The sequence below is a fragment of the Hippopotamus amphibius genome, chromosome 16 (genome assembly GCF_030028045.1).
Source record: "Hippopotamus amphibius kiboko isolate mHipAmp2 chromosome 16, mHipAmp2.hap2, whole genome shotgun sequence".
Lineage (NCBI taxonomy): Eukaryota > Metazoa > Chordata > Mammalia > Artiodactyla > Hippopotamidae > Hippopotamus > Hippopotamus amphibius.
This window is the reverse complement of record NC_080201.1, coordinates 54,349,443-54,484,970: the sequence shown is the minus strand read 5'-3', so window position 1 is coordinate 54,484,970 and position 135,528 is coordinate 54,349,443. Positions and strand designations below refer to the sequence as shown.

At 39.3% G+C, this 135,528-nt stretch overlaps 5 protein-coding genes across 24 annotated transcripts; 1 reads left to right on the top strand and 4 right to left on the bottom strand.

The window, feature by feature from the left end:
* Positions 1 to 2,469: 2,469 nt before the first annotated feature.
* Positions 2,470 to 16,108, bottom strand: ZNF226 (zinc finger protein 226). Of its 5 annotated transcripts, none has more exons than XM_057712014.1 (6): positions 14,936 to 16,108; positions 14,476 to 14,526; positions 10,527 to 10,640; positions 10,079 to 10,124; positions 7,992 to 8,118; positions 2,470 to 4,943 (listed from the first exon to the last, which is right to left on the bottom strand). In XM_057712014.1, exons 3-6 carry the CDS (start codon positions 10,538 to 10,540, stop codon positions 2,755 to 2,757), a joined length of 2,376 nt encoding a protein of 791 aa, XP_057567997.1. In that variant the 5' UTR covers positions 10,541 to 10,640; positions 14,476 to 14,526; positions 14,936 to 16,108; the 3' UTR covers positions 2,470 to 2,754. The 5 variants fall into 5 exon arrangements, with proteins under 5 accessions (XP_057567997.1, XP_057567998.1, XP_057568000.1 ...); XM_057712015.1 differs by having other exon boundaries at positions 15,041 to 16,108; XM_057712017.1 differs by lacking the exon at positions 10,527 to 10,640 and having other exon boundaries at positions 15,041 to 16,108.
* A 4,684-nt stretch (positions 16,109 to 20,792) lies between these two features.
* LOC130838631 (zinc finger protein 234-like) lies at positions 20,793 to 38,474 on the bottom strand. 5 transcript variants are annotated; one of them, XM_057712027.1, is made up of 8 exons: positions 38,335 to 38,474; positions 37,709 to 37,779; positions 34,208 to 34,302; positions 33,015 to 33,301; positions 30,855 to 30,981; positions 30,301 to 30,357; positions 24,246 to 26,011; positions 20,793 to 21,289 (listed from the first exon to the last, which is right to left on the bottom strand). In XM_057712027.1, the coding sequence occupies exons 4-8, from the start codon at positions 33,204 to 33,206 to the stop codon at positions 21,263 to 21,265; spliced, it is 2,169 nt and encodes a 722-aa protein (XP_057568010.1). In that variant the 5' UTR covers positions 33,207 to 33,301; positions 34,208 to 34,302; positions 37,709 to 37,779; positions 38,335 to 38,474; the 3' UTR covers positions 20,793 to 21,262. The 5 variants fall into 5 exon arrangements, with proteins under 5 accessions (XP_057568010.1, XP_057568007.1, XP_057568008.1 ...); XM_057712024.1 differs by lacking the exon at positions 20,793 to 21,289 and adding an exon at positions 21,439 to 21,917; XM_057712025.1 differs by lacking the exons at positions 20,793 to 21,289; positions 30,301 to 30,357 and adding an exon at positions 21,439 to 21,917.
* An 8,852-nt stretch (positions 38,475 to 47,326) lies between these two features.
* Positions 47,327 to 69,197, bottom strand: ZNF45 (zinc finger protein 45). 4 transcript variants are annotated; one of them, XM_057712039.1, is made up of 9 exons: positions 68,984 to 69,016; positions 66,297 to 66,378; positions 58,507 to 58,767; positions 58,349 to 58,421; positions 57,084 to 57,130; positions 55,134 to 55,347; positions 54,355 to 54,481; positions 53,137 to 53,232; positions 47,327 to 51,273 (listed from the first exon to the last, which is right to left on the bottom strand). In XM_057712039.1, the coding sequence occupies exons 6-9, from the start codon at positions 55,179 to 55,181 to the stop codon at positions 49,448 to 49,450; spliced, it is 2,097 nt and encodes a 698-aa protein (XP_057568022.1). In that variant the 5' UTR covers positions 55,182 to 55,347; positions 57,084 to 57,130; positions 58,349 to 58,421; positions 58,507 to 58,767; positions 66,297 to 66,378; positions 68,984 to 69,016; the 3' UTR covers positions 47,327 to 49,447. The 4 variants fall into 4 exon arrangements, with proteins under 4 accessions (XP_057568022.1, XP_057568021.1, XP_057568023.1 ...); XM_057712038.1 differs by lacking the exon at positions 66,297 to 66,378 and having other exon boundaries at positions 68,984 to 69,196; XM_057712040.1 differs by lacking the exons at positions 55,134 to 55,347; positions 66,297 to 66,378 and having other exon boundaries at positions 68,984 to 69,197.
* Positions 69,198 to 81,642: 12,445 nt separating this feature from the next.
* Positions 81,643 to 103,191, top strand: ZNF404 (zinc finger protein 404). Its single transcript, XM_057712052.1, has 5 exons — positions 81,643 to 81,672; positions 82,524 to 82,594; positions 94,918 to 94,977; positions 95,911 to 96,037; positions 99,348 to 103,191. The coding sequence occupies exons 3-5, from the start codon at positions 94,948 to 94,950 to the stop codon at positions 100,865 to 100,867; spliced, it is 1,677 nt and encodes a 558-aa protein (XP_057568035.1). The 5' UTR covers positions 81,643 to 81,672; positions 82,524 to 82,594; positions 94,918 to 94,947; the 3' UTR covers positions 100,868 to 103,191.
* Positions 103,192 to 109,697: 6,506 nt separating this feature from the next.
* ZNF283 (zinc finger protein 283) lies at positions 109,698 to 130,122 on the bottom strand. 9 transcript variants are annotated; one of them, XM_057712047.1, is made up of 5 exons: positions 130,002 to 130,122; positions 125,811 to 125,898; positions 125,267 to 125,722; positions 123,848 to 123,974; positions 109,698 to 115,584 (listed from the first exon to the last, which is right to left on the bottom strand). In XM_057712047.1, exons 4-5 carry the CDS (start codon positions 123,879 to 123,881, stop codon positions 113,870 to 113,872), a joined length of 1,749 nt encoding a protein of 582 aa, XP_057568030.1. In that variant the 5' UTR covers positions 123,882 to 123,974; positions 125,267 to 125,722; positions 125,811 to 125,898; positions 130,002 to 130,122; the 3' UTR covers positions 109,698 to 113,869. The 9 variants fall into 9 exon arrangements, with proteins under 9 accessions (XP_057568030.1, XP_057568032.1, XP_057568027.1 ...); XM_057712049.1 differs by having other exon boundaries at positions 125,267 to 125,626; XM_057712044.1 differs by lacking the exon at positions 125,267 to 125,722 and adding an exon at positions 126,582 to 126,652 and having other exon boundaries at positions 130,002 to 130,070.
* Positions 130,123 to 135,528: the final 5,406 nt, after the last annotated feature.

The window sequence follows — 135,528 nt, the reverse complement described above, 5'->3', positions numbered from 1 at the left end:
TAAGTAGATGGGCCACTAAAAAAAGCTTCTATGTTCCAATAAAGCTTTAAAGGCGGTGGGCCAGATTTGGCCCTCAGGAGGTAGTTTTCCAGCCCTTGACTTAACTCACTAAACTACAAATTACCTTGAGGATTGGTGGGCTATCCTGATATCTACAAAACAAAACAAAACACATGAAAGGCCTAGGATTTCTGACGTCTAATGCAATTTGAGGTAACATGGACTTTACATACACACGTGGAAGGCATGGTCTAGGAAATCAATCTTGGAAACCTGCCTCTCACATTATACACATCTTTGGCTGAGTAAAGCCCTTTAACCAAACAAGTGAAATGAACTAAGAAGTAGGAGATGGTATTCAAACCTCCTCCATAACAACTTGTTCCCATCATACTAGGTTCCTTCCCTATACATCTTTTCCTTAGGGAATCTTTGATAAATTTTACCTGCAAACCTTACATATTTCGACTCTCTATCCTCAGGATTTGCCCAATCATTGTTACTTTGTAAACAATTAAAAAAATTTTTTTTTTGGTAAATTCTTTTTTCCCCACAGCTGAAGGTTCTCTGTGACATAGTGTCTGGAATGACCCAGCTACTTCCCCAATCAAACCAAGCACTTGAAAGAACAAACCTGTACCCTCAGGCTATCCATCCGTTCACCCAGTAAGGAAGTCTCACAAGGAAAACTAGGATGTATAAATTTCTACTGTTGGAATTAAAATAGAATCTTCTGGGCTGCATGGATTTATGCCTAAACTTCGAATGCATTAATTACAAATATATAGCTACCCTCATCGATATTCTGTATCTTTGAATGACTATATAAATGTTTTCTTTTTATAACTGATTTCCAGAGTTCTATTCCTTAATTTTGGCTATGTACACATGATGATAGGATTTCTTACTGTGAGAGATTAATAGGTTCTTCGTAATTTTCCATATTTTACATAGTTTTACTACCTGTTACTATAAAAGTCACAATATTTTACTATAAAATTGACGCTCAATGAAAATTTTAAAATATGGAAGTAAAATGTGGAAAAATTCCTAAAAATATTCCTTGCCACTGTTTACATAAAGGTGAATATTCCTTTACAGATGACAGGATGCATTAATACACACACACATTTGATTAAGGTGTATGATGTCCCTAAAACTGTATCAAACTATTATATGCTTCTGTCACAAGTCTTGGCCATCATTTTACTGGATCTGTTGTTGCACAAGTATATCAAAATATATTTAAATAAATTGCTACTGAATACCAGGAATTTGTAAAAGTATTTTACTTTTACAAAATTTAGTAACATCACTGATGTGCTACTCACCTTTTCTATTTTAATCTCCTAATCATAAATTCCTAATCTACAATTTCTGTATCAAAGGGACTCACGTTCTATATTTTGATATATACTCACCAACTTCTCTTCAAAAAGCAATTTTTCAACCCACTGCTAGGAAAAAGTGTGCAAGTCAGTCACTGAATCGATGTGCTTGATGAAATTACCAAATCCCAACAAATTATTCTTTTCCTTTTATCTCAGGACAAGGGAGGAGGAGTAATGGGGTAGAGAACTTGACAAAAGTAATCTACTTCAAACAGCCTCTCCACTTAAGAAATGTTGAGGAGAGTAATGCTAAAACCCTTGGAAGACAATCACATCAAAGCCTAGACGGAAGAGTGGAGAATAAGAAACCAACGATCACTTCATTTACTAAAAAACATTTGTTCTTTGTCACTGTCATTAGTAACTCTTTTCTGACACTTAAACCTCTGCCTTAACATTCTTGAAAAAAAAGGGTCAATAGTATAATGTCTTCTACATTGCAAGACTAACAATCCATTTTTCAGTAAGTCTATACTGTCACAAAAAATAGCTGAATTTATACTGTATAAAATCGACAGAATACCAGACAAAGTCCAAGAGGATAAGATCCAACTTGAAGTGAGGCTGGGGGGAAAACAGGAGCTAATCACAAGGGGATGATGCCACATTAATATTATGGATTGCAGTAAGGAGTGGTTTTCCTACACTTTAACTCTTTGTCTCCCTGAATTACTTTTAAGGCCACATTTAGGTTTACCTGTTCTGAACACAAACTTTTTTTAAAATATTTATTTATTTGGCTGTGCCAGGTCTTAGTTGCAGGACACAGGATCTTTTAGTTACGGCATGTGGGATCTTTAGTTGCAGCATGCAAACTCTTAGTTGTGGCACGTGGGATCCAGCTCCCCAATCAGGGATCAAACCCTGGCCCCCTGCATTGGGAGCATGGAGTCCCAGCCACTAGACCACCAGAGAAGTTCTCTGAATACAAATTTTTATGAAATTCTGGAGGTGACCACAACAGAATTTTCAAAAAGCTTTTCCTCATTTATTAATTTAACAAATATCTAGCACCTACGAAGAAGCTTGCAATGTTCAGACTATGTAGATTCAGAATAAACGTCTCTGTATTTGTGGAACTTACTTTCTAAAGGGCATTAACTTTGGCATGTCCATCATACTTTTGTACAAGGCCTAATAAAACTTATACTAAGGCTTCTCCCCTGAGTAATATTTAATAAAGGTCAAAGTTCAAACTGAAGCCCTTACTGTACCATTTATAAGGGTTCTCTGCTGTGTGACCTCCTGACTACTGGGACACGTTGGGCTAATGCTAAAACACTGACTTTAATGAAACAAATGATTTTTTTTTTCTTTTGAACTTGATGATTGGAAGAATTCACATGACACTTTTTTTTTTAAATCATTTTATAGAACTTTTTTCCTGTGTGGACTCTCTGATGGTCTTACCACCCCTATCACTTCTATAGGATTTGTCAGCAGTGTGCATTCTGTGATGAATTGTTAGATTGGAGCGCCAACTGAAGCTCTTACCACACGTCTCACACTTGTAAGGTTTCTCCCCTGTGTGAACCCTCTGATGAGACTGTAGCTGTGAAGACCGACTGAAGACTTTACCACACATGTCACATCTGTACGGCTTCTCTCCAGTGTGGACGCTCTGATGAAGCTGAAGACTTGAAGCCTGACTGAAGTGCTTCCCACACTCCCCACACTTATACGGTTTCTCTCCTGTGTGGACCCTCTGATGCATGTCAAGGTTCAAGCTCCACTTGAAGCCCTTCCCACACTCCTCACATCTGTAAGGCTTTTCTCCAGTGTGCACCTTCTGATGGGCTTGAAGGTGTGAACTCCGACCAAAGCTCTTCCCACACTCTTCACATCTGAATGGCTTTTCTCCACTGTGGACTCTCTGATGGGCCAGAAGATTTGAGGCCTGCCTGAAGACTTTCCCACACTCTTCACAACTATACGGTTTCTCTCCGGTGTGGATTCTGCAGTGAATTTTAAGATCTGCTCTACGACTGAAGCCCTTCCCACACTCTTCACATTTGTGTGGTTTCTCACCAGTATGAATCAGCTGGTGGATCTGGAGTCGTGAACTCTGATTGAAGCCCTGCCCACACTCCCCACACTTGTAAGGTTTCTCTACACTATGGGCCTTCTGATGGATTTGAAGATATGAACTCTGACTGAAGCCCTTCCCGCATACTTCACATTTATAGGGTTTCTCCCCAGTGTGGACGACCAGGTGAACTTGATAATGGGAGTTCCTCCTGAAGCTCTTCCCACACTCCTCACATTTGTATGGTTTCTCTCCTGTGTGGACTCTTTGATGTGCTTGAAGGTTTGAACTCAGAGTAAAGCCTTTACCACACATATTACATATGTATGATTTCTCTCCAGTGTGGACTCCCTGGTGGGCCTGAAGACTTGAAGGCCGACTGAAGCCTTTTCCACATTCCTCACATTTGTAGGGTTTTTCTCCTGTGTGGACCCTCTGATGAATGTACAGATTTGAGCTACAAATGAAGCCCTTTCCACACTCCTCACATTTGTATGGTTTCTCTCCCGTATGGACTCTCTGATGGGACTGAAGGTGTGAATTCCGACTGAAGCTCTTCCCACATGCATCACATTTGAATGGTTTCTCCCCAGTGTGGACTCTCTGATGGTCCTGAAGGTGAGAGGCCTGACTGAAGGCCCTCCCACACTCCTCACAATTATAAGGTTTCTCTCCTGTGTGGACTTTACAATGAACAGTAAGTGCTGATCTACGACTGAAGCCTTTCCCACATTCCTCACATTCAAATGGTTTCTTCATGGTGTGGACTTTCTGATGAGTTTGCAGCTGTGAGCTCTGACTGAATGCCTTGCCACACTCATCACATTTACTGCGTTTCCCTCCCATGTGAACTCTCTGATAAACATGAAGAACTGAGCTATAATGGAAGCCTTTTCCACACTCACTGCACATATGAGACTTCTCCTTTGAGTGTAATTGCTGGTGAAGATCAAAGGGGGCAAGATCCGTGAAGGTTTTTTTACATGCATTACACTGGTAAGGTTTTTGTCCTGTGTGAATTATACTATTCTGACCCAGTGTTGAAACCCTTGTGCTGTCTTTTCTACCATCATTGTGGCTATAAGATTTTTCACCCTTGTGTACTCCATGAGCATCAAGGTGATGTGAAATCCAACTGATGGTGTCAACATCCTCTTTACACCAACACATTTTATTTTTCAGGGAAATTTGCTGGTGTCTACTCTGATAATTCTGTGACTCAGTCCAGGAAGCTGTCCTCCAAGAATCCTGGGCTCCCCAAGTTGCAAATCTTGGATTTCCAGTACCACTGGGATCACCCACTTTATCATTTAATATACAGTTCTCATCTTTGGAAATCTGAATAGAGAGTCCTGCCCCAACCTGGTAAGGGGAATCACCTTGTTTGTGGAACTGACAACTATTTATCATGGAGTCTTGACATCTGGTTAAGTCCTTTGCAATTTGTTGCCAAATCTGCCAGCAGGAAAGCTCTTCATGTGATCCTCTGTCTTGAACGGCCCTCAACTCACTTTGATTGTTTTCTTCTATAAGGACAGAGAATTCAGAGATGTGGACATGTGAAAGCTTTGTTCAAAGATTCAAGATTTCACACTTAAGATACAGTATGAGATTTGAATGAACCTCAGGATGGTTTGGCTTATCTTTCTCACCACAAATGAAGTTCTCAGGTTTATATACTCACAGAAACCAAGAGATGGTCCATTAAACTGCCAACTACTTAGCATTAATGAAACCCATTTAAAACAAAACTACTGACATCTGACATGCTATTTAAATCATTTTTCAAAAATTACATGACATTCCTACCACAATATGGTATCAATAAAGACAAGCATTTTGCTGTGTTCACAGCTTTAACAGGGCCTGGCAGTTAGGGCTCAAGAAATGTATGCATAGGTGAACCCCAGTTTAATTTCCGGGATTCTCTTCAATTCTGAATCCCAGTTTAAGTTTAACCAAGTTGGAGAGGCAGAAGAGCTTTTACAAGTCAGGTATCTGAAACAGGAAAATGATTGGAAGGCACAGTTTGTTGTAAAGTTTAAAGGCTGCACCAGAGAAAGAGGTGCACCAAGTTAATGCTGAGGCGAAAATCAAAGGTGCTAAGAATCAGTGAGGGTGAAAGAAATGCATGAAGACCTATGCACTGGTTCCTTCTGAGGCATCTGTACTGCCTAATACATCCCCCCGCCAAGCAGGAGTCAAAATTTAGAGGCTAGGGAAGAATGCTGTCTTTTAAAAACAGCATGGAAAACTTTTGGACACAGGTACATCGGCCTTTAACAAAAATGAGTTCCAAAGGGAAGAATGGGGTTTATGAGTGAGCTGGGAATAAATTCCATAGCTTGTGATAAGTATTTAGAAGAAACAGACTAGAAACTATCAAAGAGTCATCAAAGCACTCAAGGTGACATTATCTGAAATGTCTTCTAAAGGACACATACAAATCCCCACACAAACAAAATGTTTGTAGAGGTAACAATGTAAGATCTATTTCTTATTATTGAGGTTGGCTTTGGAGGAAGCAAATGGGATGCAGTGGGGCAAACCTTGTAAGGGAAAGGCTAACTCACTAGCTGGCTATTTTCTGAGACCTGTTCTCCCCTGATATAGGGGATAAGGAAATAAGAGTTTTTTTTCCTCCTATGGGAGAGCTACCTAAGAAGCAGACATAAGAATCCTCATTTAAAAAAATATCTCCTCCCCAAATGAATATGCTCTGCTACTAAGAGCTCAAGGGAAGACACAGGGAAAACATCTTACTCAGTTTGCTATATTTACAGGTTGTATACATGTTTCTGTACAAGTTGATGAGGGCCAACTTGCAAAGAAAGGCAAACACACACATACACACACCATGGGCACCTGAGAAGTTAAAATTAGGCTAGAAATTCATTTGAAGACAAAAAAACATTTTCCAACATCCCTTATGTGCTCAGATTTGTGCACCACCTACTAGCTATTTCCATGGAAGGCTAATCTCTCTATCCATTAACTCATTCGCTTATTCAAGAAATTATTTAGAGTCCCTGTCACGTACCAAGACTATTCTAAGCACTGAGGCTAGTGAGCAATAAACATAACAGACCAAATTCCTCCACTCCTGGATTCCCTCCAGCGGAAGAGAGAGAGGTGAGAAAAAGTGAACATGAGGGGATGGATAAATTGGGAGATTGGGATTGACAAAAACACACTATTATTTACAAAAAAGATAACTAATAAGGAGTTATTGTATGGCACATGGAACTCTATTCAACACTCTTTAATGACCTATATGGGAAAAGAATCTTAAAAAAAAGTGGATATATGTATAACTGATTCACTCTGCTGCACACCTGAAATTAACACATTATAAATCAACTATATTCCAATTACTTACGTGTGTGTGTATATATATATAAAAAATCTCATGTATCAATGCTTAGATACAAAACAAGGCAGGGCAGAGAGAGTAAGAAAGAGAGAAGTGTATTATCCATAAGAGGTCCATATATTACAGAGAGGTTAGAGGACAGCCCTCTTATCATCTTAAAGGTGAGTGACCTGAAAGAAGTAAAGAGGCCTGAAGGATTAGAGGTGAAAGAGTATTCCAGGCAGAGAGAAGGAAAAGGAAAGGACTCTGTGGCAGAAGCATCCTTTGCAGGTCTGAGAAGCAGCAGGGAGGACAATGTAGATGGAAAAGATAAAGAGGGAGGAGAGGAGATGTATTCAGGGAGGTGGGGGATGAACAGCAGCCCACAGAAGACTCTAGAAGCCACTTTAAGTGGTTTTTATTCTAAGAAGTCACAAAAGAATTTTGAAGCAAAAACTAACATAACCTAACTTAAAGTTACAAAAGATCACTTTGCCACTTAAAGAACAAACTGTGGGAGAAGGGTGGGAACAGGCAAGACTGTGCAATAATTTGGGAAAGAGACTTCCAACTGGGACCAGGTTTGAAGAATGAGAACATGCAAAATCACAAGTTAAAATGAACAGGGTAGAGCTAACATTTACTAGAAATTTGAGTTCCAACTGCATATTCAAGATATTGAAAGCCATGTTTTTCAAACTTTGTATCATGACCCATTGAAGAAATAGCATTTATTTCACGACCCTGATACATTTGCAGAAGTATGCATTACTTAAATGAAGGTTGAATGACCTATTTCTAACCAATGTCTACTTTCGTGAAATCTGTTGCCACTGGCTCTCACACCACTCATGCAACTGGCCAGTCTTTGCTGCAATGTGTTCTACTCTTCCTAAGAAGCTTTGAAATTTTCTATACTATTTTATTTCATTAAAAATCCCACATAGGGCTCAATAAATTGGCTTTATAACCCACTAATGGGAGGGAGTGAAATCTGAAAAAGAACAGACAAGGTACAGCAGGACACTGTTGATTTACAATTCTTTTATGAAATAAATGAAAAAGGCCTGAAACACACTGTTTAGAAAGACCAGAGACATACTCTCGTGTCCCACAGGAACTGGAAAAGTCTGGTCCCCAAACTCAGGGAGCCATTTCAAGAGCCCCAAAGCCTTGAAACGCCAAGGTCACACAGACACTCACAGAGAGAGGCTGTCCTCACCTACTGAGACCAGGTTCCGGAAGTTTTCTACCATCACATCCTGGTACAGCTTCCTCTGGGCCGAGTCCAACAGCCCCAGCTCCTCCTCTGTGAAGGCCACAGCCACGTCCTTAAAGGTCACTGCCTCCTACAACAGACAATACCACCTCAATCTTATACCCAATGATCAGTGGAAGAGGGGCAGCCCCGAGTAGGCTAGGAGGATGATGGGAAGTTGCTCCAGCTCCTGGATGGTATGTAGGTTTCCCAGCCCCTGCTCCTTCCATCCTGCCAATGCCACACACTGACTTTCCTCAGCCTCACCAGAAGTGCGGCTACGAAAGAGAAAGCTTTGTGTATTTACCTAGTGCTCTCAGTCAACTCATAAGTAAACTCCCTAGAATTCTAACTGCTGGATCCTGAACTAAAAAGGCTGCACTTTTTAGTTATTACTGCCAAGCACCCCAGAAACATTTACCAGTTTAGTCCCGGCAGTATATGATGGCAGCTGCCTTCTCATTAAGGTGGGAACCAGGTGAGGAGGAGTGTTACATGTGGGAATTAACCAAAAGGCTATGTCAGGTCTCTGTATGAAAATTTTCTCTCTTTCCCCCATTTCTGTCTTTCACTCAAATGCAATACTCTGACTCCAAACCCTTGGTTTTCTGGGTGCGTTTGAGCTGGTTCCTCCTTTTTTCACAACTCCTATTCTTCATATTTAAAACAAAGATGAAACCAACCTCTTTATACAATTGTTCTGAGGTGTCAATGCAGTGACAAGTGCTTTAAGTACCACTGGACTTTTTAAACTAAGGTCCTGTATTGCTTTGATTAAAAAAAATACGCGATGGAAAAACAAACAAACCAGTAAATAAAGTACACACAGGGTCTGACTCAAGCATAGGGAAGACAAAACCTAACTCTGGTCATGAGAAAACTTCTAACATTACATATTTTTTCTGTGTGAAGCAGCTTTTTGGTCCCACTGTGCTGTGCCATGTTTGGATATTCTACCAAAAACATCCGAGGCACCACATATAAAACATACCTCTTCAATTCTGAACACCTAAACCTAGTACGTTAAGGGCAAAAAGGGGCAATAGTTTGCAGAATGGGTTTTTTGAGAAAAAGGTTAAATCAGGAACACTGTCACTGTAGTGTTCCTAAAACAGTAAAATTCTTAAACTAAATGTCTATGAATAAAGAATAGTTTAAAAAATAGATGCATAGGTACTTCCCTGGTGGCACAGTGGTTAAGAATCTGCCTGCCAATTGCAGGGGACACAGGTTCGAGCCCTGCTCCTGGAAGATCCCACATGCCCCAGAGCAACTAAGCCTGTGCACAACAACTACTGAGCCCACATGCCACAACTGCTGAAGCCCGGGGGCCTAGAGCCCACGCTCTGCAACAAGAGAAGCCACCACACTGAGAAGCCATGCACTGCAACAAAGAGTAGCCCCTGCTCACTGCAACTAGAGCAAACCAAAAATGAATACATAAATAAAATTTTTAAAAATAGCTGCATAAGCTTGGGGGAACATAATAAAGCAATTAACAGTGAATGTTAGGTAATGTTCAATGAAAAAAATTTTACATTGTATCTATGTTATAAATACAAACACACAGTTATGAATACGCACGATGAAGAGATTACAGAAATATAAAAGCAGCCAATTTGTAAGCAGGGAAGCAGTAAAGTGGAAGATATTCTTCATTTCCCATTTCTTCTTTTACTTGTGAAGAAAAAAAAAGATGAAATAAAACAAAAACTAAAACCAAAACCAATTAAATGCAACAGAAATTTTTTAAAAAAGCACACAAGGCACAGTCAGGTCCTCATATGTTCAGACTCTCCTTGAAAGACAAAAGCCCATAGGGAACTATGCTCAATATTCTGTAATAACCTATAGGGAAAAGAATGTGAAAAAAATATATACATATATGTATAACTGAATCACTTTGCTGAACACCTGAAACTAACACAACACTGGAAATCAACTATACTTCAATTTAAAAAAAAAAAAAAGAAAAAAAAGAGGAAAACCTATGCCTAATCTCTGAGTGTGAAATGGCATTTTTAACAGCAAGAAAGGCAACCTCTACTCACCTTGAACATGCTCATTTTCTCTCTCCTTCTGGGGAAGTGCAGAGTCCTAGGAAGACAGACCGGGAAAGGAGAAAGAAGTCAACGGAAACTGGTTAAAAAAAAAAAAAAGCCACTAACCCAAATGGTGCTCACTGTGAGTTAGCAAGGCACACAGTCCTCAGGGTTGCTACAGCTGAGCGAGCTTGATTAGCAGAGCCCTGCACGGACCAGATGCCCCCTGACCCCTCTCACTAGCTATATGAGGAGCGACCTTCCCATGCACACACAAGGGCCCCATCACAGGGTGCCTGCAGCTTCCACAGTGGAAGCTTATTCTTATTCTGGGTATGATGTAAGCAGAGACCATGTAAGTAAGAGTAGGCTCTGGAGTCAATACGCATGGGCCGTAATCTGGGCTACACCATTCACAAGCAGTGTCATTTTGGGCAAATTATTAACATCTCTTCACCTCAATTCTGTCATCTAGCAAGTGGGGGAGAACAATGGTATCCACCTCATGAGATTGTTGTAAGGTAGAAAGCTCTGAGAACACCACCGTCAGGGTTTCTTAATTTCTTAGCAACTGCAGTAAAGCAGACGATATTTTACAGTTAGAAATTATCCTTATAGATGTGTTTTCTACCATCAGAACACTGTCAGATACGTGGAGGTCACAGGCTGTTGCCCTGTTATGTGAGTCTCTAGACTTCTGAAAATCTCTGCTTGTCTTCCTAATAATTTTGTTACCTCAACAATAATAAATTGACACAGATGACTTTTTACAAAAGGTATAAAAATATGTTAAGTTTCTTTTTAAGCATAATGTACTGTTTTGACAATTATGAACAGAGGTGAAGAGAACTAATAAAAGCCAGGATTCTGCAACAACAATAAAAAAATAGTTTGACAGTCCATACCTAATTTAAATTTAAAAAGACAGGAATCTGAATTATAAATATATTGTTATAAACAAAGGAATGTTTAAGAAACTAATGGATGAAAAGACAGAGCTCCCCGCCATGGCAGAATGCAAACTAATAATTTAGAATGAAAGTTAGTTAGAAAATAATAGATGTTAAAAACCGGTGCAAGTTTGAGACAGTCTCAAAATACTAATTGCAAAAGGAAAAACAGTAACCTGGCAGACACCTTAACCAAGAAAACAAAGTTGAAGTCACCAATTGGGACAAACTTACAAACTGACATTTGCTTGGTATGATGCCCTGAGAAGGCTGCCTCACCACTTCTACAGCATCCCTGCTAATAACATACAACCTGAATCTAATTATAAACAAATATCAGATAAACCAAAGAAGAGGGACTTTCCACAACATAATCTGCCAATACTCTTCAAAAATATCAAGAGCCAAAAAGAAAAAAAAGCCTGAGGAAATTTTCTAGATTATAGGAGACTAATGAAACAAAAATTAAATGCAATGCATATAACTGGACTAACCCCTGAGCTAGGAAAGAAAACGGGCTCTCAAAGTCTTTATTAAAACCAACAAGGACCTACTGCATAGCACAGCAAACTACATTCAATATTTTGTAATAACCCATAGGGAAAAAAACCTGAAAAATAAGTGAATCACTATGCTGTACACTTGAAAGTAACATGATATTGAAAATCAACTATACTTCAATTTTAAAAAATCTTAAAAAAAACACTTCATTAGGAAAACTGAAAAAATATATATATGGACTGTGAATTAGATAACAATGTAATTAATCTCCTTTTGATCAATCTCTAGCTTGCTCTCAACTCTCAACTGGCTCCGCAAACAAAACAATATATAAGCATAAAACTGTGAAAGAGAAAAACTACACAGCACTGACACCTAATAGCGGCAATAACTAGAACCCAGTGTTTTCAACTGATCAACAAGAATTGTAGGTCTTCCCTGGTGGCGCAGTGGTTAAGAATCTGCCTGCCAATGCAGGGGACATGGGTTCGATCCCTGGGCTGGGAAGATCCCACATGCTGCAGAGCAACTAAGCCTGCCCGCCACAACTACTGAGCCTGTGCTCTAGAGCCTGAGGGCCACAAATATTGAGACTTTGTGCCACAACTACTGAAGGCTGTGCACCTAGAGCCCGTGCTCTGCAGCAAAAGAAGCCACCGCAATAAGCCTGGCACACCACAATGAAGAGTAGCCCCCGCTCACTGCAAGAGAAAGCCTGTGCGCAGCAACGAAGACTCAATGCAGCCAATATGTAAATAAATAAATTTATCTAAAAAAAAAAAGGAATTGTGTTGAAAGAGAAAGACAAGCCACTCCATAACACAGAGACAGACTTCCTATGGTGACAGAAATCACCAAAGAACTGCCTCTCCCAGCTAACATGAGTGACTGACTACTCCATTAATAGTGACAACTCCAGCCCCACTGTTTTTTTTTTTTGCTTTTAAACTTATTTATTTATTTTATTTTTTATTTATTGGCTGCACTGGGTCTTCGTTGCTGCGCACGGGCTCTCTATAGTTGCAGAGAATGGGGTCTGCTCTTCACTGCAGTGCGCCGGCTTCTTACTGTGGTGGCTTCTCTTCTTGTAGAGCACAGGCTTTAGGTGCACAGGCTTCAGTAGTTGCAGCACATGGGCTCAACAGTTGTGGTTCGCAGGCACTAGAGTGCAGGCTCAGTAGTTGTGGCGCATGGGCTTAGTTGCTCCTAGGCAGGTGGGATCTTCACAGACCAGGGCTCGAACCCGTGTCCCCTGCATTGGCAGGCAGATTCTCAAACACTGCGCCACCAAGGAAGCCTCCAGTTCCATTTTGTTTCTCCCATCTACTAGATACACATCATTACAATATTCAGCCATCAAACTGTGACTGCTTCTTGACAGCATCCAATCCAGAATAAAACCTCACTGCCTAAAACTCTCCCCAGCTCAGCTAACATGACCAGAAACCCTAGGAGCAGCCCTACCTACCTGCCTCTTACCAGGACACCCTGTGGTGTGGGGGCTTCCTTGCTGCAGTAAGCTAAAACAAACTTAGCTCTTTGATTACAGGTATCTTCCTACTGGTTTCTGGCTGCTGGTCACAAATGAGCAAGTGCGCAAAACATAAAGAACTGATGACTCCAGGTCAAGAATGTACGAGAATTCTTTATACTATTTTTTGCAACTTTTCTATAAGTTTGAAATTATTTTCTGTTATTTTTATGAAAATAAAAAGTTAAAGCACTTAGGAAATAGTCATAGTAATAACAGGAATAATGGTAGTAGCTCTGATTGTGATGACTGCAGCAAAAATATCCAGTATTAACTAAAAGTAACTACCAATGGATCTTCCCACTTCAGGCACAAGCCCTCTAGTACAAAAGATGGCAATGATTCCACTTCCCAAAGCCTAGGAGAGATATATCTTCATAACTTCTAACGCCCTCCATTTTGACTCTACACTTGCTAACTGCCTTCTGCACAAGTCCGGATTTTGCAAGGAGCCCTGACAGCAGACAATAATTAGTGGGGGGAATAAAATCATTGGGTTGAGTAGGGCTCCAGTGTATCCAGCTCAGTTTTATCTGTGACATTCAGCAGGGTCAATTTCCTAGGCCTCAGTTTCCAGACAAGATCCTTTCCTGAGCTTCTCAAATATTCATGTGCCCGGGAATTACTAAAGGATCTTGCTGTAATGCAGACACCTGGGCCCGCTGTGCAGAAATTATAAATCAGAAGGTCTTGAATGGGGCTCAAGGCTGGGCATTTCTACTCAAGTGATGCCAAGGCCACTGGTTTGTGGACCACAATTTGAGGAGTACTGCAGTTTACACCGGTCCCAAAGAAAACTGCCTCCACTAACAGAAACATGCACAAAAAATAACCAGACAAGAAGGCACTAAAACATTAACAACTATTATCTTTACAACCTAAAAATATGGGTAATTAAAATTTTTCTTCATATATATATATATCTGCATTTTCCATAGTGATTATGCTACTTCTATAATATAAATATTATTTGAAATAAATGACCCAGTTGAGAAAACTATCTTAAAAACTCATAGAAAAGCCTAAACCTTGTTCTCAAGATCCTCACAATTAAGGCCCAACCTACTTTCATCACATGATTCTAGCCAGTACCCTATGCTCAAAGAGACTATATCACAGGGATTAGCAAACTCAGGTGCTGGACTCACACTGCCTGGGTTCCAATCACAGCCCCACCTCCTACTATCTGGGTGAGGATGGGCCAACAGGGTTGTATTCTCTGCCTCCATCTCCTCATCTTCAAAGCAGACAAAATAGCAGCATCAATTCACAGAGCCACTGTGTGATGGAAATGTGTTCATTCCTACAAAACTTTTAGAGTGGAAATTAAGTGACCAAGGCTCAGTTATAATCACTACCTATGTCCCATACGTTCTACAATTTATATGAATATCTTAAGTAGAAGAATGCCAAGTCCTACTCACCTGGGGCTCTGTTGCCTCTTCCTCCGTACAGTGCTTTTTGAGAAGTCACGGCTGGGGAAGGAAAGGAGGCTGTGAAATATCAGGGCTATGTTTCCACCTCCAATAATTCATTACCCCCTCCTCCCCACCAGCTAGAACAAGTCCTCTCCTTCCAAAACAGGTCAGGAGTCCAGGACAATTCAGCTTCCTGGGCTCAAAGAATTTCGCTAGGAAATGGATGTAGTCCTCATTTTGCCCCAAATAAAACTTACAACTTTCACGCTGTGCACCTTTTTTTTTAAGTCAACAGTATGAAGTGGTAGGGCTACCTCATGGGTGAGTGGGTCATGTTAGGGGTGCTGAAAGCCGGGGAGACCCTCAAACCCCAAAAAGCACAACCTGAGCCCGCCCGATCCAAGGTTACCAAATGCAAAAAAGCTCCGCCCAGGGAGACGCACGTCACCACCCTCGGCCCTCAAACCTCCGCTTTTAGCCTCTTCTCCTCCTTCCCCCCCAAATGAAAAGTAGGCAAACGTTGGCACCAGGCGCATTTCGGGGATGTTTGAATGCGACGTGAAGAGCGGACCTGAAACACCACGCTCAAGCAAAAGATGGCTGCTACGCTGTCGTCCTGCGGCGGAAGTGCCTGCGACTACCTGGAGGGCCTGGACTACATTTCCCAGGATCCCGCGGGGAAACGTTTACAACGCGGCATCAGTGTAGCAGTATATGGGACTACACGGAGTATTGGACTACATGTCCCAGAATGCAAGGGGAGTGTTGGTGCCCTGCTACAGTACCACCCTCCTGGACTACATTTCCCCCCAAAGTCCCAGCGGAAAACGGACAAAGCCTCGCCCCCTGATGGGGAGGTGCCCAATGCCCCTGGTTTTTCACTTCCCAGAATCTCTGAGGAGGTCTCCGGCAAATGTCTTGCTATTCTTCTGAGTCGACCTTAGAAGGGTGTAGATTCCGTTCATTGAAAGGCTTACAAGCTCAGCAGCAATTTGGATGTGTTCAAGGGGCTAAAGCGACATAAATGCATTATCAGCCACAGAGGCTTCCTGGTAAACCCTAAAGAGTTTCACCATTGGAATGAGAGAAGGAAAATGGGCTTTCTTTGGCAGAGACTGAAGTCAAACATCAAAACACCTCAATTCCTGAAATTGTGTAAAGCTGAACCTGTTTTGTTAGTATCTTCCAACCCCTGCAGAAGCAAGTGAAAATCCTTTCTAGAGACAGATATCAACATCATAGGTCTCAAGTTATTTCTGTAATTATAAAATTTGTAATATTGATATTGGACCAAGTGAACTTTGAGGGGGAAAAAGCATTACTTGACATAGGGAAGGACACTTCATAGTGATAAAGTTTCAAATTACCAGAAACTAATAATCAGCTCATACTTTATAAAGTGAAAACTGACATAACCATGAAGAGAAAGATCCAAACTCATAATTGGATCTGGAGATTTTAACACATATATAGAGGGAAGTTGTAGCGCCTTAAACGCATATATTAAAATAGAAAGGAAGTTGAAAATTGATTTGGAAAACATCCATCTCAGGAAGTTAAAAAATGAATAATAAAACCAAAAAAGGCAGATGGAACAAAATAAGAGCAGATTAATGAAATACAAAACAAAATAAAGTAGATCTGCCGTACACCACAACAACAACAACAACAAAAAAACCCCAAACAAAAACCAACCAAAAAAAAAAACAACAAAAAACCCATGATACCAAGCAGGGGCCCTGTGGGGCTCCTGGGCACAAAGCCTTTGTGTGTCCCCTATGTCTTTGATTATAGGAAAACAGCCTTCATTCAGCCTCCACAACCTTCCCTGAGTTCCAGTGGGCAGATTCAAGCAGTTGTTAATTAATGAAGGCAGGGGATGCACGAGACCTGGGAGAAACAGGCAAGAGCAGCCTTGGGACAAGGTCCTGTTTCCCCAGCAACAATACACACAATATTTTTGAGCTATTTTGCAGAAGCTGAAACCCCCTCCAGGTGTGAGACGTTAATGATTAAGGATGGTATGCAGCCCACAAGCATGTAGACCCCAGACCAGCTAGACCTGAAGGTTGATGATGCTCACCCCTACTTACCTCACCACCGACCCATCAGAAGAATGCAAGACTGTTATTGCCTTGATCCTTATCACCTACCCCTGACCAGGAGCCCCAACTATAAGACCTCTCCCTATTCCCCAGAGAGGAGGGCACAGTTCTTGAGGCGCTAGCCATTGTGTTCCCCCTTTGCCAGGCAAAGTGATAAAGCTATTCTTTTCTACTCCACCAAAGCTCTGTCTCCGTATTTCTATTCAGCATTGGTGAACGGAGGCCGGGTTTTTCCTGGCAACACCCACACGCACACACAAACCAAAAAGATCATCCATTGTATAAACAATAAAGATTATTCCAAAAATTTGTTCCAAATTCTTTCAGGAAAACATCCTCCAAGAACTATTCCTGACTTAAGGCAACATGGCACACAAGACTTCTTTCCACTACAAGTAAACTGAAATCTTGGACATGGTATGATAAAATATGATACACAATTAAAATTTTTCTTCATTTATTCACCTCTTTTTCCCCATGGCACCCTCCACTCCCTTCTCTACCCTGTAAGCAACCATTCTAATTTGTTTGATATGTTTTCTTTTGGGTGTGTTCTTGTGCAAAATGTGTGCACTTGTGTACATGTATTTTTAATTTACGTAAGTAATATTGTGTCATAAGACTTATTCTGGTGTTTATTTTCTTCATTCAGGGGTATATTTTTAAGATTCACCCATCCATCTAATTTGTTTCATAGAATTCCATTTTCTGCACCCACATTTTACCTATATTCTTCCCATTGCCATGCCAATAACAACGCAGTAAACATCTTCTTACATTTCTGCTTATAGATGTATGTGAGAATTTCTTTGGAATACATACCCAAAAGCGAAATTATTTCACAGCAAATGTGTATACTTAAATTTAATGATATAGCCAGATTGACCTCCCAAATGGCTACAACAGTCCAGATTACCAAGAGTTGTATGTAAGGTTTTTGTGCACCTTCTTCCTCACCTTCATTTGGACAACTCATCACCCTAAGTTTTGCTAGTGTACTAAATGTACTAAATTAAATATAGCATCTTGTTTTACTTGAATTTCTCTGATTTCTAATAAGTTTGATCATTTTTTCAAATGCTTGGTAGCCTCATCTATAAATGTCTACTTACACCTTTTGCCCCATTTTCTAATGTGGACACTATCTTTTTCGTCCTCATTTCCATTAAATATTCTGATTATTATTAATACCTTTTTGGGCTTCCTAGGTGGCACAGTGGTTAAGAATCCGCCTGCCAATGCAGGGGATGCAGGTTCGATCCCTGCTCCAGGAAGATCCTACATGCCGCAGAGCAACTAAGCCCATGCAGCACAACTATTGAGCCTGTGCTTTACAGCCCGTGAGCCACAACTATTGAGCCCATGTGCTGCAACTACTGAAGCCCATGCGCCTAGAGCCCGTGCTCCACAATAAGAGAGGCCACTGCAATGAGGAGCCCAAGCACCACAACAAAGAGTAGCCCCCACTCACTGCAACTAGAGAAAGCCCAAGCACAGCAAAAAAAATAAAAAAAAGACCCAACATGGCCAATAAAATAATTAATTAATTAAAAAAAATACCTTTTCAGTTTTACAAATGACAAATATCCTTTCCTAATTGGGCATGTGTTTCTAAAATTTTTCTACTGTGTTCCTCATGGAATAGAAATCTTTAATTATAAGATATGATAAAACAATAATTTCTTAATATCTGTGCTTCTGAAACCCCTAAGGCCAAAAAATATATTTCTACCTTTTAAAAATTAACTTTCTATACTTATCTTTCACATGTAGGTCCTTTAAATATTTTGGAGTCTATTTATGTACACTTTATTACATGGGGATCCACTTTTATTTTTCTCCAAGAGAAATTCTTAAAAATAAATAGTGATATTCGTGGCTTGAAGAGTCAATATTATAAAGATATCAATAATCCCCAAAATGATCTACAGTATCAAATAAATCCCAATAAAAATATCAGCATTTTCCCCTTGGAAATTGATGAGACATTTATAAATATTATATGGAAAAGCAAAGAGCTAAGAAGAGTTGTGACAATCTGAAAGAAAAATGGGAAGAAAGACATTAGTCACATTAAATCTTATAAATCTACAATATAAGATAGTCTAGTGTCTGCTCAAGGATAGACAAATACAATAACAGATATCAAAATCCATATTGAAACAGACGTTATAACAACGTGTAAAAAGAAAACACTGCAGAGAGTTCCCTGGTGGTCTAGTGGTTAGGATTCAGCGCTTTCACCGCAGTGGCCCTGGTTCAATCCCTGGTCGAGGAACTGAGATCCTGCAAGCCCCACAGCACGGCCAAAAGAAAAAAGAAGTCTCATTAATACAGTTGATCCTTGAACTGAGATTCAAGTGGGTGAGAGGTGCCAACCCTCTGCTAAGCTGAAAATCCGATTATAACTTATAGTCAGTCCTCTGTATATACATGGTTCCTCCACAATCAGTGATTCTGCATCTGAGGATTCAACCAATCTTGGATGGTGTAGTAGTGTAGTATTTACAAAATCCTCGTTTAAGTGGACTTGTGTAGTTCAAACCCATGTTGTTCAAGGGTCAACTATGTATGGTTCTCAGTCAGTTGGATATCCATATGGGAAAAATATCGATCATTATTGCATAGGATACAAAAATATACATCCCAGAAGCTCTGCAGACTTAAATTTGAAAAGTAAACAATGATGCTTTAGGAACAGAACTTAAAAGAACAGCCTTTTTACCTTGGAGTAGGAACAATTTCTTAAATAAGACCAAAAAATCACAAACTGTGAAAGAAAAAAATTGAAAAATTGGGCTACTTTAAAGTTAAGAAACAGTGTTAATCAAAAGACACCACTAGGGACTTCCCTGGTGGCACAGAGGTTAAGAATCCGCCTGCCAATGCAGGGGACATGGGTTCGATCCCTGCCCCAAGAAGATACCACATGCCGCAGAGCAACTAAGCCTGTGTGCCACAACTACTGAGCCTGCGCTCTAGAGCCTGTGAGCCACAACTATTGAGCCTGTGTGCTGCAACTACTGAAGCCCATGCGCCTAGAGCCTGTGCTCTGCAACAAGAGAAGCCACCACAATGAGAAGCTCGTGCACTGCAACGAAGAGTAGCCCCCACTCTCCGCAACTAGAGAAAGCCTGCACACTGCAATGAAGACCCAACACAGCCAAAAAGACAAAATTTCTTTAAAAGTTGGTTTTTTCTTTTTTTCCCAAAAGTCACCACTAATGGGCCAAAAGTGAGAGAGAGTTTAAAAAATATCTATGGAATAAAAGACTCAGATGCATCCCTAATGCCCATGCATTCTTCAAGGGTTAACTGTATCTACTAAAGTTGAACATATACCCTATAGATTTTTGGTTCCACTCATATAAATATTCCTCAAACAAGTGCACAAGACACATTCTAGGTTGCTCCCATCACCATTAACTGTGATAGCCAAGAATGGGAAATGATCCAATACCCACCAATAATGGCATTAATCAACAGATTTTGGTATGTTTACACACTGCAATACCTACCCATGAAAATGAGTCAAAGTTATCCACTCCCAACAATATGGATAAATAGCATGGATATAATGTTGAGTAAATGAAGCCAACACAAAATAGTACTGACTGTATGACTCCATTATATAAAGTACAAAATAGGCTAAATGAATGTACACCATTACAAATGAGTGGCTACCATATGGAAAGGAAGGTTACTAGAAAGAGACAAAAAGGGATGTTTCTAGGGTTTGGGGTTTGTCCTGGTCCTCCAAGAACTAGATGGCAAGACGCTGAAAAGGACTTTAACGAAAAAATATTTTATTAGGGGAAACATCTGAGAGAAAATGGCAGGGAGCTCTGCAAGGGGGGCAGAACCATCAGCTCGTCGTGCAAGTCTGACCCTGAGTGAAGGAGATTTGGAAGAAAGACTTGGTAAATCACACTAGACTGCCTTGTAATCTAAGCAAATCCCTTCAACACTGTCAGGGAGTCCTTGGGAAAAAGTCATTGGACTGAGGAATCTGTCTCCAAGAATTCGCCTGTCTTAGGATCCCTCTTGTGTTGACTAGGAGTAATCGGTGGAGAGACTGTCCTCCGTGCAAATGTGGTGATTGGTTTGAGAGCAGCAGCCGGGACCTTTGGTCAATTATGCTCCCTTCATAATTGTGAAGTAAGAGACTGTCTCTCAATTTGGGTGTCTCCTTGTGATTAGATTTGGTTGTGTATTTTGGGCAGTAATAATACCGCAGCAACATTGTGTCCTTCTCAGTACATCATATCAGGAGGTCGAAAATGTTGGTTTTGGACATATGGTGAAGCATGTGGGATCTTAGTTCCACAACCAGAGTGCAAACTCGTGGCCCCTGCATTGGGAGCATGAAGTCTTAACCACTAGACCACTAGCGAAGTCCCTAAACCAGTATTTCTATAATCCATTGATTATTCTTGCCAGAATCTATTATTACTATAATGGTTGTAAACAATGATTTTTACATTACATCATTCTTTCTATATACTTATGGCTTGGCATTCTATATGAAAGGCCTTCCTTCCTCCCCTCCCTTCCTCTTTTTTTTATTCATAGTTACAATAATTATTTATTTTTATGGTCAAATTGCTCAGATTACCCAGTGTGAGTCTCTTCTTTTTACATGTCCCACCGCTCTTTCCTACTTTCTGGCGCAGCAAATTTTTGTGGGATCATTTTGTACTTTCCTTGCTCCAGCCCTGAAAGAGAAACGCGGATATACATGCTGATATACCACGTGTGTGTGTGTGTGTGTGTGTGTGTGTGTGTGTGTGTGTGTGTGTGTGTGTGTGTGTTTCTATATCCACACACTTCCATATCTACTTCTGGCAACACCTAGCATGTGCACTCACTCCCTCTCTATAGATAGATGGATGGATGGACGGATAAACAGATTTCTATAAATAACTTATGGTCAGACTTCCACAACCATGATTCCTCTGTGTCTGCAGTTCTGTAACCATGGGTTCAAGCAACCACAGATCGTGTAATACTGTAATATTTACTATTAAAAAAAAAAAAAACAGCATATAAGCAGACCTGCCCAGTTGAAACCCATATTGTTCAAGCATCAACTGTAACTTGCTAATTAAATAAAGTCCTTTAACCAACTATACTAAAAATATCACCACTGGTCTGAGTATGGAATGGCATCCAAACCTGCCTTGTCCTTACTGGTTCCACATCCAGAGGGTCCTTTGCTATTATATTAAGTTCTCTCCTCGTGTGCATCTTTTCAACAGAGAATCTTTTTTTTTTAACCTCCACAATGTATATATATTCACTTTTGTTTCTAGCTCCAGGCTCTGCGCTCTCCCCGTTATGGATCTGTAGTTAAAGCACAGCATAAATGATAAAGCTTCAGTTGTTGAAACATCAATTTATCTGTGTATGCAAAGTAATCTGAGAATTTTTTTGTTTTTGAAATTGGCTTCCAGAGTCCATACTGTAATTTTGATCTTATAGGCCTTATGACAACATAGAACAATCGTATTATGAGGTCTTAACTGCAAGGAATAATTATTTAGTACTTTTTCAAATTCTATTGTAATAACTTCCTGCTTTGGCAATATTCACTGTTCAATGAAAAAAACATAACATGAAGTTATAAAGTGGAAAAATACCACAAAATGCTCCTTGCTGAGGAAAAGCACTCTGGAAGAGTATCCCTTTGCATACGATCTTATGCATGTAGTACACATAGACGTGTGCACACGTGCACACACACACACACACACACTCACAAAGATTTACGGGTGATTATGACTATGAAGGCTACAATCTGTGATCTCTCAAAGCCCATATTGTGTATCTCCTGCCATTATGCTATCTGCCATAATTTTAATGGCTTCAGATTAATATGAGAATATATCAAAACTCAAATTCCTACAGCTATACACTTATTGCCATTAAAAAAATTCAGTGACATCATTGACGTGGTGCTCATCTTTTTGGTATTTTAATCTCATAATCAATAACATCCAATTATATGATTTCCAGATCAATGAGATGTACCACCTATATTCTGATATGTACTCCTTTCCCAAAACCACGTTGTACTGCTACCAATAGGGAAAAGTACCTGAATGTCAATGTTGTCTCAATAATACATTTGATAATTTTATCAAATTCCTACAAGTTTTCTGCGTATTTGCCTCATGGATGTGGGGGAAGAATATGGCATAGCCCCTACCTGAGAAGTTTTGATGGAAGAAATGCTACAGTAATGTAGAGAACCACAGAGGACACAAAGGACACTGACTTGGAGTAACAATCCTGAGAGCACAAGACCGGCTACATGGCTGTAGGCAGTTCTGAAAGCAGAACTAGTCTCAAGGAAAACCATTGAGATAAAGCAGTCATATAGCCCATGGCTCCAGGCTCCAGCCCCAAGTTAAAGATAAACTCTCTCTCCTAGTAATCATAAAAAACAAGGTGTTTTGCCTTTTTTCTCTAACTGAAGCATATACCTCGTGATGTCCATTATCGTGATTTATAATCTAGAATGCTAGAATGCTTTTTCTCAATAAATACGCTATGGGAATCAGAGCTCGGGACTCTTCACTGGCTTGGTCTTGAGTCCCCTGACCCCATGCTTTCCTATACTCTTGCGTGAATTTTCTTAATTCCACCATGCCACTCACATTCAGGTTCGTTCGTGTGGATGAGATCTCCACACAGTAATGAGAAGGCAAACATTTCAAAGTCTGGATGAAAACGCAAAGAATTAGAAATCAAAAATAAGTTCAAGATTGACTAAGAAAATTTTTTCTAGTGACAATTTTTGTGACACTTTGAAAGTGTTACAGTAAACCCTGCCTTCACATTAATAGACAGAAAAATCAACTGTATAATATGCAGTTACCTGTTGCTGCAAAGTTAATAATGTTTTTTAGTCTATACTGTCAGAAAAAACATCACAAGATAGTTCAATTTATACTGGACACAATCCTTAGAAGGCTAGACAGGGCCTCAAATAATAACCCAACTTGAGAACAGAGGCTGCGGCAGGCAGGGAGCCAATTGCAATAGGCTAATACCATATTAATATTGTAGACTGTAATATCAAGTGGTTTTCTGCATTTCAACAAATGTTCACTTCCTGAATTAATTTTAGGTTGCAGGTTTCCCCAACTGGATACAATTTTCACATACTGTACATTTCCCCCTTTTGGTTTAACATACAAGTGCTGAGCACATCTATAAGTGCTAGTCAATGTTAAGGTTGTGTAGATTTAGCAGCAAAGTCCCTGCCCTCATGGAGCTCACATTCTCGTGGACATCAATTTTGACAAGCCCACCCTTACACTTTCATTAAATGCCAGACCAAACTCTTTTCCTTTCTAAGTGCTATATGCCAAGTGACATCTGATAAATGTCAAAGTTCTGGATGCAGCCCTTACTGCACCACTCAGAAGGCGTCTCTGCTCTATGGTCTGTTGAACACTGGGATCTGTCCAGCTACTGCTTCAATACCAACTAACCTAATATACTTTTTCTCCTGAGACTTGACGATTTCAAGAATTCAGGCTGCACATGAGTTTTCTGAAAACATCATTTTGTAGGATGTCTTTCCTTTGACAGTTCCTTGATGTTCTGACCACTCTCAACACTTTCATAAAATGTGTCCCCAGTATGAATTTTGTGATGACTTACAAGATTGGAGCGCCAACTGAAGCTCTTACCACACGTCTCACACTTGTAAGGTTTCTCCCCTGTGTGAACTCGCTTGTGATACTGAAGCTGTGAAGACCGACTGAAGACTTTACCACACATGTCACATCTGTACGGCTTCTCTCCAGTGTGGACGCTCTGATGAAGCTGAAGACTTGAAGCCTGACTGAAATGCTTCCCACACTCCCCACATTTATACGGTTTCTCTCCTGTGTGGACCCTCTGATGCATGTCAAGGTTCAAGCTCCACTTGAAGCCCTTCCCACACTCCTCACATCTGTAAGGCTTTTCTCCAGTGTGCACCTTCTGATGGGCTTGAAGGTGTGAACTCCGACTGAAGCTCTTCCCACACTCTTCACATCTGAATGGTTTTTCTCCACTGTGGACTCTCTGATGGGTCAGAAGATGAGACGCTTGACTAAAGACCTTCCCACACTCCTCACAATTATACGGTTTCTCTCCGGTGTGGATTCTGCAGTGAATTTTAAGATCTGCTCTACGACTGAAGCCCTTCCCACACTCTTCACATTTGTGTGGTTTCTCACCAGTATGAATCAGCTGGTGGATCTGGAGTCGTGAACTCTGATTGAAGCCCTGCCCGCACTCCCCACACTTGTAAGGTTTCTCTATGCTGTGGGCCTTCTGATGGATTTTAAGATATGAACTCTGGCGGAAGCCCTTCCCGCATACGTCACATTTATAGGGTTTTTCCCCAGTGTGGACAACCAGGTGAACTTGATAATGGATTTTCATCCTGAAGTTCTTCCCACATTCACCACATCTGTATGGTTTTTCTCCTGTGTGGACTCCCTGATGGGCTTGAAAACTTGAACTGTAAATGAAGCCCTTACCACACACTTTACATACGTATGGTTTCTCTCCCGTGTGGATTCTCCGATGGGCCTGAAATTGTGAAGGCTGAATGAAGCACTTACCGCACTCCTCACATTTATAAGGTTTCTCTCCTGTGTGAACCCTCTGATGGATATGAAGATTTGAGCTACAAGTGAAACACTTCCCACACTCCTCACATTTGTATGGTTTCTCTCCGGTGTGGATCATACAATGACTGTTAAGCGCTGATCTACGGCGGAAAGTCTTACTGCATATATCACATTTGAACGGTTTCTCCCCAGTGTGGATTCTCTGATGTTCTTGAAGATGTGAAGCATGAATGAAGGCCCTTCCACATTCATCACAATTATAAGGTTTCTCTCCCGTGTGTAATTTGCAATGAACAGTAAGTGTTGATCTACGACTGAAGCCTTTCCCACAATGCTCACATTTGAATGGCTTCTCTACGGTGTGGACTTTCTGATGAGTTTGCAGCTGTGAGCTCTGACTGAATTCCTTGCCACACTCATCACACTTATAGCGTTTCTCTCCTGAGTGAACTCTCTGATGAATGCGAAGTGCTGAGCTGTAACAGAAGCTTTTTCCACACTCACTGCATGTATGAGACTTCTCTCCTGAGTGTATTTGTTGATGAAGATCAGAACTGGAGACATCACTGAAAGATACTGTACATTCATTGCACGGATAAGGTTTCTGACCTGTGCGAGTTATAGAGAATCCTGCCCCAACCTGGCTGGGTGAGTCACCTTGTTGGTGGAACTCAGAACTTTTTATCATGGAGGCTTGACACCTGGTTAAGTCTCCTGCAATGTGTTGCCAGGTCTGCCAGCAGGAAAGCTCTTCATGTGGTCCTGCTTCAGAAACAGTCTCCATCTCACTTAGGATTTTTCCTTCTGCAAAGACATAAAATTCAGAGATGTGGACAACTGAAGGCTCTGCTCAGTGTTGTCAAGATTTCACATTTAGGAGAGAGTATGGGACTTGAATGATCCAGAGACTGTTCAGTTTGTCTCTTCCATTGTGTGTGCTCTGGTCTGTGTGCCAACAGAAACCAAGAGGTGGTCCAGTGGGCTCCTATGCACTATGCATAACAAAACCCATTGGTGCAAGTTTCCTATGTGAGGAGCAAGTTAGACATCAATAACTTAACTTAAAAAGTTGATAATTAGATTCAAATTGTTCACCTGTGGCCATTTCTATTGAATTTCAAAGGCAGTGTAGAATCTCAGATAGTTAATCATATAGATAATAAATGAAGTAGACAAAAAAGTTATATAGATAATAAAATATGAATCAACTAGAACTTTAAGGAAAAGCAATACTTTTTCTGTAAACAAAACTTGGAAGCAACCATGATGTCCTGGTTGAATGGATAGGTGAATGGAGAAATAAATTGTGGTACCTCCACACAGTGGAATATTATTCGGTGCTAAAAAGAAATGCACTACCAAGCCAGGAAAAGATATGGGGGAAATGTAAGTGCATATTACTAAGTGAAAGAAGCCAATCTGAAAAGCCTACATACTGTATGATTCCAAATATATGATGCTCTGGAAAAGGCAAAAGTATGCAGAGAGTAAAACGGCCAGTGGTTGCCAAGGGTTGGGGGAGGGAGGGATGAATAAGCAAAGCACAGAGGATTTTTAGGGCAGTGGAAATAATCTGTATGATACTATAATGGTGGGTACATGGTGTTATACACTTGTCCAAATCCACAAAATGTACAACACCAAGAATGAACTCTAATGGAAAGTATAGACTCTGGATGATAACGAGGTGTCAATGTAGGCTCATCAGTTGTATCTGGTGGGGCATGTCAATAATGTAAGAGGGGACTTCCCTGGTGGTCCAGTGGGTAAGGCTTCATGGTCCCAGTGCAAGGGGCCTGGGTTCGATCCGTGATTGGGGAACTAGATCCCACATGCTGCAACTAAGACCTGGTTAGCAGCCAAAATAAATAAAATAAAATACATATTTTTTAAAAATTTAAATGATGTAAGAGGCTGTGGGTGTGGGGAGGGCAGGGATATAAGTATTTAAAGAAACAGGCTTTTTTTTTTTTTTAAGTACTTGTGAAGAAATTTTTACAAAGGAGAAATGCACTCCCTTCCCTTTAAGTTGCCTCCTCTTTTGATCCATAGACATAAACAGCCTCTCTATAACTCTGTCTGGGGTCATTTTACTGGAAAGTTACTTCCACGTTGAGATAACTGGAACGGCTAGAATGACTTGCAGGTTTGGGAGCAAATATCTAATCACACACTGACTAAAACACAGTGAAAGCAGGGGATGGAACTGTAGCTCCTACTGGCAGGTACAGATAACACACACTATCCTAAAACCTGATAGTAACTCAGACCTCTAAGGAAAAAAGTAGAAAAGTGGAAGGTAATTTTTTACTCAGAGACTGAGAAAAGGAAAAGATGAGGTCACGTTATAAACTGTGAAAGCCAATCATAAAACAGGAGTTAGATTCTGCCAGGAAGTCTTCCCAGACAGACACATGGGTGACTCCTCATGTCTTTTAGGCCTCTGCTCAATGTCAATCCACTAACAAGGCCCTTTCACCACCCAGTGTAAAATAACCATTCCTGTCCTCACTCAATCTACCTCTGGCAACTTCCAACCTCCTTGAATCTGTTTATGTTCTGCACAGCACTTTCCCCACGTGACTCACTAAATCATTTGTTGTTTAATGTGTCTCTTTCCCACGGTAATGTAGCATCTAAGTGAGAAGCACTTCACCCTTTGTACAGGGAAGACATTTTTACACTTTCCTACTTTATAATCACTGTCCAAAATCATGCCTGGAGTACAGTGAGAACTCTACAACAGGGGTCCCCAACCCCCGATCCGCCGCCTGTTAGGAGCTGGGCCACATAGCAGGAGGTGGGCAGCACGCAGCCAGCGAAGGCCTTTCTTGTGACGTTGGAACTGAGCAGAGACCTGATGGCAGGTAAGGGAGGGAGCAGAATGATATGAGGTGAAAGACTAGGTGCGGCAGAGAGTTAAGGGCTCATAGGCGGAAGTATCTGCAGTGGGCAGAGTAACTGTCCCCCAAGGAACTCACGTCCTGACTTTTGGAGCCTAAATATGTCAAGTGAACACACACAAACACACATTCACTCCAAGGGCACCCGAGAAAGTAACTGAATGCACCCCTATGTTCACAGCAGCAATATTCACAATAGCCAAGACACGTAAACAACCTAAATGTCCACTGACAGATGAATGGGTAAAGAAGAGGTGGTACCTATATACAATGGAGTACTACTCAGCCATAAAACAGAATGAAATAATGCCATTTGCAGCAACATGGATGCAACTAGAGATTATCACACTAAGTGATGTAAGTTAGAAAGAGAAAGACAAATACTATATGATATCACTTATATATGGAATCTAAAATATGGCACAAATGAACCTATCAGAAACAGAAACAGGCTCACAGACATAGAGATCAGACTTGTGGTTGCCAAGGGGGAGAGGGGAGGGGAAGTGATGGACTAGGAGTTTGGGGTTAGTAGATGCAAACTATTACATTTAGAATGGATAAACAACAAGGTCCTACTCTATAGCGCAGGGAACTATATCCAATCTCCTGGGATAAACCAAATGGAAAAGAATATAGAAAAAGAATGCATATACATGTATAATGGAGTCATTTTGCTGTACAGCAGAAATCAGCACAGCATTGAAAATCAACTATATTTCAAGAAAAAAAGAAAAGTAAGTGAAATAGAAAGTAATTAGAAAGTTAAATACATAAATAAAATTAAAAGTAAAATTAAAAATGAATAAGAAAAAAAAAAGAAAGTAATCAGATAGATATTCATCAAAAGACAAAAATGCTCTGTAGCCTCCTTCCTTCACTCTGGTTTGCACGTGACCTACAGTCATCTCTGCGACCCTCGGAGACAGGGAGGTCTCCCATCCCATCTATCAACATGCTCACTAAGCCAACAAATATTTACAGATGCCTGCCACATACCAGGCTGCTCTGAGCACTGAGGACAGAGCACTAAACCGGACAGACAAAACTCCTCACTCCTGGGGATTACACTCCAGTGTGGAGAGAGAGGTCATAAACAAACAAACCAAAGTCTGTGAGACCCAATCAAAGGCAGGACGAAGAGGGTAAAGGGAGGATGGGATTTTACACAGGGTGGTCAGAGAAGGCCTTTCTCGTGATGTTGGAACTAAGCAGAGACCTGAAGGCAGTTAAGGGAGGGAGCAGAAGGATTTGAGGCGAAAGAGTAGGTCTGGCGGAGAGTTAAGGGCTCATAGGCGGATGTATCTGCAGTGGGCAGAGTAACTGTCCCCCAAGGAACTCACGTCCTGACTTTTGGAGCCTAGAATATGTCAGGTTTTGTGGCAAAGGGGAATTAAGGTTGCATATGGGGATTGAGGCTGCTGATCAGCTGACCTTAAAATGGAAGACAATCTTCTACTATGGGGTGGGGATGGGGGGCTCAATGCAATGCAAAGGGTCCTTCAAAGTGGAAGCGGGTGCAGAAGAAGAGCAGAAGACGGACATGTGAATACAGAGCAACGGGAGGAGGGAAGCAATGCCGCTGGCTGTGAAGATGAAGGAAGGTAGCCACAGGCTAAGAGATTTGGGTGACCTCTAGCAGGTGGAAAGACAAAGACACAGATTCTCCCCTAGAGCCCCCAAGGAGAAATGCGATGGTGCCGACACCTTGATTCCAGCCCGGTGAGAACCACATCACAGCTCTGACCTCTGGAAGTCAGTGGATGCTGTGTTAAGGCATGAAGTTTGTGGTGATTTGTTAGAGTGGCCATGGGTGATACAGCATCCCTGGCAGGTCTGAGAGTGGTGGGGAGGCCAGCATGGGTGGAAGAGATGGAGTGAGAGAGAAGAGGAGTCAGATAGGCAGTGGGGGACCAGGAGCAGACCCTGGAGGATTCCAGAAGCCACTTTAAGAAGTTTCAACTTTAAGATAAATAATAAGCCGTAAAGGGTTTGGAACAGAGAAATGGCAATCTTTCCTAAGCATCACTTTGGCTGCTATGTGGAGAACAGACTATAGGAGGGGAAGGGTGAGAGCAGGGCAACCAGTACAAAGGTGTGTGAAAGAATTCAGGGAAGAGGTCTGGCAGTTTGCACCAGATGACAGCATAGAAGAGCATCTCCAAGGACTCTTATCTGCCTGGTTCTTACCTGACTTCCCTTCTCTTTGGGTTGCTGTCTTCACCACCAAAAGCCTTTTTTCCTTTTCTAAGTGGAATATATCATGTTAGAAGGGGTGACACCCTGTGAACATGCAGAGTCACATACTTGAAAGGAACACACTAAAGGTATAACTTACTGGAAACTTAGATTCCTGAATTAAATGTTGATCAATGAATCAAATCCAATGTATTTTTTAAAAAACTGACCTATTTGAATTATTGAAATACCAATATTTCAAGACCCAGACACATATGCATGAAAAGTATAGAAACCGATTTCTCACCCATGTCTATTTCCATTTAATCTCCTCCCATTGGTTCTTACATCACTTACGCAATTGGCCAGAGTTTTTGCTGCAATGTATTCCATTCTTCCTGACAGATCCTGATATTTTTCTACCTTATTTCATTAAAAAACTTGGTACAAAAGTCAAGTCCCCAAATGCAGGTGACCATTTTAAGACCCTCAAAACCTTCAACACCTGAAGACACAAAGCCAAACCAGGGAGCTGACATTAGGTTAGAGAGGGCACCCGTCCTCACCCACTGAGACCAGGTTCCGGAAGTTCTCCAGCATCACTTCCTGGTACAGCTTCCTTTGGGCGGAGTCCAGCAGCCCCAGCTCCTCCTCTGTGAAGGTCACGGCCACATCCTTGAAGGTCACTGCCTCCTACAACACCAAGCACACGTAGCCTCAATCTTACAGTCAATGGCCACTTGAAAAGGGGCAGCATCGAGAAGGTGGAGAGGATGGGTGGGAAGTGAGTCCAAATTCTGAGGGCCTTCGATCAATCTGTAGACTTCCCAGCCCTTCTCCTTCTATCCTGCCAAAGCCACACACTGACTTTGCTCAGCCTTGCCGGAAGTGTGGCAGTGACAGCCATCCTTGTATTTATTTTGCGCCCTCATTGGGTCTACTTACAAGTAGGCCCCCCAAAATCCTAAATATATATCATAGACGACATGCATTTTACTTTTGGGGTGAATACTGTCAATTGCCCCTAGATGTATTTTGCAATTTAGTCCAAACATATTTGATAGCACTGGCCTTCCTCCTCTCACACACACAAACCCTGTTGTGTTAGCAAAGCTACCACTTTTCTTTAACATCTGTCAAGCAAATAAGCTTTTAGTAACCTGTGCAGGAGAGCAATGTAATTTATCCTATGTAACCTCAAGGCACATACCAGATCCTTTATTATCTTTTTTTAAGAAAAAGCTTTACTGTGAGGTCAACCGACAAGGAGACAGGAGGCAAGGCTCTTGAGTCTGTCTCCTCCATCCAGGGTCCAGGGCAAAATGTAAGGGGTTAGGGGAACTTCAAACTTGGAAGCTGACTGGCTAGTCTTGAATTAGTCCATATAAGCTACTCATGCTGCTGGAAGCCAGATTTTCCTTATTGAAGGGCTTCTTGCTAGGTGAAAGGCTATGGTGGCAACATTTCTATTCTCTGAGTTCCACAGACTGAAGACTCTTGGTTCTGGGGTCTTCCTGGAGACATGGGGTCCCGTCTTGCACACACTACGTCTCTTAATTGCAGCATTCGGTGTCACACTCTGGAGTCAGCAGGCCTTGGCGTGATTCCCAAAGGCCTGCGTGGCCCTTACCCTTACTAGCTGCATGACCTTGGACAAACTTGCCTGTGTGCCTGAGTTTCCTTTCTGTATAATGGTCCTTAGATGACAGAGTTCTTTCAAGGATTAACAAGGGAATATCTATGGTATTTGGAAGAGTATGTGGCACAGAGTAACTGCCTGATACACATTTGCCGTTCATCTTATTATTTCTGCATATTATCATTATCAACATCTATTTCATCCCATTTCATGTAGCTGCATATTAATCCAGGGAACTGATGATCTAACCTAAATAAAGCATAGGGACTTCCCCAGCAGTCCAGTGGTTAAGATTCTGTGCTTCCAATGCAGGGATGCAGGGGGTGTGGGTTCGATCCCTGGTCAGTGAACTAAGATCCCACGTGCCACACAGTACAGCCAAAAAATTAAAAAATAATAAATAAAGCATATTTAATTTTACATATTTTTCTCATTATAACCTATTTGGCAAAGAACATCATTTTTGTAGATCTTATTTCCCTGATTATTTAAAAATATAACCGCAAATGACTGCAAATGAAAATTAAAATGCCAAAAATTGGCATATTTAAAATTATGTACTTATTATACATTTAAATTATTTATGCAAATATAAATTATAAAATTATATAATGGCAGATTTTCTTCCCAATTTTTTTTACTACTTCCCTAATCTTTCAAGAGAACACAAGTGCCCTGATTTCTCCATATGATGGCCAAGAGCAGGTTCTAAATTTTCCCATGGTTTTTGTAATCTGATTTGGGAGAACAATTAATTTCAGTATTTCCACTTATTTGATTATAAATTAACACTAACACCTTTCCAGATGTTTGTTAACCATTTATATCTCTCCTCTTTAACATGCCTGTTCTTGTCCTCATTCATATTCTGTTGGATTTTTTTCCTTTCTCCTATATATAAGATTTTTTATTCTGGATTTTGTCTTTTTTTGGCATCCATATGGTAAACACTTTTGCCCCAGGATGCTGTTTTTTCTGGTAATGCCATGTGAAGTATATTTTGCCACAGGGGAATTTAAAGATTTTATACAACAACTGTGCTAACTGCTGTCTTTGTGTGCCTGGAGCACTGAGCATCTCAGAGTACCTCGAGTAGATGAGAGATGCAGGAAGAGAAGAGATGCAACCCAAGAAAGCGGTTGAGGAGGAGTAGCGCCACCTGTTGGCTGTGGAAAACATCACTCAAAAGGGCTCTCCCCAATACTCCAAGGATGCAGGTCCCCAGATGAACTCTTTCTTTTTTCTTGTTTATCTTGCACTTAAGCACATTGTTTACCATTCCCAACCCTTGGTTTCCTATGTCAGCTTGAGCAGGTGTCTTATATTTCAAGTGTTTAAGAAGAAAATGAGACAAAATCTCCCCATGCGGCTGCTCTAAAGAGTAAATGCAGAAACAGAATGCAAGTTACTGGTAAATCTAGGATCACTGGACATTTTAAGCTGAGGTTACTTACTACTTAAGTCAAAAGAAAAGAACAAAAAAAGGACCAATAAATAAAATATACACAAGCCATGACTTAGGCCTGGGGAAGACAGGGTCCAGCTCTTCCCGTGTGAAAACCTCCAAAAATGTTTGTGCAGAGCAATAGTTAGAGCTGTGCCATGCTTGTATTTGGATATTCTACCTAGAAATAGACAACATGACACAGATTAAGTGCAGTCTTTCTATACCTAAGCTCATCAAACAATAAGGAGAAAAAATTCACAGGTTGTTTTCAGGAGTGATTTTAGGGGAAAGGTTTAATGTAGGAAAGCTGTCACTGCAGGGTTGCTTAGAACAGTCAAATTCCTAAACCATCTAAATGTCTACAGGTGGGAAATAGTTAAAAATAAAAGAGTACCAAAAAAAAAATTAAAAGGTACATCAATTCAATGACAAATATGATGTGTCCATTTTAAGAAAATGAACTCTCTAATATTAAAGAAGTCAATTTAAAATTAGATATATACCATAAACACAAATACAGTTAGGAACGCACATGAGGGAAACAGTAAAAGAAAGTAAAAACAGCTAGTTTGTCAGGAGGGAATAGTGGAAGTAGTGCAGTGGGAGAGTTGTTCATTTCTTGTCATTTTTCTCCTCCATAAAATAAATAACAATAATATAAAATAAACAATAAAAACAAATGCAAAGAAAACTTAAAAGGGACAACCTAAGAGCCAGGAGGAGAACAGGCCCTCCCATGTCTCCTGTTCTGCTTGAGACATCCCAAGACAAATGTGCGACAATCTGAGTAATGAGATGGAACTTTAAAAGTGACAAAGGCAGGCACTACTCACCTTGAACGTGGTCATGTTTCCTCCTACGTCTGGGGACGGGCACAGTCCTGAGTTACACAGATCCTGCGAGGTCAGAACAGCACCTGGCAGAGTGCCTGGAAAGGCAGAAAAAAAGATATGAAAGAGTGGCCTGGGTCTCTGCTTACCCACGCAGACGCTTCTTGTGAATGAGCATGTGAATGTTCACTGCACCGTTATTCATAATAACCTAAATGTGGAAACAACCAAAATGTCGGCCCATGCGTGAAGGAATAGACAAATTGTGGTACATCCATACAATGGAATATTATGCGCCAATGGAAAGGAATGATGTCCTGATCATGCTACAAGATGAATGAACCCTGTAAACATGTGGAAAGCAAAAGATGACAGACACAAAAGACTACACATTATGTGATTCCATTTATATGAAATGGACAGAATAGGCAAATCTCTGGAGATGGAAAGTAGGTTAATGGTAGCCTGGGTATCTGGGAAGAGAATGGGAGTTAACTAAGGAGTCCAACTGGGAGTATGAAAATGTTCCAAATTATCATGGTAATGGTTGCACCACTCAGCAAAGTTACTAAAAATCACTGATTTGTATATCTTAAGTGGGTAAATTCTATGATATGTACAATATACCTCAAGCTGGTAAAAATAAATGTTTATTCATCTATATGTCATTTAGAATACTCATTTATGGATCCTGAGTCCATACTAATACTTACATTTAAATGAATAAGTGAATAAGTGAGAGAGAAGGAGAAGCTTCTCTTTACAGTAGAATGCCCACTAATAAATCTCCCCATAAAGAAAACGCTATTAATTCCAAAAAAAAAAAAAAAAGTAACTTTACAATGGAGAAATCTGATAGACATTACCTTAGCCTAGAAAACAAAGTTGAGTTTACCAATATAGGGACAAACCGACATCCTTTGGCTCCTGCTATGTTGCAATGACAAGGACACCTCACCACTTCTGTGGAAAACCTGCCAACAATGCATAATCTGAAGCTAAACATGGAACATATCAGACGAACCTCAAATGGACTTTCTCCAAAATAACTTGCCTCTATACTCCCCAAAAACGTCAAGAACAAAAAAGACAAAGGCTGTGGAATCATTCCACATTAAAGAAGAACATTAAGGAAAGTAAGAGAAAAATTCTGTAAAATATTTAAAAACAAATATACACTTAAGGCAAGGCATACAATTGGACACTTTTTTTTTTAACGATCAAGTGCATGAGCTTTATTACTGTTTTTTAAATTGAGGTGTAATTGGCTTATAACATTAATTTCAGGTGTATAACATAATAATTCTATCTTTGTATATGTTGTGAAATAATTACCACAATAAATCTAGTCAACATACATCACCATACATAATCACAAAATTTTTGTGTGATGAGAACTTTTAGGATCTACTCTTCTAGAAACTTTCAAATAAGCAATACAGTGTTATTAACTATAGTCATAATGTTGTACATTATTTTCACGGTTTATTTATTCTATGATTGCAAGTTTGAACCTTTTAACCACTTTCATCCATTTCACCCACCCCTCAACACCCTGTCTCTGGCAACCACCAATCTGTTCTCTGTATCTATGAGCTGGGTATAAAATTTGACTTTGAACTGAGGGGAAAACCAGTTATGAAGACTTTCAATGAAAAACAACAAAATACAGGACTGTGGATTATATAATAGTATTTTATCTAATATGCTATCTGGCATTATCTACTGTTACCTATTAACTATGATTAGGAATAACTTAATAGGTATCTAATAGATAACCACTATTCTCTAATATAATATCTAGTATAATAGTCTAATATTACCAAGTATGTGATGCTAAGATTCTGTAGTCAGCCTTTCCTAAATCCCTCTTACCAAGACACCTCCTGATTACCCATGGTATGTGAGCTTCCTTCATGCAGAAAGCTAAGATAAGCTGTCATTGAATACAGGTACATTCCTGGTGTTATTCGGCTAATGGAGGTACAGAGCAGATAGGCAAAATGTAAACAATTGGTGAATCTGGGTAACAAGTATATGAGAGTTCCTTACACTATTTTTGCAACTTTGCTATAGGTTTAAAATTATATAAAAATAAAAACTTTCTTAAAAGTCAGCAAACAGGGAGATCAACTCGATGCCTGGTGCTGACCTAGAGGGGTGAGATAGGGAGGAGGGCAAGGAGGGTCAAGAGGGAGGGGATATGGGGATATATATGTAAATACAGCTGATTCACTTTGTTGTACAGCGGAAACTGCACAACACTGTAAAACAATTATACTCCAATAAACATCTGAGGGAAAAAAGAATCAGTAAACAGGAATGGGAATAACAATAATAATGAAAATAGGAAGACTGATCATGAAATTATATCGAAGTTCATTAGGTTATTCTTTCTTGTCAGTGTTGGGAAATTTTCACAGTTAAAACACTTCAGGGGAAGGGCTTCCCTGGTGGCACAGTGGTTGAGAATCCACCTGCCAATGCAGGGGACACAGGTTCGATCCCTGCCCCAGGAAGATCCCACATGCTGCGAAGCAACTAAGCCCACACGCCACAACTACTGGACCTGCACTCTAGAGCCCGTGAGCCACAACTATTGAGCCCATGTGCTGCAACTACTGATGCCCACATGCCTAGAGCCTGTGCTCTGCAACGAAAGACCACGGCAATGAGGAGCCCACGCACCACAAGGAAGAGAAGCCCCTGCTCACCGCGACTAAAAGAAAGCCCGTGCACAGCAAAAAAAAAAAGACCCAACACAGCCAATTAAATAAATAAATAAATAAATTTATTAAAAAAAAAAACACATCAGGGGAAAATCATTGAAAAAGGTATGGTAAAAAAAATCTGTAAAATGTTTATAAACAAATATACAAAAAGAACCACTAAACAGAAATGCATTAGAAGCTTAAGAGTTTCTATCTTCACACCCTGGATTAATGAGTAACGAAAAAAATTTTTTCTCTCAAATTTCTGTAATTCCTGAGGGCTCCACAATGATATACTTCTATTAGAATAAGAAATATTATTCATAACAAGCAAAAAAAATAGTTGAAAATGTTTTTAAAAACTCATAGAAAAGTCCAACCCCATATTATTTGCTTTTCAGGTCCTTCACAATCAAGTCCTAACTACAGTACTTGATTCCACCTAGTTCCTAAGGCTTAAGGAAAATTGCACCCAAAAGATTATACACTCAAGCTCTGGACTCAGACTGCCTGAATTCCAACCCCAGCTCAGCCTCTTACTTGGTGGGTGACTATGCGCAAACAACTTTCAGCTCCCTAGGTCTCAATCTCATTTTTCAGAATAGGAAAAAAGCAATTATTTCTTCCCGGAGCCATGGTGTGGCACAATGTATTTATTTGTGTAAAGCCCTCATCACTGAAGGTAACAGTTAAGGATTAACTATTGTCGATACTCATGTCCAATTACACATCCTACACATTCTCTAAATGATGCGAATATCACTGTGAAAGAAAACTGTCAAGTCCCACTCACGTGGAGCTTTGCTGTCAGTAGCTCAGGAGTCACTCCCTCTACCTCCGTGCGGTCCTTTTTGAGAAATCACGCTGGAGAAAGAGAAAGAATGCTATGAAATGCCACGACTAAGTCTCCGTCCTCGATAAAGTTAAAGCTGCCCCTCCCTCCGGGCAATCTAGAAGCAACCCTGAGCAATCTGGAACCTTCCCCTCCAAGAAAGTCAAAAGGGGTCCGGGATTATCCAGCGTCACGCAGAGACAGAGAGACGGGCAAGGGTCACTGAAGCTGGATCTCTGACCCTAACTCGGGGACCTGACCGCTCCCTGGGGTATTAACGCCAAGGAGAGATTATCACTGACTACGCGCCAGGAACTGACTACGACTTCTATTTGCACCACCTCTTTCAATTCCCAAAGCAATTCTACTAGGAAGGTCCTAGTATTTTAAAGAAAAGCAACGGGAGGCACAGGGAGATTAACTCCCCACTCGAGGAAGTAGAAGCGCGCGTGGAAGGTTTAAGGAGCTGAGATCCACACAGGGAATAAGCGACCCAAGTCCGTTCCTTCTTGGGGTCTCGAGAACGCCCCAAACGCACAGAGGCTCCGCTGAGGAAAACACACACGGCAGCCCTCGACCCTCCGCACCTGCACTCTCCGCCGAAGATTTTTTTCCCCTAAATCGATTGCCAGGTGGTTGCGCGTCACAGAGACCCTGGAAGTTCGGAACGGCCAGAATAAGACGGAACTGACGCATCGGCCCCACGGAACATACACCAGCAACCGCACACTCCGCGAACTCAAGCGCCTACGAGTCCACGGGGCTTCTGGACTACACTTCCCAGAATTCATCAGATCCGCCTTCCTGCAAGCGACTACAGATTGCCTGGACTACACTTCCCAAAATGCCAGAGAGTAAAGAATCCCACACGTCCCAGCTTCCGGGGTGGTAAGACGTTTCCTACCCTGAGAGTCCGCGTTACCTTTCCCTGAATCTTTCAGCGAAAAGATTGTATAGACACGGCTTTCTGAAGTAGAAATGCCTCCAATTATGGCAGGAGTATTGTTGGAAAAGGAACGAGCGAGGAGATGCAATCTTCAAGAAATTAACAGGGTGGGGGACTTCCCTGGCGGTCCAGTGGTTGAAACAACGCTTCCACTTCAGGGAGCAAGGGGTCGATCCCTGGTTTCGGAACTAGATCCCGCCTGCCGCAGGGCGCGGCCAAAAAATTTAAAAAACAAAAAACTTAAGGAGGAATGAGTGTTTAAGGGACACTAGGTGATTGAAAGTAGGATAATTTGAATATAATCTGATGAAATGAGGCTAAAACTGAGAAGTCAAAGAATAGGTTAGATATAATGATTTGGGAGGGGCTAGGAGGAGCGAAGAAGGTACCAACTCCAAGCCCAGACCCTGCGGTATCACTGGTTTGGCAGGAAAAACAACTTGAGAGGGCCAAAGTGGAAGCCTGTCCTCATGGAAAAGTGCTCATCCCTCATTTAAACTTTTCATTGAAGTTATTATGACCCCTATTTTGGAGGTGAAAACACTAAATTTCAGAGAAGTTAGGAAACCGTCCGCTATCTCAAAGCAAGCATAATGGCTGAAGAGCTTAGCATTTGGAGTTATTCTGACTCCCAAAGCCTAGGAGTTAATGCCAGAGCACTGAGGAGGATTCTATTGGTGAGGGAGGATGTTTTACATTAAAAGTTTTTTCTTTATATTTTCTGGTTAAAATACGTGTTATATTAGCAATTAAAAAATACATATGTTACTGGAAGCTAAGTAAAAATAGTATAAAGCAGGAAATTCCCTGGTGGCGCTGTGGTTGAGAGTCCGCCTGCTAAATCGGAGTCGTGGGTTTAAGCCCTGGTCAGGGAGGATCCCACCTGCTGGAGCAGCTGAGCCCCTGCGCCATGGCTACTGAGCCTGAGTATCACAACTGCTGAGGCCCGCTCGCCTGGAGCCCATGCTCCTCAACGGAAGGGGCCGCAGATGTGAGAGGCCCTCACATCAAAACTGGGAGTGGCCCCTGCACGACGCAGCTGGAGGGAGCCTACATGCAGCGGTGCAGACCAAATGCAGTAAAAAAATAAATAGGTAATTTTTTAAAATATATATAAAGCAAAATAAGAGAGGAGGGGGATGCACCTAGACTCCTTCCTCTTGAAGATAACCAGACTATTTTTTTCTCTGTAAACATATCAATACATATGCCTATCAATATACATCTTTGGTTTTTTTTTTTTTAATTTATTTTATTTATACATTGGCTGCATTGGGTCTTCGTTGCTGCACATGGGCTTTCTCTAGTTGCTGAGAGCGGGGGCTATGCTTCATTGTGGTGTGCAGGTTCCTCATTGTAGGGGCTTCTCTTGTTGCGGAGCATGGGCTCTAGGCACATGGGCTTCAATAGTTGTGGCACACGGGCTCAACAGTTGTGGCACACGGGCTTAGCTGCTCCGTGGCATGTGGAATCTTCCCAGAGAAGGGCTCAAACCCGTGTCCCCTACATTAGCAAGCGGATTCTTAACCACTGCGCCAACTAGGAAGTCCTTCTTTTGTTTTTTAAATGAAGTCTTGTGTATCTGTTTTTCTAAACTCAAAGGTTAATCCTAAAGTTAGCTATCAACCAAGCAATTCCACTCCGAGGTAACTACCAAGAAAAATGAAAATACATCCTACACAAAAACTTGCACATAAATGTTTACAAAGTTGTTATTCACAAGAAACCCAAACTGGAAACTAAAATGTCCACCTATGAGTGAGTGGATAAAGTGTGGTATGTCCACAATGAAATATTAACTGGCAAAAAAAGGAGTGTCATTATAATACATACTACAACATGGAAAACCTTGAAAACATTGTAAATGAAAGAAGCTAGTCACAAAAGACCACATACTGTTTGACCCTATTTAAATAAAAGATTCGTAGTATAGAGACATAAAGTAAGTTAGTGGTTGCCTGGGGCTGGGGGCAAGAGTAAGGCTTAACTGTAAATGGGGGTAAGGGTCTCTTACTGTAGGGATGAAAATGTTCTAAAACTGAATTATGGTGATAGTTGCACCACTCAATAATGTTACAAGGGGACTTCCCTGGTGGCGCAGTGGTTAAGAACCCACGTGCAATGCAGAGGACATGCGTTCGATCCCTGGTCTGGGAAGATCCCATATGCTGCAGAGCAACTAAGTCCGTGCGTCACAACTACACAGCCTGTGCACCACAACTACTGAGCCCCTATGCCTAGAGCCTGTGCTCCACAATAAGAGAAGCCACGACAATGAAGAACCTGCACACCACAAGGAAGAGTAGCCCCCGCTCACAACTAGAGAAAGCCCAAGTGCAGCAACAAAGACCCAATGCAGCAACCAAAAAATATAAATAAATAAAATTTTTTTAAAAGACTTTTATTCATACTATCCCATTTAATTCTCAAACCACTGTATTAAGAAGGTAGTGTTAAAAAAGAAATAACAGATCAGGACTTCCCTGATCCTCCAGTGGTTAAGACTCTGTGCTCCCAATGCAGGGGGTACCGGTTCCATCCCTGGTGGGGGAACTAATATCCTGCATGCCTCAACGGGCAGGGGGAGGGGGGCGGATCCAGGCCCCAAAAATGGAGCCATTTGCTACACCCCACCCCGCGACAGCAAACCAAGACTTAACTGCAGCTTCCACCTTACAGAGAAATGTAATCAACCAGGCTGGTATTTTACGGTCAGCACTAACAAGATAAACTATTACAAAGTCCATTTCCATCCCCCAGAGAAGAGGCAATCTGTATGATAAAGCCCCTGCCATGCCCTTTCTCGTAAAAAAAGTCCCGATCTAAAAATAATCCTTTCTTTTCTTTTACTAATAATTCCTTTGCCCTACTCTTCTGCCTAAGAAGAAACCTTCCATTTTGTACAACCCTTCTATTTACTAGATGGGATGCTGCCTAATTTTCACCAACTGTTGCATAAAGCCAATTAGATCTTCAAATTTACTCAGTTGAGTCTTCTTGGTTTTTTTGGTTTGTTTTGCCTTTTTTGTTTTATTTTTGGGCTCACCGTGAGGTTTGGGGGATCTTAGTTCGCCCTCCGGGGATTGAACCAGGGCCCTCAGCAGTGAAAGGGCGGAGTCCGAACCACTGGACCGCAGGGAATCTCCTAAATTTTGTTTTTTGAGAGTAGTAATGCCATCCTAATTTTACAAGAAACCATTAGAGACAGAAATTTAAGTAATTCACCCAGTGTTCTACTGTGGGAAATGACAAAACAGGGTGTTTAGGTGCACGGCGTTGGGGGGGTGGGGTGGAGAGGTCCTCAAGGCGAGAGCCTTGGAGATCCCCCAACCAGGCCCGGTACGATTCCATCCACCGCCGCAAACACAGAGGCCTCTGCCCAAAGGAACCACTGCCCACGCCCCAGACCTCTGAAGCAGCTCTTTCCCCCAGATTGATAGCTGGGTTAGACAGATTCTCAAGGAAGTTCCCACGGGTCGAAAAACGCGGAAGCAACTCACCAACGCACGGGAAGTGGAAGCAACCTGACCGCCCAGACCGGAAGTGCCTGAGACCCCGCCCCCAGGCGGTGCTGCGGTTACACTTCCCACAATTCCCCTTTCCCGCTGCCCCTGTGTAGTCTCTACGTAACTTGTTAGACTACACTTCCCAGAGAGCCGGAGGAGAACACCGCCGGAGTTCCCACCCTCCTCCTCCGGAAGCACTTGGGACCCTTCGGCGCTGTTGGACTACAGTTCCCACAATGCCCTTGGGGACAAAGTTCGTATTGCCCGGTTCCTGGGCAGTAAGGTGGATTCCTGCTGGGGGAGGGTGTAGCCCTCACCTGAATCCGCGAGCGGAAACTATTGTATGTTGTTTAAGCTGCTGTTCTTTTTGTGTCTGTTACAACAGCAAGCCTAGATAATATATCATCGGAAAGTATAGTGCAAACTCCAGTGGTGAATTTCAGATCCTCTGAAGAATGCACAAGGTGAAGGCTCAAGAAGCTGCACATTTGGAGATCGAAATAGCTGAACTGTTGATAAAACACTTTAATTTAAAACTGTATTACAAGAAGTTCCCTGGTTTCCTAGTGGTTAGAATTCCGGGCTTTCACTGCCATGGCTCGCGTTCATTCCCTGATGGAGGACAGAGATCCCGCAAGCTATGCGTCTCAGCCAAAAATGAAACAAAAGAAAACAAAACAGAAAAACTGTATTACAACCTTCATGGGCCCGAGAGAGGTACAGTAATTTGGCTGATTCTTTATTGTGTCTCCTACCTGAGTTTGAGTCAACCAAAATCAACGAGTCCGCTCCATTGTGGCAGCACACTGTCAGGCGATAGCCTGCAAACAATTCTTCATTTACAAGTCTTTTTAAAAATCTACTGACGAAAGTCACCAAAAAAATCATTGCAGTTTGAATAGGGGCCACCCCAACAACAGGCCCACCTAAAAAATCATCTAATAAGTGATGCCACTTCTACCTGGTGACTCCTTTACAGTGGAAGTCCTCTGTGCCCCTTAGAGTCTTTGCACCACACGTGATAGCCAACCTCCCTATGTGTTTCAGATACAAACCACCCTCTGCAGCTGAGTGGTAGATTTCTCTTAACATTTTGAGAAATCTTAGTGCTGATCGGGTCCTACTTGAGGAAAAAGCCATCACAGGTCATGAGCCCATAACCCTCAAGTGCAACCACCTATTTTACCATAGGTCATAGAAGCAACACCCCACAGGCTTGAAGCAGCCAGTGAAGCCTCCTTATTAAATGGAAATGGTACCTACTGGAAACAGTTTGAACTGAACCCTCAGGCATATCCAAACTACAGGCAAATGTGGCTTTTCCCACTTTCTGTCCTTTACCAAAGTCCACAAATTCAGCAGAAATAGCCCCCTCCTGGCCCCACTGGCCATCTGTGCGGCCTCTTGGGATAAACCAAGTTCCAGTGGAAAGGGAGTCCATTTATTTCACACAGCAGCACCACATCATTCATGATGAAACCTAATGGAGAGTTACCACTTTTCATCCCATGACTGGGACATCCCTAATAAAGGATGACCAAACTCACAGAGCCAATGGTAGTCACTTTGCACTGGGGGACACCCTCAAAAAATTATGTCAATTTTTCATATTTTTACAGACTCCTAGGCTGTTTGGTCCAGTTGATGGGCTCAAAATAATTTCACATTCAGGCTCATCCCCTATGACAACGCCTTCCATATTGGCAATATATTGCCTCTCAGACCTTGTGTATTACAATTAAAATTGTCCATCTCAGCTCCTACCATGACCCCCAGAGGTGGCTCACTTAAATGCCATGTGTGTCCACTTTGCTCCCATTTCTCAAGTAAAACCAAGTATTACCCTCAACAAGGGCCCCAGGCCCTTATATTTTAGGCCAACACTTGCCCTAACCCAAACCCTACCCTCCCAACAGTATTGGCATCATGGCTTATGAAGGTCTATACCAAAGGGTGAATGACCCTTCTCTCACCATCAAATTTATTTTATTGGGCCATTGTGCCAATGCGCTGACACAAATCATTTTGTCCTCACAGTGACTGATACGTATACAAGTCTACTCTTGGCTTATCCTTTCCAGTGTGCTAACATCACCACTATAACCCTCGTCGGAAATTGCTTGGTTTCCTCTGGGCCCCCAGATATCATTGACTCTGATCAGGATACACATTTTAGTGCTCATTCATTTCAGGCACAGACTTTACAAGAAAGCATCATTTGGAAGTTTCATTTGTCCTATCATCTACATATAAACAATGATCTACTGAAGGATGCCCTATTAAAATTACAAAATGGATACTGGCTTCCAAATGGCTCTTCTGCACACCACCTTAGTTACCCTGAACTTTCAACCTGAAGGTCCCAAGAACTGCCTGCAAAAATGCAATTAAGGGACCCATCCCCTCCTCTTTCTAGTCTCTCTAAAATACCCAGAAAAACTCCCTTTCCCACTTAATGACACCTCTCCACTCACCTAATCTAAAAATAGATAGAATTGAAAAGATTCTGGTACAATGTGTGCCAGATTGGCACCAGTTCTAGGGCAAACAATAGAATGAGATCCATTGAGAATTGAGGGCCCATGACCACCCAGGTTATTCTATAGGCTACAAGAAAGCTCTCTGCCAAACCTTCTATCCTTTCCCAACACAATAATTTTAAGGGTTGGCTTATGGGAGGTGTCTCTTCGCAGAAAATAAGTCTTGGTACCTGACCCCACACCTGTAATTGTGTAGAACTTCCAACAAGGGTAAGATCTTAAATTAGCTCCCAGTGCCAACATCTGCATATAGGATACCAGCTCTAGCTTAAGCCCATTATGGTAATACTTGAAGGGGGAGACATTACAGGATCTGGGATAACAAAGCCCATGATTCCTATCATAATAATCAAGCACCCCCAGAGTACTGAGATCTACACTTCAAAGGCACAAATATGTCATTGTGGCACATTCTGGCTCTACTTGTCCTGACCATACCTCATTCGGCTCAGGATCTGGACCTGGGGTTGTATCACTCCAGCTCAAGGCCAAACTCCTTGGGCTTCCTTTCACCCATCCTTACTCCAGCTCAATGCCAAACTCTTTTGTCATCACCACTTGTTTGGGGCATTCCATTAGTTCATAGCTTCTCCATAAGAATTTACTCAGTAACAACAGGAGGCAAAAAAAAGACTGAAGACAAAATTGTATCTGCATAGGTAGTGCTCGTAAAGCTACTTATATTCCACTTGTGCTGCATCTGTGGCCACATATGACATATAGCCAGATGTGCCCCACAGCATCCTTTGATCGTAAGCCACTCTTGCAATAATTTCTCAAATGTAGAACCTTTCCTTGAGGTCCTGAAGTTAGCCCAGGCCTCATGTTAAGAGTCTCCATCATCTGCTACATGAGGGTCCTTACAGATATCATCCACAAGCCAATCACAGATGACAGCACAGACAACCGTCAGCTCAGGGATAATGATCTCAGCCCAGGAGACCAGAGTATCCAAAATGATGACTTCAGCACAACCCATTTCAGTTCCAACCCTGATGCTGACACCTCAAGATGTTCTTTTACCACAATTTCATGCCAGAGCCCATTAAACGACGATCTGACACCCGCTCCACTCCAAGCCTGACACACGGCTCTTCCAACCAACTTGCATCCCCTCCTGTAGCCCCTATGACTTCCCCAACTGCCCTATCTTCTCACTCACCTTCTGCCTTATCCCCAAAATTTCAATGTATAATCTTGCTTACACTTTGTACCTGACCTAGCCAATGCCAACATTATTGTAGACTACTTAACTGAAGCTTCCAGTTTCTCTGCTTACATAAGTCTCTGCAATCTCCATACTCACCTCTCCCACAAAAGGTAAGCTCACTATGCAAGAAACTTAATGGCAGGCCCTTACTTACTCCCATTGATTTTTCTCAGCTCCTTCTTCTGCCTGGATTAACATTATCAAGCCCCACATTATCTTTCAGGGAGCCATCGTAATAACTGTTGACCTAATTATTTTGGATCAACTTTGCAAACATGGCCTCTCTCAAATACAAGTTTATTTACAGGAAGACCTGGGAGTTTGCCACACTAGCCCAAATGCCAGGAGTGAATTGTGAGGACCACAGGAAAGCAACTTCGATGTTTGATTTAGTGCCAGCAAGCCTCACCTCCTGCACATATCCCACTGCCTCCTTCATAATTCTGATAAGGTTCAATCACCAGCCCCAAAGCGCATGTGCCCTCCCATCATCTCTTTTAAACTTTGCACAGGTAGGATTTCCCCTCTATAAAATGCCTGAACACTGACTATTCTTCCTCTCTACTCTGGACCTTCTCCTGGACAGCCATCCTCTCTATTTTTTGATCATACCAAAGGACTACTGTCACGAGTTTTGTCACCCAAACCTAACCTTGGGTAGTGGTGTAGGGTGTTGGAGAGAGCTTCCTCACATCAAAGTGGAGTTGCTGCAACATACACATCAATGGCCAGGGGAAAATAAAACTTTTTTTGCAGGTTACATGACTGTCTACACAGAAAACTCCAAGGAATCTACAGAACAGATACTAGGATGCAAGTTTGGCAAGACTGTAGGATACAAGGTTAACATAAAACAATCAGTTGTATTTCTATATGCTAGCAATGAACGATTGGAAATTAAAATTTGAAAAATAGTACCATTTAATTTAGCACAAAAAACAGAGTACTTAGGTATAAATCTAACAAAATATGTCCAGGATCTATATGCTGAAAACTACAAACTACTGATGAAAGAAATCAAAGGAGTCCTTTAAAACTAGGCAGATATACCATGTCTATGGTTTAGAATATTCAATACTGCTAAGATGTCAATTCTTCCCAAACTCATCTATATATATTCAATACAATCCCAATAAAACTCCCAGCTATAGTTTATTTTTAAAAAATCACAAAGTTGATTCTAAAAATTATGGAAAAGCAAACAAATTAGAATAGCCAAAATAATTTTGGAAAAGAAGAATAGAGTTGGAAGACTCATAATATCTGATTTCCAGACTTATTATATAAAGCTACATATTGGCAAAAATGACAGACACATAGATCAATGGAATGAAGTAGAGGCCAGAAAAAGACCCACATGTGTACGGTCGATGTATTTTTCACAAAGGTGCAACAGCAATTCGATGATGAAAGGAAAGTTAACTGGATGTTTATATGCCTCACACTTTATAAAGATTAATTCACATGGATCATAGACCTAAATGTAAAACCTGAAGCCATAAAATTTTTAGATTAAGAAAAGAGAGAAGAACGGTCTTTGTGACCTTGAATTAGAGTTCTTACATCTAAAACCAAAAGCACAATCCACAGAAGACAAAAACTGAACTTCATAAAAAATTTTAAAAACTTAGACGCTCTGTGAAAAACACTGTTTATGGGATAAAAATACAAACTACACACAGGGATAAAATAACACAAAACACATAACTGACAAGGAACACGTGTCCAGAACATATAAAAACTCTCAAAACTCGAGAACAGTTCACCAAAGAAAATAGGTCTATGGTTATCAAACATTCACATATAAAGATGCTCAACTTAGTCATTTGGGAAATGTAAATTAAGACCAAAATGAAATACCACTATAAACCTATTGAATGCTAAAAACAAAACCCTGATATGCATTGACAGTGGGAATGCAAAATGGCATTTGCATTTTAGAAACATTTGTTTGTTTTTCATAAAGTGAAACAGTCTTACAACCCAACAATCCCCCTTGTATTTACTAAGACAAAGAAAACTTGTGTTGACACACAAACCTGTATGCAAATATTTATAGTTGCTTTCTTCATAGTTGCTAAAAATTGGAAGCCCAGACATCCTTCAAGCTACAAAAGGGTAAACAAAATATGGTACATCCACATAATAGACTACCACTCAGCAATACACATATCAAGATTAATAAATCTCAGCGGCATTAAGTGAAAGAAGCCAGACTCCAAAGGTCATATACCATATGATTCCATTTACAGGACATTCTGGAAAAGGTAAACTATAGAGATAAAAAACAAATCAGTGGTTGCCAAAAGTGGGAGGAGGTACAGGGCATGGGGGGAGGGGTTGACTACAAAAGAGTAGAAATGAATTTCAGGGCAGGGGGTGGTGAAACAGTTAAATGTCTTGATTGTGGTGATGTAATGACAGTAAGCATTTGCCAAAACACAGAATGATCCACCAAAAAGTCAATTTTACTGTATATAAATTATTCCTTAATAATAATAATAAAGTGAGCTTATAGGATCTTCACCGATGCCTTTTATCTCACTGAAGAATTTTTATCACAGATACTGAATTTTGTCAATTGCTTTCTGTAAATCTAAGATGATCATATGTTTGATGAAAAGAATCCAGACATAGAATACATACTGAACACATAGGAAGCTCAAGACAGACCTAATTAATACACAGTATAGAAATCATAATACTCGTTGCCACTGGAGATGGGAATGACAAGAACAGTACACAAGGAAACACTGGTTTAATAGAAATATTGTATATATTGATCTTGGTGATGATTATACAAGTAGATACATTAGTCAAAATTCATGAAGCTGTAAACTTGAGATTTATGCATGTGACTGCATGCAAACTACACCTCCATAAAGAATTGTTAGCATACAAAATTCTTTTGTATTTTGTTGCTGGCCACAACCCGATGAATTGACTTCTGGACCCACTAATGGGTTACTACTTTCGGCTTGATAAGCACTAGTTCACAGACCTGCAGGGTTGGGAAAATGAGCCCAAGTGTCTAATTTAATCCTCCCAGCCTCGGAGAATTCCTCTTTCTACACTAGAAATTTTTAGAGAGGAACTGAATGAAAATTTCAGAAGTGATTGTTCTCCCTTTTACTCATTTAACATTACTGGACACCTGCAGTGTGTCAGGCACTGAAGAGGCAGAGTGGACTTGGCCATCAACAAAGTAGCTGCCCTCTGAGAGCTTCTATTCTAGTGGAAGAGATTTGGGCATTTCTGCCTTAGTACTTTTGGTGACCTCCAGATCAGACTCATCCTTCCTAAGCTTCTCTTCTGTGTCATATTTGCTAAATGTCAAAGTTCTTACATCTCCACTCTCATGAGGCTTCTTTGCTATGTGGTCACCCAACCACTGTGACATGTCAAGGTATGGCAGAAATACCCTTTTATGATACAAATGTTTCATCTTCTATGACAGAACTATTTCAGCACCCACTTGAGGTATTAAACCATGTAATTTTATAGAGCTTCTTTGCTGTATGCGTTCTCTGATGAGGGAAAGTCCTTGTCACCCTCGTCCCCAGCATGGACTCGCTGATGAATTATAAGACTTGAGCTCCAACTGAAGCCTTTCCCACACTCCTCACATTTGTATGGTTTTTCCCCAGTGTGGACTCTCTGATGGGCTTGAAGGTATGAACTCCAACTGAAGACCTTACCACATTCCTCACACTTATACGGCTTCTCTCCAGTGTGGACCCTCTGGTGGGCCTGAAGGTATGATCTCTGCCTGAAACGCTTACCACACACATCGCATCGGTACGGTTTTTCTCCTGTGTGGACTCCACGGTGAGCCAGAAAATTTGAGGCCCGACAGAAGCCCTTCCCACACTCCTCACACTGGTAGGGTTTCTCTCCAGTGTGGCACCTCTGATGGGCCTGAAGCTGTGAGCCCACACTGAAGCCTTTCCCACATTCAGCACACTGATACGGTTTCTCTCCAGTGTGGACTCTTTGATGCACTTGAAGGCTTGAGAACTGACTGAAGGCCTTCCCACACTTCTCACACTTATAAGGTTTCTCTCCCGTGTGGATTCGACAATGGACATTAAGATCTGAACTCCGGCTGAAGCCCTTCCCACATGTACCACATTTGTATGGCTTTTCTCCAGTGTGGCCTCTTTGATGGGCCAGAAGATTTGAGGCCTGACTGAAACCTTTCCCACACTCCTCACATTTGTAAGGTTTCTCTCCTGTATGGACTCTAAAATGAATGTTAAAATCTGAGCTACGACTGAAGCCCTTTCCACATGCATCACATTGATATGGTTTCTCACCACTATGGCCTCTCTGATGGTCCAGAAGATTCGAGGCCCGACAGAAGCCCTTCCCACACTCCTCACATTTGTATGGTTTCTCTCCTGTGTGGCTAATCTGATGGGCTTGAAGGTGGGAACCCACACTGAAGCCTTTCCCACACTCCTCACATTTATAGGGTTTCTCACCTGTGTGGATTCTACAATGGATGTTCAGGTGTGAGCTATAACTAAAGCCCTTGCCACATGCATCACATTTGTAGGGTTTCTCCCCAGTATGGATTCGCTGATGAGCCTGCAGGCGTGAACGCCAACTGAAGCCCTTCCCGCACTCTTCACATTTATAAGGTTTCTTTCCCATGTGGACTCTCTGATGGACATGAAGGTAGGAGCGCTGACTGAAGCCCAGCCCACACTCCTCACATTTATAGGGTTTCTCCAACGTATGGGCTACTGGAGGAGCTTGACAATGTGGGCTTTTCCCGATGTTCCTCCCACATTCCTCAAACCTGTGTGGATTCCCGCCAGTGGGGACTCTCTGATGACAAAGATATGGCCTCTGACTGAAACCCTTAAACGACTTATCATATTTGTTCGATTTCACTCTACTGTGGACTCTCTGATGGGCTTGAAGACTTGAAAGCCGACGGAAGGAGTTTTCACATTTTTCACATTTATAGGGCTTCTCTCCTATGTGGGCTGTCTGGCTCATTTGAAGGTGAGAGCCCCGTATGAAACCTTTCTCATGCTCCACCCCTTCGTAGGGTTTTTCTCCAGTGTGGTCTCTGTGGTGAACTTGAAGATGTGAACTCTGATTGAAGTCTTTACCAAACTTCTCACCTTTATTGAGTGTGTCACCTTGTTTTTTCAACTGAGAGCCAGCCCCTTGAATATTTCCCATGGAATCTTGACACCTCGTTAATTCCTTTATAACCTGTTGCCATATTTGTGAGCAGAAAAGTTCTTCCTGTGGCAGATACCTTAATTCAGCTTCTTGAAGAGTCTGCATGCCATTTAGATTCTTGTCTCCTGAAAGGATAAAGAGACTTTAGAGATGGGGCATGTGAATGCTTTGCTCAGAGATGTCAAGGTTATAAACTTAGGCTCACACCGTAAGGCTATACTGAACCACAAAAAACTTCCACTTTTCTTTAATATCATACATCAGGTTCTCTGATTTACAGGCATCCAGACTCCAAGAGGTTGTCCACCAGGCTCCCACTCACTACACATTAGTGGGATCCACTTAGAATCATAGTAATTTTGATAAGTGAGATATAAGTGAGAAATCTGGTGGCTACAGAGCAAGAAAAGTACCTCCTAGGAAATGTTTACAAAGACGAAGCTGCACCTTACACAAAGTCTTATCTTCTTTGCTGTAGCAGGTGGCTAATAAAACAGCTTCCACAGAGTTCTGTCTACTGCATGCACATCTAACCGAAATGTTTGAAATGTCTAGTACGCCCCTGAGACCCACTATCAGAGGATGTCCCCAGGCAATATCGAGAAACCTTTGTTTTATTTTATTGGAAGTTTATTCCAATGGTAGGAGCCTTTGAGGCACTGGAAAGGTTGGAAAGATACATGTTTGGAAGAAACACCCTATCAGCTAAGGGCCTAAAGTTCACAGTATAAGCAGAGAGTGGTTTTTTCATTTCCTGCTGGGAAATAACCTTCTGGAAGATAAATGAGCAGAGAAGTACACTGTAATAACATATATTATTCTAAAACCTCACAGCAATAAAGTTCCTACAACTTTTAGGGGGAAAAAGAGTAAAAGGTAATCTTTTGTAGCAGAGCAAAAACTTGTGGAGGAAATAAACAGAGCACAATACAGATTCTCAAAGTCAACATTGGACAGGAAGAGTTATGTTCCCCATGGAACTCTGTTCCACTGATTAGCCATACAGCTTGCTACTAACTTCTTTTCAGGTGTCTCTTCAAATTATACCTTATTGGTGAGGCCTCTTTTACCATCCAATATCATACAGTAAATTCTCCCTACCCACTCTACACTCCTGGCAATCTACATTCACCTTACCCTGTCTTGTTTTTACAGAGCACATATTCCCATCTGACATACTATATATGTCCTTGATCTTTCTGTTTTATGTGTTCTCTCATTTGAATGCAATATCCATGAGTAGAAGCATTTTGTATTGTTCACAGCTTTACCACCACTCCCAGAACCCTGTCTGATAAAGTCAGTGTTCAATAAGTACATGATGAATGGATAAATAAATCCCAGTTTGACATCTCTGTGAGAGTTTGAGCCATGCCACAAAAGTAAAAGAGCTTTTTCAAGTAAATTACCCATAACAGGAAAGGGAGTGGAAACAGCCATGCTGTCGGGAAGCTGAAAGCCGTTCACCAGGTGCAGGGCTAACCTAAGTGAATGTTACTGATGAAAAAATCATGACGATCACAAAATCATGGCAAGAATCACTTGGGAGCCAAAAAAAAAAAAAAAAAAGCTTCAGCCATGAAGGTACCCATGCTTCTGAAACTTGTCTACTCGCTTCCCATATGTGTAAAATTTTTCCTTTTCCAAGTAGGAGTCGATGTTTAGACACCTCCTTGCCCCCAGGAGAAAGCTGTTTCTGAAAGCAGACTATAAAACTGATGGGCACATGGGACATCATAAGCCACTTTCAATACTGGGATTTTATCCTGAACTAGTAAGAAGCTATAAGAGGTTCTGAACAGAAAAATGACAAGATTTGAATTTGAAAGAGTCACTCTCAGTGGAGAATTGACTGTGAATGAGCAAAGCAGAAGAGAGAGCGTTACAAAGACTGCGGCAGTAATCCAGTCTAGGCACTGACTTGGATCAGAGTCACAGCTGTGGAGGCAACAAGAAGCAGGACAGGCTCAGAGTCACATGGCTCTCACCAGAGGAGCAATGGCTCTGGCTTGCTGTCGTCACCATCCAAAGCTTTTCTTCTCTCTCTAGCTGGGATATCACATCTGGTGTGAAGGACTGATGCCCTGCGAAAAGGCAAAGACAAACTTTTAAAACTAATACATTAGAAGGAATTCCCTGGTGGTCCCGTGCTCCAGGGAACTCTGCGCTCTCATTGCCAAGGGCCAGGGTTTAATCCCTAGTCAGGGAACTAAGATCCTGCGTGCTGAGTGTGGCGCAGCCGAAACAAACAAACAAAAAACACACAAAAAAACCATGAATACACGAGAGGCACAAATTATTAAAAATTGTGTTTCCCACTGCATCATCTTCAGGGCATCAAAATCAGTGTTTTCCAAACTTTTAATTATGATCCCTGGGAGCAAATACACTTTATGCAAAAACCCAGGATACATAGACATAAGTATAAATTACTGGAAAACATTATTTTCATCACACCCTTTTCACCATTTCTCATGCTATTCTTGGCAACAGGCCATAGTTTTTTTCTTACAAATTTATTTATTTATTTATTTATTGGCTGTGTTAGGTCTTCGTTGCTGCACAGAGGCTTTCTCTAGTTGCAGAGAGTAGTGGCTATTCTTCGTTGTGGTGCACAGGCTTCTCATTGCGGTGGCTTCTCTTGTGGCAGAGCACAGGCTCTAGCTATGCAGGCTTCATCAGTTGTGGCATGTGGGCTCAATAGTTGTGGCTCACAGGCTCTAGAGCACAGGCTCTATAGTTGTGGCACATGGGCTTTGCTGCTCCGCAGCATGTGGGATCTTCCCAGACCTGGGCTTGAACCAATGCCCCCTGCATTGGCAGGCAGATTCTTAACCACTGTGCCACCAGGGATAGTTTTTACTGCAACATTCAGTTATTGCCAAGGGCTCTGATATTTGCTACCCTATTTTATTTCTAATTCCCTAAAGAGAATTAGAGAATCAGGGAATCTTCCATGACCCACTCACTAATTGGAGATGACCACAATTTGAAAAGACAAAAAACATACAGCAGTCATGCAGTCAATTAACAGTTCATTTACAAACACACTTTGGCCAGGGGAGAAAGACTAGAAAAACACCACTTCTGCACCTCATGCTGATTAGAAAACCGGACACCAGTTCAAGAGCTCCAAAGCCCCGCCCATTCAAGGACAGGTCAATAACTCAGGGGCTGACATTCAGTCCCAGAGTGACCGTCCTCACCCACTGAGAGCAGGTTCTGAAAGTTCTCCAGCATCACATCCTGGTACAGCTCCCTCTGGGCAGAGTCCAGCAGCCCCAGCTCCTCCTCGGTGAAGACCACGGCCACGTCCTTGAAGGTCACCTCCTCCTACAACATTAAACACACTCCACTTGAATCTCACAACAGAGGTCCCCTGGAGGAAGGGAAGCACTGAGAATAGTGGGGAGGATGTATACGAAGTGGTTCCAGATTCTGAGAAACCAGAGTCAATTTTACAGAGTTAAACATTCCCAATAATGCATTTATGTTTTAGATTTTTTTCTTTTCATAATAAATGCTGAAAAGAACAACTTTTTACATAGATTTTTGCTTCCCACCCAATTATTTTCTTAGGATAAGTGAAAACTGCAATGCCAAAGAATAGGCAGCTTTAAAATTATTATGCGCAACGGAAGATTTTTTTTTCCCTTTTCCCCTATTTTATCCTCCTCCAAGAATATGTAAGTATCTCCAATTCTCCATACCATACACATTGAATATAACCATGTTTTTAAATCCTAGGCAACCTTATCAGTAAAAAACAACTTATTTGGATTATCTGTACTTCTCTGATAATTAACAAGCTCATCATATTTTCACATATTTACTAGCCATCCTCATTTTTTCTTCAGAACCTTGCCTGTTAATGTTCTTCACTTATACTCCAATTGGGGTTTTATCTTAGGATTCTACAAAATTCCTATCAGAGATTTTAAACTTTTGTTTTTTTAGGATACATATTATAAATAGTTTCACCCACATTTTGCTGTTGTTCTTGTACAGCTTTGGGTACAGCATGGTCTCTCATCCTTGGCACTCCTTACATTTCAGGCCAGATGATTCTTTGTTGGGGGTGGGGCGGGGGGGGTGCTGCTGTGTTCACTGTAAGATGTTTAGCAGCATTTCCGGCTTCTACATACTAGGTATCAGTAGCTCCCCCAAGCTGTGACTCTAAAAATGTTTCCAGATGTTGCCTGAGGGTAAGATTGCCCATGATTAATTATCACTTGTATACAGCATTGTTGTTGTTTTTTATAGCATTGTTTTAATTGTTCGTACAAAGACTGTGTTCAGCGCCAGAGCCCTGTACATCCAGAGCCCTGTACATCCAGTGCCCTATATTAGCAACAGAGGTCATGGAGAAGAAGGGGCCGCTGAGAGTGATGTACAGTAGGGACAGTATCATCTGTGGAATCTCCCATCCACCAGGACAACTACGCGCCCCACAGAATGGACTAAGTTCCCAATTCTTTTCCCTTGTCTCACTCTCTTTATCCAAGTAAAAATCCTAGGAGTCTTTTTGGATCTTTGGTTCCCCATGTGAACTTAAGCAGTTTTCTGAAATTCTACAGTCCTGTTTCTTTGTCATTAAAACACAGAGGAGACCAAGTTCAGTCTCATAACATTGGTCTGAGACCAAATGCAGTGAAATGAAAAGTCTTGGGCTTCCCTGGTGGCGCAGTGGTTAAGAATCCATCTGCCAACGTAGGGGACATGGGTTTGAGCCCTAGTCTGGGAAGATCCCACATGCCATGAAGCAACTAAGCCCATATGTGACTACTGAGCCTGCACTCTAGAGCCCGCGAGCCACAACTATTGAGCCCACGTGTCACAACTAGTGAAGCCTGCGTGTCTAGAGCCCATGCTCCGCAACAAGAGAAGCCACAGCAATGAGAAGCCCACACACCACAATGAAGCATAGCCCCCGCTGGCCGCAACTAAAGAAAGCCTGAGCGCAGCAACAAAGACCCAACACAGCAAATAAATAAATACATAGGTAAATAAAATTTTTAAAAGTTATTTGTTTAAAAAAAAAGTATACAAGTCCACTTGTACTTTTTAAATTAAGTACATTAGTACTTCGATAAAATACATGAATAAAAAATATAAATCAGTAAATAAAACATGCACATGATACGATTCAGATATGGGTAAGAAACAACCTAGCTTTCTTATATGAAAATACCTAATAATATTTTCTCTGAGTGAAGTGTCAGATCCTGGTGCACTCTGTTGTATTTGAATATTCTACATACAAAATATCCAAGGTATCTCATAGCAAGTGTTCTTTGTCAATTAGAGTTCCTAGAACATTAAGACCAAGGAATGGCAAACTCTTCCAAATTCCCTTTTGAGGAAATTGGTTGTATTAGGAAAACTGTTATTACAGTGTTCTTTAAAATGGTAAAAATTCTAAACTACTTAAATGTCCATGAATGGGGAAAAGTTATGAGACAACACGCAAATACAACCCCCCCCCAACACACACACAACGTACACAAATTCAAGGGAATGTGATGTTGCCATTAAAGACGTGGGTTACGTAACATCAATTAGAAAAGGTATAAACTGAGAACTTTATACTACAGGGATTACAAATATACAGTTATGAATGCATATGAGGAAAAGAACATGGGAAAATGAAGACAGTTGCTTTGTAAGGGAAATAGTAATAAAGTGGGAGATTTATTTTTGCTGCTATTGACTTTTCTATCCTACTCTTATCTGTGAAATTACGAAAGGTGATAAAAAAACAAAGATGAAACTACACTAAAATAAAAAGTAGCAATCATTCAGCATTCTTCTTGGCAAGAGGTTTCCAAATGCCTACTGTTCTCTTTAACCCTTCCCAAGAAAGAGAAACAGGATGTGTCTAATCACTGAGAAAAGAGGTGACAATTTAACACCTAGAAAGGCAAGCCCAACTCACCTTGAACTTGGTCATTTTGTCCTTCTCCTTCTGGGGAAGTGCTGAGTCTTGGGAAGGCACAACGAGAGAAGGAGAAAAAAGCTGTCAGAGTCTAGTCAAGGATGTCACTGACCCATTTGACTGCTTAATGTGAAACAGCAACAGTGCCCCTTCCTCAGAGTGGTTGGATGAGTAGAGCCTGGGCTGGATTCCAGATGCTACTCACCCCTTCAGCCGAGAGCCCCTGGGCAGCAAACGACCTGCCCAACCATACAACACATGGTGGCCCTCATACAAGTTCGCATACCTCTCAGGATATGATTCCGATTCTGGGGAGGGTGGAAATTGAGAGTAAAGTACCCACATTAAGAGAGTAATCTCTGGGGCCAAATGTCTAGGTTCATGAAATTGTTATGTATTAGCTGCGAAATCTTAGACACATTATTAGTATCTCTGTGCCTCAATGCTTCCATCTGGAAAATGGAGGGATTAGCAATGCCTAGTTCATAGGATTGCTGTCAGAATTAAATGAGCAGGTAGAAAGCTCAAAGAACACTTTCAGGGCACCTTATTTCTCAGTAGCAGCAGAGAGCAGGTAATATTCAGTAACATAAAACCTGTCCTCATAAGTAGTTTCAATGGCGCCTTAAGAGGCTGTTGCTTTGTCATATGAAAATCACCTTTAACCTCTGAAATAACTGTTCTTCTCTCTTGGTTGGTCATACTTAATTTGATGCATTTGCAGTAATATTTAAGATTACACTGATTTTTTTTCTCCTGTGTAAAATGTACGTCACATAAAATTTTCCATTTTAACCATTTTTTAGGTGTAGGGTTTGTTAGGTGTGTTGATACTTGTTGTGCCACCATCACCGCTATCCGTCTCCAGAACTTTCCCACCATCCTGAACTGAAACTCTGTACTCATTACACAGTAACTCTCCATCTGCCCTCCCCTCAGCCCCTGGTTACCACTATTCTACTTTCTCTCTGAATCTGACATTGCGGATCACTGCTTTTTCAAAAGATATAAGACCTTGCCAATTTGACTTTGTTAACAGTAGGGCCTTAAAAAGAGTCTTATCAGGGAGATGAAGAAAAATTAATAGAATCCTGTGACTTAACAGTAAGTTAATCAATATGCCACTTACATTAACAAGCTAATCTTAGTAATGAACAGAAACAACAAAAATGGCAACGTTTAACATCACAAAGGCACTAAGTACGTGTTGGGGACCTTGAGAAGCACTTGGCACTCACTGTTCCATTAAGGTACCTCCCACACACCTGTGAAGAAGCTAGGGGTGTACCAGCTGTGTGACTCTGGTCCAATCACCTCCACCTCGGTGCCTCTCCTCAGCTGTAACAAGGAGAGAAAAAAAAGAATGTCAGTCCGAGGGGCACTGTGGGGGATGAATGGGCTATAAATGTCCTTGGCACTGTACCTGGCATTTTACAAAGTTCTCAATAAATGATGACCATGACGAGTGTCCTTCCCACGTAACAGACGAGGAAGCTGAGGCTTGGTGAGGTCAAGAGTCCTTCCCACGTAACAGACGAGGAAGCTGAGGCTTGGTGAGGTCAAGAGTCCTTCCCACGTAACAGACGAGGAAGCTGAGGCTTGGTGAGGTCAAGAGGCAGGGGCGGAACCTGGATTCAGTTCTCACACTGGAGCCCCTCTTTTAGATCTTATCTCTCTGCTGCTTCTAAAGAAAAAAAATAAACAAAAGGGAGTCTGAGGACTCACAGAAAGAGAAATGAGAGCTTGAGAGCTAGGGATGAAAGACAGACACAGAAACAGAGAGAGGACTCTGAAGCCAGAGGATCTGCTTGAGGGAGAACACAGTTGGGAAGGGTTGTAGGTTCTGGAATCAGACCACCAGTATTTGAATACTGGCACCTCCAACTTGCTACTACTTAGTCCCAAGTCTGATCTATAAACTAGGAATGATTATAATAATAATAATTATTATATAACTATATAATTATAATGTATTATAACTATATTATATAGATATATAATATAATGTTTATATAATAATATATAATATAATAATAATAGTAATAATAAAACCAAACTCAAAGGAAGGTTAGTCAGTCTAAGTGACTCTACAAAAACATGTGGAACAGTGTCTGGCAGCTTAAACATTCACTAGGGTTACTTTACATGAAATAGTCAAGAAAGCTGTTCCTCGGGGTGGCTGCAGCCACACACGGCTTGATGAGCAGGCGTGGATGGGATTCCAGACACCACTTACGCCTTCAGCTGAGAGCCCCTGCACAGTGAACAACCCACCCAACCACACTCAGTGGCCCTAATACAAGTTCTTGTTGCTTTCAGGGTATGATTCTGATTCTGGGAAGGGTGGAAGTTGAGAATAAAATACCCAGATTATGAGATTATTCTTCGTTAATTACTGGTTCATTAATTACTTATTAGTTTATTATTAGTAGTTAGTCCTACTCCAGATAGAAGGACCCTGTATGGAAAAGGGCAGTGTAAAACTTTCCAATCTTAGAAAGAATATCCTTTCAGAATTTGTAACTCACTTTGTTCTGACCCTGTATTTGCCCAGTGACTTCTGCTCAATAAAAGTGTTTTACAGGGAGATCTTTCCATCACCTCTGTGGAAAGGGGATAATCAGTAAATCACTGTCTGTTTTGGGATTGATACTTAATCAGCTTTACATCCCGAGCACCTAAAGCAGTACCTGTAACACAGTGATCACTGAGCAGACACTCAGCGGTCAGTATCAATGTCAGTGTCCTGACACATGAGCCCCCCATCCAGGCTCATTCCAGCAGAGGCACATAACAAGACTAGACTAGCTGGCCAAAGGTTTCTTTGAGAGGTAAAATTCTGAGACTGGTCTCACTTGGGAGGATTTGAAGAGCAGGGGTTTTATTTCTAAGTTTTTCCACTAAGTCCTTCATAATATTTGCAAGATCAAGGTCATCTTTGGAAGGAAAAGGGCTTCTGGATTTTTAATACCATCTTAGGAAGATGCTTTCTACTCTTCAAAGTCAATGCCCAAAGGGACTCCTGTTAGAAAATCCACAGACTGTGTCCATCAAGACATTGAGAATGACAACTGTTTCATTGCCTGTGTGATTAGCACCAGATAGGATAACTTGTTAATTCTTCATTTAAAAAAATGAGTGTGTTAATTCAATGAACATTTATGGAAATCAGACTAAAAGATACAACTACTCAAGTTCATAGTCTAGTGATTAGGAAACCAGCACCCACACTGCACATTGCTAAGTACCAGGGTAGTGAACAGGATACTTTGGAAGCACAAGTTATGGGCCTTGAGGTCCACACTTGTTTGGAGAAGGTTCTACATCAGTGTGGCTTGATCTGAGCCCTGGAGGATGACTGAGTTCTATTAGCCAAAGAGAAGCAGAATCTCTGAAAAACCTCAAGAGAATAAATGTTACGACTGTAAGCGAACACAAATAAGAGGCAGAAAAAGATGGGCAGGAAGGCAGGATTCAGACCATGAAGGGGATGGCAGTGTACCAGCAGGAAAGCAGCAAAGGAAGGGAAAGTCAGAAGATGCCTTTTGTGTTGGAAACAGGTCACTCTCCCAGCAGATGGGAGACTTGGGGTGGAAGGGGCTGGGGCCAGAGAGACTGTTACCAGGGTCACACCAAGAATCACATCCTTCTTTATTCAAATGTCACCTCCTCAGACAGTTCTTCCCTATAGAGAATTTCAATCTCCCAAACACATCCCAACACTTCCAATCCCCCATCCCCAGTTAACTCTTTTCTCTTTAGCGTGTATCACTCCTCAACATCCTACTAGGTATTTTGCCCATTTATAGTCATCACATGTGTCCCGCAAGAAGTCTTCTTTCCTGCTGTGTCCCCAACACCTAGAATGCTACTGCAAGCACTAGCCAGGAGCTCAAAAAGATTCGCAGAATGACTGCTGGAACGAAAAGCTGAAAGACCCACCATGTAGATCAGGGCCCCATGATTTATCTCCTGAATCATTCACTCAGCATATAATATTGAGAGCCTGCTCTGTACCAGCCAAGCAGCCAAGATACAGCAGTGAACAAAGCAGGCAAAGACCTTGACCTCATGAAGCTGATAGTATAACGGGGTACCAGGGCAGTAAGACACTGATAATATAGTGAGAGATACTTTTAAGAACAATAAGGCAGGGGAAAGTCAGTTCTCACTACCAGTGCTTCTCAAATTTTAATGAGCCATAAATCAACTGGGAACCTGCCAAGAGAGTGGGTCCTCTGTTTCACCCCCAGAAATTCTAAATCAGGAGATCAAGGATGGGGACTAAGAATCTACCTTTCTACTAAGATGCCAGGTGATGATATTGTTGGTCCCTGGATCACAGTTTGAGTAGCATCAGTCAAAACCAGCCCTCTTGGTATTTTCTGACGGACTAAGGACTTTAGGTTTTCACCCTCAAACCTTTCTAATACTAACCCTAACCGAATGCCCTATTGCCTGAGGGCAAAAAAATTAAAGAAAGTAAACATACATTGCAAGCTTCTCTCTTGTGCTGATTCTAACAAATGGGATTAGAATCAAGGCTTGTTAGGATCAGAAGGAGTACCAAGGCCAACTCTAAGCATGCAATTCTACTGCCAACTCTAAGCATGCAATTCTACTCATAAGAAGATCCGGGCCATTCATAAAACACTCCCAATAACAATGACAGCAGCTGATATTTACAGCAGTTGACTTACTACCTACCAGGGCACTGTTTACACAAACTTTTTACACACAGTATCTCATTTGGTCTTCATAACAACTCTAGAAGTTAAGATGGTAACTATCCCCATTTTACAAATAAGGAAACTGAGGCACAGAGACGTTAAGCAATTTGGTTATGATTAACCAGTGGTCAACAGAAGAGCCTAATCTACTAGGTCTGTGTTTCTCAGCTCTAGCAGCATATCAGACTCACAGGGGAATTTTTAAAAAATGCTCAGACTTTAAATGGAAAGTAAACTTTAAAAGTTATATAAAAACAATTTTTCTTAAATTCAAAAAAAAAAAAAAAAAAAAGATAAAAAAACGCTCAGACCTTATCCACAGCTAATTAAATCAGAATCTTGGCAGTGGGTTGCTGACGTGTGCATTTTTGCCCCTTCCTCCCATCCCAGGCTATGATTTCGTTGTTCAGTCAGGACATTGCACCAGGCAATGAACTCCAGGCAAAATGACAGTGGGGCCCATGCCCTTGACCAATATGCAGTGGTTCTCAAACGCTGGTGTGCATCTCTATTGTAAGGCCTGAAATTCCAAGTGCTGTCTTCACATCTTTGAGCCTCACAGGGCCTGGAAGGCCTAGCAGTGAGTTCCTCTGCTCTCTCCAGATGGGGCCCTTTCCCTGGGGAAGGGACTTCCCATCCAACTAGTATCCCTATGGGTTAACCATGTTTTTATTTATTTATTGGCCACACCTCACGGCACGTGGGATCTTAGTTCCCCAACCAGAGATCGAACCCGTGCCCCTGAAGTGAAAGCGCCAAGTCCTAACCACCGGACCGCCAGGGAATTCCCTTAACCATTGTTTTTAGATTCTGTTTTAGCCATTTGATATCTGTGATTACTAACCTCTTCATAAGTCTGTTGAATCACAGGGCCGGACTGTCAACTGCAGTTATTTACACATTCCCTGCAAGCCAGCTTTCAAGGGCATGCAAGGGTCATAATACAATCCTCCCAGTCCCTGCCCCCTGACCTGCCTGTTCTCATCTAGTTCCCTCCTGCCACTATAGTCATAAAGGCACAGTCCCGTCTCTCTGCTCCCCAACCCGTGTATGACAGGTTTTGTGTGCTCCTGGGTGGCATGCTGTGTCTCTCATTTCTGGGGGGAATTTAAGTACTAAAAACCTTCTTTCTCAATAACCTCTCCATGTTGTCATTCAATCACCTTTATAAATGAAGACCTGACACAATTCACTCCATCAGCTGGACCAGCCTCACCTACTTAGTCTTCAACCTAACAGGTTTCACCTCTATTTCAGCTTCAAAATTGTTCAAACAAGGCAATCACATCCTCCTGCTGGAACCAAGGGTCACCCCACCCTCTGTTTACTACGGAGCCTGACTCTCAGAGCCCCTGCTGTTTCATTCTAGTGCTGAGCGCAACCCTGGGTGGCCCTGCATGGCCGGCAGCATCCTCCTCTCGCAGGCTGCGAGTAGGTGACAAACTGTTGCCAATCTCATCTGCCTGGTGCGACCATCTCATACTGTTTAGGACACTGATTCCTCCATCCCAAACCAGGTGAACAGGATGTGATTGGAACAGCATCAGAATCATCCAGAGACCTAATAAAGAAGACAGAAGCCCGGACTCACTGAAACCGTAAAAGGACTGGGTCTTTATAGTGTTGACCAAGTTCCCCAGGTGATTCTAATATGACCCGAGTTTGAGAACCACCGCGTTATTCTACTGTGCCTCTCAAGGTATCATCCGAACTGCCCAAGAATAGCTGGGAAGCCCAGGGCAGAGTTAGGCCCGGCACTCAGGTCTCCTGATGACCAGCTCCCTGCTTCTCTCCACTGTAAGATGCCCTTGGAGGTCTAAGAGGCAAGAGTGACTTAAATGCCCCTGGAGGCCAATCCTCAGAGGGAAAAGGGAGGTGTCCATTTAGACCAGTGCTGTCCAACAGAAATATGATGCAAGCTACATGGGTAATTTAAATGTTTCTAACAGCTATCTTAAAAAATGTAAAAAGAAGTGAGCTTAATTTTAACAACATATTTTATTTAACCCAACATATCCAAAATATTACTTCAACCTGCAATCAATACAAAAATTATGAGATACCTTACTTTTTTTTTTTCAGTGTTTGAAATCCCATGTCTGACACAGCACATCTTAGCACCAGCCACACCCGAAGAGCTCAGGTCTCATGTGGCCAATAGCTACCGTATTGCATGATGAAGACTTAGACCTTTTTAAAGCAACAGAGACCATATAATCATCCCCCAGCAACTCACTAGGTTCAAAAGACAGTCAATTATGTTAGTTACAAGTTTCAGCAATGGTTATTGAGGAAACCATTTTTGTTCAACGTATGGTAGAATTGGACTATTAAAAGAATAAGGAGGGGGAGAAAAGCACACCCTAAAACATTCCTTGCCCTTTTAATAATTCACTGCATTTTTCATATTGCATACTCCTCTGTAATAAATAAAGGACAACTCTAGTCTGTAATACACAGAGGATGCACTATGTGCCAGGTGCTGTTTCAAGCACTTTCCATATTACATCTCTTTTAATCTTCACAAAAACTTGGTAGGAGGTAGGTATTAATTTTGTGGTTACTTGACGTAAGAAAACTGAGGCACAGAGAAGTTAAGTAAGTTGCCCAAGGTCATCTAGACAGAGTGCTGGAGCAAGGTTTCAGACCCAGCTGCTGAGGGGGTTTGTTTTGTCTTGTTTTGGGTTTTTCTGTTTGTTTTTCTAATGGCTGTGCCACGTGGCACGTGGGATCTTAGTTCCCCGCCCAGGGGTCGACCCGCACCCCCTGCTGCGGAAGCGTGGAGTCTTCACCACTGGACCACCAGGGAAGTCCTAGCTGCTGAGTTTTCATCCTGACTCTGCCCCTTGCTGACTGTGCCACCAGGTCATTTATTCGATTGTCTTCAACTGTCTTCATTGTAAAAATGAGAATAATAATGGCATTGTTATGAAAGATAAATGAGTTATGGCACATAGAGCACTGGAAATTCGCCGAGACATAAGAGGTGCCCAACAAATGTTAGCTATTCTCATCATCCCCATCATGTTCCCTACGTAATAAACAAAAAATTGAACATTAACATCGATTTGAAAACAAACTTATTGTTACCAAAGGGGAAGGGAGGGATAAATTAGGAGGGGGATTAACATATACACGCTACTATATATAAAATAGATAACCAACAAGGACCGACTGTATAGCACAGGGAACTATACTCAGTATCTCATAATAACCTTTAACAGAAAAGAACCTGAAAAAGAATATACAGTAAAACCTTGGATTGTGAGTAACTTGTTCTGCGAGTGTTCCGCAAGACGAGCAAACATTTCTAATAAATTTTAACTTGATAAACGAGCGATGTCTTGCAACACAAGTAGTACGTGATGCCGAATGTCACATGATCACAACTGAGCCAGTGGAGCTGACCACCGAGGAATTGATAGATCTGCATCGTGAGCAACAGCAAGAGGTTATGGAGGCGATCTCGTCTGCAGAGGAGGAGGAGAAAATGGCAGAGGAATCCCTCACTTCAAATGAGATTAGGGAGATGTGTAAAATGTGGGAAATAGTGCAAAATTTTGTAGAAAAGCACCACCTGAATAAGGCTGTAGCAGTGCAAGCAATGAATCTGTTTAGTGACAATGCAATGTCCCATTTCCGTGAAATCCTCAAAAGGAGGCAAAAGCAAGTGTCATTGGATAGGTTCCTTGTTAAAGTTGCACGAAAAGAAAAAGATTCCATTGAGCCAATAGATAGCAGTGATTCTGTTAGTGATAGTGAAAGTCGTCCTACACAATAACCCTCCTCTCTCGTCTCCCTCACACCAGCCACGAAGGTTTTAAAAGGTAAGTGCGGGTTAATTTGTTTATTTTTCTTTATAATTTGTATTTTCTTTATTATTTTGTATTATATTACTGTATTGTAATCATTTTTCTATGAATATTTTTTGGTTGTGGAATGAATCATCTGAGTTTCCATTATTTCTTATGGGGAAATTCGCTTTGATATACAAGTGCTTTGGATTACAAGCACACTTCCGGAACGAATTATGCTCGCAAACCAAGGTTTTACTGTATACATATATGTATAACGGAATAACCTTGCTGTACACCAGAGGCTAACACAACATTGTATATCAACTATACTTCAATTAAAAAAAGAAAAAAAATGGATGGATACCTTTTTATATGTATATTTATATACACATGATAACTGAATCACTGTGTTGTATACCTGAAACTAACATGACATTGTAAACAACTAAACCTCACTTTTTTAAAAAAGTTGATTTGTTTCCAAGGAAATTTGTTTTAAAGCATGATGATATTAGGCATGGATGATACACCAACTTTTGAACACTCCAAAAAAGCTGGTGGATTCTACATCTCCCCAAAAGTAAGTGAGGTATCAGACAAGGCATATGGTTATAGACTGTCTTTCTGTTTTTATTCTCTAATCGCAGGCTGTAGCCCTTTGTGGCAGCTGCATAAATCACACTCACTGAATAACTCCTCTCTGCTGACCCTGCGCTGGGCATTCCGAGAAGAATAAAACCAGATCCATGAATCAGAGGTCACTGGAGCCTAACAGGAGAGAGAGATGAAATTGAGAGTCACATTCCCATGGCAAGTGCCACTTCAAAGGAGCAAAGGCAGTTCATCATTTTCTTTCCCTAACTGCAACTCTTTCTAACTTTCTCATATAAATAACGTTCTCCTAGTTGCCAGGTATGAAAATCTTAGAGTTGCTGTGAATACCTGTTATGGGCTGCATTGTGACCTCCACCCCCAAACTCATAGTTAAAAGTCCTAATCTCCAGTTCCTCAGAATGTGATTGTATTTGGAGACAGGAAATTGAAAGAGGTGATTAAGTTAAAATGAGGTCATTAGGGTGGGCCATAAATCACTCTGGTTGGTGTCCTTTTTTTTTTTGTTATTTTTTGACTGTGTGGCGAGGCTTGCGGGATCTTAGTTCCCCACACAGGGATTGAATCTGGGCCCACAGCAGTGAAAGCACCGAGTCCTAACCATTGGACTGCCAGGAATTCCCTGGTGTCCTTCTAAGAGGAAATCTGGACACAAACAGGGAGAGCAGAGGCATGTGCACGCACACACACAGGAACTGTGCTCCACAACAAGAGAAGCCACAGCCATGAGAAGCCCGCGCACCGCAAAGAAGAGCAGCCCCCGCTCTCCACAACTACAGAAATTCCGTGTGCAGCAACGAAGACCCAATGCAGCCAATAAATAAAATTTTTAAAAAAAGTTAAGGATATGAATAATCTGATAACAATTTTGTATAACATAGATAAATACACACTGAAAAACTGCTAAACAGATATGCACTGAAGTGTTAATAATCATCTACATCCTATATGTCTACGTTATATATACCTCATACATATCCTATACGTTTATAACATACACATCTATATGGGTAATTTTTTTTAACTTTATTTTTAAAATTTATTTAGTTATTTATTTTTAGGCTGCGTTGGGTCTTCATTGCTGCGCATGGGCTTTCTCTAGTTGTGGCGAGCGTGGGCTACTCTTCACTGTAGTGCGCAGGGCTTCTAATTGCGGTGGCTTCTCTTGTGGAGCACAGGCTCTAGATGCTCGCAGTTCAGTAGTTGTGGCATGTGGGCTCAGTAGTTGTGGCTCACAGGCTCTAGAGAACAGGCTCAGCAGTTGTGGCACAGGGGCTTAGCTGCTCTGCGGCATGTGGGAATTTCCCGGCCCAGGGATGGAACCCATGTCCCCTGCATTGGCAGGTGGATTCTTAACCACTGTGCCACCAGGGCAGTCCCTACGTGGGTAATTCTTAATGTTTTTCATTATGCCATCTCTCTACATTTTCTGAATTTTCTACAATGAATGTACATTTCTTCCATCATCAGAATATGAACTATAAATATTACTTAAAATAAGATTAAACAAGAACGCTTTCAAAATTTTATAAAGATGCCGAAACTCACTAACCCTGCTTTCAAATCCTCTACTATAAAATTCCAACCTACCTCCCCAACTTGATCCCAAATGTCTCCTCTGCAGCCAGTTTCCTAAGGGTGAATATTTTGACAGACTGTTTTTCTATTTTGGTTCCTAATTCCAATTTTGGGATTTTAAACTAGGGGACCAAAGATATCAGGAACACAAGCCCTAGACTCGAATTCTACTGCTCTTAAGTAACTCATGCTCCCTCTATCTCCATTTCCTCATCTGTTAAATAGAGGTAATAACAGTATTCACTTCACAGGGCCTTGTGAAGGTTAAATGTACTTACTTTTATAAAGCCCTTAGGAGGATACAAAGGACTCAGTGTTTAACCATTTTGATTATCACTCATGCCCTGTACATGATGTACATATTTTCACAATTATTTAACAGTAACTGAACGCTTTTATAGCAGAAATATTTACTAATGAATAAAATACCTTCTACCACTGGTACAGAAAAGGAAGATGCTAAGTCCTGCCACCGTGGGGCTCTGCTACCACGACCCCTGGGTTCACCCCTCTCCTTTCCACAACACCTCTTTTCAGAAGTCAGGGCAGGAGAAGGAAAGGAGGCTGGGAGATACCACGACTTAGTGGTTCCGGGAAAACCACAGCAGGTACCTGTGGGTGACCCATTCTTTTTTTAAAAACGGGTGAGAAGTCGTCCAGGCACAGCCTCCTTTTCTGCAGGGATCAGAAAGAAGAGCCAGTGGCACCTGGAGGAGCTTCTACCGGAAAGGATGCTTTTCTATTATCGTCACATCATTAACAGCAGACACCTTGCCACACGCCTGATCTTTTCCAAACATTTCCCTTGAATAAGGCAGGCACTCCTAACACCCCTTTTTACAGAAAAGGAGACCAAGGCACAGAAAGATTACATTCCCATCCAACACTACGACGCTAGGAGGTAACAGAGCGTGTGGAAGGTGCTGGGGGAGCCGGGTTGGACAGCAAAGAGCCGCGGAGACAAACTGCCGATTTCGGTCCGCCTACAACCGGAGGACTTGCGAACCTCCCCAAACGCAGAGAATCGGGCGAGGAGAAGGCAAGCAGCCGCCCCCGCCCCTCCCCCGCGCCCTCTGCCACAGACCGAGGCTTTTCTGCCCTGTGACCGAGGACCGAGCCCGGCTGATCCCAGGACCAGGTCAGAAAAGTTAAGAGAAATCGCCCGCTCCCAGAGAGAACTCACCTCCTGGAGAGAAGCGAAGGCCGCAATCACAACCTCCTGAAGCGGAAATACCTCGGACTACGCGAAGCTGCTGAACTACATTTCCCAGCATCCGCGAGAGGAACAAGAGCCGCTGCCCTGTCCCCCGGGGCGGAAATGCCAGCTCCAACGTCTACGGCCTGAATAGAATTTCCCAGACTCCACGAAAGGAGCGGTTTCGTACTCTCGCCCTCCGGTGGTCGAAATGTCTCCAAACACGCACAGAACTGGATTACACTCGCCTATTTTACCAGAGAAGCAAATGACACATCCGCGCTTTCCCGGAGCGGAAGTGCCCCAATCACAGGAAGCGTCCAGACTACACGTCCCAGAATCCTCTGTAAGGGCTGATCTTCCCGCCTGTCTGCAGTTTTGCTTTTGAATTGGCAGGTGAAGTCTATATTAAGACTTAGGCGCTTGTAGAACTTGGCTTGAGTTTTGTTTTTCTCATTGCTCCCTGACAGAAATTGGAACTATATATGGAAAAGTAAATGGGGAATAATTATGAAGGCGTGCTATGTGTGAGGTAAAAATAGAGATCGTAAGAGGGACGGGCTGAGCTACAATGAACAGTTTTCTTTACTACCTGGACCTGGGTTCACCCTTGCCCAAGACCCCATAAAAAGGAGGTGCAACCATCGAATGGGACGTGAAACAGAAGCAGCAAAATTCACTTTTCCTTTACTTTGGTTTTCTTGCATTGTTAGGGAATTGGAGAAGATATTATTGTATTCAATACCACCCTATATAATATTTTGAAAAAGTTACTCTTTGAGTTCCAATTAAGAAATCATACCGTGTAATTCTTACTCCTCTTTAACTGAAATATAATTGACATATAACATCGTGTAAGTTTAAGGTATACAACATGTTGACTTGATACATTTATTTATTACAGTATGATTACCACTTAGTGTTAGCTAACACTTCTATCATCTCGCCTAATATGTCTTTTTTTGTGGTCGGAACAGTTAGGATCTAGTCCCTTATCAACTTTGAAGTCTATAATACAGTATTATTGACTATAATCACTATGCTGTCCATTAGCTCCCCAGGACTTATTTATCTTCTAGTTCCAAATTTGTACCCTTAAACAACGGATCCCATTTCTCCACCCCCAACCTGTAATATCCATCATTCTACTCTCTGTATTTGGAGTTCGCCTTTTTAAAGATTCCACATATAAGTGGTATCATACAGTATCTCTCTTTGTCTGATTTAACCTCACTTAGCATAATGCCCACCTATGTTGTTGCAAATGTCAGTGTTTACTTCTTTCTCATGGCTGAATAAATTTCATTGTATAAATGACACAACTTCCTTATCCATTCATCTGTTGACGAACACTTAGGTTGTTTCCATATTGTGAATAATGCTTTCTGAAAGAAACATGGGAGTGCATATACCTCTTCAAATTCCTATTTTCATTTATTTTGAATATATACCCAGAAGTAGAATTGCTGTATCATATGGTAATTCTATTTTTAATTTTTCAAGGAACATCTATACTGTTTTCCATAAAGGATACACCAATTTACATTCCCACCAACGGTGTACAAGGTTTCCCTTATCTCCACATCTTCACCAACACTTATCTCTTGTCTTCTTGATGACAGCCATTCTAATAACAGGTGTGAGGTGATATCTCATTGAGGTTTTGATTTGCATTTCCATGATGATTAGTGATGTTGAGCATCTTTTATGCACCTGTTAGCCATTTGGATGTCTTCTTTGGAAAAATGTCTATTTAGTTCTTCTCTCCCCCCTTCCCCCTTTAAATTGGATTGTTTGGGGTTTTTGGCTATTGAGTTGTATGAGTTCTTTATATATTTTGGATATTAACCCCTTATCTGATATATGGTTTGAAAATATTTTCTCCCATTCCATAAGTTGCTTTTTCATTTTTGTAAATTATTTTCTTTTGCTATACAGAAGCTTTTTAGTTTGATGTAGTCCCACTTGTTGATTTTTGCTTTTGTTGCTTGTGCTTTTTGTGTCCTAAAAATAATTGGCTGGCCCAGTGTCCAAGCGTTTCTTTCCCTGTGTTTTCTTTTAGGAGTTTTATGGCATCAGGTCTTATATTTAAGTCTTTAATCCACTTCAAGACAACTTTTGTGAGTGGTTTAAGGTAGAGGTTATTTCGTTTTTCTGCATGTGGTTATCCATTTTTTGAAGAGGCTATACTTGTCCTATTGAGTGTTCTTGATGCCCTTGTCAAATATTAGATGACTGTATATGCAGGGGCTTATTTCTGGGCTCCTGATTCTGTTCCATTGGTCTATGGTCTATGTGTCTAACTTTATGTCAGGGCCATACTGTCTTAATTACTATATCTTTGTAGTACAATTTGAAATTAGGAAGTGTGATGCTCTGGCTTTGTTCTTCTTTCTTCTGATTACTTTAGGGGTCTTTTGTGGTTTCACACAAAGTTTCAGAATTTTTTTTCTATTTCTGTGAAATATACCATTGGAATTTTGATAGGGATCGTACTGAATCTATAGATGGCTTTGGGTAATAGGAACATTTTAATGATATTAATTGTTCTGATCCAAATACACAGGATAGTTTTCTGTTTACTTGTGTCTTCAATTTCTTCCATCAGTTTTATTTTCAGTATACGACTTTCCTCTCTTTATTTAAATTTATTCCTAAGTATTTGATTGTTTTTCATATTGTGAATGGAATCATTTTGTTTCTTTTTTAGATATTTTGTTGTTACTATATAAAAAAGCAACTGATTTTTGTATGTTAATTTTGTATTGTTCAACTTTACAGAATTCATTGATTAGTTCTAAGAGCTTTGGGATGTAGTCTTTAGGGGATATATAGATATAGTCTGCAAACAAAGGCAATTTAATTTCTTCCTCTCTGATTTGGATGCCTTTTATTTCTTTATATTTTCTGATTGTTCTGCTAGGACTTGCAGTACTGTGTTGAATAGGAGTGGTGAGAGTGGGCACCCTTGTTTTGTTCCTGTTCTTAGAGGAAAAGCTTTCAACCTTTTTGCCACTGAGTATGATGTTAGCTCTGGGTTTGATATATACGGCACATATTTTGTTGAGGTATGTCCCATCTATACCAATTTGTTGAGAGTGTTTATCATGAAAGGATGTTGTATTGTCAAATGCTTTTTCTGCATCTATTTAGATGGTCCTATGATTTTTAGCTTTCATTCTGTAAAGTGATATAATGTGGTACATATTGTGTATGTTGAACATCCTTTTATCCTAGGGATAAACCCCACTTGGTCAGACTGTATGATCCTCTTAATATGCTGTTGAATTCAGTTTGCTGATATTTTGTTGAGAATCTGTGCATTTATGTTCATCAAGGATATTGGTCTGCAGTTTTATTTTCTTGTAGTGTCCATAGCTGGCTTTGGTATCAGGGTATTTCTAGCCTTGTAAAACGAGTTTGGGAGTGATCCTTCCTTTTTAATTTTTGAAAGAGTTTGAGAAGTATTGGTGTTTATTCTTCATAAAATGTTTGGTATAATTCACTAGTGAAACCATCTGGTCCTGAGATTTTCTGTGTTGGGAGGTTTTTCATTACTGATTCAATCTCCTTACTTGTTATTGGTCTAATCAGATTTTCTGTTTCTTTCTGACTTGGTCTTTGTAGCTTGTATGTTTCTAGAAACCTATCCTTTTCTTCTAGGTTATCCAATTTGTTCACATGTAATTATTCATATGCAATTCAAATTATTCATTTATGATTTTATTTATTTCAGTTGTAATGTCTCCTCCTCATCTCTTTTTTTTAAGATTATTTATTTATGTATTTATTTATTTATTGGCTGTGTTGGGTCTTCATTACTGCACACAGGCTTTCTCTAGTTGCAGCGAGCGGGGGCTACTCTTTGTTGTGGTGCATGGGCTCCTCATTGCCATGGCTTCTCTTGTTGCGGAGCACAGGCTCTAGACACATAGCCTTCAGTAGTTTTGGCACACGGGCTCAACAGTTGTGGCTCACGGGCTCTAGAGTGCAGGCTCAATAGTTGTGGTGCGTGGACTCAGTTGCTCCATGGCATGTAGTATCTTCCTGGAGCAGGCATCAAACCCGTGTCCCCTGCATTGACAGGTGGATTCTTAACCACTGTGACACCTAGGAAGTCCCTCCTCTTTCATTTCTGATTTTGAGTACTTTTTTTTCTTCATCTAGCAGTTTATAAATTTTATTTATCTTTTAAAAAAAAGGTCTTAGCTTCACTGATCTTTTCTATTGTTTTTCTAGTCTCTATTTCACTTATTTCTGCTCTTTGTTTTTTCCTTCCTTTGCTAACTTTGGCTTACTTTGTTCTTTTTCTAGTTTCTCCTGGTGTAAAGTCAGTTATTTGAGATCTTTTTATTTTCTTAATATAGGTATTTATTACTATAAACTTTCCTCTTAGAATTGCATTTGCAGCATCCCTTTATGTTTTGGTGTATAGTGTTTCCATTTTCATTTGTTTCAAGATATTTTTTAATTTCCTTTTTGATTTCTTCTTTGATCCATTGGTTGTTCAAAAGTGTGCTGGTTAATTTCCATACATTTGTAGCTTTTCAGTCTTTCCTCCTGTTATTGATGTCTAGTTTCATACCATTGTGGTTGGAAGAGATATGTGATATGATTTTACTCTTCTTAAATTTGCTAAGATTTGTTTAGTGGCCCATTATATGATTTATCTTGGCAAATGTTCTGTGTGCTCTTGAGAATAATGTGTATTCTGTTACTGTTGGGTGGATTGTTCTATATATGCATGTCAGGTTCCTTTGGTCTAAAGCATGATTCAAATTCAACCTTTACTTGTTGATTCTCTGTTTGAATGATCTATCCATTGCTGAAAGTGGGGTACTGAATGCCCCTACTATGATTGCATTGTTGTCTAGTTCTCCCTCAGATATATTAGTATTTGCTTAATATATTTAGGTTCAGTACTCTGAAATATTTGCATGCATATATATTTATGATTGCTATATCTTCTTTATAAGTTGATGCCTTTTCCATTATATAATGACCTTCTTTTGTTCCTGTTTTGGCTTAGTCTATTTTGTCTGATGTAAGTGTAGCTACCCCTGCTCTCTTTTGGTTTCCACTTACACAGACTATCTTTTTCCATTCCTTCAATTTGATCCTATGTGTGTCCTTACAGCTGAGTGGGCCTCTTCTAGGCAGCATATTGTTTGGTCTTTTTAAAAATTTTAATCCATCCAGCCTCTCTATGCCTTTTTTTAAATTAATTAATTTATTTTATTGGCTGTATTGGTTGCTGCACACGGGCTTTCTCTAGTTGCGGCAGAGTGGCAGCTACTTTTCATTGTGGGACACGGGCTCCTCATTGTTGTGGCCTCTCTTGTTGCAGAGCACGGGCTCTAGGTACGTGGACTTCCGTAGTTGTGGCATGAGGGCTCAATAGTTGTGGCTCACAGGCTCTAGAGCGCAGGCCTAATAGTTGTGGCGCACGGGCTTAGTTGCTCCACAGCATGTGGTATCTTCCTGGGGCAGGGATCAAACCCGTATCTGCTGCATTGGTAGGCGGATTCCCAACCACTGCACCACCTAGGAAGTCCCATCTCTATGCCTTCTGATTGGAATATTCAATCCATTTACATTTAGACTAATTATTGATAGGTAAGGACTTATTAATACTATCTTATTAAATATTTTTGGTTATTTTGTAGTTTACTGTTCTTTCTTCCTCTCTTGCTCCCTTCATTTCAGAAATGGTGATTTTCTATAGTTGTATTCTCTGATTTCCTTCTTTTGTGAATCTATTTTTTACTTTGTGCTAACCATGAGGCTTACATAAAGCATCTTATAATAGCCTGTGCTATGCCAATAACTTAACTTTGACCACCTCCAAAAAGTCTACCCTTTTACTCCATTTGTTTTAATGTCACAATTTACCTCTTTCTATATTTTGTATTCATTAGCAAATTATAGTAGCTATAGTTATTTTTAATACTCTTGTCTTTTAACTTTTATACTATAGCTAAGTGGTTAACACACCACCATACTACAGTACTAGAGATTCTGAATTTGTACATTTATCTTTGCTGGTGTGTTGTATATCTTTATATTTTCATGTTACTAATAGCATTGTTTCATTTCAGCTTGAAGAACTCCTTTCAACATTTTGTAAAGCAGGCCTAGTGGTGATGAATTCCCTCTTTTTTTTTTTTTTTGGTCTGGGAAAGTACTTCTTCATTTCTGAAGAATAACATTGTCAGACAGAATATCCTTAGTTGGCAGTTTTTTTTTTCTCTCAGCCTTTCACAGAGGTAAAGTGCCTCTTTATCACATTATATCAAGGATGCACAACCCATGATGTATCACTGTTAATGTTGACCTTGATTATCTAGATGAGGAAGAGTTTGTCAGGTTTCTCTACTATAAAGTTTCTCTTTCTCCCCCTTTCCATATTGTGCTTTTTGGAAAAAAGTTACAACACATAGCCCACACTGAGGAAATGGGGAGTTATGGTCCACCTCCTTGAGGGGAGAGTAGCTACATAAATTATTTAGGAATATTTCATAATTTTAATGCTAGTATAAATAGTATTTTTTATTTTCAATTTCTAATTGTGTGTTTCTTTCTCCTTTCAACTTTGATCAGTTTTTGTTTCATGTATCTTGGAGCTCTCTTGCTAGGTGCATAACACATTTAGGAATGATATGTCTTCTTAGTGAATAGGTCCTCTATAATTGTGTAATTCCCACTTTAACCCTAGTGATATTCCTTGTTCTGAAGTCTAAGATTGTCTGATATTAATGTAACCACATCAGTTATATTTTTCCTTTTTATTGTGATAAAATTTATAAAGCATAAAATTTACTATTTTACTCATTTTTAAGTGTACAATTCAGTAGTGTTAAGTATATTCACACTGTTGTATAACCACAACGACTACCCATCCACGTCCAACTTTTGCATCATCCTGTACTGAAACTGTATCCATTAAACAATAACTTTCTATTTTCCCTCCTTTAACCCCTGGTAACTTCTGTTCTACTTCTGTATCAATGTATTTGACTTTTCTAAGTACCTCATGTACTTCCACATTAATATTATTAACTAGAATTCAAAATTTGCTTACAATAATTTTCTTTTGAGGTAAAACTAACATACAGTTAAATGCACAAATCTGAAGTAAACATTTACTAAGTTCTGACTAATGCATTCACTGGTATAAGCCAAAACTCTATCAGGATATAGAACATTACTATCAGCCCACAAAGTTCTCTCTTGCCCTTCTAATAAATCCCTACTCCAGTTCCACAAGAAGCAACCACTGTTCTCATTTTCCACTACAGATTACTTTTGCCTGTTTTAGAACATCATAGAAATGGAATCAAAGTGCACGTACTCTTTTGATTAATGTATCTTTCATTCAATATTATTTTAAAGATTCATCCATATTGTTATATATAAGTTCATTACTTTTTACTGATGAATAGCAACCCACTGAATGAATAAACCAGTTTGTTTATCCATTCTCCTGTGGATGGGCAGTTGTGCTGGCTCCAGCTTTGGACTATTATAAATAAAGCAGTGATGAGTGATCTTGTACAGATCTTTTGGAGAACATATGTTTACTTTTCCCATAAGTAAATATTTGACTTGAATTACTTGGTAGGGATATGTCTGCATGGTAAATGTTAACAGAATTAGTTTTATGAGAATATGCCAGACCCTTTTCCAAAATGACTGCAACACTTGACACTCCACCACAAATATGTTAGATTTAAGTGTTCCAGACAACATTTGGTATTATCAGTCTTTATAACTTTAGCCATTCTGCTGTGTAAGGGTATATCATTGCAGTTTTAATTTGGATGTTTCTGATGATTAATGAACACCTTTTAATGTGTCTGTTGGCCATTTGCATATTATTTGGTGAACTCTCTATTGCAATAACTCCATTTATTTGGTTATTTATATCATTATTGAGTTCTACGAGGTTTTTTATATACTGATTACAATAATTTAATCAGATGTTTTGCTAATGTTTACAAGTCAGTGGCTAGCCTTTTCATCTTTTAAAAACAGGTTCTTTTGAAGAGCAAATATTTATATTTGATGAAGTCCAATTTATCAGTGTTTTCCATTTAGGGATCATGTTTTTAGTGGGCCAATTTCTGGAGTCTCTATTCTGTTCCAATAATGTCCATGTCTATTCTTACACAAATACCACAGTGTTATTGAGTGCATTATAATGATTCTTAAAATAGTGTGAATACTCCAAATCTGTTCTTCTTTTTCAGAATTGTTTTGGCTATCAACATCCTTTGTACTTCCAAATGTTTTTAGAATCATTGTATTAATATCTATTTAAAAGCCTTCAGGGAGTTTGACACTAATGTGTTGAGACCAGATAATTTGGGGTGGGGTGGGGAATGGCATCTTAACAATATAGAGCCTTCTGACATATGAACATTATCTTTCTCTCTTTATTTGTCTTTAATTTTTTTTGTGATGTATAATATTTTCCAGAGTACAGGTCTTGCACATATTTTGTTATATTTATTCCTTTGTATTCTGTATACTTGTTGCCATTGTATGTAATTTTTTTCCAATTTCCAATTGAACAAATACTACTAGTACATAGAAATACAACTAAATTTTTGTATATTGGCCCGGTATCCTATATATAGCCTTGCTAAACTAATTTATAAATTCTAATCATGTTTTGCAGATTTTATTAAATATTGTTATTAGTATTAGCATTAGTATTTATAATTAGTAAGTTATATGTATTTTGTAGATGATCTTTATGAAATAGTGAAGTCATTTGGGCCTAGAGGGTTTGGTTTTTTTTTTCTGGGGGCCAGGAGAGTTAGGATTTTAGTTATAAGTTCAATTTCTTTAATGCATTTTTGGCTATACAGGTCATCTATTTCTTTTTGAATACTCTTTGGTGGTTTGTGTTTTTTTTCAGGAATCAGACCATTTCTACCTGAGTTATCAGGTAATACATTACCATGAAGTTTTAAATAATATTTCCTTATTATTCTTTTAATATGTTTAATCTGTAATGATGTCACCTCTATCATTCTTGATATTGGTAATTTGTATCTTCTTTTTTTTCCTTTTTAGTAAACTGATGATAAGTTTGTCAACTATATTGATCTTATCAGAGACAGGTTTTGTTTTCATTGATTCTCTCTATTGCTTTATTTTTTCTATTTAATAAATATCATTTAAAAAACAATTTGATTGTAACATCCACATACCATACAATTCACCCACTTAAAGTGTACAATAGTTTTTAATATACTCACAGAACTGTGCATCTATTACTACAATCTAACTTTAGAACATTTTCACCCCCCTCAAGGTCCCAAACTTCCCACCCCACCAACCAAGATTCTCAGCCCTAAGCAACCAGTAATCTATTTACTATCTCTATAGATTTACATACTCTAGAAGTTTCATATAAATGGAATCATACATGATTTTTCGTGATTAGCTTCTTTCACTTAGCATAATGTTTTCAAGCTTTGTCCATGTTATAGTATGTATCAATACTTAATTTTTTTTTTGTATTGAATAATATTGCCTTGTATGGATATACCACATCAATTGATGCATAGTTGGGCTGTTTCCACTTTTTGGCTATTATGAATATTGTTGTTCTGAACATTTGTTTCCAGAAGCCTGAATATCATACCTAATGGTAAGTAGTGCAGGTACCTTATAATAGAGTATTCCCAATTCCTCCCTCTCACCCCTTATAACAATGCTGTCATTCATTTCACTTATTGGTATGCTATATTCAAATTATTGTTGCTTTGAATAAAGTTATATATTAGATCAACAAGAACCAGAAAAAATAAAAGATATTATCTTCATTTATTTCTTCACTAGTGATCTGTTCTTCATGTAGATCTGAAGTTCTGACCTACATCATTTTATTTCTCTATGAACAACTTCTTTTAACATTTCTTTTGAGGCAGTTTTACTGGCAAGAAAGTCCCTCAGTTTTGCTTGTCTGAGGAAGTCTTTATTTCTTTTTCACTTTTGGAAGGACAATTTCACTGGATATAGGATTCTAGCTTGGTAGTTTTTTTTCTTCAACACTTTGAATACTTCACTCCACTTTCTTCTTGCATGTTTTCTGAAGTCTGATTTAATTTTATCCTTGCATATCTATAGGTCAGTTGCTATTCCCACCCTCTAGTTTCTTTTCCAAGATTTTCTCCTTGTCTTTGGTTTTCTGAAGTTTTTAATATGATATGCTTAGGTGCAGTTTTTAGTATTCATCCTAAGCTTTCTTGATATGTGGTTTGGTCTGTCATTAATTGTGCAAAATTCCTAGCCACTATTAATCCAATATTGTTTTCTCCTTCTTTCTTTCTTCTCCTCCCTGTGTTTCTATTTACATATGTTACACGTTTTATATTTATCCCCAAGTGTAAAAAAATCTGTTCCATTTCTCATTTTTTCTTTTTCTTTTTTCTTTTCTTTTTTTTGCATTTCAGTTTAGAAGGTTACTACTGATATATCTTGAAGCTCACTGATTCTTTCCTTGGCCACATCCAGTATACTGGTGATCCCAGCAAAGGCATTCTTCATTTCCATCACAGTATTTTTCATTTCAGGCATTTCTATTTTTATTACTTTTCTAAGTTGTGGTAAAATACACACTGCATAAAATTTACCATTTTACCATTTTTAAGTGTATAGTTCAGTGCTGTTAAGTACATCCACATCATTGTACAACCACCACCACCATCCATCTCCAGAACTTTCATCTTGCAAAACTGAGAACACACCCATTAAATAATAACTTTTCATTCTTCCTTCCCACAGACTGGGCAAACAACAATCTACTCTGTGTCTCTATATATCTGACTACTCTAGGTATCTCATATAAGTGAAATCATACAGTATTCACTTTTTTGTGATGGGCTTGTTTCACTTAGTATAATGTCCTCCAGATTCATCCATGTTATAGCACGTGCCAGCATTTCCTCTTTTTAAGGCTAAATAATTGAACATAAAACATCCAAATGATTTGACAAATAAATAGCAAATTCTTTTACCCAAATCTTAAAGTTATTACTCCAAAAAGGTGCAACGTTTCTCTTTCATTGTTGAGAAGAGTAAGGCAGCTTACAGTCACAAACATATACAGTCATAATATCACAGGCTTCTATAGTCATATAATCAAAATCACACACATCCATCTCAGAGTCATGTAGTTTCCCACTGAATAAACCTTTCACACAGTGATTCACATTCCCGATACCCACAGAATGCACACATAAGAAAAGTGTATCTTTCAAAACATCACAAAAATTTTAAGCCATACTCACAGATAAAAACATACAATCTAATAACTAAAGTCATAATCTCACAGGCCTCAAAAAGTGAATCATATTATATAATTCCACATACAGTCACAAAAGCACTCAAACTTTTTAATGCCTATTCACAAAGAGTCTGAGAAGGAAAGTTTTACTAGGAGACTAAAACCTGTGATCAAATTTCATTTGCAAGATGCCCTGACAGCTGGGGAAGGAAATGTTCCACTCCATACTGGGGCCATGGAGGGCTCACATGAGGGAAGGTCAGAGTTTACTGCAGTTTCACTTAAGGTCAGTGGTATGGTGCTGTCTTCACAAGTCCCACTGGGGAGTTGGGAGGGGAAAATGGCTGGATTGAAATCTGATTTGATTTGGCTAAGATGCAGGGCTGCATTGTAACTTTTGTGGGCCCCTTCTTCCATAAAACATAAAATAAAAATAACAGTATTTTACAATTAAGTATAGTAGAGTTTCTTTGAATTACACATTTTCTTTAACTTAAAAATTGTTTATTTTTGGTTTTAAAAGACTTTTTTTTTTTTTTTTTTTTTGTAGGCCCCTAAAGGGTTGTGGGCCCTAGGCATTTTGCCTACTGTGTCTAATGGATGTGTCTAATGCCCTGCTAGTATGTGTCTTCAGCAAAAGTCAGCCAGGCTCCGCCTTTAATGGAAAGAAAGGCAAGTTACTGGGCAGGGGGAATTTCGGGTGGGGATAAGGGAGGAGTGGGGAGTAAGGGTACTTAACAAGTTTTATAATATCTTAAAATCTGAAACACAAACTGTTTTCACATCCACACTCTACGAAACAAACCAAACAGAAACAACCCCATACATGGTTACAGACACACAATGGGTCCCACGATATCACAGAGAATGAAAATGTAAACACACCTACACATGCCCAGGAGTTCTTTCTTTGAAACAAATGCACACAACGCCAGCTGTGTCCTGGCGCTACTCCAGGTGCTGATGCTACCTGGGTGGGGGGTGGTGAAAGACTAAAGACCTGTCCTCGCAGCTCACAACTAGGGAACCACCGTACCCAAGAGCCCGCCACCTCCTCTTCTTCCTCTTCCTCCTCCTCCTGCACGCAGGTTTGAGGTTCTAAAGTCCCCAGTCGCCCGCTCCGTCTTCTACAGCCTGGACTCAGATTCCGCTCGCCTTTTTCACGTACACAGGACCAACCGAAGCCACCACCCTCGCGAGGCCTGCTCATCCTTCGCCGCGCGCCAACACATGCCTGCGCCTGCGCACTCGGAGCACCGCGTACTCCCGGCGTCAGGGCTGTTCCGGATGGACTGCATTTCCCAGAAGCAACCGGGCTCGCATCAGCCTGGGTCCCTGGGTCCTCTTCCGGTGGCCGAACAGCTCTGGTCCTTACGTGGTGAGTAGATCGTGTCCAAAGATAAAAACTGGCGGAGGCTTCTCTGACTGCAGCCGGACTGGAACCCGCGGTGGCGGTGACAGGCGCTCAAGGCGAGGACGCTCCGGGCTCGGACAGGGCGTGTCGCGCCTCGAATCTCAGGCTCGTGTCTGCGTGAGCAGCAGAGATGTGTGCCTATTGAGAGACTGTGTGTGTGTGTAGACGTGTCTCCGTGACGATGTGTGCGTTTGTGTGTCATTAACTGGGTGATTGTGCTTATTTAACTGCGTGTCTTATGGGTAAGGGAGAGTTGTGTGGCCGTGTGGGTTGTCACTGGAACTCTTGGCTCTAGGCTCCGCCAATTCCTCAGCCCTCTGCCCTCACAGCCACTTGGGTTCTCCCGCAGATAATGGAGGGAAGCCAGATTCTGAGCTTTAGAATGGAAGAGTGGAGGATCCCAGCGAGATGACAGACTCGATCATGAAATGAGATTTTCTGAAGCTGGATGCGGCCCGAAGGCAGGCTTCCCTAGTGGGAAGACCCGATGAGGTCCCAGGAGTAGGATTCCCTCCTGAGCGGGTCCCCTTAGAAAGTTCCGAGGGACCACCTATATGTTTCACAACCACCGCATTTCCAAAACTCTGGCCCCAGGAACCTGCTGCGGATTGCACAGATTCCACTCTAGACATCAGTGACCCTGGCCTCGCTTATACTGGGAAAGGTCAATGCTGTTCCAATTTCCTTCCTACTCCCATCTGGTTGTTTGTGGTGGACTAAGTGAGAGGGTATGGTCGTGGAGGGAGGGTGTTTTGTAAGTGAATGTGCTCTCCAAGAAAATCCTGATGTCTCATGATTGCCTTCTCTTTTCCCAGCGCTGCCTGTTTTGAAAAGAAAGGATCCTGAGAGAGGAATTTTTGTTACACAACTAAAAGTTTAAGTACAGGTGAGTTGGTGTTTCTTCATTACTCATAAAACACAATTTAATTTTAAAGGCATGTGATCCTTCTTTTCCTTCAGCTGAAATGTCCTGCCTGATAGTGACAAATCTGTAAATCACAGGGCCATGCAGAGGGATCACCCTTGTCAGGGTCCCCAAGCCCTTCTCTCCGTGTTTATTTAACCTGTGGCTTACTGTTAGCTATTATCTTCCTGTTTTTGACTAAAAACTAAACTAGTCTGTAATGAACATCATTACACATAGGTCTTTATGTCCTTTTGTAGTCATAACCTAAGGATAAATTTCTAGTTTTGAAATTTGAGTCAAATACCAGATATTTATGCTTGTACTCGTGGGAACACAGTGACAAAAAGGTATAGTTGCTGTCCTCAAACGACTTGTTATCCAGCAAAGAAATGAAATCAAAATAGGAATAAGTAAGAGAGAGGATCTGAAATGCCACTAGAGAAATAAAGGTGACCTGCTTTGGGAGATGACGGGAAGAGACATCATTCCTTTTATAGCAGCACTGCCAGAATATGGTCAAATTATGAGAACTCTGTGAAGAAAAATGGATTTTACACCTCAGAGTTTTTATTCTAGTGATGTTAAATGCATAGTGACAGTAAATGCAACAAGATTTCTCAACAGCTGTTTGCAGGACATCGTAGCTAAGAGGACAGGTTCAGAAGCAAAATAAACCTTTCAATCAGGACTATATAATAGGAAGCAGCATTGAGACTACTATTAATGTATACGAAATATAGTCTCCAGTTTACACAGACATACATTTCTATAGGCAAACAAATTAGGGTTGGTTCAGGTACTGGGAACTGATGGAAATGAAGTAAAACCTTTCAGTAAAAATACAGCAACTGTTTTTAGAACAGCATTGGTTCTCCAATGTAAGCTGCATCAGAATCACCTGCAGGGCTTGTTCAAATACAGCTTGCTGGGCCCCCGCCTCAGAGTTTCTAATTCAGTAGGTCTGGGATGGAGCTGAGAATCTGCATAAGTTCCCAGGGACAAAATTTTGAGAACCTTTGTTCTAGAGTGTACTAGGCTTTATCTTCAGGTTCAGGGATATTAAAGGGCGGCGGGAGTGGTGAGATTTTTTTTTTCCATCTATTTGGAGAAGAGGTTGCTCCTTTAAAAAATAAAAAACATATCTCTGTGTGTGTATGTATGTATGTATCAAATTAAGGAATGGCTATTGTTTAAAATTTTCTGAAATATAATTTTAGGAAAAGGAAGAAAACCAGGGCTACGACACACAAATAAGCAATGTTAATAAATGAGTTTATACTTTTACATACTTTTTTCTATATTGATGTCTGTCTCTTTTTCTCTATATATTGATAAGTACATATATTTTTATAAATGTAATATTTTGTATTTGTATAATTTTGTGCATTTGTAACCTAATTTTTTAACAGCTTTATTGAGATGCAGTTCACATACCACACCATTCAACCACTTGAAGTGTACAATTTTATACATTTAGTATATTCACAGGGTTGTGCAGCCATCACCACAACTTTATACAACTTTCTTCTAAAAAAAAACCCATACCCATTAGCAGTCACTCCCCATTTCCTCCAACCTCCCCAACTGTAGGCAACCACTTACCTACTTTCGTCTCTATTAATTTGTGCCTTTTGTAGAACTAGAATCACGCAATATGTGGTCTTTTGTAACCAGCTTCTTTCAGTTAACACAGTGTTTTCACTGTGATTCACAGAGATTCATCCATGTTGTAGCATGTGTCAGAATTTTCTTCCTTTTTAAGGCTGAATAATATTCCATCATGTGGATATATCATGTTTTATTTATCCATTCATCAGTTGATGGACATTTGAGTTGTTTATACTCCTTAGCTATTATGAATAATGCTGATAGGAGCATTTATGTCCAGGTTTTTGTACAGACATATCTTTTTGTTTCTCTTAGGTATACACTTAGGAGTGGAATGGCTGGGTCATGTGTAACTTTTAAGGAACCTGTTCTCCAAAATGTCTGTAGCATTTTACACTCCCACCAGCCATGTGTGAGGGTTCCAATTTCTCCACATTTTCATCAACGCTTGTTATTATCTGTCCTTTTTTTTTTATCACCATTCTAGTAGGTATGAAGTGGGTCCTGTGTTTTTGATTTGCATTTCCTTGTTGGCTTATGATACTGAGGGTCTTTTCACATACTTATTGGCCATTTGCATATCTTCTTTGGAGAAATGTCTGTTCGGAATCTTTGCCCACTTTTTGAGTTCTTGGTCTTTGTAACCTAATTTTTTTTTTACTGACATGATTATTTGGAATATTTTCATTCCCTTAACAGTTTCTCAAACTTAGCATTTAATGACTGTTTAATATTTCATTACATGGATGTTCTGTTGCACAGTTAATCGGTCAGCTGTTGCTGAGTTTAGAAGGCTGAACACGACTGCTCTCCATGCTGTTCCACTTATATATCTTGATCATCTTCATGTCTTCCAATTTCTCAGGCCATATGGGAACTTAGGTCTTTGTAATTTCAGGGATAGTGACATTTGGGAATGTGGCAACAGCCTCTACTGGGTGCGATACTGATAATTACTGTCTCGGAAGAACTTGTATAAGGATGTGGTACTGGCAAATCACAGAAGCAGAGTCTTGATTATCAAATCTTTAAATTCAAAATATGATCTCTGGAACTTTTTTATTCCCTTAATGTGACCCTCTAGGGAGGCTGAAGTGTTTGAATTTATGAGGGATTTGAGATTCAATGACTGTTCTACTCTATTTTCCTTGAACCATCATCATCTTGGTTCCTTGAATGGCTTTCCTTTGGCCCTTCTTATGCTGGACTTCCCTGCCCATCACCACAGGACTATATCTTGATTTGTTGAGAGCTGTAGTATGCCTAAGTTCCATTTCTTTTATGTGCAGGTTTTTCTGTTTCCAGGCCAGGTGGAATTCCTGAATTGGAACGAGAAGTCCAGGCCTAGTAGGTGGAGAGTGTAGTGGCAAGAGGATTTTGTCCAGATGAGTCAGGGGAAACCAGAAAAGGGAAAACTATTGCACAGCAAAGTTCGTGACTCAAGACACAGAACCTTGATATTCCAGTAGAAGACAATCAACTCACTAAGCCCTTGGAGAAAAAAAAAGCCCTCATCATTATACCCCAAATATCACCATATTCATTTCTTTTATTTCACCCTCTAATCTCAAAGAGAGTGATTAGCTCTATTATAATTTTTATTATGGAAGTAGTACATTCTCATGCAATAATTCAGAAAATCCAGAAAAGCTCAAAATGAAGAGAAAACCACTGTAAACATTTTACTCCAGATTTTTTCATCTATCCCTCAGTGCACATGCATACATTCATACAAGTTATTTCACTTGCCGTCACAGGATAACATTTTGAAGTATAATGGTTTTACTCTTTATCATCAAATAAAGGTGCTATCATTTTTTCACAGAAATATGTATAATATCTATGATAAAGTACACATGTCTGAGCTGTGTATCTAGCTTACTGAATCTTTACATTTGAAACCACCCAAATCAAGAAGTAGAGCATTTCTGTCCGCACCTTGGAAGATGTGCTTGTGTCCTGTCCCAGTTAGAACCACCCCTCCCCCACAAGACAGAAACATGATACTGACTTCTATCACTCACAATGCGATCTGCCTGTCCCTGAACTTCATGTAAAGGGAATCTCTTGTCTCTGCTGCTCTTTGTCCAACACTGTGCTTTTGAGATTCTTCCATGTTCTTTTGTGAATCAGTGGGTTCTCCCCAATCCAACTGCTGTGTAGTACTCCACTGTATGACCTTACCACAATCTGTTTCTTCATCCTTATGATGATGAGCTCTTTCCAGTATTTGCTATTATGAATAAATCTTCTGTGAAAGTTCTTGCACAGATCTTTTTGTGGACACATATTCTTGTTTCTCCTGGGAGTGGAAGTAGTTAACTTAATTTACATTCCAACCACAGTGTATGCAAGGTCTAGTTACTTCTCAAAACTGGCCAGCACTTGGTATCGTCAGTCATTTTAAATTTAGCCATTCTGATGCATGTGTAGGAGTATCTCATTGTGATTTTAATTTGCATTTTTCACGTGAGCATCTTTTCATGTGATACTGCCCATTTTGACATACTTTTATGAACTGTCTGTTCAAATCTTTTGTCCATTTTTTAGCCTGGCTTTTGTTCCTTTTCCTATTGACTTGTAGAAATTTTAGATATATTTTGAATACAAGTCCTTTATGTGTGTATATAAACGTGTGTGTGTGTGTGTGTGTGTGTGTGTAGCAAGAGAGAGACAGAGACAGACAGACAGAGAAAGGGAATATCTTCTATTAGCCTGTAACTTCTCATTCACTTTCTTCATGATGTCTTATAATGAAGAGATATTCTTAACTTTAGCTGAGCTCATTTACTGATCTTTTTCTTTTATGATTATTGCATTTTTGTTCTGTTTAAAACATCTTTTCCTTGGAAAGAAGGGACAGATCTTCCTTATGGTAGAATTCCAGTTGTTAAATGTAGAAGGATAGAGGGACATGGGAAATGGCCATTAGGCAGGCACCAAAGTAATAGTTGCTTCAGACAAGATGCACTGATAGATGCTAAAACTAGAGGGTGAAAGTTTGAAGAGCAAAAGGGTTTGCACAGTGTCAAAGTATTCCCCATTACCCACGATATTTATTAACTACAGCGAGAAAGGTAGTAACTTTCTAGTGGGGAAGCCCATCAGAAGGCAGTTTCACCAAGTGATCTAGGTTAACATCATCAGTATAAAGTATTAATATCATGAGCCCTTTCACATGGTGCAATGAGAAAGACACATCATCAGTGTGGTACTGCCAGAAATGCAGAGCCTCGTTCCAGTTGTGAAAACATCAGACAGACCAAGTGGAGGGACATTTGACATTGTAAATGATTGGTACTCCTCCAAAGTGAAGACATCATCAACTAGGTGTGGTGGACAGACTTTAGGGTGACCCCCATGATTCCTGCCTGCTAGTGTCTATGCCAATGTATAATCCCCCTCCCTTGGAGTACAGGCAGCACCTGTGACTTGCTTCTAACTAATAGAAAATTGGTGAGGGGATGTCAGTCCTGTGGTTAGGTTGCTTTATGTGGCAAAAGTAATAGGATGTCACTACTGTGGTTACATTATATCATATAAGACTCCATCATGGCAGACTGGAGCTAGAGACTCTCCTTGTGGGCTTGATGAACTAAGTGGCAATGTTGGACAAGCCCATGTTGCAAGAAACTGCAGGCAGCCTCTAGAACCTGAGGGCGTCCTCCAGCTGACAGCCAGCAAAAAATTGAGGCCCTCAGCCATCCGGCCACAAGGAAATGAATTCTGCCAACAATCTGAATGAAATTGGAAGTGGATTCTTCCCCAGTTGAGCCTCTGAATGAGAACACAGCCCAGCTGACACCTTGTTTGCAGTTTATGAGACAAGCATGAGAAGAGCATCCAGTGAAACTGTGTCTAGACTCCAAGTTCACAGAAACTGTGAGATAATAAATGTGTGTTGTTTTAAGCTAAATTTGTGGTAATTTGTTATGGCAGCAATTGAAAACTATTACCATAAGAAAGACTGTGGAGATTGGAAGAAACTAAGGAGAAATAACAGCCAAATGCAATGTGGGATCATGTATAAGATCCTGGAAAAGAAAAAGGACATTAGTGGGGAAAACTGTTGATATTTGTATAAGACATGCCATTTGTAGTACTGTACCATTGTTAATTTCCTGGTTTGATAATTTTCCTAATAATGTAATGTAATAATTCCTAATTATGATAAGATGTTCACATTAGGTGTATATAGGAAACTCTCTGTACTACTCTTGCAACTTTTCTCTAAGTCTAAAATAAGTGGAAATAAAAATTAAACCAAAAAAAAAAAGGGAAAATTTTGCCTACCCCAAGCTCATGAAGATACTTTCCTGTTTCTTCTTCCAGAAGCTTTATTGCTTTAGTTTTCACATTTAGGCCTATGATCCATCTTGAATTTATAGCTATGTATGTGGTGGGATCAGGGTCAAAACCATTTCTTCCATACAGATAGCCAATTGCTCAGGCACCATTTGTTGAAAAGACTATCCTTTCTGCTCTAAGTTGCAGATGTGACTATGTATGTACAGGTCTCTTTCTGGAGTGTCTATTCTGTTGGCCTGTGTGTCAGTCCTGCTGTCTTAATCACAGTAGCTTTATATTATGTCTTGATATCTGGTAATGTACATTCGACAACTCTGTTCTTCAAAATTTCCCTGATTATTCTGAATTCTTAGCCTCTCCGTATAATATTAAGTTTCGTAATGTGCTAAAAAAAAAAAAAAAAAAGGCTGCCGATATTGTTTAGAGATACAGTGAATCAGCAGATCAATTTAGAGAGGATTGGTCATCCTGAAATTGATTCTTTCAATTCATGAACAGGAAATATGTTTCCATTTATTTTTCTTAAATTTCTTTCCTTAATGTTTTGTTGTTTTCAGTCTAAAAGTCTTGCACCTCTTTTGTTAGATTCATTCCAAAGTGTTTTATATTTTTCATGTTTTTTATAAACTGTTGGGATTTTTTAATATTTCATTTTTCAATAGCTTTGCTTTAATATAATTGTTTTATACCATGACCTTTTATTCAACAAACTTGCTAATAAATTCATGTATTAATTCTAATTAATTCTAATGTATTAATTCTATAGTTTGTAGAACTGAAAAAATTTTTCTATGTACAAAATCATGTTATCTGCAAAAAAAGATGGCTTTACCTCTTTCCTTCCAATCTTCAAACCTTTCATTTCATTTTCTTCTCTTATGGTACTGGATAGGTCTTCTAGTACACAGTTAAATGGAAGTGGTAAAAGTGGACACCCTTGCCTTGTTCCTGAACTCAAGACAGTGGTCCATATTTTAACTCTCAGTTTTATTCTGCAGATTGAATTCCTTTATCAAACTAAAGAAGTTCTCAATTGATATTTCTGTTCCTACTTTGCTGAGAATTTTTATCATGAACTGATGTTGAATATTATCAAATCGTTTTTCTGCATCTAATGAAATGATTGAATGGTTTTTCTCCTTTATTATTTAAAGTTGGAAGATATTGATTGCTTTTTGAAAATTGACTTTGCATTTCTAGAATAAATCTCTTGGTCATATACATCACTGGCCTCTCCTTGCTAATATTTTAGTTGACATACTTGTATCTATGTTCATGAGAGAGAGAGACTGTAATTTTCCTTTCTTGTAATGTCCTTATCAGGTTTTGATACCACAATCATGCTGGCCTCATGACATGGTCCATTTTTATTTGTTTTCTAGAAGAGATTGAGTTTGATTGGAATTTTTTTTTACTGTATTACTTGGCACATAGAACTTAATGTATAAAGAAAAATTATAGTAATGTGGAATTTTTAACTCTTTAAATGTTTGGAGAATTTGACACTGAAGCCTCTGGGTTGACATTTTATGGGAAGGTCCTTAATATAGATTTAATTTCTTTAATAAATATAACAATATTCAGATTTTCCATTTCTTGTAGCAGTTTCATTAAATTGTTTTCAAGAAATTTTAAATTTTCATCTACATTTTCAAGTTTATTGTCATAGAATTGTTCATAAAATTCTGTGATCAATTTATCTGTTATCAAAATAATGTCTATAATATATGTAGTGGTATCTCCTTTTATATTCCTGATATTGGCAATTGATATTTCTTGATCACTATAGCAAGAAGTTTATTAATCTTATCTCTTCAATGAAATAGCTTTTGGCTTTATTGATTTTTCTCTGTTATACATCTGTTTTTTTATGCCATTGGTTTCTTTTAGTATGTTTTACTTTCTGTAGGCTTAATTTTCTTTTCCTTTTCTAGCTTCCAAAGGTAGATCATTGGTTTTTAACCATTCTACTTTTATAAAACATATATTTATGTTTGAGTGAAGGGCATCAAAGGGTAAAAAGAAAGGAAAAAAGTAAATGGGCAATCATTATAAATGGTCATGCTATCTAGTGGGAGAAAATAAATTACTGATTTATTTGGCGTTGTAGCAATTTGACAAAGGATTTTCATAATAATTTCACTACTAATTGCTTTGCTATGTCAATACATGTTTAGTACACCTAGTAATTACCAATGGTGATTGGATAATGAATGGCATTTATCTGCAGCATTTGTAAAAACAAAACAAAAACAAAACATATACATTTAAAGCTAAATATGTCTTTGTAAGCATTGGTTTGACTGCATCTCACTTTGTTATACCATACTTTCATTATCATTTAGCTCAAAATATTTTCTGGTTTCCATTATGATTTATTTTTTGACCCATACTTACTTAAAGTGAATTTTTATATTTGGAAACATTTGAAAAAGGCCTATTTTTGAGTTCCAAAATATACCTTCTTTGATATTAATCATTTGAAGTTTATAGATTCTTATTTTATGGTCCAGAATATTCTGTTAAATAAGCAAAGAACGTGTAGTCTGTAGTTTGGGAGTATAACGTTCAGTTGGGTCATTTTGGTTACTCCTGTGTAATCTTCTATGGCCTTATTGATTTTTTTTTCTTCCCGTTATCATTTACTAATGGAGGGCATAAAAATCTCTAAATTTAATTATAAATTTGTCCTTTAATTCTGTTGGCTTTTCCTTTATATATTTTGAAGCTATGTTATTAGGTGTATAAGGAATCTAGGACAACTGTTATATTCTTGTTGAATTGCAGGAAATATCTCTATTACTTACAATACTTCTTGCATTAAAGTCTATTTATCTGTTGTTAATATACCAGCGTGCTTCTAATTATTGTCTAATACACTTTTCCACTCTTTTAACATATCTATATCTTAAAAGTATGTTTCTTATAGCAGTGTAATTGATCCTGTTTTTCTTTTTAATTTAATCTGACAATCTTAGTTTTTAATTGCAATGTTTAGTCCATTCACATTTTATTACAATTACTGATAAAGTTTTGTTTAAATCTGCCATCTTGCTATATGTTTTCTGTTTATCCCATTCATTCTTTATATTTTATTCCTCCTTTCCTGCCTTCTTTTGAATTAATCAGGTATTTTTTATTATTCCATTTTATCTCCTCTGTTAGCTTTTTTGATTGTGCATCTTTGTATAATTCTTTTAGTAGTTACCTGAGCTATTATAGGATGCATCTTTAATACAATATTCTTTAAAGTAGGGTTTTTAGGGGACATCCGTGGCGGTCCAGCGGTTAAGACTCTGCACTCCTAATGCAGGAAGCCCGGGTTCAATCCCGGGTCGGGGAACTAAGATCCTGCATGCCGCACAGCAAGGCCAAAAGAAAGAGAAAAAAAAAAGTAGGGTTTTTTACTACACACCATATAACATAGGAACATTTCAATAGTTTAACTCCATTTATGCTGTTACTGTCATTCCTTCTTCCAGTAATACAATCCTCACAAAGCATTATAGGTTTTGTTCCTTTAAACAGTCCATTTGTGTAGTCATATTAGTCATATATTTACTTTGTCTATAGCTGTTCATTGCTTTTTCACACATTCATGCTTCCATCTAGGATTATTTTCCTTTAGCTTGACTGCTGTCCTACACTATTTCTTGTTTTGTGGGTCTGTTGATAAGAAATTCTCTCAGCTTTTGTTCAAAAAAATCTTTATTTTACCTTCATTTCTGAAAGATAGCTTCTGTGGGCATAAGATTCAGATTTGTCAGGGTTTTTTCTTTCAGCATCTTAAAGTCATAATTCCATTTTTCAGGCTGCTAAAGTTTCTGTTGAGATATATTTTTCTCATTTATTTATAACTGATGGCTTTTTTAAACTACATACTTTTTTTTTTTTTTTTTTGGCACACGGGCTTAGTTGCTCCGAGGCATGTGGGATCTTCCTGGAGCAGGGATCGAACCCGTGTCCCCCGCATTGGCAGGCGGATTCTCAACCACTGCGCCACCTAGGAAGCCCAAAACTACATACTTTTAAGATATGTTTTTCAACTTTGTTATTCAACAATTTGGCCATGATGTGCCTAGGTGTAGATTTCCTTATTGTATCTGGTTAGGTTTGCTGAGCTTTTTGATATGTATCAAGGTATTTCATGAGATTTGGAATGTTTTTGTCCATTATTTCTTCAAATAAATTTTCCGTTCTATTTTCTTTTAGGTGTTCAATTCCACATTTTGACTGTTTCTTGTATTTCTCTTATGTTCAGCTCTGTTCTTCCTTTTTTCTCTCTGCATAAGATTATTGTTAATTAGACTTTGGTAATTAATACCATATTCTGTTGTTAAATCCATCCATTTAAAATTTTTGATATTATATTTTTATAATTATAACATGTTCATGTGGTTCTCTTTTTATGATTCTAAATCTCTATTGATATACTCCATTTTGCATTCCATTTTGTCCAACTTTTCCTCTATTTTCTTTAGCATGTTAATCATAACATCTTCAAGTCCTTGTCTACTAGCTCCATTGTCTGGATCATCTTTGGGTTTATTTCTATTGAGATTTTTCTCTCGATTATCAGTAACTTTTTCCTGTTTCTTTGCATTTTTCACAAGTTTTATCTTATACTGACATTGTGGATAATACACTATAGAAACACTGGATTATGTTATCTTCCTTTAATAAGTCTATGTCAGGGTTTCTCAACCTTAGCACTGTTGATATTCTTGACTAGATAAGTCTTAGTTGTGGGGGGCTTTCTGGTGCTTTGTAGGATGGTCAGCACCATCCCTAATCTCCACCCACTAGTTACGTAGCACCCCTCAACACATTTTGACAACTAAATATGTCTCCAGACATTGTCTAATGTGCCCTGGGAGGGAGATCACCCCCTACTGAGAACCAGTGATCTGCACAATCATTTTCAGTATCTAGTTCATTTTCCATTATATGAATGACTAAACTTTATTTAATTAACTACCCATCGAAGTCTCTTTAGATTTTTCTCCAGCTTTTTTTTTTTTCATTTAACTAGTGTCTATCATAATATTCCTTTATACATCTCTAGGCATGTTTTACAGTTGTTTCCTTTAGATGAAGTCTCAGAAACAGTCTTTCATCATTAAATTCTTCTTATACATAATTTTTCATACATGTCTCAAGTGCACTAGGTTTTCACAGGTCTATAGGACAGCATGAGAATGCTCCTTTCCCTACAACCTTACTAATATGTGGTATATCATCAACTTTTAAAATCTGACAGTTGAATACCTGTAAAATTGTACTGTCTTTATTGCTTTAAAACATCTCTTTAGTAAATCTTTTGACAGATGATTCTTTTTTTTTTTTTTGGCACATGGGCTTAGTTGCTCCGCGGCATGTGAGATCTTCCTGGAGCTGGGATCAAACCCGTGACCTCTGCATTGGCAGGCGGATTCTTAACCACTGCGCCACCTAGGAAGCCCCTGACAGATGATTCTTAATTACTTACACTCATGTTTCACATAATGAAACAAAAAATCTGGGTGTCAGAGACAACAGTTCAAAAACAAAAGTTGACTTTATAGAAATGTGATTCAAAACATCACTTCCACTTATTGTTTGTGATATGGGAAAATACCTTAACTTCTTTGATCTTCTGTTTCCTCATCTGTTGAATTAAGTTAATAAGTACATTTCAGGATTAAATGTTAATGTGTATAGAGCAGCTATCACACAGAAGTTTACAAAAATCTATGTATCACTGTATGGCTTTAGTGTGCATAAATTCACTCCTCCCTTGTGGGTACTGGGTGGCAGTGATTCATGCCAGCAAGCAAAGTGGATCCTGATAGGGAAATCCAGGTGGGTCAGCCCAGAGGACCTTGAAGTCAAGTTCAGGCTTCACATAGGTAGGCAGTTTTACAGTGGTCAAGTTTTCCAAGTTGGTCTCTACTGTTCTTTGCCTTTTGTCTGGCAGAGTCCAGGTCTACCTTGAGGCCATGAAGGTTGTTGAAGTTTGTGTTATATGGCCTGATCTCAACCCTGGAAGGTAGGGCTGAATTAGGGAGGATCTACTTAGTGTTACTGGACAACCCAAGCTGGGTACATTTGGCATGATCGGAATGAGAAATAGGCCAGAGGGGCGTGTCTGGATCTGGCTGTGGTGCAAGAGAGCCTCTGCTCTGCATCCACACTTGTGTGGCTTGTTTCCCAGACACAGACAACAGTTAGTGTTTGTCTGGACTCTGTCTCATATCCCCTGACATGTGTTTATGTGTTTGGGAGGGCAGAGAGTAGGCAAGGATGGCGAGAAGCAGGAATAAAGAAGGAAAAAGAAAGGCTCTCTTACCTTAATTTTGGGAGTTCTGAGCTACACTGGGTCTCAAGGTTTCTTTTTCCTCCCCCAGCTCTGGCTTCTCTGGATTCAGCTTCTGAGGATGATTGGCATTTCTGAAACCATGGCCCGGGTAAGTGGATGTCTCTTTCTCCTTCCTGAAATATTACAATTTTTATTCAGGTAATATTTTCATTCTTTATCCCCAAACCTCCTTCCTAGGAAAGCTGTATCTCTCAGCCTGTTTCACAGTTGCTCCCTTTACAGAGAATGATGGTGTTCTCCCTATTTGCTCCCTTTTTTCAAACTGATTTTTCAGTTTTTCAGCAAATAATTTATTCCTCTTCTATATGTTCAGTCTTCTATCAAGAGCAGTGTTGGAACAGTGAAGGGGTGAAGTACCTGGAAGGAAATATTTGAACTTCCCTTGTTAGGTTTGTAGTTTCATTGTGTAGAAGTGGTGGTCCTGTTTGACCAGAAGAGGGAGAATTTATTCCACAGTTTTCCAGGTAGATAAGGGAGAATTTGGTTATGAATGGTCTCAGTCTCACTGTGAGATGAGACCTCAGCTTTGAAAATCTTTTAGGTTTTGGTTGAAATGGGATTGGTGCCTGCCTGGAGAGAAGAGGGTTCTGGCTAAGGAATCACTGAGAAATGAATAGGGATCTGAGGTCCATTTTGTAATGGAAGAGAAATTGCTGGTCTTGAGTGATTCAGTGTTGTTCTGGATCATCCTACGTTAGTGTGTTCTAACTCAAGAACCAGGGTTCAGGAAGGGATTGTAGAAAGGAAGATCGTCTAGAACTGTGGGGAAGAGGTTAAAGAGAATTTTGAAAATTAAAATTAAAGAAATTTTGTGTGCTCCAACAGGATTCTTCAAGATCGGATAGGGAATCTACTTCAGATATGCTAATTTATTATTTATTCTTCTCTACCCATGTCATGGTCTTTAACTTCAGCCTAATTGTCTGTATATATCACCCCCTACTGCAGTATTCCCTACTCAATATTCCTTCTTGAAATTTTTTTCTACTTTTCCAAATAATATATGAATTTGTCATTTCAGGTGCCACTGACATTCAATGATGTTGCCATAGACTTCACTCAGGAGGAGTGGGAATACCTAAACTCAGATCAGAGGAATTTGTACAGAGATGTGATGTTGGAGAATTACACTAACTTGGTATCACTGGGTAAGGACATTTGCCTGAAATAATGTAGAATCTACTATCTGGAATATCCACTTTTTCTACTGTATATTTTATACTCGGTGCCAAGAAACTAGAGAAATTTCTGCTCCGTATTCTTACAACACTATTTTGGGCTTTGTTAGATTGAAATAAGCACCTCCATTCAGGACCTAAATCTTCTCTGTCCTTCATTTACCTTCCTACCTCCTTCTGATCCATCCTGCAGTTGCCTTTTCTAAATGACCAAAGGATTGAATTCTGGAAATTTTCTGCATAACTACTGGAAAAGAAAACAAATGTCATATTATGTGTATTTTCAGAATGTCCATAAATATTCTAATTGCCAATCCACCTACATGGAGAAGCGGTAACACAGAATCCTGGTTTTCTCTTTATTACAAATGAGCCTTTGTAATTTTTACAGTGGTAGAATGAATCAAGGTCATTGTCTTTTTGAGTATTTTTTTTATAGCGGTGAAAATGTTGGCTTTCAGTGATTTGAAAGTGTCTTTGTTCAGTTTTTGGACAATACTTGACCATGCTCTCCTTTCTTCTGGGATTCCAATTATACCTACATTAGATCTTTTAAGAACTTATCTCTCTAGAAATTCACTTTGATTGTCATTTATAACTTCCAGTGTTTTTTTTTGCAGTCCTTTTATTTACTGTCTTTTTATTAGTTTTTTCATCTGTTTTCTTAAACACTTTAATCAATAGTTATTTTGGAATTCTTGTATGCCTTCATTGTTTGGTATCATCTGTGAGTCTAATTCTATTGTTTCTTTTTTTCTCTTTTTATTTGTCATATGGTAATGCCTATCCAAGTTACTAGTAATAGTGATTGTGTGCTGGACATTGTGTACAAAAGAACTGAAAAGATTCTAGATAATGGTATTTTCCACCAGAGAGAATTTACATTTTCCTCTATGAGTCTGATAGAATAGCAGGGATTAAGCTGGGTCAGTGCTGCTTTTCAGTTTGGTAATACTCAACTACCTCTTTATTATCTCTGTGCTCAGAATCAGTGAGTTTCTCTAGGGGAGAGGTGGTCATAGATCCTCAGGGCCAATCCACCACTCCTTTAATGGCTCTTGGCTTATCTGTTTGGATTTTAAATTTCCTCTCCCAATGGATCTTTTATTTCCAGAAGAAATGCTGACAACTAATAAGCTAACCATCCATTTGATAAGTTTGGAAGAGCACAACAGACTTAAAGAAAGTGGAAGAAAGGAAATAATAAAGGAAAGAACAGAAATTAATGAAATAAAAACTGAACATATAAAAGAGCAAGGCACAACTATAAATTTGGTTATTTCAAAGAACTAATAAAATTGGTGCAACTCTCTCAACATGAATCTGTGTAAGGCAAAAGGGGGACCTCATTACAAACCATGAAACCTTGAAAATATGATGCTAATTTTGATAAACATTATGCCAAAAACTGAAAAATTAAATGAAATAAATTATTAGAAAATTTTAATCTAAAAAACCAACACAAGAAAAAAATAGAAAATGTGAAAACTCTCACAAACACTAAAGAAACTGTATCAGTCATCAAGAGTCTTCCCACAAATTGGAAGAGTCAAGCATGGATGGTTTGTCATTACAATATAAGTGCAAAAGTTTGAACATGGAAGAATTGGGGGGAAATTTTTCCCATGACCTCTTATATGTGGATTCTAACAAAGAATAAGCTACAGAAAACTAAGAGATGACTAGAAAATAGCTACTTGAAAATACAGTCAATTCATAATAGCTCTTCAAATATCCTTGTCTACTAATTCTATTATCTGTGTCACTCCTTGCTCTGTTTCATTTATTTTTCTCCTAATGAGGGTTAAATTTTGCTACTATTTTGCATGCCTGATACTTTTTGTATTAGATGTCAGACATTGCAATGTTTACTGGTTAGGAATGCTGGGTTTTTAATATTCGTTTGCATATTTTGGGACTTTGTTCTGGGATTCAGTAATATGGAATCTGTTGATCCTTTCATGGTTTGCTTTTAAGCTCTGTTAAGCTGGTTCCAGACAGCTTTTAGTCTAGGGCTAATTTGACCCTGCTACTGAGGCAATAAAATGTGACAGATTAGAGTCAGAGAGAGATAGTTGGTAACTGTTGCATAATTTTCAGAAACTAGATTGTTATTTTACTCAGCTGCCTTCTCCAGTGACCTTGATTTTCATCCTTATTACCTTGATTTTCATCCTTACTTACCTAGATTTTCATCCACGTTACCTTTTTTTAATTCAATATTTTATTCTACAGTTAATTAATACTTACCTTGTGGTAGAACCTGTTTTTCAGTGGTAGTTGAGATAAATCTTGAATCTATACTTGAGTTTTAGAGTAAGAAAATAAGTAGTAGAACAAATGAGACAGTAAATAAGTACTAGAAAAAGGCATCATGAAGACAAAGAATTAGGTGTTGGAGTATAGAAGAAGGGATATGAATTTACTTACAGTTAGCAGAGCCAGCCTTTCTGAGGAAGTGATTTGTAACCTGCAACACCTGGAGATAGTCATTTAGAGAAGCCACCTAAGAGGATTCCTGAAAGGTAGAGCATCTGGGTGAAGCCACAGGCAATGGGAAAAGTTGCAGTATGTTCTAGTACCTGAAAAGATGGAGTGTGGTCAGATGTAGGGAACAAAGATGTCAAGGGCTTGAAATGAATTTGTAGAAGTAAGACAGAGTCTTCTTATTCATGGTTATGTGCTTGGGTTTCATTCTAAGATAAAGACAGACCATTGACAAAATTACATAAAGAGCCATCTGGTAGAGAATATGAAAAATGTAGATGACCAGGACCTACTCATAGATTCTGATTCACTCAGTCTTGGTGGATATCTAAAGGGTAGTATATCTTCAAGCTGATCACGCCCTCTTTGAACCATTACTATAAAACTTCTCACTACCCCTTCCAAGTTGGGACACACAGTTTTGAGGGCATTAGACTGCTGTGGCCCCCTTTGCCTAGCAAAGCAATAAAGCTATTCTTTTCTACTTCACTTCCCTCCCCCCAAAAAAGGGGGGGGGTAGTATATGAATGAAATTCCTGTGGTAATACTGATCCACAACTGAATATGAGAACTACTGATTTTTCTCTTTGCCTATTCATAAACCTTACATTCTTGTGTGAACTTTCATAATTTTCTGAGCCCTTCTTGCCTTTAAAAAGTTTCATCATAGTAGTTTAGAATTTCATGACCCTTTTACTTCTAATGGATATACTTGTCAATTTATCATTATTCTTACTATATTTCCCTTAGTACAGGAAAAATAGCATTTGTTTGTTTTCTCGTTTTCTTTCAGACTTTGATTTCACAACTGAGAGCAACAAATTATCTCCAGAAAAAAGCAGTTATGAAGTAAATTCGTACAATTGGGAGACAACGAAAAGTAAAACCTTCAACCTTATGGGGTTTATTTTCAGAAATGACTCACAGAACAGAACTGAATTTGAAAGACAACAGACACCTAAAGTGCGATATTTTAGTCAAATGATATTCAGAAAACATTTATCCCTTCCTGTGCACCAGAGAATTCACACCAAAGAGAATTCATGTGAATGTAGCGAATGTAGGAAGGGCTTTAGGAAATATTCACACCTTACTGAACATCTGAGAGACCATAATGGTGTGAGACCCTATGAATGTAAGGAATGTGGAAAGGCCTTTATAGTTCTCCAGCATTTTATTAGACATAAAAAAAGCCACACTGATTTGAAACCCTATGAATGTAATGGATGTGAGAAGGCCTTTAGGTTTTATTCACAGCTCATTCAACATCAAATAATTCATACTGGTGTGAAACCCTATGAATGTAAGCAATGTGGGAAGGCCTTTCGACGTCATTCTCACCTTACTGAACATCAGAAAATTCATATTGGTTTGAAACCCTACGAATGTAAGGAATGTGGGGATACTTTTAGGTTGTACCGACATATGTGTCTCCATCAGAAAATTCATCATGGTGTGAAACCCTATATCTGTAAGGAATGTGGAAAGGCCTTTGGTCATCGTTCAAGTCTCTATCAACATAAGAAAATTCATTCTGGTGAGAAACCATATAAATGTAAACAATGTGGAAAGGCCTTTGTTCGCAGCTATCTACTTATCGAACATCAGAGAAGTCATACTGGTGAGAAGCCTCATGAATGTAAGGAATGTGGAAAGGCCTTTAGTAGGGGCTCAAGCCTTCTTAAACATAAGAGAATTCATAGTAGCGAGAAACTCTATGATTGTAAGGAATGTGGGAAGGCCTTCTGTAGAGGGTCTCAACTTACGCAACATCAGAGAATTCATACTGGCGAGAAGCCCCACGAATGCAAAGAATGTGGGAAGACTTTTAAGCTCCATTCTTACCTTATTCAGCATCAGATCATTCACAGTGATTTGAAACCATATGAATGTAAACAATGTGGGAAAGCCTTCAGTCGTGTTGGAGACCTTAAAACACATCAGTCAATTCATGCCGGGGAGAAACCTTATGAATGTAAGGAATGTGGGAAAACCTTCAGACTTAATTCTCAACTAATTTATCATCAGACAATCCATACTGGTTTGAAACCATATATATGTAAAGAATGTAAGAAGGCCTTCCGTTCTATCTCAGGTCTTTCTCAACATAAGAGAATTCATACTGGTGAAAAACCTTATGAATGTAAAGAATGTGGGAAGGCCTTTAATCGTAGTGATCGACTTACTCAACATCAGAGAATTCATACTGGTGTGAAGCCACACCAATGTAAGGAATGTGGGAAGGCCTTTACTTGTTGCTATCAACTTACTCAACATCAAAGATTTCACATTGGTGAGAAACTGTTAATGTAATGAGAGTCAGAAAGACTTTAGCCATGACACATCCTTTAATATTATCACTCTTCTACCACCTAACAATGTTATGGTAAAGATTAAATTGGTTAACATAAAATATAAATGTTTGGAAGAGCATCTGGCACAGACTATTTGCTTACTAAACATTGTTATTATTCTTTAATGATAATTACTAGTATTACTATAAATAAATTCATGTGGAAGTAAGACCCTATGAGCATATTTTAAAAATCTTTCTCTCATCACTCATCCATATTTCATTTCAGATAATTCACTCTGGATAAAATCCCATAGAATATATTAAACAAGAAACTTTTTTATTCAAAGCTCATCTCCCTGAAGATTAATAATGGGAAGAAACCCTATGCCTTTGCTGAATATTGAGAGTATAGCTGCTGAAAAATTGGAAAGTGGTTTGAAAAAATTTTTTATAATAATTTCTAGAATACAGATAACGTACAATCCACATTCCCTACAATTCATGGAAATTAGAGATTAACAATGGGTAGCCAAAAGACAGGTGCTGATTTGGAGAAGTTTTTCTTCAAGTATTTGAGAAATGTCAAATTTACATAAAAGGTACAACAGTGGTACAATGAAGGTTTATTTACTCTCCACCTAGATTTAGTATATCTCTTGTGAAAATGTATATATACAGATTCACATATATCATACTATATATATATATATGGTATATATATGGTATACATAATTTTGCTGTGCTTTTTGAATGAATGTTCTAGGTATCATTTCACCTCTAAAAAAAAATCCACATACAACTCAAAAATACAACTCCTGGATTTAAAGATTATCTTCTATATGACCACTAGGCCATTGTCAACTAAAAAACATTAACAGTGACCTGTAGTGTTCTATAATATTCAGCCCATTTACAGATTTCTCCAACTTTTTAAGGAATGTCTTTTGAAAGTGCTGGCTTTTTTTAAAAAAAAGCCTAAAACCAAACTAAGGTCATATATTTTATATGATTATGGCTATTGAGTCTCTTTTGGTCAAACACTTATCCTCCATGTGTTTTGTAACTTAAACTTTTTGAAGACTCAGGAGAAGTAACCCATATAATGTTGCACATTCTGTATTTGTACTAATTTTTCTCTGCATGGGCTTGTTTCTGTATCCCTCCCATTTATTTTGAACTGGATGTTATGTCTAGAGGCTTGATTAGGTTTCAGATTAAACATTTTTGACATGATAACTTCATAGATAATATTATGTACTCAATCTGGTAAATAACAGGTGGCACATAGTGAAGCTATGTTTGAGCTCTTGATTCATGTACTTTCCACCATTGTATCAGTACTGGTTTGGGGGTTTTTGGGGGGTGGGGGCTGGGGGTTGCAGTTAAGTAGTCCATAGAAAGTCACATCACCACTCCACTTGGAAATTTAAACAGTCTTGTGTATTTTTACAGAAATTCAGACCAAAAAAACATCACCTTTTATACTTACCCATTTATTTACCTTTTCACATGATCTTCATTCCTTCCCAATGATCTAAATTTCTGTCTGGTATCATTTCCCTTCAGCTTGAAGAACTTAATTTAGCATTTCTTGGAGTACCTGTCTGCTGGTGGTGAATTTTCATTGTTTCTTTTACTGAAATGCCTTTGTTCTTGAAGGATTTTTTTCTTGTTAAAGAATCCTGGGTTTTGTTTTATTTTTTATTTTTTAAAAGATATTATATCACTGACTTCTGGCCTCTAACAGTTGTGAGAAGTCATTTGAATTAGTTTTCCTCTGTGTGTAATGTGTCATTTCCCTCTTCGTGCTTTCAAGATTTTCTCATTAGCTTTAGTTTTCAGCTGTTTGAGTATGATGGGCCTTGGTATGCTTTTCTTTGTGTTAATCCTTTTTGGGGTTTTCTGAGCCTCTGAAATCTGTACACTTATGCCTTTCACTAAATTTCAGAAAATTCCAGCCATTATATCCTCAGATTTTTATTTTCTGCCTTTACTTCTCTTTCTGGGGTTCCAAGGAATCATTATGTTAAATCTTTTAATATTGTCCTACAGGTCACTGGTTCTGTTATTTATTTTCAACCTTTTTTCAGTTTTTCAGATTGGATAATTTCTATTGCTCTATCAGGTTCATTGATTCTTTTTTTCTGTCCTCTCAATTCTGCTATTAAGCTTATCTATCAAATGTTTATTTTGAGATACTGCATTTTTCAATTCTAGAATTTTTATTTAGTACTTTTTTATAGTTTCTATTTCTTTACTAAGATTTCCTGTTTCTTAATTGCAAGCATATTTTCACAATGCTTTTGATTACAGTGAAAATTTTTCTATGTTGACTCATATAGAAAATATGTAAAATTATTTTTATTACCTTATTAAAAGTTTCTGTTTCAACAAATGTTCCTGTCCTTTTAGCTAGGTCACATAAAAAGCTTTTCCTTTCCTTGGAGTTTCCAATTTTGTTTGTTCATATGCAGCATAATACTGGTGAGAAAACATAAATCACATTGTCATGGGGGGGTTGATTATGAAATATTTGGCAAGTTTTTTTTTTTTTAAATCTCGAAGTTCAAAGTATGGTAAGTCTTTGTAAAACTCTCATCTTTCAACCAATGAGCACTGGCAAAGAACATAAGATTAATAAATTCATTGTTTCCTCTTTCAACAGTTCCTTAAAGTAATAATGATTCATAATATTTATGTGTATATTCTAAACCATGATACTTTTCATACTGTGAAGCAAAGCAATTAGGGAGACATTAGTCTCTTCCCTTACAGTTCCAAGGAATCCACATTTTTAGTGTAACATTGTTGGAGCACCATCCATTGTGATGAAAATTATTTTTTTTTCATACCTAGTGGAAATTGTTGACATATATAAAAAATTCAAAAAATCTGTGCTATGAATCTGACTTTGCAGGCTGCAAACTGACAAAATTTCTTTTTAATTTGGAAGCCTCTTGAGATAGAATGTGCCCAGAGTATTAAATGGGCAGTATCTCATATTGTACAGCTCATCTGAAACTAAAGAAGAGTATGTGTAGCTTTTTAAATTTTGAGTTAATTGACTTTAGATGTTAGAAAGATCTTGTATTCTAAGGGCAGTTGTTGGGTGGCTTAACTAAAGATTTTTTCACTTTTTATAAAATTTATAGTCTTTTCCCATATCACAATAAAATTTCCATAATTAAACTTGCTATCTCTCCATCTAAAATTTGATTACCTTTTTGTGCAAGCCCCAAAGCCATTTTATATCTAGACAAAGTTATAAGCTCAGATTATGTTCAAAATTTAAGTTTTCATTGCACATTTAATTCAGATTTTAGGCAACTAATTTCATCTATTTTTATTTGCTTATCAAGAAGAAATTTCTCATCAAATTTACTAGTATTTGCTGAAAATCTCAGAATATTTTCCACTTTATTAACTTAAATGTTTTTTTGCTTACATAATCAAACAGCTTTTTTGTTTTGCTGTCACAGCAAATTGCGATTGTCATTCATCATGAAATTCACAGTATTTCTTCTAGTCTCTTATGTTTTTCTTTCTTTCTTTCTTTCTTTCTTTCTTTCTTTCTTTCTTTCTTTCTTTCTTTCTTTCTTTCTTTTTCTTTCTTCCTTCCTTCCTTCCTTTCTTTCTTTCTTTTTTTTTACTACTCTGGCCATAGTACTTATCTCCACTTGATTCTGCATCAGTAGTATGCTTTCATTTTAAGTTTCAAAATTTGTACATACTTATTTTTTAAACCTAGAATGCTAATTTAATTATAATTAAAGTAATTTAGTTACGAATTATTATTTCCTTCATATCAGTGTAACTCATGTTGTCTTCATAAAATATTCAAATAAACACATCAATTTCTTGACCCCAGCTAGATCAGTGATGTGTTTATGTGTGATGCTAGACACAATATATATACACAACATGAATAGTATGATACAAAAATAGTATCTATGCAGTGCAGTGACTAAAGTGAAATGTAGTCTCACTAAAACAAAGTTGTCAGTAATGGGAAAATATCTGACACTGCTTCAGTTTTTTAATTTAGATTTAAATTAATTAAAATTAGATAAAATTAAGAATTCAGTTTTCCAGTCACACTAACCTTGTGTCTTACAAAGTTCAATCTGGTGGTAATACAGGTAACTATAAATATAGTAAAATGGCAACCCTCAGAAAGGGAGAAAATTTTCAAATTATTTATCAGACAAGAGATTAATGTCCAAAATATATAAAGAATTCCTACAATTCAACAAAACTACCCAGTTTAAACATGAGCAAATGAATAGACATTTCTTCCACAAAGATATACAAATGGCCAACAAGAACATGAAAAGATGCTCAACATCATTAATCACTGGGGAAATGCAAATCAAAACCATAATTAGGTACCACTTCACACCCATTCTGATGACTATTATTAAAAGATAAAAAAGAACAAGCATGGGTGAGGATGTGGAGAAATTAGAAACCTTGTACATTGCTGGTAGGAATGTAAAATGGTGCAGCTGCTGTGGAGAATAATATGGTGATTCCTCAAAAATTTAAACATAGAATTACGATGTAATGCAGCAATTCCACTTTTAGGTATATTCTCAAAACAACTGAAAACAGGGACTTGAACAGGTGTTTGTACTCCAGTGTTCATAGCAACATTATACCACAACAGCCAACGGTGGAAAAAATCCAAAAAATAGATGTCATACACAAAATGTGGTTTATACGTATTATGAAATATTATTCAGCCTTAAAAAAGGAATAAAATTTTGAACCATGCTACAACATGGAAAAGTTATACTAAGTGAAAAAACCAGACACAAAATGTCAAATATCATGATTCCACTTAAATGAGGTACCTAGAATAGTCAAATTCAGAGACAAAGTAGAATAGTGGTTACCAGGGGTTTGGGGGGAGCAGAGGCTGGGGTGATGGGGAGTACTGTTTAATAGGCAGAGTTTCAGATTGGGATGATGCAAAAGTTCTGGAGGTGGAAGGTGGTGGTGTGAATATGCTTAGTACTACTGAGCTGAACACTTACAAATGGTTAAAATGGTAAACATTATGATATGTATTTTACCACAGTAAGAAAATAATGAAAGAAACATAGACTACCAATATATTTATAAAATGTACGTGAAACCTTTTAGAATCCTTGATGTGGGTGCATAACATCCAACTAGAAAACATAAAGTAAATAATGAACAAACTTATCTATCAAAATAGTAAAGCTCCTGTTTCAATATCCCCTTGAGCAAAATCAAAGCAAATTAAGTGGGAAATTTTTGTTCCAAATACGAAAAACAAAATATTGGACTGAATATAACACTATACAGATGAATACACTAATGTGAAAAAGAATGAGCTAAGGATAGAAATGGAGATTTAATAAGAGGAATTAAAAATGTGTACATGAAAACATACCTAACGTATGACAATAGAAATTTATAAAATATGCCATATTGGCCTTAAAACTAGCAAGTTTTTATAAAAAGAATGTTCATTGTACCTTAATTTTTATGTAATATTAATTCCTAGTTAATTTTGGTGGTAAATAATTCATATACAACTTTTCTAGAGAGTACTTTATATCCTTATCTAAAAGAAGCATGTTTTGGGGGACTTCCCTGGTGGCACAGTGGATAAGACTCCAGGCTCCCAATGCAGGGGGCCCGGATTCCATCCCTGGTCAGGGAACTAGATCCCACATGCATGCCACAACGAAGGAGCCCCTGTGCCACAACTAAGGAACCAATGAGCCACAACGGAGCCCTGGAGCTGCAACTAAAGATCCTGCCTGCCACAACTAAGGAGCCCATGTGCCACAACTAAGGAGCCAGTGAGCTGCAACTAAGGAGCCCACCTGCCACAACTATGACCTAGTGCAACCAAATATTAAAAATAAAATAAGCAGGTTTTTAAATCCAGCAATCCATCTATAGGAATATAGCTCATGGTAATTGTTAAACGAGAGTGAAAAAAGTACATTTCTATAGGCTATCCTGGGTCTCCAGTTTGTCAACTGCATAACTTGGGACTTCTTGGCCTCCGTAACTGTGTGAGCAATTTCTTATAATAAATATCTATCTATATGGATATATATGGTCTCTATATAGGTAGATACATATTTGTATGTAGATATTAATCTATATCTGTATCACCTATTGGTTCTGTTTCTCTGGAGAACCCAGAATAATAGAAGAGCAAAAGAAAGAAATCTCAGGACGCTGGAGCTCAGCAATTATGCCATCCACTGTACGTGACCTACAGAAGTTATCCGAGGGAAATCTTAGGGGAGGGGACCCAGACAAATGATATTTAAGTCAGAACTAAGCTTTCAGGGAAGGGGAGGTGAAGTGCACACCCAGGAGTGATGCTCCTGCACCTCTGACCCTCTTCCAGTTCCTCTCAAAGTCTCCAAGCACTTTCCCTTCTTGGTGTTAGTTCACAACCTCAGTAGTTCCCAGGTGAAATTAAAAACTGGCCCCTGTTCATGGAGGGCAAGGAGGGACCAACAGAAGAGGCAGACCACTCCAGATTGGTAGGTGGCACTGTTAGTAAGCAAGGGAACTCATACAGGAGGCTTGTCTTACACAGCTGCAAGCGAGTAAATCTCTACATCCATCTGCCAGAAGCTTAAAAGTTTATACAGAGGCCTTAACTGGGTTCAGGCACATATACTGTCCAGATGGTCTCAACAACACATGAGCACCTCAAGACTGCATCCTCGAAACAGCTTCTAGTGTGAGAACATTGGGCAGAATGTACATTATAAGGAAGGGAATGGGGAGGAGTCTCCAATTGCTAGGGTCCAGTATGCAGGTCAACCAGCGGTCACCTCCTCTTGATGACCTCTTCCAACAGCCTCCATCTTTTAAAAGGCTGTCGGTGGGATTCTGTACAGCCTTTTGTTAGAGCACCTCCCAGTCCAGCACTGTGGTCCAGATAATAGTCATTTAAAGGAGTTCCCTGTTGTGAGACAACCCTACAAAGTAAGAACACTCATTTATCTGCCCATACCTTTTATTTCTTTTGTCAAACTGTGCTCACATGGTGGGGGTCACATCTTCAGGAAATCTGTATGAAGAAATCTCTTTAACTTTGGATATTAAAAGCATCTTAATGTACAAAGTTCTGTCACATTTTCTCCTTTTTTCCTGTAATTTTCCTCATAGTTATTCATAAACAGACATATTAGTGACTTTAATCATCCTGCCACATCATTGTAAGACTCACTTTAAACCATATTAATATAAAATAATTCGCCAAATTTTTCAGTTTTTAAAAGTAAGAAATAAATGTAAGTTTATAAATTAGTATAGCAACTATGAACATGGTTATAAGAAAGGTTTATATTTTTCTATTGACTGACATCATGGAGATAGATTATCATCTTTGAAATTATTAACTATTGTTCAGTTACCCCCATAATGGGTTGTGCTGATGCAAGGGAATGCCAGCTATGCTGTTATGAGTCTAGTAGCTTATAGTGTTTTTCCACAATTCTTCCTTCACTAGCTGCCCTTGTCGTGGCTCACCCCTGCTCTTTTAATGTTGGCCTTGTCCACTTGACTTGTCTAATCAATAGAATGTGGGCTGATCAGGATGGGTGTATAGACTCTAAAGATGCTTTGGCTCAGCCTTTTGTGCTTCTGCTACGCTCCATTAAAAGAACATGCCCAAGAACCTGCTAGCCAAAATGAGACATCAGACACAAAAGGGGAGAATAACCTTTTCAACCGCAGGAGTTATTTCAAAAATCAACCCCTTCTAAGAAAGCAACTGGAGGTTTTCCACCAGGTGAATGAGTAGAAAACTAGAGATTCAATATAGGAGAGAAGTGAAAAGAATCTCTACAGTGATGGTGGTGGTGGAGACCACAGTATCTCTTGTGCAAAAATCTCTGGAGCTGGCTCTCCTTCTTAAAGCCTGTTATATGACTCAATATACTTCCTCATTGCTTCAGCCAGTTTAGTATTTCAGTTTCTGTTGAGTGTATCCTAACCGTATCAAACAACTAAAGGCCATGGTTCATACTGGGAGCTGGAGTTGCAGAGATAACGCTGATTCCATCACAGCCATCAACCAGCTCACTGTCTGGTAGGGGATGAACACACACACACAGAATGGCCTAGGCGTTAAATGCTGTCCTACAAATTCTACAGATACTTTGTGAAACTAGACACACATAACGATGTATGAGCAAGGAGTGAAGAGATATTGCAAAAATATTCAAATAGGCAATAAACAATAAAAAAATTGGAAATGTGAACCACAATCATCACAATCAGATGCCACTATATACCTACCAGAGTAGCAAAATATATATATATATACACACACACACACACATATATATATTTTTTTAAATTGACGATGCCAAGTATAGTCAAGGATATGAACACACACTGCTGGTGGGAGTGCCAGCTGGTATATCTGCTTGGAAATCTACTTAGGAGAACCAAACTTACTAAAGTTGAACACAAGCATAGCCATAGCCAAACCCAAGCAATTTCACTTCCAGTATATAGAAAAAGAAATATGTACATGTATGATCTGAAAGACAAGGACAAGTAATGATCATAACAGTCCTACAAGGAGCTCTGACTTCCAACATAGCATCCCCAAGAACACATAATGAAGGATTTTCAGTGAGGGGCTGTCTTGGAATGCTTCTTTTATATGGATTTCGGCTATGACGGTTCCTTAAAGGAACTGTGCTAGGCACTCAAAGAAACTGTTGTGTCCTAAGTAGAAATTTGAAAACAAGAAAATCAACAGATGAAACTAGAAAAGTGATTAAGGGTCTCCAAAACAAAACAACCCAAATAGTCATGCAATTTTAAAGAACAGGTAATCACAATACAAAACATACAAAAATACATTTTAAAAGACAATTATCAGTCTCACTCATGAGATGTAAAAATTCTAAATAAAATAGTAGAAATCAAGCACTGCATACAAGACACGCATGCATGCGCACGCGCACACACACACACATCAGTGGCTAACCTGGGTATATCCAGGAATGGGAAAAGTCAATGGGTCTGTCAGTATAAATAATCACATTAACAAATTAAATACACAAATGCATAAAGAGATGATGAAATGGCATTTGATAAAACTCAGGAGCCATGCCTACTTAGATACAACAAAGATTTTTACTCACAAATAAGAGAAAACTTTAGAAGGCAACTGTTTGAAAGCATGATGCTAACTGTCATCCTGTCATAGCTAACAATCAGACTTGGAGACTGAAATTTCCAGCTTTACAGAGTCTCTTTTAGCTATGGAAGCATTCCCCAATGCAATTTCACATCCTTCAGATGTTAACAAGTCATGAGAATTGGTATTTCCAAAGTAAAGTTTGAAATATACCAATTTAAACAAAGTTGGACAATTTTCTTCACTAGAGTACTCTTTAGTCTTTTGATAAGCTGATAAGGTGCTTTTTCTCCACATCTCCTAGTTAACATGCAACTATGGTACCCAGGAGGAGTAAAATACTGACTGGTGATGCTTTATTCTATTAAAACACTCAAAGTATTCTTTGTGTTACATTTGATGATTAAAATTGCAATTATGTGGAATAATGCTGTCAATCAATCACTAGAAGGTAAACAACTGTACAGTGATATCATGGATGGCCTACCTGCACAAAATGGACACAGAGGTGGAGTGCAGATTAAAACAATGACCAAGATGAATCACAGACATTTGTCAATGCAGTTTTGATGTCACTGATTTTTGGAAATCAGTATTTTAAAGGGTTGAATTCTAACTGTGAGTACATAAACACACTTTTATTTCATCATAACTAATATGCTTTGATGCTAGCACTAAATCATGACAGCCACTGAGATGAAACTGAACGTGAGAAGCCACCAATTTTGAGATGCATTCTGATTTCCAAATATTAAAATTCATCTTAGAATTAAGTCACTGTGTGTGATTTCCTACTCTAAAAGTCATACAAATCTAAGATAAACTATCAGGATGAATTACACTTGTGCTGATTCAATTTTTTTGTCCGCCTATATTTCCATTTAAACCAGAAAATTTGGGGTCTGTATATCCCCTATAAATTACTTCCTATTGCACAATCTTACATCTTACATTTGGATTCTGCTTGCTGATATTTTAATTAGAATTTTTGCATTTACCTACATTAATCTAGCTTTTGCTTTTTAGAGGCTATCTCCATTTAGTTTTGTTCCTAGATTTATGTTATCCAGCCAAGATGTGTTAGTAAAATTTTTAGTTATTTTCCTCTTGAAATTTTTACCTAAGGAGATGACAATTTCCAAGCATTTTTTCTAAAAGGGAGACCCTAGACCAATTTTTTCAGCCTTTTCCTTTGTTTATTGGTCCAAACAGGTTTGAATACATTGTATCGCCTTAAATTTAAAGACAAAAAAACCCAAAGAACTCCATATCTATAATTATATCTCCTTTCTTATTCATGAGTCTACAATGTTGCCAATTTTCTTAATTTTTCCTTTTTCAGATTTACCAAAGTCTAGTTGAGTTTAGTGGACTTTTCACAGAGGAATAATGATTGAAGACTACTGCTTTAATTCCTAACCACTAATCTCAAATTTTAGTTGTATTAATTGCTTCTGTATTTTGGTTTAGGATTTGTTGTTTTTCTAGCTTCTCAGTTCAGTGTCACAGGAACCATGCAGATACTGGGAGAAACAAGGTACAGTTCTGGCCCTCCATCTGGGCCAGATGCATCTTTTCCTCTAAGACATATTAATAATGGTATTACTTTTCCACTGAGTAGAGCTTCAGGAACATCCTACAAGTTCCAGTATACAATCATTTCATTATCATTGTTTTCTGAAGAATCTCTAATTGTTTCAATTTTCTCTTTGACTCAGAACTTTACATACATATGATTATACATTCCCCAAAGTAGCTGACCAAGGTTCACCAATCCTACTAGCTGTATAATGGAGCTTTATAATGGAGAACTCTAGCAGTCACCATCTTAATCAAATGATCAAACGGAGCACTGGTGTTGGTGGAGAAAATGGGTATTAATTGCTTACACTGTATTGCAATATAAAGTACCGGTCACTTCCTATGAATTGTTCTGGCAGAAAATGTTTAATCCTCTAGCTCTAGCTTGATTTTATGAGAGCTGTGAAGGATAGGGGTACAAATTAAATTTTACTCTGAGAAAACAGACAAATCTAGAATGTATGGCATTCTATAAAATAGCTTTCCTGAAATCTTCAAAAAGTCCTCAAGAGACATGACAACCAAATGCCTTGAATGTATATTCAGAAAGCAAAAATGGCCAAATGTTTAGAATTCTTGGTTCTACGTAGAGAGCAAATGATGTTCATCACACTGTTGTTTAAATTTTTCTGAATGTCTCAAAGATTATCATCATGAAGTCGTGGTAAAGAATTCCAAAATGAACAGTTTTCTTTTTGTTCTCTTTTGAATTTCTAATTTACCTTGAAAAGTGAGTGGAGAATTTTAATTACTACTTGTCTGTTGGGATTCATTACAGCAAATTGCTTCACATCTCTCCCTGATTCTTCTCCATGTATAATCCCAACATCTTAACACTTACTAAATTTACAATGTTTCTTTTCAGTCAATTTTTTACGCAGCTTAAGGGATAAATTATGAATAAAAATCCCTCTCAAATTCTTTACATTTTATTAGATCTTTTATCCAGAAGGATGTGAAATTCAAGTGGATGAGTGGTTATGGGAAGCTTTTCTAAGTTCATTACACCAAATGGGCATTCCTCTCCCAAGATTTCACTAGTAGTAATATTTATAATGATAATAGGAACAATAGCTAATATGCATTGAGCACAAGCTACATACTATGTACCCTTCCAAGGATATGACCCATACCACATCCATGCAGTCTCTACAACACACTATTAGATAGCTACCATCACCAGCATTTTAAACATGATGCCCAGAGGGGATAAGCAGTTTACCCAACATCCCACAAGTAGTAAGGAGGTAGAATGGAGATAAAAATAGTATGATTTCTGCTATGGATAAGGTATTTCCTACATCTGTTATATTAACAGAGTTATTCTCTAGCAAGAGTTTGCTGAGCTTAACAAAGATTGAATAGTATTGGAAGGCTTCCACTAAATCAACATATCCGGTATAAATTCTCTATGCTTTTCTGGGCAGAAGGAAATCATGATTTCTGCATTAGCCAAATATTCCTGCAGTATAAATATTCTGCTACTCTAATCAGAGAGGTAACAAGTGAGGGATTTCTTGTTCTAAATGAGTCATACTGACTTGTCTTATGTTTTAAAAAGTGTGAATGTTGTCTCTCAAATTATCTAGGGAAGAACAAACTTTTTGTTTTTAATTACCAATTATTCATTGACTGATACTTTTGTAAAATATAATGTTATGGCAATATCAAATTACTATAAAAGTTTCCAGACACTTACTCTCATTTTCTGCATTTATCTCATGATTGACAGGTAACAATTCTGTGGACTAGCAAAAAGTCTCTGGACAATAGTTTGAGTATTGTCTAAAGGCCTTCCTTTAATTCTAATTCAAGGGATTTCTCATGTGGATGAATTCCCTGATGTACTCTAAGATATTTCCCAGTTTACAAGTCTTCCCACATTCCTTAAATTCACAGGATTTCACAACAGTATGAATTGTCTGATATGCCGGGCAAGAACCAAATTAAGTTTAGATCCTTCCCTTAAAGAGTAATGGGCATAATTTTTCCAGTGCTTATGAAACTGTACCATGAATTAAAGATCTTTACACATTCCCTACATTTAAATGGCTTCACATCAGGTATAGATGTTCAACAAGATCATACAGAAGTCTAAAGGCCTTCTCACATTCCTCACTTTCAAAATATTTCTCACTAGCGTGAATTTTCTGATATCAAGTAAATTGTCCATACACAGGTAAGGCTTTTGTACATTCCCTACATTCATAAGGTTTCTCCAGAGTAAGACTTCTCCTCATGTTGAATAAGTTGTCCGTACACACACAAAAACGTGTTTTCATATCTCTTCAATCACAGTTTCACCAGCATCAATTGTCTCATTTGAGTAAGCTGTCCACATAAAGGCTTCCCCACATTCTTTATATTTGTAGGGTTTATCATTATTATTAGTTCTTACATGCTGAGCACAGCTTGAGCCACAAGTAAATGTCTTCCCAGATTCCTCACGTTGATAAAGTTTCTCGTCAGTATGAAATCTCTGATGAACACTAAGTTGAAAGCCACTACCAAAGGCCTTCCCACAGTCTTTACATTCACAGGATTTCTCACCAGTATGAACTCTCTCATGTTTAACAAGGCTTGAACCCCAACTAAAGGCCTTCCCACATTCCTTACATTTAAAAGGTTTCTCACCACTATGGATTTTCTGATGTTGAGTAAGGTGATAGCCTCGACTAAAGGCCTTTCCGCATTCTTTACATTCATAGGGTTTCTCACCAGTATGGATTCTCTCGTGTTGAACCAGACTTGAGCCACAATTAAAGGCCTTCCCACATTCCTTACATTCATAGGGTTTCTTGCCAGTATGAAATATCTGATGTCGAGTAAGCTGATAGCCACTTCCAAAGGCTTTTCCACATTCTTTACATTCATAGGATTTCTCACCAGTATGGATTCTCTCATGTTTAACAAGGCTTGAACCCCAACTAAAGGCCTTCCCACATTCCTTACATTCAAAGGGTTTCTCACCAGTATGGATTTTCTGATGTTGAGTAAGGTGATAGCCTCGACTAAAGGCCTTTCCACATTCTTTACATTCATAGGGTTTCTCACCAGTGTGGATTCTCTCATGTTGAACCAGACTTGAGCCACAATTAAAGGTCTTTCCACAGTCTTTACATTCGTAGGGTTTCTTGCCAGTATGAAATATCTGATGTCGAGTAAGTTGATAGCCCCAACAAAAAGCCTTCCCACATATTTTACATACATAAGGTTTCTTACCGGTATGGATTTTATGATGCTGAGTAAGTTGATAGCCACGACTGAAGGCCTTCCCACATTCTTTACATTTATAAGGTTTCTCACCTGTATGAATGATCTCATGTTTAGCAAGGCTTGAGCCCCAAAAAAAAGCCTTCCCACATTCTTTACATTCATAAGATTTCACACCAATGTGAATTTTCTGATGTTGAGTAAGGTGATAGCCTCGACTAAAGGCCTTCCCACATTCTTTACATTCATAGGGCTTCTCACCAGTATGAATTCTCTCGTGTTTAACAAGACTTGATCCCCAACTAAAGGTCTTCCCACATTCCTTACATTCATAAGGTTTCTCACCAGTATGAAATCTTTGATGCACAGAGAGTTGATAGGCACTTAAAAACTCTTTCCCACATTCTTTACATTCAAAATGTTTTTCAGCCATATGAATCCTCTCATGTTGAACAAGTTTTGAGCCATGACTACAAGCTTTCCCACATTCCTTACAAACATAGGGTTTCTCTCGATTATGAATTCTCTGATGTGCAGTAAGAGATTTACATTTTCTGTAGGTGGACATTTTTTCATAGCTGATTATCATTTGACTGAAGTATCCCTCTTGATGTCCCTGGAGCCCTTCAAATCTTCTCTTACACTTCCAATTATTTTTGAAAATGGATGCCTCAAAGCCAAGGGTTTTACTTCTTTCCTTTATCTCCCATTGGGGAAAATTTATTTCAAAAATGTCCTTTTTTGAAAATGTATTTTTGGTCTCATATGTTGACTCCAAATCTGAAAGAAAACAAGAAAACCACACATTTTATTTCCTTTTCTAGAAAAAAAGCCTTTTATAGTAGAAATAAAGACAAATTGAAAAAGAATACCTATAAGTGAACTCAATCAGGAGACTTACTGAATTCCTAAGCACAAGCCTCTAACCTGTTCAACAACAAACTCAGCTTTGATTTTTTAGTTCTTGTGATCTTAATGTTATGATTTGACAATCTCCTGGAGGATTCCACAAAGATCACTTTAACGAGTCCCTCATCTTCCTGTGTAAATAGCAAAATGTGCCCTTTCACCAGTCAAGTCACTGGGCAAAGGATATTAGGATCTAAGTTCAGGGCTGCTAAGGTGACTGGAATTTGTGGTTCAAGATTTATCAGAAGAAGAAGCCATGCAAAGGAGCTCTGGGAATCTATACAGGGATTCTCCCTGGTCTGTAACTGAATATTGCTACGCATCCACAAGGTGCCTCTCCACAACGTGTCTGGGGTACTGACTATGGTCAGGGATTCCAGAGGTTGTACACTGGAATGCCAACCCAGCCTGAATGGACAGACCTCAGTGAACACCCCCAAGCATTTATCTGAGGCCTCTCAAACACCATACATTGAAGGTAAGAACCACACCTTGAAGCGGTAGTTCTCAAATTTTTTGGTCTCAGTATCTCTTATACTCTTAAATATTGGTGAATCCTTCTTGCTCATGCATAAGTATATTTGAAATACAAAATATACAAATCTAGTATTTTTGCTTATTGGTGATTGTATAATATTTTGGTTGAGCTAATAAATGGTACATGAGTACTATGGATGTGATTGTGGGAAGCAATGTTAATCATGAATGAAACTGCACAGGACTAAAGTGCACTAACTATTGCTAGTTTATTTAACAGTGTCTTACTGCTTTGTATGCATTAACGTTTGAGTGTAAAGACTGTGTATATCCAAAAGGAAGCCACAGTATTTAAACTGACTAACCTAATATTACAACTACTTTAAGATGACCAACTGTAAACCAAAAGGAGTGTAGTTTTGTACAACTTAGCATCAACAAATGTTCAATAAGATTGAATTGGGCTTGTATTATAATTACTTGGTGCTTGACTGTTTTTGTGTAACGTTTCACAGTGTTAGTAAATGAATAGAGGTTTAACTTCTTTTTAGTCGTTTAAAAAAAAAGCATTGAGGACCCAAAAGAGCTTTTGGGTTTGAGTTTATGTGGGTTATATCTTTTGATATTTACCATATTAGAAATCAAAACAGAAAGTTAAAGATTTATTAATTCATTTTAAAATGACAATAAATCATTAAATGTTAACAAATAACATATTTTATGAAAAATAATTATATTTTCCAAAGCAAAAAATCAATGCATTACTGTTGTAATCTTCTGCAAGTCTCTTTAATACCTGGTTTAACAGAAGACAACTGGATTCTCACATCTGCTTTTGCATTCAATCTGTAGCAATGCTATTTTGGTTGAAACATATGAAGAAAATCCAGCCACCCACAAATGTATAATTGTAAAATAGCAGAATACTCTATGAGCCTGTTCAGGTAATTGTGGATGTTATTCTTTGATACGATAGTAAAACTTGAGAGGTGGTGGTTTCTTAAAGGTTTGTTCCAACGTGGAATATGCAACCATACCAGTGAACTTTTCATACTCTGTTACATTAAAATCCACTGCACTTTGGAAGATTTTTCATCCATGCATAATTTTGTACAGTGTACTGGTTATCTGAAAAGCAGTGGTTCACTGAGTTATGCAGATCTTTGAAATGTTGATGTATTTCATTACACAGTATCAAAAAATCATGTGTTAATAATACCTCTATCTCACCAGAAATTTTTTTATTTATTTGGAAGCTGTAAAGCTCAAAATAATAGATGTAAGCGTCACACAATTCTGATTTTTACTTGAAAGTTTGGATTTTATCACAGGCAACAAATACTTTTAGTTGTTCTTAAAGTGACAGGCTCAGAAAATGTTTTCCAACTACCCAAGCCCAAATAACCATAATTTCTGTCAGTCATTCTTTCAAGAAAAACAAAAACAAAAAACAAAAATAAAGAAAACCTGTGCTCCATGAAACAAGCAGCTACTTTAACTCACAATTCAAACATTGGCACAGGTGGTTTCCCTCAAGGCAACCACTGCACTTTAGTATACAGCAAAAGAGCTTAATGGAGACTTTCCATTTCATTACACAGAATATTTTTTAAATGCATCCTCAAAGGTCAAGACTTAATAAAATGAAGCTCAGAGTAGGGTACTGAAGGTCAACTAGCATGAGGAGGGTTGCAGTATAAAAGGGCTGTCTCTTGTCAGAAGTCAGAATGCAAGCAGGGTAAGGACAGGTGTCTGTGTGTGAGTGACCTGGCATGGGTTGTCACAGCCCAAGTGGGATGAGAAAGGCAATCACACAATCACACCTCACTGCAAATAACTCAATTTCATTCCTTTTTATGGCTGAGTAGTATTCCATTGTGTATATATGCCACATCTTCTTTATCCAGTGATCTGTTGATGGGCATTTAGGTTGCTTCCATGTCCTGGCTATTGTAAATAGTGCTGCAATGAACATTGTGGTACATGTTTCTTTTTGGATTATGGTTTTCTCAGGGTATACGCACAGTAGTGGGATTGCTGGGTCATATGGTAGTTCTTATACCCACTTTAGCGAGGGTTTTTATCATGAATGGATGTTGAATTTTATCAAATGCTTTTTCTGTGTCTATTGAGATGATCATGTGGTTTTTCTCTTTTCTTTTGTTAATATGGTGTATCACACTGATTGATATGCATATGTTGAACCAGCCTTGTGACCCTGCAATGAATCCAATTGATCATGATGTATGATCCTTTTTATGTACTGTTGGATTCAGTTTGCTAATATTTTGTTGAGAATTTCTGCATCTATATTCATCATTGATATTGGCCTATATTTTCTTTTTTTGCAGTGTCTTTGTCTGGTTTTGGTATAGGGTGATGATGGCTTTACAGAATGAATTTGGAAGTGTTCCCTCTTCAGTCTTTAGGAATAGTTTGAGAAAGACAGATATAAGTTCTTCTTTGTACATTTAGTATAATCCCCCAGTGAAGCCATCTAGTCCTGGACTTTTTGTTTGCATGGAGTTTTTAAAATTACAGATCCTATTTCATTTCTAGTGATCAGTCTGTTCAAACTATCTGTTTCTTCTTGACTCAATTTTGGCAAGCTGTATGTTTCTAGAAACTTGTCCATTTCTTCTGGGTTGTCCAATTTGTTGGCATATAACTGTTCATAGTATTCTCTTATGATTTTCTGTATTTCCATGGTATTGGTTGTTATTTATCCTCTTTCATTTCTTATTTCCTTTATTTGGGTTCTATCTCTTTTCTTCTTGGTGAGCCTGGCTAGAGGTTTGTCGATTTTGCTTATTTTTTCAAAAAATCAGCTCCTGGTTTTATTGACGTTTTCTACTGTTTTCTTGACTTCTACTTTATTTCCTCTCTAATCTTTATTATGTCCTTCCTTCTGCTGACTTTGGGTTTTGTTTGTTCTTCTTTTTCTAATTCTTTTAGGTGGTAGATTAGGTTGTTTATTTGGCATTTTTTTTATATCTTGAGGAAGGCCTGTATATCACTGTGAACTTCCACCTTAGAACTGCTTTTGCTGCATCCCATAGATTTGTAAGGTTGTTTTCACTGTTGTTTGTCTCATTTTTCACAGAACTACAATGAATAATCCCAAAATTTATATGGAATCACAAAAGACCCAGAACTGAAAAAGTAATCCTGAGGGGAAAGAAAGCTGGAGGCACAACTCTTCTAGACTTCAGACAATACTAAAGCTACAGTAATCAAAACAGCATGGTATTGGCACAAAAACAGATATATAGATCAATGCAACAGAACAGAGAGGCTAGAAATAAACCCATACATCTATGGCCAATTAATCTACAACAAAGGAGGCAAGACATACAACAAAGGAAAGACAGTCTCTTCAAGAAGTGGTGTTGGGAAAGCTGAACAGCTACATGTAATTCAGTGAAATTAGAAAACTTCCTCACACCATATACAAAATGGTTTAAAGAAGTTAATATTAAGACATGACATCATAAAACTCCTACAAGAAAAATATGCAAAACATTCTTGGACATAAAGCATAGCAGTATTTTCTTAGATGTCTCCCAAGGTAAGAGAAATAAAAGCAAAAATAAACAAATGGGACCTAATCAAACTTAAAAGCTTTTGCATAACAAAGGAAATCATCCATGAAATGAAAAGAGAACATATGGATGGGAGAAAATATTTGCAAATGATGCGACCAACAGGGGTTAATTCCCAATATATACAAACAGTTCATACAAATTAGTATCAAAAAAATAAACAACCCAATCAAAAAACGGGCAGAAGACCTAAATAGACATTTCTCTGAAGAAGACATACAGATGGCCAACAGGCACATGAAAGGATGCTCAACATCACTAAGGACTAGAGAAATGCAAATCAAAACTGCAATGAGGTGTCACCTCACGCTAGTCAGAATGGCCATCCTCAAAGTCTACAAATGATAAACGCTGGAAAGAGTGTGGAGAAGAGGGAACCCTCATACAGTGTTGGTGGGAATGTAAACTGGTACACTCACTATGGAAAACATTATGGAGCTTCCTTAAAAAACTAAAAATAGAGCTACCATATGATCCAGGAATCCCACCCCTGGGCACACATTTGAAAAAGATGAAAACTCCAATTTGGAAAGATACACACACCCCAGTGTTCACAGTGGCACTATTTACAATAGCCAAGACACGGAAACAACCCAAACGCCCTTAAACAGACAATTCGTTTAAAAAGATGTGGTATATATATATACAATGGAATATTATTCAGCTGTAAAAAAGAATAAAATATTGGGACTTCCCTGGTGGCACAGTAGATAAGACTCTGAGCTCCCAATGCAGGGGGCCCAGGTTTGATCCCTGCTCAGGGAACTAGATCCCACATGCATGCTGCAACTAAGAGTTCTAAGAGTTCACATGCCACAACTAAGAAGCCCACCTGCCACAAGTAAGGAGCCCATGTGCTGCAACAAAGGAGACAGCAAGACGCAACTAACGAGCCTGCCTGCTGCAACTAAGACCCGGAGCAACCAAATAAATAAATACTAATAAATAAATAAATAAAATAAAATCACATTAAAAAAAAGAATGAAATATTGCCATTTGCAGCAACACGGATGGAGCTAGAGAATATCACACTAAGTGAAGTCAGACGGGGAAGACAAATATTATATGATATCAGTTATGTGTGGAATCTAAGAAATAGTACAAATGAATCTATATACAAAACAGAAACAGACTTACAGACATAGAAAACAAACTTATGGTTACCCAGGGGGAAAGTGGGCAGGGAGGGGATAAATTAGGAGTATGGGATTAACAGAAACAAACTACTATACACAGAATAAACAACAAAGATTTACTGTATGGCATAAGGAACTATATTCAATATCTTGTAATAACCTATAATGGAATATAATCTGAAAATATATATATATTCCTAAGACTAAAAGCACAAAACTGTATATTATCTAGCCTTTGCTTACATACATGATCGAACTTCTTAGTACATGCTCCTTTACTAACTCTACCCTGGCCTTCTTAGAGTTCTTCCAATAAAGTTCCTGACTAACCTTAGGGCCTTTGCTGTTCACTGCGGTTGATATATTTTGCCCCCAGGTATTCATATAACCTGATTCCAGGCTTCACATCTCTATTCAAGAAAGCTTTCCCTGGCCATCTTATCTGAATTGCCCCTATCAATTCTCATAATTTTCTATATTCTTGTGCTTTTTGCCTCTCCTGAACAACATGTTTCATTACATGATATTATTTGCCTATTTATTTACTTATTTTATGTTTCTCCTCAACTACATAAAGGGCATGAGAATGAGGAAGCTATCAATCTCCTTCCTGATTGTATTAATAATGCCCAGGGAGTTCCTTGGTGGCACAGTGGTTAAGAATCTGCCTTCCAATGCAGGGGACACGGGTTCGAGCCCTGGTCCAGGAAGATTGCACACGGTGTGGAGCAACTGAAGCCCGTGCACCACAGCTACTGAGCCCGCGCTCTATAGCCTGCGAGCCACGCAGCTAGAGCCCGCGCTCCGCAACAAGAAGCCACCACAAAGAGAAGCCCAAGCATCAAAACGAAGAGTAGCCCCTGCTTGTTGCAACTAGAGAAAGCCCTAGTGCAGCAACAAAGGCCCAACACAGCCAAAAAGAAATAAAGAAGTACATTTATTAAAAATAAATAATGCCCAGTACAATGCCTGGCTAGGAGTAGGCACTCCAAATACTTGAAGAATTTATGAATAAATATGTATATTCATTCACACATGTACACAAATGTGAAAGAGCTGGAGAGCAGCTGTACCCAACTAAAACAGTTCCATTGGGAACAAAAAAGAACACTTTCCTCACTGAACTGGGAGGGAATTATAAGAAGAAAAACAAGCAGCCTGGGAAATGAGACCAAGAAGAAGTTCCTTTGGTAGCTCCAACTGAGATCTCTATCTCCTCCCAGGTGTCGGGCATTCACTCTGCAGGCCTCGGTCCTTCATAATGAGTTTCCAAACACCATCCCAGCTGCTCCCCCTTCTCCTCCTCTGTGACCTGTGAGGTTGTTCCTGGACTGATGGCTCCCCCCTGCCTTTGCCCTCCTGGGATCCAACTTCTTGTGCACCCCCTCCACCCCAACTATCCAGGGCTCTTCTCCTTGCTCCAATAATGTCATCATACCTGGCTTAGAAATGGAGTGTCTGCTTGCAAGAAAAGAAATGCCAAATGGGCAGAGGCTTTTTTGCTGTTTTTTTGTTTGTTTTATTCTTTTTTTTTTAATGATAAGCTCAAAACATTTGGTTAAATTTGCAATAAAGTAAATATAAAAATAATATTGATAAAGACCTCAGAGAAGAAAAGGACTGTGGGAAGGAAGAACATGAGATGATATGAGTAGAAAAATGCTCTTGTTTTAGACTCATTCAGGTTGTATCTCTTTAGAGCAAACAGAACACAGTGTTTAAGAACACAAATTCTGGAGCCAGACTTTCTAGCTTCAATTGCTGCCACTGCGTCCCCACCAGCCGTATGACCTTGGGGTCACTTAAACTGTATACACCTCAGTAATCTCATCTATAAAAAGGGTTAAAAATAGTACCTACCTCACGGGGATGTTGTAAAAGTTAAATAAGAGTATTTGCTCTGCTTAGAACAGGGCCTGGTTTATAGTAAGCACAATGTTAACTATTACTATTATTATTGTTACTGTTGTTATTTTGCTAGGTGAAAACAAGTTTTGTGAGAATATTTCTAGGATTTAATTCAGTGTAGGATTTAACTTTGTAAAGTGCAAAGTTCACAGATTGTAACTTTCAACTTCAAATATGTTGGAAGTAAAGGAATTCACTTAGTATGAATTTCTGTTCAATCCACCACTATATAAAGTGGAGAAGCTCTTTTGAAAGCCAGTGTGTGTCAGGATCCTGTTTCTAGCTGTACTCCCCATATGTGGGTCAAAACATAACAAAGGACAGTGATTCTTTAATATGCATAAAAATCACCTGGGGATCTTGTGTAAAAACAGATTCTGTTCTGCAACTCTGGGGTAGGACTTCACAAGCTGCATTTCTAACAAGCCCTAGAAGAAGTATTTGTGCAATACTTAACATTAAAAAATTAAAACCCCACATAAAGCAAATCATGGCTTCTAATCACTAAGAGAACAATCTACATTCTTCCCCAAAACCAACAACACTGCCTGTCACCCGGGCCCTGCCTGTCTCCCTCGCTCACTTCTTGGTATCCTCTTCTTCACTAACTCTGCTCTGGCTTCTCTATGGTTCCTCATACAAAAGAACCACACTTTGAGCAGCAAGGATACAGGTCAACTATAGAAATGGTGAAGCTAAACACAGGATGATATTTGGTTTCTCTGACAGTGGTTATGAACAAATGCCCCATAATGCAAATCCAGCTCCATGGTCGTTAAAGAAGAGAGGCCACTACAGGAAGGTCCAGAGGAAGGCTGAAGCTCACTGCGGGATGGGATGATCAAGGTGCTCGATGAACCCAATTCTAAGCCAACAAATACCAAAACATTCCTTTGAGAACACGGAGGAGAAATTCACCTGGTTTCTTCAAAGATAGCCCTGTAATTCGTAGTGGAGAAAGCTGATGTTGCAGAGAGGAGATTCTAAATTATTTCAGGCAGATGACCTTACCCAGTGAGACCAAGTTGCTATAGTTCTCCAGCATCACATCCACGTACAAGTCCCTCTGAGCAGGGTCCAGGAATTCCCACTCTTCCTGAGAGAAGTCAATGGCCACATCCCTGAACGTCACCAAGCCCTAAAGTAAAAAACCCACACATTACTTGTGAAATTAAAGACATTTAGAAACTATTTCCAAGAGGAAGAAAAGAGGAGTATAAAGGATAAACTATAAGAAGAGGAAAATAGGCAGGAAGCCTGTGAGACATACAGGTAAGGAAAAGTAAAGAAATAAGTATGACTAAAGCTGAGGGTCCACATGTTCTAGAAGAAACCTATTACAGCAGGAAGAGCTTCCTGGATACTATGAGGTAACAAGGCTACCCAGACCTGTCTGATAATGCAGGAAATGATCAGTTTCTCTTCTATTAAATAAAAATAGTGTGTGTTGGGGGAAGGGGATGGGGCATTTATGGGTGTGTATAGATATACACAACCTGCTATGTGCCCGCTTCATGAATTCTTTACAAATGTGAACTGCTATGCCATCTTTTCCCTTTGAGAAATACCAAAAAAAATGAAAACTTTTCCAAATGGACTATAAAATCTCTTATTTTAAAAAAGATTTTAATTACATTAAGGATTATCATTAAGCCTCAAGTGAATCATTCCATTAGATATCATAAGCATTTTTTCTTATCATGATGAATCGAGTACATAAAATGTTTTTATTAGCTGCAATTCAGTTCATCATACGGATATGAGATTAATAACTATTATACATTTAGGCTGAACAAAACTTCTAAGATTTTCTTAATTCTAAGAGTCTATTATCAGCCGGTACTTAAGAATCTGGATCACCTTTGTACATGGTACCACCAACCACTCATCGCTTAACACATTCCTTGTTGCTGAGCTGGAGGATATTGATAAGAGGATATCAGACACGACACAGATGTCACATCCTGGTCAATAACTAAACAGACTTTGACACTGGTGTTTATTCCCTGGCAAGAACCACTCACTCCTCACTCTAAACCTGAAAGCTCGTAAAGCACGTGATCTCATACAAACTGAGGCTGAGACCAAGAAACCCCAAATTCCATCTTATCTTTCTGGAAAACTCAGGTCTGTGAAGAAGTTCCAAGTTTTCCTGTGTGGTCCAAAGGGACCCTCATCACTAACTCATCACACCACAGGCCTGTCATGAGGATGAGAAATTCTGATAAGGGAAATGGGGCAGCCCTGGCCGAACAAAGATGGAAGGGAGAACAAAAGGCAAGATCCAAGACAGCCTGTCATGGATATGTCCGAGTTAAACACCAAAGCCCTTCCAGAGAATGCAGACTGCTGAAACTGTTCTCGTGGGTGGCCATCCAGCTGGCTAAGGAAAGAGTACCCCCACTGGCTTCTTTGCTAGCTGCATCTTACCTAAAAAAGGAAAACTACTAGGGACCTTCAGCCATTTTTTTTCTAGATAGGACATGAGCTAATCAGCATCTTAGCTTGAAAAAGGAAAACTCCTGCTTTCCCAGATGTCTGCAGTCTTTCATTCTCTCCTCTTTCCTTCTTCTATGAATCCTCTTTGTGCCTCTGAAAAATGAAATCAATCTACTGTTGGTTTTCCTTGTATACAAATAAACGCGGGCTGAATGTTCACCACATTTCTTTGCATTATTCTTTGACAGATGCTCAAATATTTCCCTTAAAGGACTCCATTTCTTCGCTGCTCTTGATGGAAGACTGAACCGCAGGAGATGTTGAGTAGTGTGTTCAATGAATATGATGGCACTGATGGGAAAAGGCACAGAAGGAAGATGCTGGACTACTTGGTATCATCCTTTACTGGAACAGAAGGAACTGAGAAGCAGGTTCAGGGATGGGGTTCTGTTAAGTAGAAAGCTCTAGGGTAATTCAGGAAAAGATTCACGTGACCTAAAAATCACAACATTTCAAGGGAGAAATACTAACTTACGTCAGTCATGGTTCTGGAATCACAGGAACTAATTAATGTTCCATAGCGTTCCTCTACTGGTGAAGCACAGAGTCCAGAAAAGCCAGAGCTGCAGAAGGAAAAGAAGCTTTAGATCAGGTGTGCTTAAGTGAACCTGTCCTGCCTTAACCAAGTGAATAAAAATATATTAAAATATTAGGAATGATTAACTCTACAGGATATAATTTTAACTTCCTTCTTTATACATTTCCTGGATTGCTGAATTTTTTGCAACAAACCTGCATTAACTCCATAATCAGAAAAATAAAGATATTTCCAAATGTAAAAAAATCGAGTGACAGGGAATTCAGTCATTAAGAAAAGTGAACAGGGCTTCCCTGGTGGCGCAGTGGTTAAGCATCCACCTGCCAATGCAGGGGGCATGGGTTCGAGCCCTGGTCCAGGAAGATCCCACATGATGTGGAGCAACTAAGCCCATGCACCACAACTATTGAACCTGCACTCTAGAGCCTGCAAGCCAGAACTACTGAGCCCACGTGCTGCAACTACTGAAGCCCGCGAGCCTAGAGCCCATGCTCCACAAAAAGAGAAGCCACCGCGATGAGAAGCCTGTGCACTGCAACGAAGAGCAGCCCCTGCTCTCTGCAACTAGAGGAAGCCCATACAGCAGCAATGAAGACCCAAAACAGCCAATAAATAAATAAATAAATTTATTTAAAAAAACAAAGAAAGAAAGAAAACTGAACAGGCCCAACACTGAAAATCAGTGCGTCTGAAACAAATGACACCTACCAGCTCTTCAACATCTTGCAGCTGTATGTAGCTCATCACTACAGTGAGACACTTTCACTGTCAACATTCTCCTGTGAGTGAACACAAATTATGTAGGTCCCCTTCAAAGTCGCAGCAAGGAAATATATGCATATGAACAGAACAATATTTGGTACAGAGTAGACACTTAACAAGTGTGGCTACACCTAATTCTCCACTGAGTGGTCAATTTAAAACATTTGGATACAATCCTTGAAAAATGTCTTTCAAAACTCTCTCTTATTGGATGGGATCAATATATAGCTCATAATATTCCTAAGTACTTTTATTCATAACTATAACTATTGCTTGATATTTTATCATTTACATTTTTTCTTCTTTTGATTCTTTATAAACATAATTTTTATTAGGTGCATATTATCCCATCAAAGGATATACTGCATTTACTTACCTATTTCCACATCATTAGATGCTAAATTTGTAAAAGCTCCTTCCAAGTTACTATAGTTTTATTCCAGACTAGATCTTGTGAGGGTCATGCACACTCAGTAATCTCACGAAATTAGAGACATTCTGCCCACTTAGAAAGTGAATTTACAAGTATTTACAAAAATTCTGTCTCTGTTTCTAGGGGTTTGTGATCACCTGGGTGCTTATAAGTGGAATAAGAAGACGTCAGGTTAAGATTTCCTGTTCTAGACCATTTGCGCACCTGGTAACTTTTTCAAACTTGCAAGCACCCACCACCATCATCTTTATATTTTGATCTATAAAAAGTTGATGTGGAATGATCCAGAATCACCACATAACAGCAAATCTTAATATTTACTAAGCCTCCATCACGGGGCAGGCACTGATCTGTGGAGCTCTATACATATTAACTCAACTTACATCATTATAACTCCATTAGGTAGGCATTATTTTGTCCCAATTTTGTAGACATGGCACAGAGAGGCTGAGTCATTTATCTACGCTCACGCAGCTAGTAACAGGCAGAGCCAGGATTTGAATCCAGGTGCTGTAGATCTAGAGCCTTACTCTTAACCACAACACAGTACTGCCTCTCACAACCCACACAGATTTGGACCTGAAATAACTCACGTTAGCAATGCTACAGATCTCTACCTAAAAATTATCTGAAAGTCTCTGCCCTTGCGGGTGCAAACTGCAAACCACTACTGTAACAGGCATGAAACTTTGTGTTCTATTACAAGTTTATCACTAAAGGGATGTTGCCTAAAAACTCAGATTATACATAATGGTCCATCTCTGGGAACCCTGCCTAAACCCCCCAGGTAATAGCATTAAGGTAAAACACCTTTGTTTAGCTCACAGGAAACATCCTGATCAGATCCACCTCTGAATGCCTGCAGGGAGGAAGAAATTAACACATCCCCTCCAGAGGCTGATAGGAACCAGGAAATGTTTGACTTTACTCCCTTCCCTTTTAGTATAAAAGAAGCCTGCATTCTAATTTTGGCAAGATGGTTCTTTGGGACATGAGTGCATCATCTTCTCAGTCTGCTGGCTTTCTGAATGAAGTCGCTACTGGGGCCCCAACAACTTGTGTCTCAATGTATTGGCCTGCCCTGGGGCGAAGAGTTTGAGCTTGGACTCAGTAACACTACCATCAAAGCTAAATCACATTCCCACCCCTAAAAGCCTCACAACATTGTAATTTATTAACTGAAATAATCAATCCCCTCCTACCTTGCCTTGCTTTGAAAACCATGAGTGTGGAGAAGATTAAAACTAATCTACATTTGGGCTTCCTAGGTGGCAGTGGTTAAGAATCCACCTGCCAATGCAGGGGACATGGGTTCAATCCCTGCTCCAGGAAGATCCCACATCCCAAGGAGCAACTAAGCCCGTGTACCACAACTATTAAGCCTGCGCTTTAGAGCCCGTGAGCCACAACTATTGAGCCCACGTGCTGCAACTACTGAAGCCCACGCACCTAGCGCCTATGCTCCGCAACAAGAAGCCACGGCAATGAGGAGCCCACGCAGCACAAGGAGTAGCCCCCACTCACCGCAACTAAAGAAAGCCCACGCACAGCAAAAAAAAGACCCAACACGTCCAATAAAATAAATAAATAAATTTATTTAAAAAATAATAATAATTTGCATTTGATACCACCTAAACGCGAATCTCCTCAAGTAATCAGTCTAAAATAAAGCTCTAACATCAATCTCCAGGAGGTGTACTTCTATACCATCAGAATACTTAGGGACTTCATCCCTGATTGGGGAAGGGTTCATCCCTGGTGGGGGAACTAGGATTCTGCACGCCACACAGCAGGGCTGGAAAAAAAATTGCTTAGAAAGGGAAAACGTACTAGAGGATTTGAATAATTTGTCATCTGAAATGGCTACTGATTTCACTCATTGAGGAAAAAGACAATAGGGGGCCTCTGGGAAGAGAGAAGCACCAGCGTGGTTAGTCATTCACCGGAAGGAAGACCCAGGATAGACACTACTAGTCAAAGATACTTCAGGTCAAGGAAAGCAAATATTCTCATGATCTAAAAACACAGCTAACTATGAATAAAAAGAAAACACAAATTCACCGGAACCTTGATTTCTAAATATGCAACAATTCTTTCCTCCTCTTCCTCCTCAGGGTCATTCTTAGAAACCCAGCAGCAACTGAGGCGGGGAGGGGAGAATTAGGGGCAGCAGGAGGGCGTGGGGAGAAATAATGAAACACCAGTATTTCTTGGAACACAGACAGACCTAACTAAAAACAAAACATACCAACCAGGGCCACATCTGCCTTCATCCACATATAAACAAATGGAATCAAAAGGGAAACTGGAATTGAGTTGACAGCAATTCTTGGGGACAGAGGTCTGTTTGTAGTGGCGCTGACACACATAGCTGGCCCCCCGTCAAGGAGGTGACTTTTCTAGGAATCCTACCTCTGGGACCTCCCCAGTCATGTCTTTCCAGGAGCCCGTCACGAGGACGCGTCCAGATGTCAAATTTTCATCCCAAGACCAGACCTGTAGCTTCTTACCGGAAACGTACATTCTAGGGCTTACTACAGGACTTCTTTCCTTGCGGTCACTTAACTCTGGCAGCCCCTAAGAGAGTCCAGAAAGAACCTAGAGCATCCAGCCAAAGCAAACCACACCTCCAAACAAGGCCACGCATTCCATCACCCCGTCATACATTCCCAACTGCGCACACGGTTAGGGAGACACACCCCGGCCCTGTCACGCCATCTGTCACACACCGTCCTTCTCAGCCTCTCGTTCACACACAGGCTTGAGGCTCTGGACTCGACTCGCCCGGTCCACCGCCCGGGCCGTCTCACCTCGAGCGCTTCCCAGTGTCACCCCCACCCTCCCTGCCGGTTCTGACAAGGCCCTGGCGAAGTCCGCTGAGCCCTTCCACCCTCACCCGGCGCTGACCACTTCCTCGGACGCCGCCAACTCACCGCGCAAAGTCCAAAAAACTCGAAGACACCGGAAAGGAACCCAGAAAGGGAAGTTAGTTTGGGCCCAGAGGCTCATGGGAAATAAGAACCGGAAAAATCCTCGGAGGCTCAGAGCCCGGCGCTTCCAAACGCTCTCCGCAAACAAACGCGCCCCGCCCCTAAAGAACCTGTGCCCGAAGACTTCTGGGAAATGTAGTCCGCGGCAGGCGAATTCCCCGGAAGCTGGGGACCTGGACCTTCAGAATGCTCCCAGCATGCAACTCGGCCCCCGCCTATCAGAAGCGCCTTTTCCAAAGTCCATCGGGATCTCTGGTCTTTGCTGGAGGGAGTAGTTAGAGTCTTGGTCGAGCATAGTGGCTCAGTTGCCTTTGGCGTGGCTGAGGGCGAATTAAGAAGTTCTCTGTTGGACACAGATGTAGAGAACAAACATACGGACATCAAGTGGGGAGAGCGGGGAGGATTGCAGGGGAATGAATTGGGAGATTGGGATACCAAATTGTACACTCTAAATGTGTGCAGTTTATTGTATGTTAAATGTATCTCAATAAAAGTTCTTTTTTGTTTGTTTTTTATGTCTTTTTTATTTTTATTTTTTTTAATTTTATTTATTTATTTTTTGGCACACGGACTTAGTTGCTCCGCAGCATGTGGGATCTTCCTGGAGCAGGGATCGAACCCATGTCCTCTGCATTGGCAGGCGGATTCCTAACCACTGTGCCACCTAGGAAGCCCCTCAATAAAAGTTCTTTAAAAAGTAAAAATAAAATAAAACATCACAGAAAAAAAAAGTTCTCTATTGGGATTGCTATATATACGATACTAATAAGAAAAAACCAAATTGTACACTAAATAAATATATGCAGTTTATTATATGTCAATTATATCTCAATAAAAGTCCTTAAGAAAACAAAAAAAGAAGTTCTCAGCTGAGGAACGCATTCTGGAGTACAGAGTAGGTGGAGATTGGGGGGGGGGGAGGGGGGCACGTGACCAGGGACTTAGGTCTCAGTGAGCAGGGGCATCCTGGGTAAAGTACGTGGGAATGACCCTGAGTGGGGCCTCGAATTTACCTGGGTAGGAGAGACTGGAGCAGGGTCTGGCAGTTGAAAAGATTAATGTGTCTTACTTTGAATGAACTCATGGGTCCGATTCAGCATCTGGAACCCTGTGTAGAGTTGTTTACATTCATGGGATAGTTTCTGCAAATGTGAATCTTTTGTTTCCTTAATTGTAAGGCCATTTGTATCAGAGGTTATATGCTACTGTTGGAAAGCAACAATAAGTGGTCGTGAATGGATATTATGACCATGGAGACCTGTGAGAAGGTCTCTGTAGGACTGAGAGACTTGAGGAGGTCTGTCCTTGTGCATTTGTTAATGTCAGTAACCGAAGATGACAATATTTGTGAGATGCTTTTTTTCTGATAGGCTTTTCTTTTGTGTGCATACCATGGTGACTGTGAAAGTGGAACACTGTCCAGCTGGGATTGAAAAACAGTACAATGCTATCTAGCTTGGCGTGTTAGTTTATCTGACTACCAACCACTATATATGCCTGGGAAATTGTGACTGTGTGTTGTGATAGGGAATGACAATAATCCAGTTTTGTTACCTATAAAATAGAATAGTGTTATTACATCTTTTTGGAGAATCAAATTTAATATGCAGAAAAAGACTTGCAACTTACTTGCCAAAAGATTTGGATATTTTGTAACAAATCAAAGATTTTATAGTAAAGAATGCAAATCTGCATAATGTTGGGGAAAAAAAAAAGAAGAAGAAATCAAAGCAACAGCCAGTCATGGATTGGCTGTGGTAGGCTTCCACTCTTCTGTGATGTTAAGGGAACTTGAGCAAATAACTTTAAAAGCCCTGGATTAAAGAAATCACTTCCCACTGGTAGAGGCAGGTAGATTAGAGCAGAACCCAGAATTAGGGAATCAGATGTCCTAGCTTATAGGTTAAGGCAAGGAACCTGCTTGAGACTACATAGTCAATCAGAAAACTACTTGTTTTAATATTTTGAAAAGTGATCATTGCATTTTAAAATATTCTATTTAAAAAAATATTTATTTATTTATTTATTGGCTGCGTTGGGTCTTTGTTGCTGCATGTGGGCTTTCTCTAGTTGCGGAGAGCAGGGGCTACTCTTCATTGTGGTGCATGGGCTTCTCATTGCAGTGGCTTCTCTTGTTGCACAGCACAGGCTCTAGACACGCGGGCTTCAGTAGTTGTGGCATGTGGCACTTGATTTGATTTGATTTGTTTATTTTGTTTTTTGTTTCATATGTTATGTCTTTCTCTGATTTATTTCACTTAACATAAGACCCTCAAGGTTCATCCATGTTGTCACAAATGGCAATATTTCACCGTTTATGGCTGAATAATATTCCCGTGTGTGTGTGTGTGTGTGTGTGTGTGTGTGTGTGTCTCACATTTTTTTTATCCATTCACCCATTGATGGGCACTTAGGTTGTTTCCATATCTTGGCTATTAATAATACTAAGATGAACATGGTGGTGTATATATCTTTTTAAATTAGTGTTTTTATGTTCTTTGGATAAATACCCAGAAGTGGAATAGCTGGATCGTATGGTAGCTCTATTCTTAATATTTTGAGGAATCTCCATCCTGTTTTCCAAAGTGGCTGCACTAATTTACATCCCCACCAACAGTGTATGAGGGTTCCCTTTCCTCCAACACTTATTTCTTGTCTTCTTGATAATAGCCATTCTAACAGGTGTGAGATGATGTCTCATTGTGGTTTTCACTTGCATTTCCCTAATAATTAGTAATGTTGAACGTCTTTTCATGTGCCTGTTGGCCATCTGTATGTCTTCTTTGGAAAAATGTCTATTTAGCTCCTCTGCCCATTTTTAAATTGAATTCTTTAGGGGTTTTGTTGTTGTTGTTGAGCTGTACTAGCTTTAATTATTAGCCCTGCATTTGAATTTTATCTATAGCAACCCTGCCCCCCATAGGGCGATATCACTTGGTTCAAATCCCCAACCCGGTAATCACACAGTTGGTCTTTCCAGCATGACCAGTCCCTATCCTGAAGCTATTGAGGGGTTCCCTGTGAGTCACCTTATTAGCATAAACTCCAGTGTGACCTAAGGGGCTTATGAATAACAAAGACATTCTTATTACTCAGGAAACTTCAAGGATTTGGAGTCTCCCTCCCAGGAACCAGGCACAGAAGCCAGTCAACTTCTTTATCATTCAACACTGCTGCAAAGAAGACACAAACAGGTTGAAATTAAGAGGACAGAAAAAGGTATACCATGCAAAAGGTAACAAAAATAGAGCTGAAGAGGTTAACAAATTAACAGACCTATCAAAGGATCAAAATAAATTGTTCAGTGAAAGGCCCAAATATAACAGAAAACTAATATCTGGGAAATAATATTATTTAATATAGCAGGAGAAAGATGGTTTATTCAATAAATAGTGATAGGTAAATGGACTAACAGTATATGTGTGGGAGTAATTATATACCAATTTTATATATATATACACACACATATACATATATATACACACACACACACATTTAGGATGGATGGAATAATTAAATGACAGTGAATATCAGGTAAAAGTATACTTAAATTCTGATATAGGCATGGATTTTTTTTCCATAAAAATAGTTTGTGAATTTAATTCCGAAAGTATGTATGACTTAGAATATTCCTTAAAGTTTCTTTTACATAAATGCATCATTAGTAACATGAGAAAGTTTATATTAGGAAATTTTCTCTAGGATTAAATGGTTAAAAACTCTTTAGAACATAAATCCCCCAATTATTCTTTATTCAGGAACAGTGGCTTTCGCTTCAAAAGTAGGCATGGATTTTCTTTTCTTTTTTTTAAATGAATTTATTTATTTATTTATTTTTATTGGCTGTGTTGGGTCTTCGTTGCTGCACACAGGCTTTCTCTAGTTGTGGAGAGTGAGGGCTACTCTTTGTTGCGGTGTGCAGGCTTCTCATTGTGGTGGCTTCTCTTGTTGTGGAGCATGGGCTCTAGGCACGTGGCTTCAGTAGTTGCAGAGCACAGGCTCAGTAGTTGTGGTGCACCAGCTTTGTTGCTCCGTGGCATGTGGGATCTTCCTGGACCAGGGCTTGAACCCATGTCCCCTGAATTGGCAGGCAGATTCTTAACCACTCTGCTACCAGGAAAGCCCAAAATAGGCATGGATTTTCTAAGGATAACACTAAAGATAAAAACACTAAAGAAATATTGAGAGGTTTGACTTAATAATTATTTGTAAATATACAAAAATGCCTGAATGGCATAGTTATATTTTTAAAAATTGAATTGGGACAGAAAGCTTAATGTATATGATTGACAAACAGATGATAATCTTAACACAATGTGCCTACTTCACTCAGTATGTTAACAGTCCATACCCAAAGAGGAAAAGAAGTCAGTCACTTTGTGTGTTAGGAATTCATCCTGCCTTCTGTAATGTGCAACTTATGAACTTTTAGATCACTCATTACTTCCTTGTTTTTTGGATTCAATGCTCCTCAATAATCCTAGCACTCCCCCTACTTTCACAATACTCTTTTGCCTCTTCCTCCTCAGTGAAGACATTCCCCTGCCTCACCATATTTCTTCACACTTTTCTATAGGTATCTGCACTTTCTTCATAAGCATGATTGATTACTCCCATGTATCTTAGGCTTATGTTTTGATATATTAATCAATGTAAGTTTTCCCTCCTGGTTTTTCTGTTATTCAGTGATCCTCCCCCATTTCAACATTAGGCCAAGAGGCATCTATCACCCTGTGATCAAGAAAGGAGGAAGAAGGAAATAAAGCCCAAACTCTTTATTTTGGAGTTTCAAAATCAGATTTTAGATGCAAGTTAGAAAACATTTTTGAAGGATTTTGTGTTCCTCCAGACTAGTTCAGATTGCCTGGTTTTGCAGAGGGAAGAGGGGATTTTATAACGTGAAACATCCTTCTCTACAAAGCAATGGGAATATACACTACAGATTAGACTTGAGCTCCACCCTGCAAATAGGCACCAAAGTACCTGATGAAACACTGAGTGGGATGAGTTTACCCTCAAAGTGATGGAATAAGTTTATGCTACATGGAAGAATGATGACTTAAGTAGAAATTATAATAAGTCATAATAAACATGTTTGCATTTCCTTCATTATGTTATGGCCTGATTCCTTTACAACATGTAATGTGGAACTGCTACATAAATATTAGGATTCACACACAGGTTTTCCTTCATGTACCCATGCTCATCCTGAGGGTCATTTTTTATTCTAGAAAACATTATCTCAGAAATTTGGTGGTATTGCTCCATTTGCCTTATAATGTTTCAGTGCTTTATAGAAATCTGAAGACATTTTTATTTTTCTCCCTTTGGATATTACCTCGTGTTTGCTTTCTGGAATCATCAGGAATCTGTTCTTTCTCCCCAATATTCCAAAATTTAAATATGGGATTTTTTATTTACTTATTTATTTATTTATTTACTTATTTACTTATTGGCTGTGTTGGGTCTT

Bases quoted from the DNA above. Each gene is read 5' to 3' on its own strand.
- ZNF45 (XM_057712038.1), bottom strand. From the start codon at position 55,181: ATGAGAGACCATGCTGTACCCAAAGCTGTACAAGAACAACAGCAAAAT. The intron at 53,233-54,354 runs GTGAGGACGGTC...GCCTTTTCGCAG, and splicing joins TCAGAACCTGCTCTCAGTGG to GGCATCAGTCCTTCACACCA. The intron at 51,274-53,136 runs GTGAGAGCCATG...TTATCCTTTCAG, and splicing joins CCAGAGCCATTGCTCCTCTG to GAGACAAGAATCTAAATGGC.
- ZNF283 (XM_057712044.1), bottom strand. The intron at 123,975-125,810 runs GTAAGTTAGTAT...TTTTTACTTTAG, and splicing joins ATTCCAGAACCATGACTGAC to GGCTTGGTGACGTTCAGGGA. The intron at 115,585-123,847 runs GTAAGGTCATCT...GTTTTCTTTCAG, and splicing joins TAGCAACTTGGTCTCACTGG to ATTTGGAGTCAACATATGAG.
- ZNF226 (XM_057712014.1), bottom strand. The intron at 8,119-10,078 runs GTGAGTAGAGGT...TGTCTGTTGTAG, and splicing joins AGAAAATGAGCATGTTCAAG to GAGGCAGTGACCTTTAAGGA. The intron at 4,944-7,991 runs GTGAGGACAGCC...CTGTCCTTATAG, and splicing joins CCGGAACCTGGTCTCAGTAG to AAGAAAACAATCAAAGTGAG.
- LOC130838631 (XM_057712024.1), bottom strand. From the start codon at position 33,206: ATGGTAAACAATGTGCTTAAGTGCAAGATAAACAAGAAAAAAGAAAGA. The intron at 30,982-33,014 runs GTACTCTGAGAT...TTGGTGTTGTAG, and splicing joins GCATCTCTCATCTACTCGAG to GAGGCAGTGACCTTCAAGGA. The intron at 30,358-30,854 runs GTGAGGACGGGT...TATTCCACTTAG, and splicing joins CCGGAACCTGGTCTCAGTGG to AAAAGGAAAAAAGGCTTTTG.
- ZNF404 (XM_057712052.1), top strand. From the start codon at position 94,948: ATGATTGGCATTTCTGAAACCATGGCCCGG. The intron at 94,978-95,910 runs GTAAGTGGATGT...TTGTCATTTCAG, and splicing joins TTTCTGAAACCATGGCCCGG to GTGCCACTGACATTCAATGA. The intron at 96,038-99,347 runs GTAAGGACATTT...GTTTTCTTTCAG, and splicing joins CACTAACTTGGTATCACTGG to ACTTTGATTTCACAACTGAG.